The 144,179-nt window shown below is 40.5% G+C and overlaps 1 protein-coding gene and 1 pseudogene across 2 annotated transcripts in view; both read right to left on the reverse strand.

Annotated features, from left to right (window-relative positions):
• Positions 1-17,920: 17,920 nt before the first annotated feature.
• On the reverse strand, positions 17,921-78,458 carry FAM171B (family with sequence similarity 171 member B; the record flags this gene model as incomplete). Its single annotated transcript, XM_080799273.1, has 8 exons — positions 78,133-78,458; positions 40,352-40,585; positions 34,529-34,621; positions 32,141-32,299; positions 28,164-28,334; positions 24,197-24,313; positions 19,512-19,635; positions 17,921-19,262 (listed from the first exon to the last, which is right to left on the reverse strand). Exons 1-8 carry the CDS (start codon positions 78,350-78,352, stop codon positions 17,921-17,923), a joined length of 2,460 nt encoding a protein of 819 aa, XP_080655399.1. The 5' UTR covers positions 78,353-78,458.
• Positions 78,459-105,364: 26,906 nt separating this feature from the next.
• The window catches only part of LOC308340334 (integrin alpha-V-like), a 39,041-nt pseudogene continuing 226 nt past the window's right edge, over positions 105,365-144,179 (reverse strand). Inside the window, exons 2-21 of the transcript in view lie at positions 143,722-143,773; positions 143,088-143,290; positions 138,655-138,842; positions 136,027-136,072; positions 134,276-134,420; positions 132,339-132,382; positions 132,082-132,168; positions 130,372-130,522; positions 126,134-126,137; positions 120,215-120,351; positions 118,275-118,342; positions 117,413-117,568; positions 116,803-116,897; positions 114,501-114,580; positions 113,286-113,367; positions 112,698-112,803; positions 111,733-111,891; positions 110,626-110,736; positions 105,560-105,673; positions 105,365-105,463 (exon numbers count right to left, since the gene is read on the reverse strand). The product of the transcript in view is annotated as an integrin alpha-V-like (transcript). The remainder of the gene's footprint in view (positions 105,464-105,559; positions 105,674-110,625; positions 110,737-111,732; positions 111,892-112,697; positions 112,804-113,285; positions 113,368-114,500; positions 114,581-116,802; positions 116,898-117,412; positions 117,569-118,274; positions 118,343-120,214; positions 120,352-126,133; positions 126,138-130,371; positions 130,523-132,081; positions 132,169-132,338; positions 132,383-134,275; positions 134,421-136,026; positions 136,073-138,654; positions 138,843-143,087; positions 143,291-143,721; positions 143,774-144,179) is intronic.

Genomic DNA, 144,179 nt, shown 5'->3' on the forward strand with positions numbered 1-144,179 from the left:
GTCAAATAAATAAATAGAACCTTAAAAAAAAAAAGACACATGTTTTTGTTCTTCTATGGACTTGAGTCTTCAGGCTAATAGGAAAGCTCCTGTATTTTGGTACATTCTCTTAAAAGTTTAGAATATATTAAAAATATGAGTAAAGAAATCAAGAAAAAATTTCTAAAAGCATTTTTTTGAAGAAAATTGTATAATTAAATACTTCAAAATTTGTAACTTACACCTCAAATTAAAAAAAATTTTAGAAAACAAATACTGGGGTGGGGATGTCAAAACAACCCATGTTCCTTTGGTTTACGAGTCTCTGGCTAACAGGTCCATTAAGACCCTCTTTTTAATGCCTTTTCAACAGTTATTGTTAAATCATTCTGGAGAGCTGAGACTTCATCTGAACTCTGAGAGGCGAACTCTGCATGAGAGCAGCTGAGCTGCGCTACCCCATCCTATTAAATCCCATAAGTAGTGTTCATTGATTTATAATTTGTAATTTGTAGGAGCTGCTTTTAGGCAAACAGGTTTGAGTCATGGAGTGCAGAAGGGACGACAGTGACCACCTGGCTGAATTCAGGCAGACCCATCGGGAAACCCATCTCAAATATCCATAGACCCTAACGAACGAATGGGCGACTTACAATTAGGCACAGTTCCCAAAAAACGAAAGATTCCATATGTAGCCATATTTCCTCATCTTCTCCCTTTAAAAAGAGTCCCCACACGCCGCCTGCTGCAGACAGCCTCTCCTCTGTGCTGCCCGCGCCTATGCAGGTGTATTCAACAAACCTTTATAGCCTCTGCTCTGCCGCAGGTGAATTCTCGCACTGCCTATGCCACCAGCTTCCCCCTGATGGTCACTCCACATTTGGGGCCCCCATCTGATCAAGAGACCCCGCATTTGGGCACCACACAGCTGATGTACAGTATTAGTGTCAGGTGTGTAACACTGCTTCCATATTTTTATACCCTGTGAACTGATCATCTCCATAGGTCCAGTTTATTTGTCACTATACAAAGTTGTTAAAATATTATGGACTATATTCTTTATGTTTTACATTATATCTCTGAGAGTTACTTATTTAGTAACTGGGAGTTTGTACCTATGATCCCCTTCACCTATTTTGCCAACCCCCTAAACCCTTCCCTGTGGCAACCATAGATTTCTCTCTGTCTCTATGATCTCTTTCTGTTTTGTTTTGCAGATTCCGAATAGGAGTGAAGTTATACAGTATTTGTCTTTCACTTAGCATAATGCCCGTTAGGTTCATTCATGCTGCCACAAATGGCAAGATGTGGTTCTTTTTCGTGACTGAGTCGTATTACGTTGTGTGTGTACACACCTTTCTGCGTTCGTCCACCCGTGGACACATTGCTTTTGGAAAAATGCTACAAAGACCATGGGGAAGCAGATATCTTTTCAAATTAGTGTTTTCATTTTTGTTGACTGAACACCTGAAAGTAGAAGTCCCGGATCATACAGTATTTCTGTTTTAAAATGTTTGAGGCTCCTCCGTACTATTTTCCACAGCGGCTGCACCAATGTACATTCCTCCCAACAGTGCGTGAGGCGCCCTTTCCCCACGGCCTCCTCAGCACTTGTTATTTCGCATCTTTTTGATAATAGCCATTTTGACTGTTACGAGGTAATAACTTATAGTGGTTTTGATTTGCATTTTTCTGATGATTACTGATGTTGAGCATTTTTTTCATGTGCCTGTTGGCCCTTGATACGTCTTTGGAAAAATGTCTGTTTAGGTCTTCTGCCCATGTTTTGTGTTGCTTTTTTAAATTATGAAATGTATGAGTTCTTTATTTTGGATATCAATCCTTTATTGGATATATCACTTAAAAATATTTCTCTCACTTAGTAGGTTGTCTTTTGGGTTTGCTGATTTTTTTTTCACCGTGTAAATACTTTTTATTTTTGGTGTTAGTCCCATTTGTTAATCTTTGCTATTGTTGCCTATGCCTGAGAAGATCTATCCAAAAAAATATTGCTGAGATCAATGTCATAATCTTACCCTCTATTTTTTCTTCAAGGAGTTTTATGTCATACATTTAGGTCTTTAATCCATTTTTCGGTTTGTGTGTGTGTGTGTGTGTGTGTGTGTGTGTGTGGTGTAAGGAAGGGTCTAGTTTCATTCTTTCGCAAGTAGTTGTCCAGTTTTCCCAGCACCATTTGTTGAAGAGACTGTCTTTTCCCCAGTGCATATTCTTGCCTTAATTGTTGTAGATTAGTTGGTCATATAAGTGGGGGTTATTTCTAAGCTCTCTACTCTGTCCATTGAACTGTGTTTATTTTTGTGCCAATACCATTGTTAGTAGAGCTAACTTGATTAGTACTGCTTTGTAGTGTATCTTGAAATCTGTGATGGTGATACTTCCAGAGGGGTTGTTTTTCTCAAGATTGCTTTGGCTATTTAGGGTTTTTCATGGTTCCATATAAACTTCAGGATTATTTGTTCTAGTTCTGTAAAAAAATATTGGTATTTTGATAAAGATTGCATCAGGGGTGCCTGGGTGGCTTGAGTGGGTTAAGACTCTGCCTTCGGCTTGGGTCATGATCCCAGGGGCCTGGGATCGAGCCCCGCATCGGGCTCTCTGCTCTGTGGGGAGCCTGCTTCCCCCTCTCTCTCTGCCTGCCTCTCTGCCTACTTGTGATCTCTCTTTGTCAAATAAATAAATAAAATCTTTAAAAATAAATAAATAAAATTTTTAAAAAAATAAAAAAAAAAAGATTGCATTAAACCTGTCGGTTGCTTTGGGTCGTATAGACATTTAAAAAATATTAAGTTTTCCAACCTGTGAGCACAGAATATTGTCCCATTGTTTGCGTTATCTTTGCATTCTTTCATTGGTGCCTCACAGCTTTCAGAGCAGGTGTTTCACTTCCTTGGTTAAGTTTATGCCAAAGTATTCTTCTCTTTATGAGGCAATTGTAAATGGGATTGTTTTCTTAATTTCTCTTTCTGATAGTTTATTAGTGTATAGAAACATAACATATTTCTATGTTATGTTTCCATTTCTTATGGTAGACATATATCTATACATTCCCCTCTTAGAACTGCTTTCATTGCATCCTAAGGATTTGGGACCATTTTCATTTTCATTCATTTCTTATGTATTGTTTTAATTTCCTCTTTGATTTCTTCACTGACCTATTGGTTGTTTAGTATCATGTTGTTTAACCTCCATGTGCTTGTGTTTTTGCTAGTCTTTTTTCCTATGAATGATTTCTAATTTCATATGGTTGCAGTTGGAAAAGATGTATAATATGGTTTCGGTTTTCTCTGATTTATTGAGAATTGGTTTTGTGGCTTCCATGATCTGTGCTGGAGAATGTTTCTTGTGCACTTGAAAGGAATGTTTACTCTGTTTTTGAATGGAATGTTCTGTATATATGTTAAGTTCACCTAGTCTAATGGGGTGTTCAAAGACCCTGTTTTCTTATTGATATTCTGCCTGGTTGATATATACTGATGTAAGTGGGGTATTAAAGTCCCCTATTATTGCATAACTGTCAATTTCTCCCTTTATGTCTGTTAATATTTGCTTTATGTGTGTAGGTGCTCCATTGTGGGTGCACAGATATTTACAATTGTATCTTCTTTTTGAATTGATTCCTTTATCATTATGTAATGCCCTTCTCTTTCTATTACTATAGTCTTTGCTTTAAAGTCTTTTTTGGTCTGGTAAAAGTATTTTTACCTAGATTTTTCTTCTCTTTTTTTTTTTCTTTTTTTTGCTTCCATTTCCATGGAATATCTTTCCATCCTTTTACTTTCCATCTGAGAGTTCGAAGTGAGTTTCTTGTCGCCGGTATATAGATGGGTCTTGTTTACTCATTCATTCACCACTTCTTGTCTTTTGATTGGAGTACTTAGATCATTTACTGATTACTGATAGGTATATACTTATTGCATTGTTATAATTCATTTTCTGGTTATTTTGGTAGTTCTTCTCTGTTTCTTTCTTCTTTTGCTCCCTTTCCTTGTAATCTATGAGTCTCTGAGGTGTTGTGTTTGGCTTTCTTTCTCTTTATTTTTGTGTATTTATTATAGGTTTTGGGTTTGTGGTTACCATGAGGTTCATATATAATGGTCTATATTAAGTCTATAGTATGACCAGTTATGTTTAACACATTTTTTTTAAAGATTTATTTACTTATTTTAGAGAGTGGGAGAACACACAAAAGCAAGGGGAGGGGCATCGGGAGAGGGAGAGAATCTCAAGCAGACTCCTCACTGAATAGGAGCCTGACAATGTGGGACTCACTCTCAAAACCCTGAGATCATGACCTGAGCCAAAACCAAGAGTTGGCCACTTAACCGGCTGGGCCACCCAGGTGCCCCCATTTGCACACATTCTTAAACTTTTTTATTCCCTTCTCCATGTTTTATGTGTATGTTGTTGCATTTTACATCATTTTATTCATAAATATCTCCTAATTATGCTTTTGTCTTTTCCACATAAGGAAGTCCTTTTAACATGTCTTATAAGATCTGTTTAGTGGTGATGACCTCCTTTAATTTTGTTTGTCTGGGAAATTCTCTCTCCTTCCATTTTGAATGGCAGTTTTGCTAGGCAGAGTATTCTTGGTTGTAGATTTTTTTCTTTTAGCACTTTGAATGTATCATGCTACTCCCTTCTGGCCTGTAAAGTTTCTGCAGAAAAATCAGGTGATAACCTTATGGGATTTCCCTAAAACATAAAATCTTGCTCCTTTCTTGCTGCTTTTAAAATTTTCTCTTGATCTTTAATCTTTGACTTTTTAATAATGCGTGATGGTGTGAACCTCCTTGGGTTTATCTCATTTGGAACTCTGTTTGCTTGCTGAACCTGGATTTCTGTTTCCCTCCCTAGGCTAGAGAAGTTTTCAGTTATTATTTTTTCAAATAATTTTCTGCTGCTTTTTTCTTTTTCTGAGACTATATAATATGAATGTTTGTTTGCTTAATGTTGTCCAAAAGATCCCTTAACCCATCCTCATTTTTAAAATCTGTTACTTTCTTTTTCTTTCTTTTTTTTGTTGTTATTCATCTTGAGCGCTCTCTATGATCCTGTCTTTCACATAGCTGGTTTATTTTTCGGCATCTGCTAATCTATTACTGATTCCCTCTAGTGTTTTGTTTTCATTTCAGTTGTGTTCAACTCTGGTTGCTTCTTTTTTGTATTTTCTCTCTCTTTGTTGAAGTTCTCACTGAATTCCTCCAGTCGTCTCCCCAGTACAGCGAGCATAGTTATGATCATCACTTTAAACTATTTACTAGGCACGTTTCTTCTCTCCACTCCATTTCGTTATTTTTCTGAACTTTTATCTTATTCTTTCATTCGTAGCATACTCCTGTCTTATTTTGCTTGACTCTGTGTTGTTTCTATGGATTAAGTAGAACAGCTACTTCTCCTACACCCGAAGGAGTCGTTTCTCTGTGCCTGTTATGTGGGCTGCTGACTCTGGCTGCTGGGACTGTGGCTGGTGTGGGCTGGGAGTGCCAGAGCACTTCACGCCGGGGCTGTCCCGCTGGGACGGCTGGAACTAAAGCGGGCACGTCTCGGGTGGTCTGGGCTTCTTCCCATAGGGGATGTCCTACCAGGAGAGTTAAAGCTGCATCGGGTGCAGGCTGGAGGGGCCTGGGGCGCTCCACAGGGCGTCCTAGCAGAGAGGCTGGGGCCAAGCTGGGGTGCCGGCTGTGGGGGGTCACAGAGTGCTCTGTACAGGGGCTGCTCGGGCAAGGTAGCAGGGCCCGGGTGAGGCTCCTTGGGTGCACTCCGGAAAGACAGCCGTAGCTGAAGTGGGTGCGGCAAGGCAGGGTATCCTAGGGTGCTCTGTGGGGGCGGTGCCGGGACACAGCAGCTCGCGCCGAGGCGGCGTGCAGGCCGGGGATCCCGAAGTGGTCCATGCAGGGTGTGCCCAGGCGGGACAGTTGGAACAGAGGAAGGTCCCAGTTGTGGTCTACGGGGTGATTCATGCAAGAAGCACCCGGCGGGGTAGCTGGATCTGAAGCAGGCGTGAGCTAGGAGGTCTCAGAGCACTCTGCACTGGGAGTGCCCTAGGAGCCAAAGCGGGCGGGCCTGGAGCATTCCAGGATGTTTTGCCCCGTGTCATCTTGGCAAGCTGGCTGGAGCTGTAGTGAGCACTGACCAGGGCTGTCCTGGTAGGTGCCATGGGATGGCTGGGGCCGGTGTGGACTAGGGGCCTGGCGCTTACTGAGACAGTCGACCAGCCGGAACACCTGGCCCCTGCTCCGCTCCACGCTCTCAAGGAGGAGAAGGAATGTAAACTGTGTGTTTGCCAGCCCCACCGAACTGGATAGACTTCCAGCAGCTCCTTTGCCATATGGGAGGGTTCTAGGGTTAGTTCCTTTATGTCCTATATAGTTATTCTTTTAATATTGTATTATAGTTTATAATATAGTTGTAATATAGTTATTCTATATAATTGTTCTTTTAAACCATGTCTTTTTTTTTTTAAGATTTTATTTATTTATTTGACAGACAGAGATCACAAGTAGGCAGAGAGGCAGGCAGAGAGAGAGGGGGAGGCAGGTTCCCCGCTGAGCAGAGAGCCTGATGCCGGGCTCGATCCCAGGACCCTGAGACCATGACCTGAGCCGAAGGCAGAGGCTTAACCCACTGAGCCACCCAGGCGCCCAACCATGTCTTTTTTTTTTTTTTTTTCCCTCCTGCAGCCCAGGGCATCCAGGGTCGGGGTGGGCTGCGGGCTCACCGAGGCAGCAGGCCAGCTCTGACTCTCATCTGTGCTATCAGGGTGGAAGGGGAATGTGGACCATGTCTCATCAGCCCACTGGACCTGGAGAGTTCTAACGACAGCCGCACTGTGTGGCAGGGTTTTAGAGCTGGTTCCTTTATGATCCAGTTGCCCTTTTAAGCCACAGGCTTTTTTTTCCCCCCGTGGCCCTGAGCAAACAAGTCTGGTCACGGGCCCGCGGTCCTCTTTCTCCCTGCTGCGGTTCACAGCAAGAAGCTGGTTCTCCTCCTTGTTGGGTCTGTCTTTCTTGCCGCTCTGTCTCTCTCTGTGGTCTCGCTGTCTCTGGTTGTGCAGACGGTGCTCAGGCAGTGCCAGGTGCTCTACGAGGGCGTGTGGATTTGGTGTGTCCATGAGGAGGTTCAGCTCAGGGTCTGCCTACAGCACCATCTTGGAGTGGAACCACATCTTATCTCCTTATGTCATGTGTCTCATGTATTCTTAACTATTACATTTTTTAAACTAATTTTACCACATTTGTCTTTTACCCTTCATTCTTGCTTTACGAGCGGTTGGTCTACTACCGTTACTCGCCTCTTCCGGTGCGACTTTCACTCTCATGTATTTTCTTCTTATTAATTAGCACCTTTGCTTCTTAGCTTAGAAAAGTCTCTTTGACATTTCTTGCAAAGCTGGTTTCGTGGTGGAGGCCTCCTTTGGCTTTCTCGCGTCTGGGAAACTCCTCATCGCTCCCTCGATTTTGCACGACAGCCTCCCCGGCAGGGACTTCTGGGTTGGCCGCCGGTCCCTGTCCCCACTCGGACTCTGTCGCGCCGCTCCCTTCTGACCAGCGAGCGTTCGGTTGAGCCCGCGCTGGCGCGCTTCGGGACATTCTCTTAGCCACGCGTTGCTCCCCTCTCACCGCTCTTGGGTGTCTTCATTCTTCACGTTTACCGTTTTACCTGTCGTGTGTTTCATTGTGCTTCTCTTTGGGTCCATCCTGTTTGGAACTCTCTGGGCTCCCTGGACCTGGATGTCTGTCCACTTCCCCAGACTAGGGATGTTTCCAGGCATTATTTCTTCAGACAGTTTTTCTGGCCCTTTCTCTCCTTCCCTTCTGGGATATCTGTAATGCGACTGTTACTTCTCCTCGACGTTGTTCCACAGGTCTCTTAATGTCTCGTCACTTCTTTTAAGTCTTTTTCTCACTTGGCTGTTCTGTCTCGATGTTTTCCTCTGCTCCGCCCTCCAGCGTGTGGATCCGGCCTTCCGTTTCGTCCGTTCTGCTGCTGTGCTCCTCGAGTGTATTTTTCAGGACAGTTATGACTACTGTTTGGTCCTTTCTTATATTTTCTCTTTGTTGAAGTTCTTGCTGTGTTCGTCCAATTTTTCTCCCAAGATGAGTGAGCATTTTTTTTTCAAAGATTTTATTTATTTGACAGACAGAGATCACAAGTAGGCAGAGAGGCAGGCGGAGAGAGAGGAGGAAGCAGGCTCCCTGCTGAGCAGAGAGCCCGATGCGGGGCTCGATCCCAGGACCCTGAGATCATGACCTGAGCCGAAGGCAGAGGCTTTAACCCAATGAGCCACCCAGGCGTCCCTGAGTGAGCATATTTATGAACACGACTTTGAATTATTTATTGCATAGGTTGCTTATCTCCAATTCATTAAGTTTTTTTCTGGGGATTTGTCATGTTCGTTGGTTTAGAACATACTCCTCTGTCTCCTCATTTTGCCCGTTTCTCTGTTTGTCTATATATATTAAGCAAAATGGCTACCTCCCTTGGCCTTTATTTATTTATTTACTTTTAATGAACATATAATGTATTATTTGTTTTAGGGGTACAGGCCTGTGATTCATCAGTCTTACACGAAACCCAGTGCTCATCACAATACATACCCCGCCCAACGTCTGTCACGCAGCCACCCCAACCACCCCTCCCCTCTAGCAACCCTGAGCACCTGGGTGGCTCAGTTAAGTGTGGTTAAGCGTCTGCCTTCAGCTCAGGTCATGATCCTGGATTCCTGGGACTGAGTCCCACATTGGGTTCCCTGCACAATGGAAAGTCTGTTTCTCCCTCTGACCCTCCCCACTCTCATGCTTTCTCTCATTCTTTCTCTCTCAAATAAATAAATAAAATCTTAAAAAAATAAGTTTCTTATGGTTTGTCTCTCTCTCTCTGGTATCATCTTGTTTCATTTTTTCCTCTCTTCCCCTATGATCCTCTGCCTTGCTTCTTAAATTCTGCATATCAGTGGGATCATGTGATAATTGTCTTTCTCTGATTGACTTATTTTGCCTAGCATAGTACTCTCTAGTTCCATCCATGTTGTTGCAAATGGCAAGATTTCATTTCTCTTGATGGCTGCATAGTATTCCATTGTGTGTATGCCACATCTTCTTTATCCATTCATCTGTCGATGGACATCTGGGCTCTTCCCATGGTTTGGCTATTGTGGACATTGCTGTTATAAACATTCCGGTGCATGTGCCCCTTCGGATCGCTGCATTTGTATCTTTAGTAAATACCCAGTAGTGCGATTGCTGGGTCATAAGGTAGCTCTATTTTCAACTTTTTGAGGAACCTCCATGCTGTTTTCCAGAGTGGCTGCACCAGCTTGCATTCTCACCAGCAGTGTAGGAGGGTTCCCCTCTCTCCGCATCCTCGCCAGCATCTGTCATTTCCTGACTGGTTAATTTTAGCCATTCTGACTGGTGTGAGGTGGTATCTCACTGTGGTTTTGATTTGTACTTCCCTGATGCCGAGTGATGTGGAGCATTTTTTCATGAGTCTGTTGGCCATCTGGATGTCTTCTTTGCAGAAATGTCTGTTCATGTCCTCTGCCCATTTCTTGATTGGATTATTTGTTCTTTGGGTATTGAGTTTAGTAAGTTCTTTATAGATTTTGGATACTAGCCCTTTATCTGATAAGACATTTGCAAATATCTTCTATTCTACCTGTTGTTTTTTGGTCTCGTCAACTGTTTCCTTTGCTGTGCAAAACTTTTTATCTTGATCAAGTCCTAATAGTTCCATTTTGCCTTTGTTTTTCTTATCTTTGGAGATGAGTATGGCAGGAAGTTGCGGCGGCTGAGGTCACAGGGGTTGTTGTGTTCTCCTCTAGGGTTTTGGTGGGTTCCAGTCTCACAGTCTTTCATCCATTTTGAGCCTATTTTTATGTATGGTGTAAGGAAATGGGCCAGTTTCATTCTTCTGGAGGTGGCTGTCCAATTTTCCCAACACCATTTGTTAAAGAGATTTTTTTTTCCCCATTGGAGATTCTTTCCTGCTTTGTCGAAGATTAGTTGACCATAGAGTTGAGGGCCCGTTTCTGAGTTCTCTATCTGTTCCATTGATCTATATGTCTGTTGTTGTACCAGTACCATACTGTCTTGATGATGACACCTTTGTAGTAGAGTTTGAAGTCTGGGACTGTGATGCCACCAGCTTTGGTTGTCTTTTTCAATATTCCTTTGGCTATTTGGGGTCTTTTCTTCTTCCATACAATTTTTAGCCTTTAGTGAGTGGTCTTGTATAGGAGCTGTTCCATGTGGGCCAGAAGTACAATCTCCCTTGGTCACCAGAGCCAAACACTATATGGGCATCCCTTGTATGGGCTGTATTGCCCACTAGCTATGGTAGGGTTGCAGCTGCTGTACAGAGACGTGGGGCCCAGGACACTTTCCCATCCCACTCCTGTCCAGGGTGGCTGGGGTTCAGGGTGCTCCCCTGGCCAGTTGTAGCTTGGTATCTGTGAAGGTTGTGCAGGGATCAGGGCTGTCACCCAGGCTGTTTGCTTCTCCACTGCTGAGCAAGGAACATGGGGCTTGGGACACTCACTTGGCCTTGCTGTGGTTTGGGTGTTACGTTGTATGGGTGGGGCTCAGGACGCTCACCCAGCCCAGTTATGGCACAGGGTAAGTAGATCATGCTCTCTGGTGCTGGCAGGTTGGAGGGAAGGCACCAAAAATGGTGCCCTTTGACTCTGTCACCAGCATATTACATGAGATTGTAAAAATGTCTGCCAGGACTTCCGTCCCTGCATAGAGTCCCTGAAGATTCCTGTCTCGCCAGTAGCTGCTTTAAAGTTAGTAAGTGGGTCTCCCTTGCTTATGGCTTAGACACTTTTCAATCTGTTGCTTTTGTGCTGGATCTCAGGACAAATGAGTTTGTGCATAATCCATCTAAGAGTGGGATTTCTGTACTCTAAGTCTATGATTCTCCTGATTTTTATTGCCCAGATCTTCAATACCAGACACTTTGGGGGCTCATCTTTATAGTGCCAGCTCAAAGGGTTGGGTTGCCGAGTGTGGGGAACAGTCCCTTCACTCCTCAAAAGAGAATCCCATATTTGGGGATCCTTCCAGGTTGTGGGGTTACCACATCAACAGTGGGATCCAGAGGAAGTTCATGTCTTTGCTTCTTTTATTCTCAGTGCATGTCTTGTCTTTTTTGTGAATATATTGAATTGTTTTAAATACATTTTTCATCTAATTTTCTAGTTCCTCCCTCTCAGATTAAAATTATTCTATATATAGCTCAAGTTTGTTGTGTTCCTGGAGGAGGTAAATTCAGGGTCTTCCTATACTGCCATCTTGGATCCCCTTCCTCCCTAATTTTATAGGTCCTCTTTTTTCCCCAATACCTACCGATCCTGATGAAAAAGCACAACAATAATGGCTGTAACAGAACTCAGTTATCCAAACGTAGCCTTCAAATGCCAGTTAGTTTGCAGTGATTGATGACCATGAGTTCTTAAATGGAGAAAACCTTGGTTTAACAAAGTTGAGCCATAAAATCAACCCCTTATAATTTAAATTCATCAAATGTAGTGTCAAAAAATCAATAATATTTGCTAGCCTGCGTTTTTTCCTCCATCACCTTATTTAAGTTTTCCATCACCCACGTAAGGGAGATGCATGAGAAATCTAGATGCCCCACCAATCCTTATAATTCAGAGTATCTAAAAGAAAAAGACTCTCCCAGCCACCCAGTTACCTGAATAATCAGTAATAAATACTAACTGGAAAAAAAATAGTAACAATAAAATATATGGAAAAGTGCATGTTAATAATTAAACATTTCTGTATCTAATGAATACAAATCTTTCAGAAGTCATCTAAGTTAGAATCAGGGTTTCAAAATAGTATTTATTACAGAAAGCTGGATATTATGGATAAATCTGAGCTGAATAAATATACTTTTTAAAAATACTTCCTATGTAAAACAAAAATTATTTTTCTAGACTGAAATATAGAAATAAAAATTATTTTGTGCTATTTACTCCATGTTGCTTAATAGCCACAATTATGCTTTTCAATATTGTATTTAGGAAAGGTTTTTAACTAAGCTGTTCACATGTAATAAGCCCTGAGACTCCTGGGAATGTAATTATCTGGTTTGTTTTGAATCAGACTGTCTGCAGTTAGTCTAGTGTTTTAATAAGGTCTGTAAGGATTAGAGTCAGTCCACATATGAATTATGAAACTTCTAGTCAACCTGAAGTACAGGCAGAAAAAAAAAAAGGCTAAGTCATTTGGGAAGTTGGGTATCCCTACATGACTGTAGTATATTATTTACAACCATAGTAAGTATAGGTTTGAAACTAGGAAATGTAAGATTCAATCAAGAAAGGTTTGTCGGGCGCCTGGGTGGAGCCACTGCCTTCGGCTCAGGTCATGATCCCGGACTTCCAGGATCGAGTCCTGCATCGGGCTCCCAGCTCCTTGGGGAGTCTGCTTCTCCCTCTGACCTTCTCCTCTCTCATGCTCTCTCTCACTCATTCTCCCTCAAATACATAAATAAAATCTTAAAAAAAAAAAGAAAGGTTTTTCATTGAAGGGAAAAATAATCATGTACTTCTCAACATGTAAATTTTCCCAACAGAAGCAGGTGGGTCTTTACCGACTGCAGCAAACAAAGTGGAAAGAAGTGTTACTGCGGTTTTGGTCAACCCAGGTAATTTTAAATTGTGGTCTCTAAATTTACCTAATTGAGAAAGAAAATAGTTATCACAATTTCTCCCTAAGAAATTTGCCATAAATATTTGAATGAAAATGTTTTTCCATCATTTGCAATTGATTTTGTTACCTTTTTGGTATTTAACATTATAAATTGATTATAATCATTGTGATTTTTTTTCTAGTCAAACTCTGAAAATGTTTTTGTATATTAAAAAGTCAGTTGGGCAGAAGCCCCTGAGCTCCCCCACCACCACCAAAAGAGAGGCTCAAAATAAAGAAAAAAGATAAAGTCAAGGGAAGAATTTATTTTGATGGAGCAAATGAATCTAAGACAATAGAACAGAGTTCTCAGAAGAAGTTAGTCCCATAGTTGCTTCAGGAGAGCTTATTGGTGTTTTAACTGGTGCTGTATCAACAGTGTATAGTTTAGGGGAAGGTCCTTAACTAGCTGTCATAAGCATCAGGGACTGATAGGTGAATCACTTCTGATAAATTCATTAAAAAGTCTCCTAGAATGTGATGACTGCCTCAGGAACATCATCTGTTTGGCAACTATGTATCTGATTGTGATTTAGGAAATCTATTTTCTGTTACGGTCAGTTCCATATGAGCTCGGGTCCTGCGGGACGTCTCCAGAAACTGCATTATTTCTGTCGAGACTTAGACTATCCCACTGGGAGACCAGGCCCTGGAACAAAGGTAGCCACAGCCTGGCTTACACTCTACTGGGATCCGAATGGGAGTGTCTATCTCCAACAGCACTGCTGAGATCATAATCTGCACTGTATTTGTAAGTGGATTCAGAGCCCAATCGCCATGAGAACTAACCAAAGTTATCTCTACCACCATTTTAATTTATGTAAGTTACACAAAATGTCTGAAAACATAGTAGCCAAGATAATGATTTTTTTTTTTAAGATTTATTATTTATTTCACAGACAGAGATCACAAGCAGGCAGAGAGGCAGGCAGAGAGAGAGCGGGAAGCAGGCTCCCTGCTGAGCAGAGAGCCTGATGCAGGGCTCGATCCCAGGACCCTGGGATCATGACCTGAGCCAAAGGCAGAGCCTTTAACCCACTGAGCCACCCAGGTGCCCCCAAGATAATGATTTTAAAAGATAGTCTAGGGGTGCCTGACTGGCTCAGTCAGTAGAGCATGCAACACTTGATCTCAGAGTTTTAAGGTCAAGGTCCACATTGGGTGTAGAGACTACTTAAAAAAAAAAAAATGGCACCTCGGTGGCTTAGTCAGTTAAACGTCTAACTCTTGATCTCAACTCAGGTCTTGAACTTCGTCTTGTGAGTTCAAGCCCCTTGTTGGAGTCCACACTGGGCATGGAGCCTACTTAAAATAAAATTTATTTATTATTTTTTAAGTAAATAAGATATTCTAAAACCCCAAAATGTAGACTCCCTGAACTTGAGTACGGTTCAGCTAGGTGAGCAGAAGGGCTCTTGAAGGACATGTAACACCCTAAGTGTGAAGAGCCTTTGTGTGATTATATTATCTATGTTTAAAGTCCTAATAATTTTAAGTGGAGGAGGCAGGGATACTGTATCATTTTCTCACTTACGTATTTTGCATGCTACAATTTTTTTTACATTCTATGACATATCTTAACAAGTCTTCTCACTGAATGGAAAAATAATTTGTCTATACTCAGCTTTCATAGTAAAAATGTGAAATTTGGCGAACATGAAATATAAAGAGAAATCAAGTTCATTATATAAACAAAGAGTATTCAAATCTCTTTGACACAGGGAGTGTAAGAGTGGAGAAAGTAATAATTGAATATTTACTAGATGAAATGACAGTTTAGGGAGGAATGTTTTGTAGTTTACCCAGAATGAAAGAATCCATCCAGGGGACGCTGGGTGGTGCCGTTGGTTGGGCATCCAGCTCCTGGTTTCTGCTCGTGTTGTGATCCCAGAGTCGTGGGACTGAAACCCGAGTCAGACTCTGTGTTCAACATGGAGTCTGCCTGGGATTCTCCCTACTTCTCCCCAGGCCCCTCCCCTCTCCAAAATAGGTAAATTAAAAAAAAAAATGCATCAAGTACTTTTTAGATTTATTGTCTTTAATGAGCTATGTTTAACATTTTACAAATCCTCAGATTGTTACAGTTTTCAGCAGTAAATATAGTAACAATGGCAATAAATACAGTGAACTGTGAGATTCCTCTGTTGAAATACAAAAGATAGAAATACTCAGAAACAAGGGCAATGTGTCGGCTTAAGGTCTGAGCCGGAAATGAACATGGTCACGTTCTTTACAACGCCAGTACACGGCTAAATGAGTAACTCATTCGCTATAAATGAATACAAACTTTGAGCTTCACCTTTTGGGAAGTTTGGGGGGACATTATTTGACCCACAGATCCCTAAAACTCTGTATGTATCGATATCAGAGGACTCAAACACAGAGAGTGATCTGAAAATGATCGCCGGCGCAAAGTGGAGCTTTCGTTCTGCAACACTTGTGACCTTTGTGATTCTGCGTATCAGAAAAGGGCGTAAACCCTGTACAACTGCATAAATGCCATAAAAATTCATTTTATAAAGTCTCAAGATCATATGTATTCAAAAATACATATAGCTGTGCTTTAGTAAACGAATCCATCAGTTAATTGAGGGATAATTTTGCTTTTAAGATATATCCAAAGTACATATACAAAGGATCCACAAAGGTTAACAATTCGTGATCAAAATTCGCAAGAGTTACATTGCAAAAAACTGTTGGTTTTCAATTGAAAAATTTAAGAAAGTTGTGAATATTGTAGGGTAACTATTAGTTGGGTTAAGAAAAAGTAGATGGCTTCAGCTTTTTAACAGGAAATTTGTGAACCACTCACAAATGAGAAGTCACATACTTATCATTAGAAAAGGTAAATTGCCTATACTTCCCCGTTGAGAACAGAATGTGCAGTGTATAAAAAAAATATTTTTATTCTGAAACCAAAAAAAAATATTTCTATAAAAGCCCCTGGGGATACATCTCATTTCCTTTACGTAAGAATGAGTAAGTGGCATACTTGAATAATATATACCCTTATATCAACATACGTATTCCATCACCAAGCTAAAAGATGAAACATTTTTATTTGAAGGTGGGGAAAATATAAGCTTAAAATATTGAAGTGCAACAGTTTACTATATAGTTTCTAACTTCATTCCAACATAACTTACCAATGTAAACTGGATTCAAAAAAACACAAGGGAAATGTTACTTGCATGCAAAAATCGTTGTTCCAACATGAAACACTAAGTCTATATTTTTGATTAACAAAAACTGCACATCTGTTTAATTTGGCTAACAGAAAGAAAATGCACATCAAAGAAAGACGTTAGTGTATCCTTCCAATAAGCACGTCTATATCAAAGGCACTTCAGCAGAGCAGTAACTCTGTAACCTTTTCCAAGTCATTTCCATTTATGCCACTTTAATGCATCTTTCTGTAGACCAATAAGAAACCTCCGACTCCAGAAACTAACCCTAGGTATTACCCCAAATCTCTCTCTCGTCTATGGATTGGGTAAAACATGGCAAACTTTTGCCTACGTTTTTAAGTTCTTTGGGTTAACACAGAAAGAGTATCATCCAACAGGTTTGGTGTTATAGGAAAAACTGAATTAGAGGAAAAAACCGGCTGAAGTCGACTATCTTGGGGGGGAAAAAGCGGTTGTCTTTCATTGACTATCCATCTGTAATTTGACTACAACTAATATATTAGGCTAATTTTGCTTCTTTCAAATTGTTTATGTGCCTTGGGTCCCTATGTTGTTCCTATGCTGGAGAGAAGAGGATGAGAAATAATCTAGTTTTACTTTCCCCCCGAGAGAAAGGGGGAGCTGCTTCAGACGTTTGCCTTCACGGAAATCTGGAGAAAAATGGGATGAACTGATTTTAATTAACAAAGAGCTTTATTTTTAGGACATATGAATGATAATTTAGAGTTGAAGACAATTACAATTAAAAAAAGCTATTGAATGTGTTCATACTGAATTCTTTGCTATGATGAAAAGAACATGGATGTATTACTTCCAAAACTAGAAAAAAATGTTGCAAATGCTAAAAGTGATTTTAAAAAACCTTTTACTTCTCCATTAAATTGAAACATTTTCTAAAACATCTTTTACAAGTGTCAAGAGAAAAGTATCTGGATATAAACGTAATATTCTGAAGGTATTTTTGAGTCTAGGAGAAACAGAATTTCTTTTCCTGCTTATGAACATTTAAAAAAAGAAATGTTTATTTCCTTTAGTTTCATATATTTTGTTAATAAACTGAAAGCTTCTTATGAACACCTAAATATTTTTAAAATCAAGTTTAAAACGAACATCTAAATATTAATTTTAAAATCAAGTTTAAAATGAATGAATTGTGGGGGACAGAAAAATATCTTAAAGCTGATTTTAGCTTACATGTATCAGTGAGTCTTAAACTAAAGTATGGGGTTTTGGTTTTGTTTAAGATTGCTAAAGTTTTCCTTGACAGCTACAATCATTTCACTCTAGAAGCAGGGAGAAAAGAAAATTTAAAATAAAAATGGAAGTCTCAGAGCATTCATTTTTCAGATTTCTAAATAACAAGTTAACACCTCATCATTTAGTCTGTGAAGTTATATCCCAAAACAACCAAAGAGCTGCTTTTTCCCTCTCTAACAACCAAGTAGCTTCTTGCCTATCTTACACGAGCAAGATTTATTTTGGGGTTGGTACAGTGCACATGCTTTTTATTGCAAAAAGGGAAATATGGTTTGGCCTTTAAATTCTAGAGGAACATCGAGAACATTTATCATTATTTTCACCTACAGGCAGAGGAGAACGTAACAGTCCTATGTCACAAGACTACGATGCCCAATGGTTTCATTTCTAAATGTTTACGGGGCGGGCGTCAGAGCAGAGGCAACGCTTCCGAAGGCGACTTTCGGATACGCAGGTCACTGTTCTCTTGAGAGAGGGCTACACCGGCTGCCTGAGCAGTACTTTCCGATCACTAACGTCTCGAAGCTACTTTACATTCCGAGCTCTCGGATCCTTCAAACTCACGACCCAAAAGGAAACGAAAAGGTCAGAAAAAGCATTTCTTGCTATCTTTCTCTTTCATTAGTGAATTGCCGTTTTACTATTGACTCTGCTTGAGGCACGTCCAGGGACCGTGACTGCTCAGCTCCAGCCACTTCAGAAGGTCAGGCGGCGGTTTACAGGCGGCCAGAACGAACAGCACGAGGCGGCACGCTCGCCACGACCTCGGCGTTAATTCATGGGGATCAGCGGGCGCTCCTCCCGCTTCCTCCAGATACTAGTCTTGCTATCTCTTTTGGCTAGTGGCGGTCTGCCCCTTTTTCTGGTGGGGGACATACTGGCTTCAAAGCCTTCGACAGCGCTTTTCCGTCCCGGAGACTCCTCCCCGGGCTGCTCCAGGATCGCCGCGCTCCCTCCATCCAGGATGTGCCTCAGGGCTGGGTCCTCGGGGGAGCAGACGGTGGTTGCGCTCTCACTGCTGCTCAGGTCTAAGTCTTCTAAGTAAAGGATCTTCGGCGGATGCAGGCTTTTGATGAACGTTTTCTCCCTCTCGAGCCTTCTGCTTGAGTGGTGCTCATTCATGTCCACCCCAGAGTCCAGACTGGTGTCGTTGCTCTGGGCTCTCTTGCCCTTTTTCAGGTCTATGAAGGAATGTCTCACTTGTGCCACGGGCTTCCCATCAAGAGACACGAACCATGCTCTGGGGTGGGGGGAAGGCTTTCCTTTGGACAGCTCCAGGAGCGTCTGCTCCGAAATCCCCTGCAGCTCAGAGGAGAAGGGAGTCATTACAACAGCTTCGTTGAGCGTTCCAGGAACAGAAACGGATTCCAGTAAGCTGTTGGAGTACCGGCTCCAATCCGCCGTCTGGGAGGGCAAGCTCTGCTGACCTTCAAGGGGGACAGTCTCCTCCCTGGCGTCTGGGGGCTGTTCATGAGAATGCACTGGCATTTTGGGCAGTGTCTGTGTGAAGTTCTCTCTACTTACTGGTTCCGTCAACTGACCGTAGACTAACTGTCCCTTTCTCGGCAAAGTAGCTGACTTAGCAGAATGTGACTGCTCTGCAGTGGAGAAGAGGTCAGACGTCTGAAGGATGGCAATGGGCTGACTGTAGATATGCATAAGCTGTTCAGGAATGTGGGAATGTCCATACACCTCCTCATTACCTGTGCGGTATCTCTTTTCTTGTGCATCACCTAGAGACGAAGACAGAGTGCTGTAGGTATGTTTAGCTTGTCTGGACCCTACACTGGGCTCCAAAGACTGCGCTGGGTCTCTTGAGTAGCCGTTCGGACTGGCTGACAGAAATGGAACATCTTCATTGTAGATTTTAAAACTGTCCCGAGTTTTTACCATGGAGACTCTTTCTTCTGCTTCTGCCTTTGCCGGCTCCTTTTTCTGAGGGCTACATGAGGAGTTTCTGGCATTAAATAACTGGGACTTGTCCTCGGCTTTTAATGAAACTTTGACTGAACTGATGTGATTTATGTGGGTTGTTGAAGTTGTCTGGTCTCTCTTGAGGACTTCAAGTTTCGTGATATTTCTTTCTCTTTTCTGCGGAGTACCACACTTATCCCTAGAGTAGAGGAGATGGCAAAAAGTGTTTAAAACTTATGATATAGAAGAGTCATTAAAAAAAAAAAAACCTATCCCATGATATGGTATTAATATATACAATGCTACTGTAGAGTATATCCACTTTTATTTTAATCTACATATTGTAAATATCAACCTATTTATTTTTACAAAGAAACTTTGTAATACCCAGAACACACGACATGATATTATGACAGTTTTCCGTATTTATAAATAATACTTTTCTTACCTGCAATAACAGAGAAGTACAGCAAAGAATCCGATGACAATGACTATTGTTCCTCCCAATATGGCTGTGAGAAACACTGTGTGGTAGGCGCTTATGTCCCTTGAGTCTCCATTTATACCTGAACCTCAATGTGAAACACAGAAAATATATTGTTTTAGATAAAATTTTCAACCATGTCCTATTCCGGGTACGTGCACTCAGAGTAAGGACGGGTACACGGTGGTGTCTGGTTGCCCCTGTCTCGGGGCAGGCTTCCCAGTGGACGGAGCACGTGTTCCCTACCCTTCGGGCTTAGCTGGTTGACTTGTTCTGCTCAGTGAAATGCGGACCCCGTAAACGAGGCTGCATATGGTCCTGCCCTCCTGCTAAGACCCTCTATACATGAACAGTGTACCCCAAAGTGCCGCTCTTCTTCAACCTATGTCCTGGAATGAGACCAAATGTTGCATCGACTCAAGCCGAGCTCAACAGCCAGGACAGCGGCGTCCAGGCCAGGCAGGGAGGAAACCTGCTTCCGGAGACGGTAAGACTGACCCGCGTTGTAGGGCAGCAAAACATTTGTGGAATGAACTAGGAGAGACGATTTCTGTGCCCAGAGGTTTTGGGAAAGAGTGTTGGTAGTAAGACTTACTAGCTATGTTCAATTTAAAAAGACATTTTAAAGATAAAGTCAAAAAAGAATTTGCTGAAGGAAGTAGGTATGAAAGGTTTTTTAGGAAGAATCCAGAAATCGGGGGACGTGAAGAATTCAAAGCTGCCACTCCTTCAGCCTGGCCTCTAGATGAAGACGCCACACAGAGGCACCCGTGGCCACGGCCCTCCTACGCCAGGACACACAGAAACACCGCGGCTGCCTCAGCTTCACCGCAGTGAACGCGGATTAATGCACTCGCATGACCGGCTGGAGGCTACGCCAATACATGCAGCTGGTGTCGAGGTAAACCATGGTCACATCACTGAGACTGCACGGTTCGCAAATGATGCAACGAGGCTCCTGGTCATTATCAACTAGAGTCTAGTATGTATTCAGGACGATAAGGTGGTAAGAGTGGTGAGACAACTGGTTTTCTAGCAAACTCTACCATGAGAAATGTCCAGAATGAGGCTTTTAGCTTCACCCAGGGCACGAGAAAAGATTGAGGATCATGACGTCTTTGGGTCCTTTAACTTTTGCACCATCTAATTTGATAAAACGGAAGTAATAATAATGGTAGTAGTAAAGGTTTTGGAGAATAAGTATTGTGGTTATGCATACAAACTTTGGAGCTAGTGTCCTCAATTAGAATCCTAGTCTATTTCTTTTTTAAGAGAAACTTGTTATTAAAATTTAATTTTCTTTAAATATATCCCTTTCTCCCGGCTCACACATTCTCTGGAGGAACAGAAAACCCCACCCCTGCATGCAGGAGACTCCACGTATAAAGCCTGATATGGCGAGGATGAAGTGTAAAAATACTATTTACAAAAGGGAAGAAGATAGCTGTTGCTACCTTAACTTTCAGACACCCCCACCCCCCATCACTACATGACCCTTTTACTCCTTAAAAAAGTCCATGGGAATTCATTTGAGTGTAGAGGACTCTAGATGTATACCCAAACCCCAACATCACCATTTATTTCTCTGTGACATTCTCATTTATTTCTTGGCCAAGTTTCATGAGTTTGTATCTTAGTTTGTATCTGTCAGATCTCACCTATGAGGGTCGTTACAAGGATTAAAAGTAAACACTTATTAAAGCACTTAGTGTAAGCACATGAGAAGGCGTCAGAAAGTGTTAGCTGTATGACACCTGCTGTTGAGTGAAACTTCAAGGTTATACAAAAACAAGCACCCCAGTACTGGCCACCATTTCCTATATTAATGCTAAGTAATAATAAAGTGCTTATCATATCTGATAGACAATCGAGTATAGCACTGTACAGTACGAAGATTCTTCAAACAGAAAAGAAATAAGAGTAACGGTTCTATCTGCAGATTCTTATCCAGGATCCAGAGCTGGAATGGAGTGAAGTCTGATAACTGAGTGAAATTCAGCTTCAAAGGGTGCATGAATATGCATTTCCACAACAGAATAATGCTAACACTTTTTCACTGCACAGTGAAAAATGATGGAACACACTTCTGGAAATACGAGGTGGATACTGTTGCGTTTCCCCCAAATTTTATATGTACAACAGCAAAAAGTATGCATCTGTGTGTGTGTGCGCGTGCGCACACCCACCTAAAAAGAGAAAGGCAGAGAATTATATTTTCACTTAAATACATTTGAAGATGCATACTTAAAACCAGTCCTAAGTACTTGTTTATTAAACTCTACTATAGCAATCTGTGAAAAATAACTTGATTTTAATTTCTTGCACTTATTTTCCAAGAAACCCTAGAGTTCTATTTGATTTTTTTAAAAAAGAGATTTAGTTTGTTATTAACCAAATTTTAAGTAAAGTAGCTCCAGCATACCAGACACTGGTCCATCAGAGGACCAACCTTGATTTAAAAAAAAATGTGATTTTACTCATCATCTAAAATTTGGGGGGTGGGTGGGTGAAGGGATCATATCCAACTCCTGCAATTTAGAAATAAGAAAACTAATATTAAGATGGTAAGTACCTATTTGGCTCAGCCAGATATTTACTGGCAAAGCCAGAGCTACAGTCAAGCTATCTGTATTTCTAGCACAGTGCTCCTCTGACTGTGATGCTTGCTGGTGGATTTTTAGAGCTATGACCAGAAGCTATCTAATTCAAACTAAATGGGAACCCCACACTTCTGTGTTAGTGCTCTGATTCACACAAAATCTTTTCCAACATATAAGCTAAAACAAAACTTCCGCCTACTCTAGAAAATTACTTGACTTTTGTAATTCATAATATACAAATTGTTTTCAGGTATCTTTTCTCTGTAAAGCACATTTCTCTATAAAACTCAAGTGTTCCTTAGGTTATTTTTATTAGAAATTAAATAGCTTGGATTTAGTTGAGTTGAAGTATTAAATATTAATTGTTCTTTTTCATCAAGATTTCATTACAGTTGCAGATCTAGAATGAACTAAGGTCAGACAGCTGGCAAGACTGCAGGATATTTTGCATCAGGAAGCACAAAAGTGACCACCCTCTGGGCTTTGAATAATCTCGTAAGCACTAAAGTTCAAATAAGAACAGGGAGAACATCCCCCTTGATCATAATGGTTAATGGCTCATATTTCTTCTACTGGAACACTAAATTTTGGTTGGATTGGGGAAAAAAAAAAGGCTTGTTACCTTGCATGGTTTAAAAGTCAAAGGCTGTCAATATAAAACGAGAAAAATGAAACTATTAAAAAAGACACTTGCAGAAAGCACAGAGCCTTCACATTGTTACTAGACGCCACAACCAAGTTGGTGTCGAATGCTGCAGAGAAATGTATGTAAAATGTCAGCCACACCCGCATCGGGGTGTGCAGCGGGACTGTTCCTGACCAGCGCGAAATGAGCCAGCTGCCTCTCGGCCGGGAGCCAAGACCTTCAACGAAGCAGAAGAATTCTCTGACGCAGGATTAAAGATAGAGAAATGACATATGCATTCAACCTTCGCACTCCCCCCAAAACCTCACTACAATGGCGCTGAAATTTTGCCTTGTTTTGTTTTCATAAATCAACCAACCCACAGCTTAAAGGAGACCAGGAGAACAAGACAAAGGAGCGAGAAGATGCGGGAAGCTGGAAAGCTGACTTAGCAAAGCTGGCCACAGGGAAAGCCAAGAAGCCGTCGGTACCCGGGAGCACCCACAAGGCCCATGAAGTGGCAACAGGCCCGTGGTGTAACCGGTCTACACGACCACAGGTTAGAAGACTTCAGTAAGACTTAAGGGATCAAACATGCAATGTTTGAGTATTTTGAGATTTCTACAACCCAAGATGCAGGTGTGATTTCCCTACTATGAATCATAGATAGTCTGATAGCATGTTAAATCTAGGAAAAATAAAATACCCATTTGTCCTAGAACATGAATACATCATTACTAGTGGACAAGTCCTAGTTTTTGTCCACCTTCAGCTCCTCTGTCAGGCCAACCTTCATTTGGGATATCACGTGTATTATCTTTGACATAGTCTGGGGACACTATTTTTCAACAGCCCTTGCCCCAGGAGTGTGCTCTCGACCCAAGTCTGGGCCAACCAAATTCTTCATCCCTAGAATGAAGGAATGGTGTGAGGAAAAGACTGCAAAATTCAGGGTCAGCCATACAGGCAGCAGCAATCGTGCCAAGACCATCAAACAGGCCTGCTCTTGGGGTTCCCTAGGATTTCTGCCTTTTAGAATCTAGTTCTTTAGCCTTTCCTGGGACCCTGTGAACTCCCTATATTCCGATACACTCTACGGACGATCCAAGATCTGACCCTGTCGCTCACCACCCAAGGCTCTAACTGATGTGGTGGAATTTATTCTTGAAAAGTAAGCACTTGATTTGAACAAACTTTATACCTCACAGATTCATCAGACCTCATAGCCATAAAGGAACTTATAGTTCATTGAGCTTAATCTTTTCACATGAAAAATATTAAAGTTGAGATCAAGAGACTAGAAGCTTTTTCTAGCATTATACAGTCGGTAAGTGGCAATGTTTAGAATAAAGTCAAGACCTAGCAATACCAATTCCACTTTCACTATCTGGATTTTTTTCAAGTTACTTTTATTTTTACAATACCTCTAGTTCCTGGAAGTGGAGCTGCTATCCAGTAGCCCAAATGTGGTGCATCATATGTCCAAATTAAGTGATTATTATATGCCTTGACTATCCCCCCGCCATGATTTATCCAAGCACCTAAAAAGGCAAGTAAAAAATACCAGTTAGTTTATGTCTTTAATGCTGATGGGAATTTGCTGATAGACATGTAGAGAATACTTTGCAGGACTCTTTCAAAGATTATGAAAACTCTGGCAATATATTATCAGGGATAACATGTATTAGATCATGATATAGTTCACAGTGGGGTGCCTGGGGAGCTCAGTCAGTTGAGCGTCCGACTCTTGGTTTCGGCTCAGGATATGATCTCAGGCTGGTGAGATCAAGCCCCACGCCGGGCTCTGCACTCAGTGTGGCGTCTACTTGGGATTCTCTCTCTCCCCCCATTTGCATGTGTCCTCTCTCTTCCTAAATAAAGAAGAAAATCTTTAAAATATATCTATAGCGCGTATTACAGTAGTATATGCAATAGAAAGCACACACATTTAGGGAAATCATCACTCCAAATAATGTTTAAATTGTGCGTACTGAGATATGTGAAGGACGTGAATAGTGAAATCCAAATTTATCAATAGGTGGTTATTTGCCACCTGTTCTGGGATTCTGATTAAATACTTATGTATGTTTTATGGCCTTATTAATTTTTTTTTATTAAATACCGTTTTGGTCTATTACTGTTGGCATGGCTCTTTTAGAACCAGATCTTTAAGAATATTTTTAAAATGCTATCTGATCTGGGGCACCAGGGTGACTAGGTCAGATAAGCTTCCTTCTCTTGATCTCAGCTCAGGTCTTGATCTCAGGGTTGTGAGTTCAAGCCCTGTACTGGGCCAGTGTGGAGCCTACTTAAAAAAGGAAAAATAAATAAAATGCTATCTGATCTATAAAATGCCATCCATAAAACAAATAATTCAGTAAAGCTCTTTTTATGAAGATCTTTTGTAAAGTTGAGTATAACAGAGCTTTTTATAAATTCAGTGTATATTTGTACTTGGTTTGTTAATCCACTGTAATGATAGACTACAACATCTAAAAGTTTTTTTTTTGTTGTTTTTTGTTTTTTTTAGATTTTATTTATTTTTTGACAGAGAGATGGACTGTGTGTGCACAAGTAGGCAGAGCAGCAGGCAGAGGGAGAGGGAGAAGCAGGCTCTTCACTGAGCAGGGAGCCCGATGTGGGGTTTGACCCCAGGACCTTGGGATCATGACCTGAGCCAGAGGCAGCCGTGTAATGAACTAAGCCACCCAGGCGCCCCTAAAACAGTGTTTTTAATAAGGTAGACCAACTTGATGGAAATGGATCAACTTACTATTTTTTAAATAGTCACATTAAAATTAGGCTTTACTTATCTGATATATGAATTTAAAAGTTTTGTTACTGGAAGGCATGTTAGAGACAAAGGCCTTTGTTGGGATGAACAATCAGAAATCAGAACTCAACACAGATATCCTTTGAAATGTTTTAAAACAATGCTTTTTTCAACAAAGTAGGGAATCCAGGCCCAAATAAGTGATTTGTTCAAAAGTCCACAGCTTTTCAATGGACTAGACTCCAGGGCTTAGCGCTTTCGATCCAATGATTACAACAGACTGGATTTGGTCTCCGTCCCCGTCCTGGCAGAGTTTCTAGGGTCTTTGCAGTTTCCTATGTGATAAAAGGGGGAAAGAGTGCTTCTTGTTGTTCCTGACAACCCACCTTCAACCACCCCTGACTTTATGTTAATGAGGTGATATTCTGGAAAGTCCCGTGGAGGGCTGGTTGCCCGGAAAACCCACGCTGTGGTCAGAGGGTTGGAACTTTGAGCTCCGCCGTGAACACCCCTTCAGAGCGGGAAGACGGGCTGAAGAGAAAGCTCCGCCACCGCTGGGCAATGACTACGCACCACGCCTGCACCACGAAACGTCCCTGAACTACAGGGTTCAGAAGGAAAGGTGGCAAACACATCGAGGTGGTGGGAGGGTGATGCACCTAGAGGGGAGGACACCCTTTAGAATAAACTGATAATCCAGTACGTAAACTTTTCTCCTGTGAGCCCCCCCGGTTAACGTCTAATGAAAAGAAAGATTTCTCCGGAGTAGCAGCTGCACAAGCTCCTGGGGAGATGGTCGTGGGGATCTCCAGCGCACAGCCGGCTGGTCGGAAGCACGGATGACACACTGGACTTGCCCTTGGCCTCTGAGGTGGGGGCCGGGGGGCAGTCTTACGGGACAGGGTCCCGACCTGTGGGATCTGATGCTCATTCCAGGTAGACAGTGTCTAAATTGAATAGAATTTTAGGACACCCAGCTGGTAGAGAACTGCTTAGTGTGAGGAAAACAACCCGCCCCCATCCCCAACACCCGGAGCCCGGAAGTGAAGTAGTGAGTGTAGAACTGCACGGAGACAGACTTCTCTCCCTTACAACTATCGTGTCTACTTATGTAGTTTCCCCTTTTTCTTAAAAACATGTATATATTATTGTTTATTTTTTATGGTGACATTTATTTTGTTGTTGTTTTGTTTTGCCTAACTACCCTTCCAATTACAGCGAAATCTTATTTTAAGTCTCCTTTGAAGGTTGATGGCTCCCTATTTTCAATCCACATGATTAGTCTGGGGCTCAAACATAGAACCCTAAGCCTAAAAATATCCGTACTTTTTTTTTTTAATAAATATGTACATTCTATTTGCAGACCACAAATATTGGTTCTGAAACAGGCACGAAAACTCCATTCTACAATTGCAGTTAATCCAAGAGCTTGTGCAATTGGTACTAGGAAAAAAAAAAAATCTTTCTTTTCATTAGACTTTAGGCATAAAGTCTGAGCACCTACACCCTTCTTGCCACTCTGAAGGTAAATTTTACCACACAACGGTGTTAACGCAGGAAAACGGATGAGAGAAATCCTGTGAAACTGTCCAGGCTCTGTATCCCGACTCACACAAAACAATTATGGATCCTATCCCTTCTTTTGTTTTGTTTGTTTTGCAACTTAAAAGACTCCCATCGTATTTATATAGAAACACAAGAACAAAACCAAGGGAGGCAGAGGAGGAAAACATGCGTCTATTTAGGAGGCTAAACTCAGGGACCAAAATTGGTATCTGAGTTTTCTGTTTTGGGATTTTTTTGGAAAGTAATCACTCTATATCTTAATAACACAATGTTATTTATTTTTATGAAATAAACATACATTTCTAAATTGCCTTAATCAACCTTTTAAATACAAGTTCATATTGCTCATCAAAACAAAAGTCTATAAGAGTAGAAATAATTTTTTAAAAATGTATTTCTACTTTTCTATTCAAGATCTTGGGGGATATAAAAAAGGCACTGGAGGGGCACCTTGCTGGCTTAGTCAGTAGAGCACAGGATCCTTTTTTTCCCCTTTTCTTGAGAGAGAGAGAGAGACCGTGAGGTGGAGGGAGGGAGAAGCAGACTCCCTGCCGAGCTGGGAGCCCCACCTGGGACTCGATGCTGAGCCCACTGAGCCACCAGGCGCCGAAGCACATGCCTCTTGATTTTGGGCTTGTGAGTTTAAGCTCCATGTTGGGCATAGAGTTTAAAAAAAAAAAAGAAGGGCAAGGGAATGTGAATAAATAATGCTATTTTTAAAATGTAACATATTTGCATCATTTTCCCTACATTTGTATTATACTAATCGCAGTGGGGCCAATTTTAGTCATTTTAAAGTGCTTATAACAGTAACACTACTGAAGTGTTCCACTTTAGTAATGTGCTCTACTAAAGATAAAACATTCAAATATAAATGATATATTTTAATGTTTTAAACAAGACAACTTAATTATTCTGTAGTAAACATAAAAAATTGCCAATTATACCTCAGTAAAGCTAAAAAAAATTTAATAGTAATTTAGAAAACATTTTTTCTAAGATCAAACGTTCAAAAGGAACATATTCAAAATATTTTCACGAAGCTCGCATACCTGTGCTCATATCAAATGTCCAGGCAGGTATATGATCCCCTGCACTTAGATCACTCGCATGTAGAAGGGGGAGAGAAACGTGAACAGAACCATCCACTTGTAATTCTCTCCCTCCAGAATATATTTTCACACATATTGCGGCAAGAGGAGTCAATTCAACGCTTTCAAAACCTAAAAAAGACAGTTCATTAAAATCATATGTAAAATACAGGTTGTAGTTACAAATTAATAAAATAGGGGACTAAAATATTTAATTCCTTTATTCACCTAGAGTTATAAATGTTAATATCAAATAGATACTGGATCGTCATTAAAGAATTTAAAATATAAACACAGGTTATACTTATATAACTTGACAAATCACTATGAGCCTAGAGATCTAATTCTTCCAGAGTTATGTGATTTTAAGGTCACTGGAATCTAATTCAGTGTTTTAAAAACCTATGAAACAAGAACACAAATACATCTCACTAGTATCCTACCCAAATAAAGGTTCTATCATACCACAACATCAATGCAGATATGGGTCTAAAACTTGGTCTCTCTTGCTCCCAAAACCATCTGTTTCAAGTACTAGGACAACAGAGTTGGTTATACTCCTGAAAATCACCTTGTGTAAAAAACATCCTGACTCAAATGCAAATTTTTTTTTAACATTTTATTTATTTATTTGACAGAGATCACAAGTAGGCAGAGAGGCAGGCAGAGAGAGCGGGAAGCAGGCTCCCCGCCGAGCAGAGAGCCCGATGCGGGGCTCGATCCCAGGACCCTGAGATCATGACCTGAGCCAAAGGCAGAGGCTTAACCCACTGAGCCACCCAGGCGCCCCTCAAAATGCAAATTTTGATAGGTTTGACAAACATGAAAGAAAATCAGCAATATTGTTAGCTGATAAAGGTAATAAGCTTTAATATACATTTGACTAATAACATAATTGAAAGAATATAAACTTAGACTAAATATTAGTATTAAAATATTACTTATATTTCAAAGCTTGAAAAGTAGGGAAAGGAGATGAAGAGAATTGGTTATAGTGCTTTGCCTCAGGTTTTAAAGTATGATTATACATATAATTTATAACGTGCCTTAAATATGAGGAGCTACCCACAGTTCTCTATCACGGAGGGGAAAAGAGTAGAAAATGCATTTGTTTTCTTTTTTAAATATTAGCAATGCCAAAGTAATAATAGACACCAGCACAGGTATAATGGATAAAGTAATATGGTTAAACACGTCACAACTTAATGTAAATTTTCTATAAATAATTTGATAATTCTAGATTTCCCAAGTACATTTACTAATACATTAGGAAGAGTTGACTAAGGTATATTCATTACATATTATTTGCTCTTCATGGATAAACTTGAACCTTCAGCTTAAAAGCTAGAGTTTTGTTCATTCATTTAACAAACATTTATAACAGGGCCCCAGGAGCACCACACACTCATCTTGTCCCAGAGATGCGGTGGGTGGGTGCATGATCTCCTACACTGGCTTGCAATATTTTTTTCACCATCCTCATTACTATCAAAAAGGCTTTTTTGCATTTCTTTGCCCATTGTCATTCCTGCCCCCCCACTGGAATGTAAGTGTGCAGTAGAAGATACCTTACCAGGGCTTTGAAGAAAATCTGGAAAGACAATGTAAGTGCAAGGTCATAAAAGCTGCCTCTCTGGGGAGGGGATGTGCGAGCTGGGGCCCGATGCTAAGGGGCCATCCATGCAAAGACCAGAAGGCGAAAAGCCCCCAAACCGGAAGTGATCTTGGTATGTGCAAGAATGGAAGAAGGCTGACGGGCGGAGAGGTCGAAATAGCAGAAGGCCTCTGAGTCCGTGGAGAGGAATTCTCATTATCCCTTCTACTACACCTGGTGTATATCTTCAGTTATCAGACAGAGCAACTATTGGCTTAATGAAAAACTTCCATTAAATGTAAGAGAATTAGCCTTTGTAAACTTCCTAAAACACTAAGCATACGATGAGCAAAATAATGCCATACATATTTTACAGACTAGTTAGACTAGCTACACTAGTCAAAATCCAATGTAAGCCCAAAGAAATTACCATGTAATCTGTTAGTAATTATAATCTTTTATCAAACTATTTGATAAAACCCACTGGCTTTCTGAGGTGACTGCTTGTAACTCCGTCCCCGCCCCCCAGTTCTATGCAGTCAGTGGCTTCACATACTAAATGCAGGTGAAGCTGATGAGATCAGCACCCCCACCACCACTTGGGATAAGGCCGATTCAAAGAAGGAAAAGAGAATCGTACAGGGACAAGGACTAAAAGACAATGAGAAGGAGGCAACTTTAAAAAACACTTCCATACTCCTAGAACCCTAGAACTAAGCAATCCAATAAAGTAGCCACCAGCAACACGTGGCAACTTAAAGTTAAAGGAAATTAGAGTAGTTCTCCGGTGCACTAGTCATACGTCAGGAGTGTAACAGGCACACGCAGCTAGCAGCTACCATGTTGGATAGAGCAGAAGAACCTTTCCATTCGACAGCGCTGCTCTAGAACTAAAATGTTAGCAGCATTCTCAGGACAACTGAAACATTAAGTGCATAATCTCAAAAGCAGGTGGTAGAGGAAGGCTGGAGGGGAGCGTACACGGTGTCTCCTTCTCACTGAACCTGGTGAGTCTCATCCACAAACACTCTCCAGTGCAACACGAGCTTCGTCTGTGAAATGGGAGACTGCTATCACTCTTGCAAATGTTTTTATTTTGAGCAGCCTCTAACTCGCATCTGAAAAACTCTGGCAGGTGTCTTAGATTGGCTTCTTCAAGAAGCCGACGCTAAGGTAACAGTTTGGAAGAAGTACCCGTCGCTGAGGAGACGGAGGAGTACAGAGAAGGAGGAAGGGAGCCAAAAGAGGATACACTAAGGAACAGCTATGTGCTCTCTCGGTCGAGAGCTTGCCCTTGTGACGGCCACCCCAGCTGGCTGGACTAGGGGATGCCCTTAGGCAGAGCCACAGGCGTGCACGGTAGGAAACACAGGCCTGTACGAGAACCGTGAGGGTCATCTTGCTGGAGTAGTACTACAGCAGGCAAGAAAAAACAAAGAACAAAAACATCTAAATGTCTATTACTCTAATTTCTGGTTGTTCCCCCAAATGAAGTGGACCAAAATCTGACACAATGGAAGTCATCAGAAATACAGATTGTCAGAGGTGATTTTTAAAAAGTCGTGAGTCGGTTATATGTTGCAGTAAGTGGCAGAACTGGTGGCACAAATGTGGAGGTACAGAGGAAAGAGATTTTTAGGGGGGTTATTCATGGCTGTATTAAATAAAATGCAAAATTCCATCGTCCTCTTACCTTTTAGGTCACGACAGACATGCATACATATATGCTGCGGAATCTGGGATACAGCTGACCCTTGAGCGACACGGGGCACGAGAACAGAGCAGGCCCATTTATATGGACTGTTTTTGATAAATACAGTACTACAAATGTATTTTCTCTTATGATTTTCTTAACAGTTTCCTTTCTCTAGCTTATTGTAAGAATCCAGTACATAACACATATACAAAATATGTTTTAACGGACTGTTACTGGTAAGGCTTCTGGCCAACACTAAGCTCTTAGTAGTTAAGTTTTTGGAGAATCAAAAGTTATACAAGTTTTCTTTTTTTTTGTAACTTTTTTTTTTAAACAGTATACAAGTTTTAACGTAGGGGAGGGGACAATCCCTGCATTGTTCAAAGGTCAACAGAATATATTTTTAAAATATTTATTTATAATTTTACTCACAGGAAATACCAAGTATATTTGATAAGAAAAACTTCTAATTGCTTACTCTAATCTATAAACTTTATGTCTAACAATTATTGATAATTAATTTGATAAGATTGGATAGAAGGTCAAATTATAAAATATGTGTAAGCTTAAATCAAATTTTTGCTTTTAAATATATTTCTTAACTTGCAAAGTTATAGAAAATATGACTATGTAAAAATTAGATAATACCTGATTTATGGAGAGTAATTCCAGTTGTATAGAGGAAGTTGTCCACCTTCAAAAACTGCTGTAGAACTGTGAGATAGCCTGTCACATTGCTAACGTGATGGTTGTTGGGTAGCTGAATTAAGGCTTTTGAAAACTGAACACTTGGCTGAGATTTGGCATCTGGAAAAGGGAAACCTCATTAACAAACAGACAAAACAAATGCACATTAAGCAGAGCCTCATCCCTCAGGACACTTTAACATCTCATAATAATTATTTTAAATCCAAAACTGAAATAAATAAGAAATCTCAATTTCTTTAGATCACACAAGGCACCTGGACCCTAGAAACTACTGCTTGATTCTTCTCTCCAGAATTTCTTCACCCCTTTTTTGGGTTTCACTCCAGGGAACCACATACCATTTTAGTCCATACAGTTCACTTGGGTTTCATTTCTGTAATACAAGTAGAGGTAATGGTGCATGCCAAAGTGGGCTGGAGCCGATCAAAATGTTAGGCATTCAGTTCATAAATGTCATCTCATGTCAATAACTTTGAACGGACTAGTCTTTAATATAACTTAGGGAGTGAGAACTCAGAATATTGATACTTCTGTAATTAATGCATTTTTAACAATCCAAGGGTCAACTCTTAAATCATTAAAACTTATCAAAAACATCAACTATTGCTTTGACTTTAAGGCCACTGATAAAGACAGAAGCAATCAGTTAAATTATTAGAATTTTGAAAGTACCAGTTTCTAAATAGTTACATGACAGTACATGATAAATGAAATGTAATATAGTTCTCAAAATCAGTGTATAGTTTACGTATGAAGCTAGAAAAATAATACCTGGAAATATGGGAAATAAAAACAACACATTTGTTATATTCTTATTTGGTTAAATCATTAAATGTAATAGTTAATCACTTACATGATGAACTCTGATCACTTAATAGATACTATCTACACCTTTCTTTTTAAAAATATGTGTTGTGAATTTCACAGTAACAGAGGCTAATTGAGACATGAAAACTGAATGCAATACCTGACCCTAAAATGGAGTGAGAAAAAAAAATGTGTCAGTGGACAAGATGGGAATTTGGAAGGTAAGTTACCCTATCAAAATAATTTTGCTGAACTGTGCCATGGCCATTTAATATCCCTATTCTTAGGAATTGCATGCTTAAGAGTTTAGAGGTAAAAGGCCTTGACACTTGTAACGTACATTCAAATGGGTCAGGGAAAAAAACAAAAAACAAAAAAACAAACAAAAACAAAAGGCAAACCCAGAGTACAATTACACAGAGTAAAGCACATGGAACAGTGTCATCAGTAGAGTAACCTGAGTAGAAGGTATACAGCAGTTACTTGTTTCGTATTCTTCCAACTTTTCTATATTTTGAAATTATTTCTGAATTGGAAGTTATTTCCAAATACAAAGTTAAAAACTTAAAAAAAAAATATGTGCCTTTATTATGTTGAAGCCCCAAATTTCTTACAGTTGAAAACATGCACACTAAGTAAAATGTCTGGCTGAGCTTCTCTAGGGTTTTGTACATTCCTGAAGTTTCCAATTTCTCCCGCAAACCTAACACATTTTTGTTGTACAAACCATATACCTTTCTGATCAAATCCTGGAAGAAAAGATAAACACTTTCTGGACGTTGAGAAGTGGGGATGCGTATTCTCCAAGGAAGGATTTAACACCTGCGGCAACATCCATTCCTTCCTCATTAGCCCTATCAATGGCTCAATTCTTAGGGAAATGAGGCAGTAAAAGGAAGTGATCAGAGACCTCAAGAGAGCTCCGGGTTCTCACGGAGATGCACCAAGACATAGCCAGTATTTTCCAGACAAATAAGCGTGCATTGCCACTTGGTAAAATGCAAAGAGCAGCACAGGGACACGTTCGCGCTAATCCATTTCACACATGGTTCGTTCTCGTGGTTGGTAGAGTGAAACCGAACCAGACCTAAAATAAGGCTTCTTGTGGGATGTGCAGGTGGGGAAATCCCATCTGCTGAGGAAAGAACTTACCTGGTCTCAGGCCCCTCCCTGCTCACAAATCAGAGAATCCTAAAGTTTTCCCAATTTCACTAACCCGTGTAAAAGCCCAGAGAGAGACACGATTTGGAAAGAGGCTGAGACTCTCTGCAGCATTTCCAGGAGTCGGATGTTCCTATGCGGGCGGGGGTGTGAAAATGGTAAAGAAGGATTCCCACTCCACAAACCCGTCCTGCAGCCGGACAGCGACCTAAGAAGCAGTTCAGATCCACTTAGAGCGAATCATTCCTGAGCAATGCAGGGTTTTTTCCAAGTGATAACCAACCCTGATTCACTAGTGAAGTACAATTACCTAATTAAAGTGATTGTTTTTACTTACGAGCTGAGAAGCGTTGTACTTACCAGCTAATTTTCCAGTAATTAAAACAGTGTCTTCAAATAGCCATATATTTGCTTGGCTTTGCGGGAACAGCGAAAGTGTAACTGATGAATATACTGTGAAATACAGCACAATTACAATATTTTACTAAATGTGGGGGGAAACTAGGTAAATATTGTCTGTTCCAGCAGTCCCTAAAAAGTGGAGGTGGGGGGGGTGGGGAAACTGTGGAAACAAGAAAAAATAAATGTAAAGAATGATGGACGGAGAAAATAGAGGATACAATAAAGTGAGGGAAAAAAGGTCCGGCGTCACTTTTATTTTGCTAATCCTATTTCCAATAGTTTGTACCAAAGTGACCACTGATGTTCTCTAACCCCAGATATATACGGTCAGGTTAAATGCTTGAATAACCCTGAAAATCCTCTGCTATTTTCTCTATATAATGGTTACTTGTTATTTCTTTCTGATGATTTAAAAAATCCTGGCTCCACCACGCAAGGTTCTCTGAGCGAGACCACATCCACTGCTCGTTTGCCTCCCAGACTCCCTGCGTCAGGGCACGACGCTCCTCACCGCAAGGCATGGTTTGCCAGACTCTGAGCTGGCGGAGCAGGAAACAGCTGAACACGTAATGGAACAAATGATCCGCAGGCAACTACGGGCAGTGATGCAGGAGGGGGCCAGGTCTGCCTGCGAGCGCAGACACCCTCAGCAACTGATGGGACACGTGCAGAGGACCTGAAAGGTAACCACATTATTTCAAGATCCGGAGAAGCAGGAACAAAAAACAGTTTTATAAGCAGGAACAGACTCACTATAAGTGAGTTCTCATTTGAAAGCTCTCCCCTACCCAGTATCAATATTTGAAGTTAACAGAAATAACATAATATCCCCAAATCAGTTAGGATAAAACAGATTTGCATGGGAATACTTTTCATGTTTTAAGATATTTCCAAGAGCTGTAAAGGGAATAGAGAAAAAGGATAAAACACAAAAAAGTATGAATGGATATAAAGGGAAATATACCTTCTTCCTACAACAGGAAAAGACTACCCGATGAAAGTGTAATTTCAATTCAGAATACATTAATAGACTAATTAATGGCTTTATTAAATCGGAGAAATTGTTAGGGGAGTAGCTTGGACCTTGAGATGATCTAATTCGGGCACTAGTCTTCCAGTCACAGGTAGCGTAAAATGGGGGCAGCCCTGACAACCTAAGGTTATAAAACCTGAGGAGAATCTTCCGGACTTCAGTAAATCTTACATGTAGACTTCCTTTCACTGACAGAATGTTTCTCGTTATAAAAGGGATTAACAGCCGCTCTGGCAAAGTGGAGAAATGAAGAAGAAAGTGATGGTCATCACAATCCCAGCACAGAGACAGTAACTATTAATATTTCAGTATAATCTTCCTGGATTTTTTCCTGTGATTTTCTTAAAAACAGTACAATACTGTATATCGAATATTTTTTTTTAAGATTTTATTTATTTATTTGACAGAGAAAGATCACAAGTAGGCAGAGAGGCAGGCAGAGAGAGAGGAGGAAGCAGGCTCCCCGCTGAGCAGAGAGCACAATGCGGGGCTCGATCCCAGGATCCCTGGGATCATGACCTGAGCTGAAGGCAGAGGCTTTAACCCACTGAGCCACCCAGGCGCCCCTGTATACGGAATATTTTTACCCTGCTTTTTTCACTTAAGGTAACATCACCAGCATTTCTGTCCCTCAGTAGAAACTTTTTCTAACATTTTCAAGGTCACATACTTTCTTTCTTGAAGTATCAAGACTTACTGAATCACTATACTAATATATACTTAGACTGTTTTCACTTTCCCCATTATTGCAAAAAATAATACTTGAATCAACACCCTTGTGTATGAATACCTGCCAGCTTCAGTTACTTGTCTCTGTTTTCAGGGCAGATTCTGAGCACTGGAATACCGGGCAAAGTTTATGGAGGTTCTGACAACTTTGGACACACACATTTCAGTTGTTTTGCTGACGTCAACCCCCCCAGCCGTGTCTGAGAATGCTCATCATACCTCACTTTGTCAACACTGAGAAGGCCCTTTTCCCAAACTCTTCTAGGGTGAAGAATCTAAGAAGTGTGAGTGTCTTTGGTGTACAAGTCTGAGACTATTAGTAAGATAAAACATTTTGTCATATTTTGTGACAAATCATTAGTTCTTCTCATTTTGAAAATTGCCAGGTCATAATTTTATCCACTTATCTTATTTAGCCAGGGCCTTGGTATTTTCTAACTAATTTATATGAATTACTAGCATATTAAGAATATTCCTCCTAGGGGCACCTGGGTGGCTCCGTCAGTTAAGCGTCCGATTCTTGGTTTTGGCTCAGGTCACGATCGCAGGGTTGTGAGATCGAATCCCGCGTTGGGCTCTGTGCTCAATACAGAGTCTGCTTGAGAGTCTCTGCCCCTCCCTCTGCCCCTCCCCCTCCTTGTGCTCTCTCTCTCGCTCACGCTCTCAAATCTTTAAAAAATATATTACTTCTTATTGTCTCATATTTTTCTATTTCTTGGATATATGGCATATAATTTATTAGCTTCAGTTGTACAACATAATGATTCAATATCTGTATATACTGCAAAATGATGACCACAATGAGTTAACATCCACCACCATACACAGTTATATCTTTCCCTGTGATAAGAACTTTGAAGATCTGCTCTCTTAGCAACTTTCAAATATGCAATACAGTATTATTAACTATAGTCACCATGCTATATGGTACCTTTTTAAAAAATAATGAAATCTACTTTTTATGACCTCTTTCATTACTTTTAATTTTAAGCAGACCATCCTAATTAAAAAGAAAATCAGATAGTTTTTTTTTAAAAGTTTCTTCTATTTAATAGGATTTGATTTTCCACATTTGAACTCTATGAGCAATGTATTTGGAATATGAATCCAAATTCACTTATTCCAGATAGTTAACCAAAACGTCCTAACACTACTTACTGAGTATTCAGCCTTGTCTCACTGATTTATAATGGTACATTATCACAGATTATATTTTCTTATGCATGCTAGTGCCTGATTTGTACCACAGTATCAGAGAGTTTTAATTGTGTAGGTACATAATGTTTTAGTTATTTGAAATGGCAAATTGCCTCCAATAAATATTCTTTTAAAATGATTTCCAGGTATTTTTATACATTTATTCTCTGAGGATCATTCTTCCAATTTTTTTTAAGATTTTATTTATTTATTTGACAGAGAGACAGAGATCACAAGTAGGCAGAGAGGCAGGCAGAGAGAGAGGAGGAAGCAGGCTCCCCACTGAGCAGAGAGCCCGATGCGGGGCTCGATCCCAGGACCCTGGGATCATGACCTGAGCCGAAGGCAGAGGCTCAACCCACTGAGCCACCCAGGTGCCCCTTTTCTTATTGTATTAAATCTGTAAATCAGGAAGAACTGAAATCTTTACAATATTCAGACTTTCTAAAGAAATATAATGTTTTGCCATTTATCCAGGGTTTTAGTTTTTAGCTTGTCTATCGGTAATATTTGGTAGTTTTATTTTCCCCAACACATGGTTATTTAACACTTTTTTTTAGGTTTCCCTGAATATTTTGTTTGTCCTTGTTGTTCTGAGAGGGATTTCATTATTTTCCATAAACGCGGACTCTTCTGGTAGATATGTATATTGATTTGTACCAATGCTTACTCCACACTCAGTAATTCTGTCAAATTCCATTAATTCCATTAATTTTGAACATTTTAAGATTCACGCTTTGTCATTTTTCCAGGGATATGATGATAACTGGAAATAGTAAATGTTTTGATTCTTTCTTTTAATATCTTGTCTCCTTTTCTGGTCTGTTGATATATTTTTGCTCTGATAAGAACTTCTATAATGTAAAATAATATGGACATCGGTGTTCACTTTCTTATTTTAGTAGAATCACCTCTTATTTTTATAGTTAGTATGATTTTGAGATATTTACCATGTTGAGATCTTTGTGGTCCTAGTTTTTAACGGAGCTTGTTCTTAGTTAGGCACAGATGGTGAACTTATAAAATGCATTTCAGACAGTTTTTGATGTTATCATCTGGTAGTTCTAATGTGTTATGATATGTAAAATTAATAGAGTGACACATTTGATATCCTTATAATCCTGCAAAGAAGAAAAATGGTCTTCTTTGGTCTTAACAGAAAGCTGTTTTTAAATAATGGTGAAATTCTTTTTTACTATTCTGTTTAGGATTTTTTTATTTAGAGTTGTAAGATTGGTCTATAGAGGAGTATTTGTGAGAGAGAGAGAGAGAGAGAATGCACATATGAGAGCATTTAGTGTGCATTATCTTTTGTCAGGTCTCCGAGTTAAGGCTGCACTGGTTTTATAAAATTTTGATTTGGAGTACTTTTTTTAAATAGCCTTTGAATTAAGCTATTTTTACTCGGAACATTTTATCCATGGCTATTAGTCTACCTCATCTAAAATCAACATAGTCATTTATAGTATCACAAAATTGTTTATTAGACTTTTTAAGATTATGGCCATCAAATTTGATCTAGAACATTTTTATCATCTTTAAGATTTTATATATTTTTTCTTCTTTTACTTGCCTGTTTAGATTAGGCCAATGCATTTGTAATTTTATTTCAAGGAACTAGCATTTTGTTAATTAGCTCTTCTTTATATTTTTTTTTCTTCTTTATATTTTTTAATTAACGTTCATCTACTTTCGTCTTTATTTCCTTTTTCCCATCTTACTTTTGGTTTCTTTCATTATTCTTCTAACTTTCATTTAGTGAATAATTGTGCTTGATTTGTCTTTAAAAAAAACTAAAGCATACAATGCCATGAAGTCACCTCAGACATATCCTTCTTCAGATCTGAGTCATGATTTTTTATATTTCATTTACATGAATCTTAGTTTATCTAATTAATTTTTCATCTCCTTCTCATTCTAAACTTGAACAACGGTTCAAGAATTCAAATGTTTCCAACATGAAAGCAAATAAAGTATGTAAATCTAATAAGAACCAACACAACTGAAAGAAAGAAGAAGACTGACAACCTAACGTATCACACCTGCAATCAGCCAGACTTGCGTTCTGCCATCTGGTATGGCCTGTACGTCCCCAAAGCCAATTAGTCACACTGAGTCCCATCAATTCTTATTTCTTCCCCTCGGATTTATTGAGATATAATTCTCAGGACAGTGTAAGTTCAAGGTGTACGTGATGTTTCGATCTGTGTGTGCACTGGGAAGTGGTCACGCAGTAATGACCAACTCTGTCCTCGGGTGGCCTCTGCTCCTCCCCTTCTTTTCACGCCCTCTCTCGCCTCAGGCTGTTGTCACCACCACCAGGAGCACAACAACAGCTTGGTACCGAGGCTCCCCGAATGCATTTTAGCCCTGCTTTTGGCCTAAACATCATACACCGTTGAAGTAAGTTCCGTTTCCCGACCACTTACAGTGAAGGTACTTGAGAATCTGTAGTAACTGCCTTATTGTGCGGCACATAAATCTAGACTTTCTGTCTCCTCTTTTGAGAGCATCCTTGGCTCATCCGGCCCACACTGCCTCTGGCTCACCCACCAGGGCAGGCCAAGCCCCCCTCCACCCCCTGCAGATCAGGTTTGTACCTGAGCAGAGCTCTTGCTTCAAGCCTCTGTAGGAAAAATAAATAAAAACAATTTTTCTCCAAACTGGCACGCATTCCAACCTCTCTGTATTGACTTCACACAGGCTTTTCTCATTTTCAGTTTCCCAGAACAAGAGTCCCAAAGAAGAAAAAAACAAAAAAAAACAAGCAAACAAAAAACCATTTACATTTAGTAAAGGCACAACACTGTGCACGTGCTTACTTGGCATTTTTCCAGTCTTCCAAGGCAGAGGTGTCAACACGTAGCCATCTTTGTAAGCAATAATGGTTAAGCTGAGCCCTAATGTGTAGGGCACTTTTATCAACACTGCTCCATTGTTCTTAGTGACTGTGGAATTTGTCTTCGTGTAGTTTACAAACACTTCTACAACAGCTTGACTCAGGTACTGACGGCTGATGATGTCATTCACCTGGACTTTCAGCATAAATACAGACGCTGGAGGAGATAAAAGCCAGAAATGGCAGCAGGTTAGACCCTGGAACGTATATGACGCTATACTTTAACATGCCATTCAAGATATCTGAGTAACAGTACAAAACTGCTGGTAGAATCTGGAAATACAAATGTGTGAGGTATAAAGAAAGAGGTATAAAAACATTCCAACAAGTTCATTATTCTTTGTAAAACTGAATAAATTTGAATTTATTGTTAATAAGACAGTATTCCAATTTCTTCTGCCAATATAAAAAGGAAAAGGAAGCAGTGGATAAGGGGAAGAGAATGGTTCTCTCTTCAGAAAAACACATTTTTACTTGGCCTCCCTAATTCTAATGCTATCAATTAACTAATTGAAAATGTAGTCAAAGTTGCTGGAATGAAACGCAATCTCACCAAACTCAGTACATGGCTGGCTCCTTCATTTTGCTCTGTTGTCTGGAAAGCAAAGGATGTGTTTCAAATTACAAAATATCAAAACAACATCCTTAAAATATCAAAAAGTATTTCTGTCAAATGTATAACAAAGCATAGTAAGACAATACATTGAGGAAAATCAAACTTAACTTGTTTCCTAACTTAAACCTCCAGCTTTACAGATCTTGACGACATGTTCATGAATTTCCTAACGTTAATGTCTTGGTAAAAAAGATCTTGTATCACCATGGAAATGCCTTTTTAAAGCCTGTATCACAACACCTTTGCCAAAGATGCCTTCTCTTGGAAGCACCATTAATGCACTTTGGAGTCAGTCAAGGTCAACCTCTGCCTCTCCCTAGATATGGGACATGGGGGAGGTTACTTCTCAAGTCCGTGTGCTCATCTCTACAATCAGGGGAATAGTAACTACTTTGAGGTAATAAAATGAAATCATACAGATAATGTGCTCAGGACAGTGGCGGTTGTCACTTAATATCATTATTAATAATAAAAATTATTACTCCATAATTAGAGACTATTTCACAAACAGAGTCGTCAGTAAAAGTCCCTCAAGAGGGAGCACCTGGGGGGCTCAGTCAGTCACCTGTTCGACTCGGTTCCCGCTCAGGTCATGATCCAGCGTCCCGAGATGGAGCCCCACATCAGGCTCCCTGCTCGCCGACGAGTCTACTTAGGCCAGAGATTCTCTCTCTCTCTGTCCCCCACACCCGCACACGTGCTCTCTCTCTCTCTCTCTCTCTCTAAAATAAGTAAATACATCTTTAAAAAAATACTTCATGAGGACTTATTTTGTGGCAATATGTTTACAAAGACCCACTTTACTCAAAATTTTTAGCAAGAACAGCATGTCAGGTAAAAACCCTAGTCAACATTTGGTTGAGCTGCGATATCGGTTACCAAATTATTGCTACACCTTATGTATTCTGACTTTATTAATAAAACTCGACTTCAAATTGCTTTTGGACCATAACAAAGGCATTTTATTTATTTATTTATATATTTATTTTTAAAGATTTTATTTATTTGATGGACAGAGATCACAAGCAGGCAGAGAGGCAGGCAAAGGGGCGGCGGGGGAAGCAGGCTCCCTGCGGAGCAGCGAGCCCGATGTGGGGCTCGATCCCCGAGATCATGACCTGAGCTGAAGGCAGAGGCTTAACCCACTGAGCCTCCCAGGTGCCCCAACAAAGACATTTTAAATACAAATAGAACTACTGCAATAGTCACCCAGTCCTAGGAGAGACACAACCTAGCAAGCTCGGAAAGAGCTCTGTCGTTTCAAGAATCTAAAACCGCAGTCGTTACCCAAACACTGTTCTATATACAGTGAGACACAAACATTTCTCAGAGCATGTTCCCTCTCATGTATGATAACAACACATTAATACTATATATAGTAATCAACCACAAGAACTAAACTATATTGAGGATTAATGAGCCAGACATTGTGTCAATTTTTAAGTGCATCATTCCATTTACTCTTCAAAACCCTCATTACAGAAATATCACTGTTTTCGTCATCATATATATTGGTAACTCTGGGTTAAAGAAGTTTTCTAATTACTCACGGCCAACCCACAGCCGATGGAGGACACAGGACACAAACCTGGGACCTTCTCTCCTCCAAGCTTGTGCTCTTAAGCCACCGTCCTGACTTAGCTCTTAAAGCAACTCTAGCCAGAGTTTAGAGGGCAGAGATGGGGAAAAAGAAATTGTATCCTGGACATTTTAAGTCATAACTTAAAATGAGGTTCCATCAGTCTGTCTAAAAGACCGTTAATTTCCAGGACAAAAATCTCATATATATTCAAATACATATATGGAGAACAGAGATCACTGGTGTTTCTCCAGCCCTCTGCTTTCTCAGCATTTTTAATAACAGGCAGCCTTGTGGGAGGTTAAATTCTTTGTGAAAAGCCATTACTATCATTACTTTTAATAGATAAATTCAGGAGTATCAGGTACTAAAAAGTGAACTAAGCCCTGGGCTTTGGCACCTACTGTTCCTCAAATTATTTAACTATTTTCCCATCATTTTATAAGTTCACCCCATTACTCTAAAGTAAAAAAAGAAAAATCATGTTTGTAACATTTAAAATCGAAATATGAAGGACTGGGGATAAACACGTTCCTAATGCAAGCCTCGCATATATATTATCACAAAAATCTCCATATGCCTTTGTAACATATGTGATGCCAAGTCCACTTTACCAGTGAAAAAAAGAGGATTCAGACGGGTAATGTGGACTGTCCCGAAGGCTCACATGTATTAGGAGGCCTCGTCAGCCTTCAACGTTCCCATGAGTGATTCCAAAGCTACCTTTACACCATATAACAGGGAGTCTTGGGATCACCCTACTAAAGTTAATTCAAGGAACATGATGCTGCAATTACTGAGAAATGCTTATATAACATCAATTAAAAAGAAAAAAAGGGTGTTCCCCAGCACACACACATACTAAACTATGGCCTCAAACTCAAGTGGGAAACACAACTGGGGTAAAAAAATAAAAGGTTGTAATATATGTGACATGATGGCCACCTACACCGAACGTCCTTGAATAGGTCTGCCAGTACAATCAGCTATTTCTCGTGGAGGACAAGCAGCTGCTCCGTTCAAAATAATTCCCCGAGCCTCCCAGCTCCTAATCCCCTAGATGAAATTTACTGAGCCGCTGACACAAAGCATCCAACTAACGGGGGCCAGAAAGATGCTGTCAGGACCTCACAATGTGGCCGAAGTTACACAGAGGCTAACGGTTGCAGGCACCGACGCATCTTACAAAGTCCACGAGTGCGTACTCACTGTGCTTCTCCAAGTCTCCCCTGGCTGGTCCTACAGCCCTTCCTGCTGGTGTGTGAGCTGAACCACACTCCTTCCCCAAAGGCCCTTACTCCTTGCAGCCAGAGTCAGACCGGTTGCTTGCTTCCAAAGCAAGCGCCATAAATGATACACGGTACAAGTGCAAACGTAGGATGTGTTATTTAATGCGCTACTCTATCTTTTCTAAGAGAAGATGAACGGAAGGAAGGATAATGTTATGTACCAAAAATAGGATAAAACATATGAGAAGGAGACGGCACATAACCAAAAGGGCACACGATTCTCTCAAAATTTGATAATGGGTCTTATTCCAATGAAATATACCTACAACGGCTCCTTCAAAGGCATATTTAGGAAGGGGAATTTTGATTAATTCATTTGCTCCAAAGATTAATTTCAGAAATTCTCAGAGCCCTTGATTAATAGACCAATTCCAATGTGCACTCAGATCTTGAGCTAAATTCATTAAACAACCGTGCATCCCTCGGTTTCATCCTGTAAGAGTGCGGCTGCCGAAATAAGACCCACGCACTGAAGCCCCTGACGTTCCGAAGCCGGGTTTGATGAATCAACGTTTCTAAAACAGTTTCTAACCCAGAATGGGTTCTTTTATTTTCCACATGTAATCGTTATGTAAACAACCAAATTTGATGAGAAAATGAATATCAAATTCAGGGAAAAAGTGACTTGCAAAGGTCAGTCCTTGGCTACGTGCACCGTAGACCTCGTAGCGTCAGGACAGGATGTAACCCTGCCCGGCAGCGTCCTCTCTAGCTCAAACTGGAAGAAAACGAATGCTACTGGTGACCCACACACATACACCGAGCCCAGTGCCGGGAACTTCATACATGTTGTCCAGCGTCTTCCTCATACCAACCTGCAAGACTTATCCTGTTTCAAGGCAAGGAAACTATGACTAAAATTGCATAAATTAAGAAGGGTAGAGGCAGGGTCCACAGACCGGTTCATTTGACTCCCAAGTTCTACCCATTCTACTCCCACATCTCTCACTGAAAGGCCTTAGATGCGGTTTTCGGCATATTCCAAAGCTTCCTTATTTCCTTCCGGCCAGTGCGGACAAGGAAGTGGTTGGTTTGCCGACCCTCTGAGTCTCTTCCCCCGGCCTGGTTTGTCTGGCCCCAGCATAAACAGCAAAACCAGCACCAAGGAAAACAAAAACCCAAAGTCTCAGCTGGAGGCCTGCTCATTGCATATAAAGGTGCATGAATGATTCTTCTTCTTCCAAATAAAAGGAGAAGTGACAAAGACTTGCCTGCTCGTGACTTAAGTAGGACATTTCTGACTTCCATGACGTCAACAGCTGATCTGGCAAACAGGCCCAGCAACCAGAAGTTCCGCACACATATAATCTCCCTAACAATACCCCTTACCAGTTCTCTCCTCCAACAAAAATACTTCGGCTTTTAGATGGGGCAGATTCTGTGATTGAAGATATAATTTTCAACCACAGGTGCTTCTGCCTCCGTGATCGGTCGACCCTCCTCCGCCGCGTTTTCAGCTTTCCATGCACTTGGTATTTTCTCTGTCACTTGATTATAATCATTATGTCTTGCCCACATAATCTTCTTTTCAATATGTCACCATCAGTTTAAAAATGGCTCAATATCAAATGATTTCATCTGAGCCCTTAGAAAACACATAATCTGAATGTTGAGAGAAACAAAAACAAAATACACATCAATGAGCACGGTCCTGAGGTTGCTGGGGGAAATTTTAACTATCACATGATTAAAAGCATTGTTCAGTAGTGAGAATCACTAAAATTCAAAAGACTAATCTATACAGAAGGGCTCCTGAAAAAGCATGTTAGAACCAACACTGTATTATGGCTTTGCTATAGGATAGAGACAGGTAACTCCAAGCCTAGGAAGGGTGTTAGAAAGAAGTACAGCTAGCAGTTTGTTTGGCTGTCATCTAGAACTTGAAGTGGGGTGGGCTGATAAATTATAACCCCACTCTTTTCAAGAGCACTCGACATCACCTTCTTATGTTGTTACCATTCTGTAGGTTACAACTGTGTCCACAGAGAAGCCACTTTATTTTCAGATTTCTCCAGTACAAAAACTAGCCTACCTCTTTTTCCATTATATTTCAAGCATCTACAATCATTTCATTTAACATACAACAATTTTTTTTTCTCTAGGAATATAATGCTTAAAACATGCTAGGTTTATAAAGCTTTTATAGACAGATCAGAGATCAAATTGTTCTATACAACACTCTAACAATAAAATTTTAAAACTTTATTGAGCTTTATGCATTCTAATGAGAACCAGACTAAAAATGAAGACCATAAAAATAATAGTGGAATGAAACGGTTGGGAATGATTGGAAATATTCTAATTTCTACATGGGTGCCTGGGAGGCTCAGTCAGTTAAGCATCCGTCTTCAGCTCAGGTCATGATCTTAGGGTCCTGGGAATGAGCCCCATGGCTATGCTTCTCCCTCCCCTACTGTCCCTCCCCCACCCTGCTTGCATGTTCTCTCTCTCAAATAAATAAATAAAATCTTTTTTTTTTTTTTTTTTTTTTTAAGAAATATTCACCTACATTACTACACCCATCAAATGTTTATTGACTGTCCACTTTGGGCCAGATCTGCTCTAGCAGGTATTGGGAATACAAACATAAAGACGACAGAATCTTGCCTTGAGGATTAATTTAAAATCTATGTATACAACAATTCCTATAATAAGTATCCACCTGTTAGATATTGGAACTACCTAAATGCACAACAGTGGATGAGTGGATAAAGAAAATGTATATACATACAATGGACTATTGCTGGACCTTAAAAGAAGGAAATCCTGCCATTTTCTATAGTATAGACGGACCTGGAGGACATTATGCTAAGTGAAATAAACCTGACACAGAAACATACATAATGTTATGATTATATGTTATATGGGGCATCCAGAATAACCAAATTCATAGAAGCAGAGAGTAGAATGGTGATGGCCAGGACGGAGGGGAGAGGTAGCTGACGGCCAAAGTGTGCTAAATTTCAGTCACGTAAGATAAATAAGTTCTGACGACCTACTGTGCCGCATAGTGCCTATTGCTAATAGTACTGCATTACATATTTAAAATTTGCTAAAGGGTAAATCTTTAAGTGTTCTTACCACAAAAAAGAACTGATGATGATGATGATGATGATGATGATGATAAAAATAATAATAGTAATAATAATAGGGGTGGGGGGAAACTTTGCAAGGTGATGAATATGCCTATGGCCTCGATGGTGGTAATGGTTTCATGGGTACACTCCAAACTTACGGAGTGCGTATGTATTAAATATATATAGCTTTTTACATGTCAATCATACCTTGATAAATAGTTTTTACAATATCAAAAAAATGTGAATGTAATATTAACTTTGGAATCAATTCCCACTATCGTTTTTTGAACAGGGAGCATGTCATCATTTTTAGTTTAGATCACCAGAGCACCTACACATTCATTCTCTCCCGTCTTCCATAGTCTGACTTTTTGGTCCATTACAATGGAGACTTTGTGGTGAGAACCCAAAAGATGACAAACTTCTGGCTATGACCCAAATCAGGTTTTATTCATTCTTTGCCATTTTCATACAAGATATCTAGCCACAGAAATCATAATTTAGAGCTAGCTTATACAAATATCTTATAATGTAAACATACAAAAATCTTGTAAAAAGAAAAATCTGGTCCCAAATTTAAATGTCTGCGTATTTAAAACCTTTACTAGAGACATAACAATCATGGTTTCACTAAAGAGAATATAAATTAATTCCCAATTCTTTAGTGTGGCATTCAAAATCTAAGATCTGGCTACCACCTTGCTTTCTAGACTCATCTGTTCGGGGACTGACAACCTGCAGCCCACGGCCAATTCTGACCCACCACGGACTGCTGTAAATGAGGGTTTAATGTCATCCTGCCACAGCACGCACTTACGTACGGCCTGTGGCTGCTTTTGCTATAAGACAACAGAGCTGACAGCTGCATCCGAAGCCATATGGCCTGCAAAGATAAACAGTTACTATCTGGCACTTCTCCACAAAAAGTTTGCTGATTCCTGCTCTATAGCATCACGTACACGGGTCAAAGGTCACTGTTCGAGATTGACCCACTTTCCTGCTCCATAATTCACTTCTTTCATCTGAAAATCTACCCCCTTTTTTTCATCTCTACCCATCAAAATCCTACTCCATTCTTTAAAGTTTAGCTCAAATGACTTTGCCCTTCCTTCTGTCAGACGGGACCTTCTCTTCTGTCCCTACTAGTCTAACGGCACATGATGCGCGGTCCACGCGGTGCTGTCTGTCTTCTCCGTGAGAGTCCGTTTCCTCACAGCCGGTGTTGTTTCACGCTCGGCCTCGTGCTCTGCCGGAGTCTAGTAAGGGGCTCGGAACACGAGTTCTAGACGAATGCAACAAGGGTCAGGAAGAAGAGCGGGAAGAAGCGTACGAGAAAGAAGAGACGTGGACGGAGGGAGGGAGAGGAGGAGGACAGAGAGATCGGAGGCGGCTGAAGAATGACCAAGCCGAGGCCGCCTGAAGTTACAGCCGGCTCAGCCCCAGGATCCGGTACGATCTTGAGTTTAATCCCACAGTTATCAGTGAGAAATATATGATTGCAACAATAACAACAAATAAATATTAAGATTCCTCTTCCTTTCAGAAATTAATACATTTTCTTCTTTTTCATAACAATATTTAACTTGGAAATTTTAACTACAGAATAATGTATAAGTAGCAAAACTTGCCAAATAAATATAATGCAACCGTACTACAGGAAAGATTAAATTTAAAAGTTTTACTTTTACTATTACAAAACAACACCAGCACAGTTTCACAACTCTTTCTCCTAGGGTACCGGCACAATTTCCCTATTTTAATTAGGAGGAGGGTTGGAAGCACAGGAAAAAACCAAGGACAACAGAGAAGCTGGCGAGAGAAAGAACCACATTATTCACATTCAATAAAGCCGAGCGGAAAAGGCAGCGACACTTCAATCTTTATGGCACTTCTGATACCGACACCACACGTAGCCTTCCTCCAGAGAACGAGACTCTGCTGAACTAAAGACAAAAAGCAACCAAAGCTCACTAAAATAGGAAAGCTGCCTTTTCGCTGCTTAAGTACCAGATTGGATCCAAAATTCTTACTGGCTCTGGAACTAACAACAACAAAAACTGTTCCTGTCTGAAGCAGAAACAAATTTATTTGCAGTTAATATTACAGAGAAAATGTCTAATCAAAGAAGAAACCAAAGAAATAAAATAAGGACACTATCTCCAAAGGTGAAACATGTTACAAAGCAAATAAAATACACATTTTCTCCATTATGACCAGAGGCTAGATGAGTAGGATTCTCCAAAACTAATGCCATGGGCAACATAAAAGGAGTCCTTCTAACTTAAGAATCAGCACGTAGCAGGAGCGCCTGGGTGACTCAGTGGGTTAAGTGTCTGATTCTTGCTATCAGCTCAGGTCTTGATCTCAGGGTTGTGATTTCGAGCCCACGTTGGGCTCCACGCTGGGGAGCCCACTTAAAAAGCAAAAATAAGCACATTGCAAACGACTCAACAGGGGACAAGTGAGAGGTCTGGGCCATTAGCACTTGGACTCAGTTCCTTCTTGCCTACCCAAAAGTTCTCTTCCTCGATGGAAGTAGAGCAGTCTGACTCAAGCTCCTGAAACATATTGTCCAAGCTCACTCCAGAGTCATTTCGCAGCCTGACTTTTGTCTCTCCTTCCCAGTTTTTCATCCTGCCTCATAATCACACACAATTTCTCCTTCACTCACTCACAAATTCACTCAACGTCCATTTGTAAACTATGCTCTGCATGGAGGCATTAAATGTGGAGCAACAGAGATCCTAGAGCCCAGAGAAGAAAAGTGAAGGACCAGGTTTTCACTTGCTTGAGAAAGGACTGGTCCTGGCTGCCACAGAAGTCCTGGGCGCCGATGAAGGTGGAGGAAAGGGCATGGCGGGCCGAAGGGCATGGCAGGCCGAAGGGCATGGCGGGCCGAAGGGCATGGCGGGCCGAAGGGCACGCCCCCCATTGCCCCAGGCATACACCATCACATTCATCAGTAACACAGTGAACATCCCAAGGGGCGCATTCCCAGGGTCTAGCCGAGAAGCAGTTACAGCTCCAGGCCCCACTGGACACACGCAAGGACTGAGCAACCGAATCGGTCATGTTCACACTCTTCCCGCACCCCACGTTGCCATAGTCCCTTCTTAACTTGCTGTATGATTTCCTCATTATGTTCATTTTCTGTTTCCCCTACTAGAATGTTAGCTTTATGAGGTCGTGGACTTTTTTGTCTTATTTACTCCTGTATCCTCAAATAACAATCCTGCATTTTGAATGAATCACTGAATTAGCGGCTGAATGCCTCACTCTGACACCAGTAAGACTGACCGCCAGCGCGGGAGTTAATGATCGCAAGGAGAGATGCGGACGTGTGAAGCGCCGCCCATGAGCCCTGAAGCAGAGGGTGGGACAAGGAAATGCTCAACCACTGCTGCCCACAGACGACGGGCACGTTACCTGCCTCAAGCTAAGTGCGCCTCCTTTGACTCTCCTTCTTCCTTCAGTTACTTCTTTCAACAGATACATTCGTTCCTTTAATATTGAGAAAGAACTTCCAGAAACAAGATTGGAGCAACCATGTTGCTTTTCTTTAGGAAAGCAATTACAGGGGCACCTGAGCAGCTCAGCTGGTTAAGCACCTGACTCTTGATTTCAGCTCCGTCTAGGACCTCTGGGTCTTGAGACCAAGCCCCGCATTGGGCTCCGCACTCGGCGGGGGGGGGGGGGGGGGGGGTCAACTTCAAGATTCTCTTTCTCTCTCTGCCTCTCCCCTACCCCCGCCCGCTCATACTCTCTCTTTTTCTCTCTCAAATAAATCTTAAAAAGAAAAAAGAAAAGCAATTATACCAATTATTACTCAACTTCAACTAATTTGTTGAACAGTACTCTAGTATAGCACCAAGAAACAAAAATTGAAGTTGGAAATAAAAACGGAAACAAGTAATAGAGGTGAAAACAGAAAGACTGCTCTAAGGGAAAAAGCCCCATTTGGGAAAACAACTGGAGAACATTTTTAATATAAAGGTTTTACGAACTCTATTTCACAAAGGCCTATGTTTCTTAATAAAATGCTATTAAAAGGAAAAACCATTAGGAATCTTTGACTAGTTCATGTTTTCCCCTCGGTGTCGCAAACACACTGATGACGGTATACGGGAGAAACAAGAACTGTAGAGAACCGTCACTCTTCCCTCTCGTGAATGTAACAATGAAAACTGGGTTAGAGGTCACTGATTATTAGGTCACTGCCTGTAGGTATTCGACTGCTAAGCCTGGGCATACATTCCAAGAGAAGAGATTAGTCACACTCTTTCTAGCTAGGGTACAACACCCTGTTGGGGATGATTCAAGTGTGTTACTTCATTTGGACAGAGTTCTACAGCCTCCTTCACAGTTCTTAAGTATTCTCAATTAGTATAATTTATGAGGTCTAAAGAGGACTGTGTCATCCAGGCCAAAAGGAGAATCAAGTTATTGCTATTTATATAACATCCTAAAAGGGATTTAGCATACCAAAGCAAAAATATCCCCCCAAAATTATGCCCCAGAAATATTTGCCACCAAGTGTCTAGAAAGGATGTAACATCCTCTACAGCAAGGAACTGTAGAGTGTGAGTACTATTTGGAGCTGCACAATTCTAAGCCAGGGGACCTGGAGTAAGAGAACTCACTGCTGAAGTGCGTGTTAGCTCACTTCTCTAGACTGGCCTTTCCGGTAGGTCACCTGTCTGTACCAACTGGGATGGCCAGCAACCTCCACCTCCTGCCAGGAGAACTATCCAGCACCTCCCAAAGACCAGCGTCTCTACAGTCCATGTAACAGGACAGCCTACTATTTATCCTGCAGCAGAAAAGTTTTCTTTACCATTGTTTATAAGACGAATTCAAATTTTAAAGACAACTCAGAATCAAAGAATACGGTACTGCAAAGTATTTATTAGTACAGCACCTTGAATCTAGTTAAGCACTTTTTCTTAAGTACCTATTTTTACCATGTCTTAATGCCGCAAAGAAATAGTGTGACTAATCTCTTCTCTTGGAATGTATGTCTAGGCTTAGCAGTTGAATACCTAAAGCAAATGACGGAAGTGATGAATATTTAGTAAACAAATCTTCTGTAATACCTAAAACAGAAAAACATCAAAAGCCTGAGATTTGGGGCCCCAGTTCCCACACTGTGCTCAAAGCCACCAAAGGGGATATAAATTCACAGGGGTAAATTTTCAAGCAGGTACAATGATAACATCTGTTGGCCATCACAAAAGCTGGGTTGAGTCCCTCATTCAAGGCATTACCTCATTGTGAAGGTGGGTGTTCAGTGATTGCTCTGACAAAAAGTAAGTATTTCTTGAAAACGATTATCGAGGAGGAAATGGAGGCAGCAGTGTTCAGTCTCATTCTGAGGGCTGAGAAGTTGTGGCCTAACAAATTACAGCCCATTTAGTAATTAGCAAGTAGGCATTATTTTTTTCAAATGACTACTAAGTTGTTAGGTCACACACTCACACAAATTACTGAGACGCTAAAGGGTCTGTGAGCCAAGAAAGTATAGGAGCCTCTGTATCTGTTTGCTACACAATTTTATTAAGTACCTACTATGTGCAAGGTCTGTGCTAGTCACTGTGAGAAATACAAAGACATGAGTTGCCTCCAAAAATGTGCATGAAAGAGTCAAATGGGAAGAGAGATGGTACCAAGAAGAGAACATGCAAAGTGCTTGAGCTCAGAAGTACAGGGTTAAACTCCTCTGGTTAACAATGTTAAGAAATGGGCCTATGTGAATTCTGAGTTTGCATCTTTCTACGGTGTGCCTGTTCACTTTACTGTCTTAGTATAAATATTCCAGGAAACAACTGTTTTCCAAAAACACATGTGTTGTAAACACATATGCGTCTATTTAACGCTTCTGAACGCGTGACTAATTGTTTGAATGAACAAATAAGTGAAAAAAAATAAACGAACCTCTTACAAAACCTCAAGATCATCCGTTTGTATAATGTGTTACTCTTGTTACCTTTCCCGGTACCCTCAACTCCCTCGGCCTAGGACAGTGGTTCTCAGCCCTGCGTGAACATTAACATCATCTGGGGATCTTTTGCTATATTCCCAGCCCCCACTCCAGTCCAATTAAGTCACAATCACTGCAGATGGGGTCCAGGGAATCACGTTTTTAAAAGGTCCCAGATGAGTCTAATGCACAGCCAAGGTTCAGAACCACTGACCCAGGGTAAAAAATAAGCATATCCCAAAGGGAGAGGGGTACGACCTAATGCCGTCCTCCTCAGTGCAATCGTTCCGTTTCTTTTAATATAAAAGGATTTAAATGACTTCTCGTGGACGGCAGTGGGCGCGTCCAGTCCTCGGCTTGCTGGCCGGCCCTCTGCACAGCCCGGAAGGCACGCGCAGCCCAGGGAGCCGGGGAATGGGGGGCTCAGTCGGAGATGGACGATACTAGATGCGGACGTGAAAGACACCTGACCTTGGTGGCTGTATCTCTTCATAATTATTGTTTAATATTAATAATATTTGTTTTTTACCTAATATTTAGCTCCGTGTCTGCATATTTAAACGTGTTCGGCTTCACTCGCTATTTTTCATTAGTTTTTTTTTTTAAATGTTGTATTTAGAAAATACAGAAAAAACAGAGGAGAATAAAAGTTATTTCCTAATTCAATTTCTCAGAAGTCACTTGGATTTCATTCAGTAGTTTGAAAAGCATAGAAAAAACCCCCAGATTTACAACATTAAGATTATATTGTGTGTATGGGTATAAACACGTCTATGGTTCCGTAAGTGTGAAGTAAGCTGTGTAGGAAACTCACGAAATTCATATTGACTATTCTCTTGACTGTCTCGGCTGGGGCACGGGGAGCAGGGTACCGGTTCACTCGCTACAGTGTGTGACGTGACTTACTACACTGAGCCTGCACTTAGAGGCGGGAAAGAATAAAGAAAAGAAGCTGATAAAGAACGGGACGAGCTGTGTTCCTCACTTAAGATTCTATTATGATCATGTACCCATGGAATAAAACCTTTTTTGAAATCGCCACATTTTCCTTCTTGGACATTCTATTGGCTACTATTCATTTAACTTTCTCCTATTTGTGTATGCTTAGTCATTTCTATGTTTCACATTTGCAAACAATGTTTTAATTAAAAACCCACGTACATAAATGTTCCTCTGAGTTCTCCGCTATCTCCGTGGCAGGAGAAATAATAGGTCAAAGAGTACGAACTGTTTAAAGCTCCCCGATTTGTATTCCTAAAATGCTTTCCGGGGGGCGCTCCCAATTTCTCCCGCAAACAGGCGAGCGTTCCCGTGTTATGTCACGGCAGTCACTCTACCCACACGACCGCTCCCACCGCCCCAGGGAGTTAACGTGAAAAACAATGTTCAGTAAAGTTTCAAAATCATCCTAATTCCCTTTCCGTTGACCTTCTGCTCCCAACATTATTAGTTGCTTTGTTTTATTTTTTCTTCCTGCCTCTTGAAGGGGTGAGAGCGTCTGCTGTGAAGAAAAGTGAGCGCAGAGCCAACACCCTTACGAAGAACAGCCGGAGCCCGACCCGCGCACGCCTGGTGGTTCGGGCCGCACTCGTGAACTCACAGTAAAATCAAGTGGAAAGGACTTAAGGAAACATCCACTTTCTCTTTTACAGAGGCTTTCTTCTCTGGTTCTTTCTACATGCAAAGTATGTTTAAATCAATACGGAGAAAATGGAATTTATTTAGAACCTTCCAGACACATGCTTCAGCATGTCTTTAGAAAGGGTTTGGAACCGCCGGTGGGCATTTCATCAAAGCAGATGCGACCCGCCCTGCCCTGAGAATGGCGAGATGCAGCGTTTTCTCTGCGCGTCTCTGCTCCCTTAGTGCGACGAAGCCTTCTCCCCGTCAGCAGACATCCGAAAGGAATACTGACCAATAAACAGAAATTCAGGGGCTACAAGAGCCGAAAGCATTAACACAGCATTAATTCCGCGACACGTACAAGATGCAGCTCGTAGTAGCAGGTAACTAATATGTTGCCAGACCGGGAAATTGCAAGCGAAACGAATCATTCATTATTTTTGAGGTGGAAAAGTAACATGGAATTGAAAGATCTTAAAAGACAAAACAGATACGACAATGCATAGAAGTGTGCATTTTGTATGAAAAAGAGGTCCTCAGGTAGCACTGCAATATTTTCAAAACTTCAGATATCGATCAAATTCACATGAGTAAACACTCATTGAATACTAACCAGGCATCAGGTAAAGCGCCAGGTCCAGAGGGAGCATGTGCAGAAACTGTGTGAAATTTTCATGTATGTTGTTATTATATTTAATACGACCCGGTTTCAAGTCTGAAGTAGTTGACAATCCAGTAGGAAAGGCACACAAAATTATGAACAAAGTATTATGGGTGTACAGAAAAGGAAAATATGAGTTCTAAATGACGATGTTTTCAGGTAAGTTAATCGAGGCTGAACTTGAAGGAAGGAATAAATTTTAAAGTACGGGGTTGGAGTACGAACATGTAAGGAAGAAGGAACAGATGGGAAAGGGCACCAGAGTTGGGAAAATAAGTAAATAAATGCAATGTTAAGGGAATGACAGTCAGTTGTAGCAAGAGAAGAGGAGTCTGGAAACCACGGGAGGTGACTGGATCTCATTCTACTGTTTATGCAGTGAAAAGGCTGAGCACCGTGACAAGACTCTTCTTGTGAGGAGTGGACCACCTCACTGGGAGCCATCTGTAAAATGGACCTGGACACTAAGAAAGTGAAGGTAGCGGCTGAAATAGTTTAGGATCAAGTAAAGGAAGTCAGAATCAGAGCAGAAGCATCAAGAAGGGTCAGAAGCAAAAGCATCAGGTGGCGACTGGCACGATATTGAAACCGAGACCAACTGAAAATGATGGGAAATTTTTGAGCCTCAATGAACAGAAATCATATTCTTTTATTTAACAATGACTGAGTATCTGACACTTGTCGATCAAGGTGATAAGCACTGATGTTCAGGCAAACGGAACAAGATCTTGGCGGGGCGCCGGGGAGTCTAGCCTGCTCGAGTGGGAGGCTGCAGACAGGCTGAGGGCACTTCAGCGGAGAGCCCCAAGTGCTCCGATACATCAAATGCTATGGAAACACAGAGCAGGGACAGCAAGCCACACCTGGAGGGTTCAGAATGGCTCCTGACCCAGGTGAAAGTTAAGCGGATACGCTCCTCTCACCTTAACAACAGAACCTGCGCAGACAGACAGTTCTAGGCGGACTGAGCCAAAATGCCAGGTCCTAAGCCGGCAGAGGGCAGGAACTACCGACGAGAGAGCACCGAATGGAAGGGATCAGGAGCCAGAGAAGAAAGAATTGCGTTTGAACAAAAGCACCGACTAACACTAGACTCATCTGCTGTCCTGGAAAGAGACACAAATTAAATAAACTTTCAAATCTGCCCATCCCGGTCATTAGGAGAAAACTCCACTGAAGAGACTTCCCCTCTTTACACCAGAGCCAGCGATTTCTTACCCCTTTTGACTATCTGATGCATCTATGACTTCTCTTCACCTCCACAACCCCCAACTACAGATACACAAATGCATGTACCCATAAATAAGTAAAAATGCATGAAATTTCAGTGAGCTCAAAGATTCCCATAATCTAAGTTTCTCAATATTGCTGAGGACATCAGCATGTTCCCAGCGCCACATAAATATGACTGTAGTAGGGGCACTTGGGAGGCTCAGGCAGTTGAACATCTGGCTCTTGTTTTCAGCTCAAGGTCATCATCTTGAGACTTGAGGTCAAGCCCTGAGTTGGGCTCCAGACTCAGCAGGGAGTCTGCTTGAGTTTCTCTCCCTTTCCCACCGCCCCTCCCCCCACCACGCATGCTGCTCTCTAAATAAAATAACACACAGTGCTTAACAGCACTCGGCAATGGGTATTATACTAGTGCTTAGTCTTATTTTTCCACACTTGTGGTTTTTTAGCTTCTGAAAGTAAGTCTCTTCTGGTAATTGTTGAAGAAATGCTGACTTCACCAAAACCTCCCCCATAAAGTTAGCACATATTTTATACACATTTAACCTTGTATAATTTGGCCTTTCTGGAAATTCTTCTCTTAAAGAAGTTTGTAAGAAGCCTGTCTTTTCCTATGAAACTAAACAATCTCAATAAGATATATTTTACATGAAAGACAAATTATAGAAATGTAATGGAACAGAATAACTAATATTTACTAAAAAGTCTTGGAGCGAATTTTGATAAATGATCCATGTTTGTGAGTTGCCAATTAGGAAAAAGACTTTGTTTTTATTACTTCTGTTAGGCAAATATATTAATCATACATTTTAACCTCCATTTAACTGATCTGGAATGAACTGGATGGAAAAGTAAGTCTATTTCAAATAAGAAATTTCATGTGTTCACCAAACGTTCACTAAGCAAGAGAGTTAACACTGGATGCCACGGACTTACATTGTTCTAAGTTTCTTACATCTACTAACTCATCTCAAGTCTCACAAACCCATTTTAAGTATTTCTTCCCATTTTAGAAATGAGAAAACAGGATTCAAAAAGGAAACTACTCAACATCCCATTGCGAGGAAGTCGTGAAGACAGTGTGGTGCTCAATTAAAGATATTATTCTTTCTCGAGCAGAATTCTGAGGCATCCAAGATGTGATACCGGCCATTGTGCAAGATTCTGGAACGGTAGATGAACCTATATGTGACTCTTTTTCCAACTCAAGCAATGCCAAGGCCGTGCAGAGGCAAATTTATCACCAAACCAGATACACTGTTTTCCACTCCCAAATCTGAATTCGAGCTTCTCTGAAGAGAAACCCCATCACCTCACTTCGGAAGCAGTCAACTCTAAACACGAATTACACACGCAAGAGTAAAAGAGGTATCACACTCCTAAGACAGGCTGTTCTGTAACCATGGTAATAGGTAAGCACGAGAACAAGCATTAAATAAACCCGTGCTTAATGTATCATTCTGTAGCCCTAGAACCACGGAACTGGCCTGAACCTCCTCAACCAACACATCACGGACAGCTTGTCTCTTCCGCCTCATCTCTGGAAGGGAGCCAACCCGCGACCGCCTCGCACATCAGGCAACCAGGAGTGGACCGAGCGCCAAACAGCAAAAAGCTCAGAGAAGCTTCCACGGCTAATGCCATCCCGCCGCCACCTCTGACAGTCCCCCAATCTCTGAACTCAATTCTTGCCCAGAAAAACTCCATATAAACTCCGTTTCTAGCTCTGCTGAGAAACGCTGTGCCTGGCCGGCGTGGCTCTCCCCATCCGTAAGCACTAGACTCCAGACTCGGCTTCTCTGCCTCAGGTATCAGACGGTGGCTCCACCCCTCGATGCACAGCGCGCGGCTTCAGCGTCAGCAGACAGGAGCCCGGCACTGCCCGCATTAAAACAACGTCACTAACATTCTTCTAAGCCTGCTACTGCTGCGCCCTTCACGTCAGTACGACGCAAGGGTCGTTTCATTTGAAAAGCTTTGAAAGCAACACTACTTCATAAATAAAGTAATTCAGGAGAAAAGAATACATATTTAAATAAAGATGATGCATCAAGTACAAATAACTGAACATCTTGCATTAAAGTACAGGTGCCTTTTAAGCGTTGTAATATTTCTTGAAGCTCACTGAGAATCAAGAATGTAATACATACAGGTTTTGAAGGACTTTTGAAAGATTTAAATTATTTCACCTATGTCTGCACCCCACTCCTTACACAAAATAAATTCCAGATGGGTTAAACACTTAAATATGAACAGAAAAACTTTTAGAACTAAATACAGACGGTTTTTCAAATTACATCAGATTAGGGAAAGAACTTTTAAGCTGGATACGTAAATGTGATGATTAAGAAATTTTGCTACATCAAAATATTTAAAACTTTCCACAAAAGACTCTAAAAAACATTGTCCTTTTTTGTTTGTTTTTAAGATTTTATTTATTTATTTGACAGAGATCACAAGTAGGCAGAGAGGCAGGCAGAGAGAGAAGAGGAAGCAGGCTCCTCGCTGAGCAGAGAGCCCGATGTGGGGCTCGATCCCAGGACCCTGAGATCATGACCTGAGCCGAAGGCAGAGGCTTAACCCACGGAGCCACCCAGGCACCCTGAAAGACACTGTTAAAAGACAAGCTAGACACTGGAAAAAGGGATCTGCAAAAAATATAAATTACAAAGATTGTTATTCAAAAGATATGAAAACTACCAAATCAATAAGAAAAAAAAAAGAAGAGAGAAAACGGACAATGCAGACCAAAAAGCTCACAAAGAAGAAAAGTAGAAGAAAAAAAATTTTTTAAGTGTTGAGCACCTATGTGTAACCAGGAAAATGCAAATTGTACAGCCACTTTTGAGAGGTACTTGGACAGACCTAGATACATTAAAAAAGCAGCTCTTCTGAGGAACTCACGGTGGAGGACAGGAAGGTAGCGGAGCCTCCCAGTGGCTCTTAAAGCTTCTGCTTGAAAGCAGCATGCATCCTTCCACTCAGAGGTCACTGGCCAAAGGCCACACGGCTTCTTCTCACTTCAGTAGGAACAGATATATGATATTCATTAAATTGGGGTCACTGCAAATCATGGGGCCAAGCTTGACATCAGTGGTCATGAACATACACAATTAATATTTTAATCAATAAAACATCTGCTATACTATCTTAGCCAAGGAGCCCATCACCTCACACCTGGATTATTAAATCTCAGGGGAGGACTGATCCTAATATAGTCTGGCCCCAACAGAAGTGTTCCCACAGATCCTTTGGGGTCTCCCTGCTTCTAGTGTTTCCATATAATATCAAAAGTGAAGTGCCTGCTGTTTTATTATTTCCTAAGTGTTATTATCCTCTTGTCATTCCCTTGCTCAGAACCTGCAGTAGCTCCCTATTGCCACGCAGTTCAGATCTAAACTCTGCAGCCATACCATACCGTGTGGTGATTCCATTTCCCTGTCTGAACACCGTATGAATTCTTAGACTCATCTAAAAGGAGACAACTGCTAGTCTGACCACGTGTACACTGCAGAATAGCAAATTGCTAGATAAAACCTAATTGTACATCAGTGTGCCTTATGTATATTATGGAATATTATGCAGCAATTAAACCCAATTAATGAAGTGTGAGTGTATCAAGTCCCCCAAACATGCTGTTGAATGAAAAAAGCAAACTGCCAGAGGATATGTCTAATATGTACATACATCTATTATGGTTTTTCAAACAAAAGGACTGAGACCCACTTCAGAATAATTATGACAAGATATGTAATAATGTAATAATAATTCTGGATGATGTGGGTAAAAGAATGAAAGTGGAATTTGATTTATCTTTAGTTTTTATTCCTTAAAGAGGGACAGAGAAATCTGAAGCAAATACAGGAAAAAGCTAATATTTGATTAATTTCAGTGATGATTACCTGGAAATCCGTTATATATATATATATATATATATACACACACACACACACACACACACACACACACACTATGTGTCTACGTTTCAAATATTTCATAATTAAGATGAAAAATGTCTTAAACAAAAACAGAAGTAGGGGAATTTTTTCCAATAGTGAAGATAGGAGTAATTATAAAAGTACAAACAAAAGACTTAGTTTCTATTTCCTGCCCTAAGTTCTACCAGCTAACCTTCCTTTTAGACACAATAGGCAAATAAAAAATAAAACTAAATAAAAAATAAACTTGATTCCTTTCCAACCACCCCTGTTATGTAGGTTCTAAAACTGAGGTGATCAAAAAGCAGGTAATTAGGCTATAAACAATCAGAAAATCAACCCTTAATAATGAAAGTCTGTCTCACCTTACCTCCTGTTCCCACAGCACTGTAAAACTCTAATGGGCATATTATAACATCCTGCCTTGAATTATATTTATATGTCTATGTCCTCTCCAGTTATAAATGATAGGTATATCGAGAGTAGAAAACCTGCTCTTCAAAGCCTTTGCAAAAAGTCAGAGACTGCAGAGTAAATGATCACCAGCACTTGCCATACTCAGAGGATTATACATGCCCATCCCTATCTGACTGTTCGAATAATGTTCCATCTTAGAATCTCAGTATATCATATTTAATTTTTAATTATTGGACTTTATAGACTAAGATATTACCATCCCTGAAGTTTTATAATTCTTTCTCTTATGATAAAGCCGGAGGGAATAGCGTAAGCTGCTTTATTTAGGTTAGAAACTGAGTGGTAGGGTGCTTGTGTGGCTCAGTGGGTTAAGCGTCTGCCTTCCGCTGGGGTGGTGATCCCGGGGTGATCCCTGGGTCCTGACATCGAGCCCCACGTCGGGCTCCCTGCTTCTCCTTCTACCTCTGCAATCTCTTTCTCTCATGAATCAATAAGTAAAATCTTTTTTTTTTTTTTAAAGGGTGATTTAAAAAAATGAGTGACAGAGGTCAAATCTTTCTTTTAGCTAGCCATCAATTTGAACACAGCTGTCCTGTTAGCCTTTGCCACCTGTCCATCGATCTCACCTAACCAACCAGGAGGCAAACCTTTATCCGTGGAACCAACCGTTCAGGAAGCTGTTACTGTCAACCCAGCACAGGTCCGGGTTCCTACTGGGCTCCTGCCATTTGCTGGGCTGGGGAGTAAGGCCGAAAAAGATCAGTGTGACATGGTTCAGTCCTTTGTTTTCAGTCAATTCAAAGAGGACAAAAAATAATTCCCAAACCACCTGCTCTGATTTATTTTTGTCCTGCCGACTTCCCAAACTTCATCTGGTTTATTATTTGAATTTGGACACAATCTCCAACATGACTAGGAGTTTTTAATAAGTTCCTGATGAATTCTATTTGGCCTTTATAATTCATGACTTTCTCCTGCTTCCTACTTAGAGAAACAAGAACGGCAAATAACTTCTGAACACCTTTCTCTTAACGTGTAGTTCATGATTCTGTTCCATTCTTTCCTCTCATCTTTTGGTGAAAAGTGCTTAAATTTGTTTTCTGAATATCCTCAACATAAGACAATTCTGAACTGGTTAGGTGCAACGGCCATACCAATTTGAGAATTCGGTCAGCTTCGAATTTCACGGAAGGCAATCTTCTAGCTCCAATCAATATGCTCATCAATCGTTTGTCTCCAGGAGGGTATGAATGACCCTCTCTGTGGAGTGACGGTGAGAGAAGCAGGACTGACTGCTCCTCTGAGTATGCATTCAGAACAGGTAAGGTCTCTGCTCGGCCGAATTCTTTCTGAGGAGGGTGTTCCACGATACAGCATTTGAAGGGACAGGTAATACCTCCCAGCACAACGCCACGGCGAGCAAAGGAAAGGAGAACCGCAAAACCTTCTTGATTTTTTCCATAAAGGAAAACACGACTCTTAGAACACAACGTCTTCCGGAAGACCAGAGCCGGTATTCGTTGGCTCATTTGCATGCTGAGAATATTCTAGCTCATGTTCAGATTTTCTGGACAGAAAAGAGAATAATAAAAACCACTGTTCGAATTCAGTCTTTCTTAAAAGCCAATTTGTCTTCTCAGCGAAACAAAAGGAATCAACAGAATAGTGAAAACCTCACTCTGATTTTTGGCTTTTGAATGTTTCGCTTGCTTGAGGTGACATTCCAAAGACAATGCAGCTTCTAGATTTTAAAAGAAAAACAGTAATTTTATCCCATGATATACTTCAATATTTCTTATTACAGAAACACACATACTTTTAGAGTCTAATTTACGAAGAAACAATGAAAACAAATCCAGCTTCATTTGCTACAAAGTTGTAAAACTGGCATTTTTACCTTCTCTGTGTCCCTACTCAACTCTTAGGAAGATACTACCAAGAATATAAATCAAAACAGAGTATTCACACCTCTGAAATATTTAATTTATTAGAAATAATCTATCAATAACGGTAATTGGTAAGTTCTGTTAAAGTTGATATGTGGGAGATGCCTCGACTTAACAGCGAACAACAGTTGCGCACACTTCTTCCCAAGAGCACACCGAGGGAGGCAGAGCAGATTTCTGAACTCCCGCTGCCTGAACCCCCAAGCCCATGCTCTAACCGCCAAACCACACAGCCCTAGAGGGACGCCTCTCCTGGAAAAGCCACCAACCACGGAAACACGTGTGAGGGCACAGAAGCTGACCTTTGGCCCTAACCAGCCACACCGAAACCCTGCCTCGTCTCAGCTCTCCAAGGCGGCCACACCAGCCTTCCTTTAGGTCTCAAATTCGCCGAGGCCATTCCTCTCCAACATTACAATCATGACCTAGTACTCAGCGAGTCACCCGGGTTTTCAAAGTGCCAATAAAAAGGTTTAATGACTTCTCTGATGTAGCATACTTTCTGTGACAGAGAGGACTTTTGATAATCACTGAAGACGTTAATTAAATGTACTTGTTTGCAATGTAGGCTTAGAAGCTTGTTTTTTATAATTCAGAGGCCCTAGGGCAGTATTTTGAGGAGATAAAAAGGTTCTTTCTGCAATCCTACAGCTAAATTAGCACCGTGACGTGAGGGAAAATGAAGGTGGGAAAAGGAGGGAGCAGGCGTGAGACGCATGAGGTTATCATCATGGACCAAAAAGTGACAAAACTAAGTGTTAATGAGGGACAAAAAATAAAGGTAAAAATGGAAGGAAACAAAAATATAGGGCAGGGAGCGGAAAGGACCCTAAACAGTGCTCCAGGCTTCACCATTATACTTTGGTTTCTCTTTTTTTTTTTTAAATTTTTTTAAGATTTCTTTGACGAAAGAGAGAGCGAGAGTGTGACACGCGCACACCTGCGTGCACACACACAAGGAGAGGGAGCAGCAGAGGGGGAAGCAGGCTCCCCGCTGAGGAAGGAGCCCCATGTGGGGCTTGATCCCAGAACCCTGGCATCGTGACCCAAGCCAAAGGCAGAGACTTAACCACTGAGCCATTTAGGCGCCCCTATACTTTGGTGTATTACTATCATGACTGACTGATGGTTCTCAATCTTAACGCATAATGTAGTATTATTCATCATCTTCAAAATCATTTTAATACCATCAGCATTTGCCCCGTACTCTTAAGTCTAAGGACAAACACATCTTTTTCATTACCATGAATTTTAGAGTTCCAGCTATGTACACAGCACTGTGACAGGCATGAGGAGCAGAGACATAAATAACGAGACAGAGTTCCGTAGATAATTTCTCTGAATATACACAGTCATAGCATGGCACAACTCGACAAGCTTTCATCGAGCACGTACTGCGCGTTGGGCATTCTGGGATGTGAAGCGGGTGAATGAGTGGGTCTGTGCTCTGAGTGCATCCAGCAGCTCAAGAGAAAGACAAGCACAGCAGAAACACAGACTGACCTGCAACACCATGCGATCAAGTACGGAATCGCCAAACAGAGACTGTGAGTGATCTAGTAAGAGAAAATAATTATGGACTGGAAAAGCTTCATGGACAAAGTAGAGCAGAGCTGGGGTTTGGGGGAGTTACAGATAAGACAGAGGCAGGGCAGGGTCCCTGGGGAGAGAAAATGTCAACGAGTTTAAAATCCGCTTGGAGTCAGGACTTAGCGCAGGAGATAACCTTTTGAGCCTGCTATGGCTTTTTTGTTAACAGAAATCCAACCAGAATTTGCTGAGGCAAAAATGGGAATTTATCAACTCATACAAGGAAAGGCTGTTCAAGCAAAACACGAGGATAACAGTGATCTGGCCGGATCTTGGGAACGACTGAAACCAGGAACTCCATCTGTGTTACTGTTCACAGGCTACAGGCTCTGTCACACAGAGGAGAAGTCTTTGGTTTTACATCTTACCGTTTCCACCATCAAACGTGGATGCATGAGGGCAGCAACAAGAAAGGGGAAGAGAGGTACCGCACAATTCTTCATATGACCACACAGAAGTTACATGTAAACAACTGACCTTGAGTGGTAAGAAATGACCAAGGAACAAAATAAATTGGAAGCCTAGCAGAACCCCCCGTTTTGGAGAGTCCCATAACTGACTAAAACGTTACCTTTATACAAAGCACTGTCCTACCACACTGCGGTGTACATGCGACATAAGTAAGATGTTATTTGCAAAAACACAACAAATCAAAGTGAACCCTTCTTAAGAATTCGCCCCACACAATCTATCATCTGTTACTTGAAGCTCTATCTTTTCCTCATTAATTTTTATACAGTTCACTAAAAAGTGGTTAATTATTTCACTATTTCAAAAGAATGATTACTTGTTCATCAAAAGTTACCTAGATGCTAAGAGAGGCGCACGGAAGCTTTCAGGGAGGGAGAGTCCGGATGCCTGCGACTCCGTTCCAGTTGGTTCCACGGCACCAAATGCACCCATGTGCGCGCGATGAAGCAAATCATAAGAGACAAGCAAATGTGACAAAACTTTGACAACTGCTGCATCCCGGTGAAGGATATGTGAATATTCACTACACCACTTCAATTTTTCAGTATATTTCAAAATATTTACTATAAAAAGTTGGCGGGACGTAGAGGTCTGACAGAGGATTCAAATCTTAATGATGATCTAATGACGACATAATGAAAGCTTAAGAAAAGGAAGCGACGCTGCCGGTAGATGCACACAGCCGGGTCCGGTCCGACTCGGAGGAAACAAACAGCGAGACCGACTCGGTTACTGTAACAGACCCCAAGTACGGGGCAGGGGCCTGGACAGAGCAAGTGGCTGCGAGAGCAAACCAGGAGTGGACGCTACGACACTGTGGCGGGTACTTAACTCGCCCAGCGACAGGTGAGCCTACGAGAGGGAGGAGGCTGAATCCATGGCGGTGCCCGGTTCTCCCGCAGGGCAGAGGATTAGAGAAACGACTGAAATAGACACCATGGGGGGGGGGGGGCAGATCTGCTGGGTTAAGACAAAGTCTTCCGCGAAACAGATTTATATATTGGCTTTCCCATGTAGATACAGTTCACATTTCAAGTGGTGGGGCACATGGTACGATGGCAGCGGGAGCCCCGAGAGACAGCAACCACACAAGCAGCCCGAGAGGCGAACACACTGGGGCTGGAGCCCAAGGGAGAGCAGCCCATATGCTCTCCCCGTGAGCCACCTGTTTCAGGGTCTCGATCCCTCTAGCCTGGAGGATTTACAACATTTCAGGAGTTTAAAAAAAATTTCAGAAACTGCAGATAAAATGCTTCAGTTGGCAAGAGTGAACCTCACTTACTCCCACAAACACGCATCGAGGTAGCTCGCCTGAGTAGATGGGATGCCCCTCCTCTTGCTTTAGCAATTTTCAGCTAAATGGCCTCTTGCGAGGAGTTCATCTCTGGCTTAAATTTAACAGAGAAGAACTTCATGGATACATAAAATTCCTACCTATTAGGGGTCATAAACTTTCAGATTTAGCAAAAAACCAAGCAACTGCTTTGCATAATTACATTTTTTAAAAGTCTCAGTTTGGATGGCCAGCCACCATCATTAACAGCATATAGGGTTTAATGTCTCACTTCTCTTGGTGTGGAAACAGAATTTAGGGCCATTGAAGGGGAAAGAAGAGGGGCCACGTCATTTTCACGACAGATTTGAGAAATGGCCCCGGGCTGGCACAGACGGGAGGGAAGGAGGTCCTAGGAGACATGGAGACACAACTGGTCTGTTGTGTTCATGTTGAGGACTGACCTAGCAAGAGAACAAGGTGGTAGACAGCCCAGCTGTCTTCATGGTAGAGTATCAGCGCAAAGGCGGAGGGGACTGAGTGCGGGGTCACGCAGCAGAGCCGCACTGACAGAAACGGGTTTATGCTTGAATTCTGGATTCGATTCCTTTCTTTAAGAGAGGCCTGCATATCACCAGTCTTTCTTCAAGAAGTTTGTGGGCACTGTGAAAGAAGCGACATTATTATTTTTTAATCTCAAAATGATGAGCCATAGAAGTAGGTAATCAAATTCCAGAGAATAGCAAAGATAAAAGGGAATCGAATTACTGTATTGTTATCACAGAAAAAAACCCAAATCAAAAACAAGAAAATAATGTCCTTCTCTTGCTTTTTTACATCCCTTTGCAACTCACTCTAAGTGTGCTTTCTTCCAGGACACAGGGCAAATGATTTTCCTCAAACCCGTGTCTCCACAGTATCCTCTACACTCAGCAACACAGCACTCACCACACTCTATTATCATTTACGGTCTCTTTCTCTACAGCCTCACTGGGTGTCCCTGCCATCGGTGATGACGAAGTGCCTGGCAAACAGCAGATGCCCAGAAAAGATACCCAGAAAGAAGAAGATGGATGAAATCAGTCACTGTAGGAACCTTGTAAATCATCTCCGGCCCCATATGTAAACCAACATACGTTGTATTGAATTTGAGTAAATACATTCCTCTTCCCAGATATATTTTTGAAACCAGGCATTCTTGGGGCACCAGGATTGCTCACTCATTAAGCGTCTGCCTTTAGCTCAGGTCAAGATTCCAAGGTCCCAGGATCGAGCCCCATGTGGGGGCTCCCTTCTCCACAGGAAGCCTGCTTCTCCCTCTCCCACTCCCCCTGCTTGTGTTCGCTCTCTCGCTGTCTGTCTAGGTCAAATAGATAAATAAATAAAATATTAAAAAAAACAAAAATGAAACCAGGCATTCTTTGGATCCCCAATACATACACTTTGGCCACTTCATTCTGAAAGTGCTACAGCCTTTTCCCTCTATAATATCCTTCCCCTAAATACACTCTCTAGAGCAGCCAACTCAAGCAAGTAAATGAGAGAAGGTATCCAATTAAATATTTCTCTATACGGAGTCATTCACTTATTCAATAAATATTTATACGGGAATACAGCCCCTACGAGAGCAATTACTGCACCGGGCCTCATCTGACTTCTCATCTAGAGAAGACAATCCAGAAACACAGAGTGGACGCCGCGCTACAAATCGACCGCATGCCTCGAGCAAGTAGGTACTTATGAGACCACATAACAGAGGAACCTAGCTCAGTCTGGAAAGTCCAAGAAAACCCGTTCAAAAGAAGGAGCACTTCAGCTAACGTCTGAAGTTTGAACGCAACAGCCAGGTGAGTCCGTGTGTGTATCACAGTCCCTGAGGTGCAAAACTGGTCACACTCAAGACCCAGAGAGCCGGAGCAGAGGCTGGAATAGGAAGTCCCGCAAAGCCTCGTCGGTCACGGAAGACCTTTGACTTGGTTCGCAACGGCATGGGAAGCTCGATCGGATTTGTATTTAAAAATAAAACCACCACTATGGGGTGGGGAGCAGATGATCCCCAAGGCTGCTCTGGGGAATATGGATTTTGGAATGGACACAGGGAGGCCGTTAGTATGCCCACCTGGAGAGCACGAGCGTGACCCAAGCCGGGGCAGCGGCAGGGAAGATGGAGAAAACCGAGCAGAGGAGGACGCCTGGGAGACAAACTTGGGATCTGGGGCCTGACTGGATGAAAAGGTGGAGGAAACGTAGGACAGTACCCTCAACCTGCTTCACTTGTCTTTAATAACAGGAAGGAAGGAACTCTGGAGAAGGTGGTCAAAGCTGAAAACTTCCAGTTACAAGATTCATAAATTCTGGGGATTATAGTTAAAGGAAAGAAAAGCAATGAAGGAGGAGATTTTTCTATTCTGGAAGGAGTAGGAAAAAAACCACGGGCTGATTTAGACACGCTTACACGGAAATGCCTGTGAGACAGCCACAGGCGACGTGAAAGAACTGGCGCGCACGTGCAGGAGTGGGCTCTGGGGAGCCCCGGCACAGACGGCATCCCCGGCACACACGGCATCCACGGCATCCACGGCACAGACGGCATCCACGGCACACACGGCATCCCCGGCACAGACGGCATCCCCGGCACACACGGCATCCCCGGCACAGACGGCATCCCCGGCACACACGGCATCCCCGGCACAGACGGCATCCCCGGCACACACGGCATCCACGGCACGGCCGCGGCCAGATCACCTCGGGAGAGGGAGGAGCGGGGCGAGAGTCGGGAATGTGAAATCAAATGAAAACAAATATACTATCTTTTCTATTTTTAGGTTTTAGAATATAAAGATATTTTAATTACCTACATATTACAGTATCAAGCACTTTATGGTTATAACACTAATACTTAGCCATCACTTTTTAAAAGTAACATAATGATCGCATAGCCAATTACGCAAAGCTACAGACTCGATTTTATATTATTGATGAGACCTGCCGACAGGGAGGAAAGGGGAGTGGAATGGGTCAGCCTATTTTCACGTGCCTTTGTGAGACCTGTCTTCAAGCGGCCGGATCCATGACGGGCCCCACATACAGTCCCTGCCCCGAGTCCTGGACCAGCAGCCGCCCCTTGTGTGCGCGGGCACAGCGGTCACAGTAAGACCTGCGTCCGGCGGGGATGCCGCCTTCTTTTTTGCCTCCACGTCTGTGTCCCACGCTGTTCTCTGAAGTTGCAATTTTCCAAGTCGCAACACATTTATTTATCTTCGAAACATCGAAATGTGTTGAAATACAAATCTTTCCATTTGGATTTTCAAATGAAAGAAAAATTCTGCTATGTAAAGTTGTTCCTCAAGACAAAGAAAATTCTTTACGCTGCTATGCACTCATTGTAGAATCTCATTTTTCCAATGTAATCAGTTATTAGTGAAATCAGGAAAGGCATGAATCAAAAAAGTGAGTAGAAAATATACAGGTTTCAGTGAGTTTAGGAACGACTTTAAGTTTGAAAGCCCAGGAGAGCACTGGTAATGAAAGCAGCAAGTTCATCTGCTGGCAGACTTAAATCACTGTAAGCTGAAATGACTATTTTGACCCCAAAACTGTTTAAAGACCAAAGATTAATACATATTTCACTGGGTGGGGAAAGGCTTAGATTTTTATAAATGCCTTCTTGGGGAATTAATACCAACCCGAGTAGGTCCTCATCTGCTAAAACTGATTGAGGTTTATAATCAGACCTGGAGGGATTAGATGACTCATAAAATCATCAGAGCCCTTTTAAGATTATTAACTTAATCTCAGTGACCCCGTTCTTCTGTGGAATGGCCAAAAGCCAAGACACAGAGAGTTTCTGGGTTGACTGCCAACGAATTCTGAACAGAGGGTTTTTTTCGGGTATAAGGTATCCCACCAGTTTATCATATAACGAAACCTGGATATAAAGCCATCCAGAGTCATGGGATTTAGCGAGAGAGATCTGTCGGATACTGGAAGCCGCTCGACAGCAGGTGTGGAAGCCAACGGCTGAAAGGACCGACCAAGGCACCCTAAGCCACCGGTTCTCGTAAGGGTTAAAGCCTTCCAGAGGATTAGTTACGCTGCTGTCACACTTACTAATTTTACCCATCACGTGTGCACAGGAACAGAGAAACTTCACATGTTAAGAACATACAAAACTGTAATTTGAGTCTGAATGTTACCTTTGCCCTCTCACAAGGGCCTAATTCACAAGGGCAGGTTTTCTTAACATTTCTGGGGTCAGAGATTCCTTTGAAAATCTCAGAGAGACTCCGAATACTAGACAACTGCAGACTGCATCATTAATTTCAGGCTCTCCATGAACCCCCTTCACCCTTCCCTTGGCTGCTTAGTCCCTCATACACACAGTCACGCCTCGTGCCTGCTCTCCGCTCCCGTGAACTTACTTACCTGACCCCCCCCCACCCCCCCCCACCCCCCCCACCCCCGCACTCATCACAGGGAGTTACGGTACTTCTGACTCCTTCCTTTCTCTTCAGACTCCGAAGTCTTCACCTCCTACATTTTCACATCCCACACTTAACCAAGCTTTATTAATTCACAAGACCTTCCCTCTTTGGAATACTATGGTACAGAAGGAATTTTACAATACACACTCTTTTGATTCTTCTCATTCACAAACTTGAATCAGTTGACAGGGAAGTTTAGATGATAAAAACATTCACTCATCCTAGTCATATTTACTGAGGGGGAAAACATCAGATTGTCCTTAACGCTCAGCTTTATCAGACTTTGTAACTGCCAGGGGCTACCACAACGTCTTTTCAGATGCAGATGTGTTCTAGCTTGTGTCACAGACTTTTCAAACACTGCCAGGGCAAAGCACTTAGGGAAAGGTCACTTCTACCTCATTCTTGTTCTAAGAGCATAGCGTTTCAAGAAGTCTTACTATAATCTGCAAAGTGAAAATTTTGTATTTTTAATTATTACATATTTTAATTGATATTAGATACTGTTCCACTATAAATAACACTGGAAGATGAGATTAGTTGTTTCATACATTACTAAAAAATTTTCTTGCTTATGATTATGAATGAGAGTTAAACTCTGATTAATTTAGGAAGTATTATATCATAGCTTTTCTGCTAAAAATCCAAAATCTAATAGCACAAATATATTAGAAACTATATTTTGGGAAGTACTTATTTTATGAAAAGAAGGTATCTGTCTGTAAAGGTAAAACTTTGGAATATATCAATTCATTTAAATAAATAAGTAGATAGATTTTTTCTAACTGTAGATATATAAATTTAATTAATCATAATTTGTATTTCATGACATACTCTTATCACTGATTCATGCATAGTTTATTCTTAGTCAAATATTTAAATAAACCCTACTATTCCTGCTACTTTTGGTGACATTTCCCCCCCTTACATAAAAGGTTTGGCCTCCCTGTTTTCAATTTTACAATAAATAGATATTCTTTTGGTATCTTTGGTAACATTGTCTCAGCCACCCGGGCATTTATAAACTCTACTCATACAAACACGAAAGAAGATGTTCAAAGTTTTGAAGAACCATAACCCACTTCACTGTATTGAGCATATTTTGACAACTTAATTTCTATCCTTTCCAAAAACAGGGGAGTAAACGAGGGTGGAATGGGCCACAAAATCCAGTAAGTCAGAAACTCCAAGAGACTTCCAGCTCCTGGTTATTGCTAATCCACTAGGAAAAACAAATCATCCATCTATCCATCCTGTTTATTACAATAAAGCAGGGGAGTAGTTACGTGGGAACAAATTGTACCATGTCCCTCAAGTACCTTCCTCAGAAATAAGCCAGGGTCTTCACAACATGAGCTCTGGCTTGAGACTGGACATTTCTACCAGCTTCCAACTAACTGGTCACCTAAAACCAACTAGCATTTAGGGCCACAGATATGAATCGGTATTGCCTTACCTGCGTACGAGTTCTCCATGTCCACAAAGACAACAAATGGATTAAAACTACACCGTTTTTATTTTTTTTTTAAAGATTTTATTTATTTACTTGACAGACAGAGATCAGAAGTAGGCAGAGAGGCAGGCGGAGAGAGAGGGGGAAGCAGGCTCCCCGCGGAGCAGAGAGCCCGACACATGACCTGAGCCGAAGGCAGAGGCTTTAACCCACTGAGCCACCACCCAGGCGCCCCCAAACTACACCATTTTTAAATAACATTTCTTTACTGAACAGAAACAAAACTGAACTAAGTACAATAACTGATAATACTAATGAATATTTACTTTTGAATTATTTCCTAATTATGATATAGAAACCTCCTTCAGAAAAATGCACATTAAATAGAAATCAAGATCTCACTCACATATAAATGAAGTTCATTTTAAATCTTAATTTCTGTGCAAGACATAGAACCTTAACACAGATATCTTAATAGGCATTATCAACTAAAGGTTTCAGAGAAGCTTAATACAGTATTGGGGCGAGTTACAGTCTGGGTTCACCAGATTCCAGCAGCAGATTTGCTAGGTTAGTAAGGACAGACAAAGATTACCATTTCCTTGACACACTCTACCCTACATGAAATGAAATACCCTACTCAGAATCACTTGTTTTAGGCCCAAGGGAACGGGCCTTTATAGTCACAGACCTCATCACCAAGTACTTAAGAATACTGCCTGGTCCTACGGACACAAACAGTCATAAGAGAACTTAAGAAGCAGACCATGGGCTATGTTCTAGGCATATGGGCTGTGCTTACACAAAAGGCGAACTAAAGAGACATCTCCAAACCATCTTCAAAGGAAACGGAGGCTTTTTCTTAAGCTTATGACGTACTGCATTACAGCACAGAGCTTTCAAAGTTTTAGAATTTCCCAGGTAAATACTACAAAGTAGATGGAAAACACTGTTTCCATGTTCCAGCTAAAGCAATCTGGACAAAAGGAAATTCAGACACCTACACTGAGCCAAGCCAACGAATATGACAATGCTGGAGCTAAACCTAGTCAGACAAATCTGAAAGAGAGTCCAGGTCAATATTTACAAACTCAACTGTGGAGGGGAGGGGGGGTGTCGTTATGTTTCAAAAAAAGTATTGGGTCGTTTCCGTTCAGTCACATTAAAAACATTACAAAACCACCACGAAAACAAACTGAACTCAAATTCAACACAATGGCATGTGTTTTTCAACCAGTAATCAACACCAAGAAATAGCTCCCTTTGGTTACTAAAATCCTGGAAAGAAATCATAATTACCCCATCTGGGAATATGGCCTTTAAAGCATGAGTACTTCAGATAGAACAGTCCATTTCTAATCCCACTTCTCTTATCGATTCTCAAATTCATTGAAATAGGGGGGGAAAGTAAATAAATAAATAAATAAATGCTTTCATGGATGGGAGGTTTCAATAAGGTTTCTTTAAATCAACAAGTTTAAATCAAGTTATTTGAATTTAGTGAAAGTATAGTTAGGAGAAGGAAGGGAAGAATGGGTGGAGAATCAGAGCGGGGGGTTGGGGGGGGCACTAACCATTGAGCCTAGGGACTCCGAGAAACAAACTGAGGGTTTTAGAGGGGAGAAGGGTAGGGGGATGGGTGTTAAGGAGGGCACGTATTTCCTGGAGCACTGGGTGACAAACCATGACCCATGGAACAGTACATCAAAAACGAATGATGTACTATATGGTGACTAATTAAAAAAAAGAAAGCATACAGTAATACTCCATTGAATTTCATAATTTTTAAATTATAAGTTATTAAGTGTGGTTCCAGCTATACAGAATTGGGGGAAAATGTTTTAACTTCCGAAGCACCACTAGGCCCAGCAAGTCCTAGGCGTTTACTGAAGAGATAGGAGGATGTGCACACCCAACGATTTGTCCAGGAATGCACCAGCTTCACTTACAATAGTCAAAGCTGGAAATGACCCAAATCGTCATCAACAGAAGGAAGCGATACACAAAACTGGAGTAATCCCTACGATGGGCTACAGCTCAGCAGTAAAAGGAAACTACTGAACACGCAACAATATGGACAAAACCTATGGAAATTAGACGGAGCTAGAGAAGCCAGACACAAAAGAGCGCATGCTATATGATTCTCTTTATGAGGCACCAGAAAATGCACAAAATTAGTGTATGATAAAAGTAAAACAGTGTCATCTCTTGATAAGTGGCAGGGATTGCTTGGGAAGGGAGCAGGAGGAAACTTTCTACAGTGATGAAAAGGTTCTCTATCTTCATAGGGTTGATGGTCACATGAGCCTATCCATTTGTCAAAAATATAAAATAGTACACCTAAGATATGGACATTTTGATGTATGTGCATTCCCCTGCCACCCCCCCCCCCAACAAAATCCCACACAGTGGAAATGGGCGCATGGGCGTGTGAAACGACTGTGGCCAGATTCAGCCACTGTCACGGCTGGGAGACCAGTACGGGCTTCTTAAACGCTGTTGTGTTTACTTCCTATATATCTGACATTTTCCAAAATCAAAGGGCTAAAATATGTTATCAGTGAAATGTACCATCAAAAATTTTATACCATGAATATGTATCTCTCAAGAAGCTTCTTCTGTGTGCAGAAGACATTTAGAAAGATGCGTGGAGGTGCCCTGGGTGACGTCACGTGGAGAATCTGAAATGCAGCTCACGATTTTCTCGGGCTCCCCTCGCCCCACCCCCAGCAAGCCTCCCGGCTAACGGGCCATCAGAGTGAATAGGGCATGGTTTCTCAGCTACCACTAGCCCCCAAATTAATTCTCCCCTGGTCCCTCACATCCTTATTTCTAACAAACACCGGTGCGGATGGAGAAAGCCAAGTGGCTGCCTGCACTGGAGACAACGGACCTCACAGACCTCCACCTCAGCCTTTACTCTCTCTGTGCTCTAAAGATGGTGTTTTATAATTAATGAGAAGACAACAATTCACTTTTTTTACGTCCTGATTATTTCAATCTCCTAGTCAACTCTTTACCTTCACTTTCTAATTTCTCAGGAATACACAGATATACATTTTCAGAATAATAACATCCAGAGAATACGAACCAAGGTCAATGCTCAATTTCTCTACTGTGGACTGACGAGGCCCAGTCACATACCAGTCACTAAATATGCCATATTAGTTTTCAAAGTTTTGCTTGTGACAATTCCTATACTTTTTCACGTAACGTGTCCAAAGAATTAGAAGCGCCAAGCAGAGTCAAAGAATTAACCTGAGCTCCATAACGCTATTTTAAAGGTATATTAATACCTCCCAGGTCGTAAGGGGATCGTAAGTGCACGTGGGTGAAGGATCTGGACAGGTGTGATGAGCGGACTCCCTGTTGGCATCGATCAGTTCTCTATCGTCGGAATGGGACAAACACTGAAATCAGCTAAAACCAAACATCTAAACTTCAAGTAACCTCCACTTACAAATATGTCTACCCAACATTCCTTTAACACATCCCTCGCTAAACTCCGGTGCAGAATTTCACAAGATGATGAGGCCGCAAACGCCCAGAAAGGATCAGGAAGATCCTTGACGCCAGCATTTCTGTTCATTCATTCACTCACCCGTTGAACGCATTTATCCGCGCCCACGCACAGCAGACGCCCTTCCAGGTCTTCGAAATACACAGAATATTGAACTAATAGTGAACAGAACAAAGTTCATGTCCCCACGGAGCTTACGTTCTAGCAGGAGGAGGCAGCCTTAGAGGAAGGGCTGAGGGTAGTAAGCGCCGGGGAGAAGCAGCAATACAAAAGGGCATAAGGATGACCATGTAGCTGAGCTGGTCAGGAAAGGCTTCTTTGTGACAGTGACACTGAGCAAACCTGAGGAAAGTGAAGTTTCAGAATTCCAGGCAGAGAAAATGGCCAGGCCAGAGGCCCCACGCGGGAGCCCACTGGCAAAAACGAAGACACGGGGAACCAGTGTGGACGCACCGGAGTGAGGGAGGGTCAGAGAAGGGAGAGACAGGAGGGGGAGGGGTGCCCCCAGGCTCTAAGCCTCAGTGGGCCATTTTCCGTGTCTGGACATCTACTGTGAAAGAGAGGGGCAGCCAACCGGAGGGCTGGGGGCAGCACTGAGCCCACGGGATGTTTTTCAAGAGATCATCGGCTGTGAGAGCAGAACAGACACTGAAGGAACAAAGGCTTCGTAAACCGGAAGACCAGTTCAGTCCGCGACAATGTGCGCAAAGGAATATTTTAACTCATTTGTTGATTGGTTGTATTTCATTAAAGGACACGGTATTTCAGTAACTAAAAGCGCAATCAACTGAGTTGCTGCTCTCTTTGCCACTGGCTCTGGGAAGTGAGTTTTTGAGGGAAAGCAAGAGTCGTAATCGGTTACTTTGCAGGCTCTGGTTGGATCTGCTTGGTAGTAATTCCTTTATTTTGATTAACCTAATATGTAAATAAGAGAAAAACTGCGAGTTTCCCAAACAACAACCGTTTTCAAAAATATTTTCACAAGTAACAGAAAATAAGCATTTTAATTTGCAGCTCGATACAAAAGTTTTCCTACGTTGCAGTTTTTCATAACCTCCATCACAACATACACCATAGTAGTCAAAAGCCATTTAACTAACTAGTATTTCTGAAAAAAGATACATCAAAATAAAAATAGGCTGCAAAGCACAGAACCCATCACCACTCTCAGACCTGTTTTGTCATTGACGTCTGAAATCCGTCTGGGCCGGACCGGCTCTCAGCTGCTCTCCTGTCTTTAGTGTCCTTAAGTTCAACCACCAGCACGTCTCGGCAGCCTCGCCCGAGCCGTGCTGGTAGCACTCGGAGTCGCAGAAGGCCGCGAAAACCGTCACACAGCGCGTATCTTTCAGGACTTGTACCCACGCCTGAGTGTTATTAACCGGTTTAAGAGGGTGTCAGAAACGCGCGCTTCCCCGCACACCCCGCTCAGAAACGCGCGCTTCCCCGCACACCCCGGCGATTTCATCCTCCGCTCGGACGCATTAAGTCCTCCTGTGGGACCCGCGGCCGCAGGCCCGAGCACCGCCCGGGCGATGAGCACCAGACCAGACGCCGGCCCCGCTCTCCAGCGTCTCGCGCTCGACGGCCCGTAGGTCACCAGGCAGGACTTTAAAACAAAAACCAATGTTAAAACACAATGCACCGTGGTTTTGTGGGAAGCTAAGGCCACTGGCCCCAAAAACGGACGGGGTTTTCCCTTGTACGTAGCAGGAGCCCCGGCAGCAGGACGGGCGCGGGGGCGGGGCGAGGCCGCGAGCACGGACCGTCCCGCTGTCCGTCCGCCCACCGGGCTCTCGCGGGGGACCGGGCCGCGGTCCGGCCGCGCACTCGCCCTCGCCGGGCGGCGCCGGACCGGCCGCATCAGGCTGTGCCCACCCGCGCGGGGCCCCTCCGCGGACCTCGTCGTCCCCGCCCGCCGCTCCTCCGCCTCTCCTCGCGTCCCGCTCCTGCTCCGTTTTGCCTCATTTCGTCTTTTCACACGGACGGAATTCTTGCAAACGGACCTCAACCCTTCTGGGACAAGAAAACCCAGAAATGGAAAATAAAACGATCGAGCTTCCTCGGGATCTAAATTTAAACGCGGCGGCGGCGCGAGCGGCCGGGAAGGCGCGTGGGCGTCCGCGGCGAGAAGCCGGGGTCTCCGGGAGCGGAGGCGCCGGGGCGGCCGGAGGAGACGCGCGCAGGGAAGGGCTCGGCGAGGAGCGAGGGAAGGAGCCGAGGCCTCGGGCGGTCCCTCGCCGGCCCCTCCCGACCCCTCCCTGGCCCACTGCGGGTCCCGCGCCTCCCGAGGGCTCCCCCCCAGGGCGGGTCCCCGAAGCGCGAGCGCAGCCCGGGCCGCGGGCGGGGTCCGGGCAGGTCCGCGGAGGCGGCGGAGGGTCGTGCGCGGGGGTCGTGCGCGGGGGTCGTGCGCGGGGGGCGAGCGCGGGGGGCGAGCGCGGGGGTCGTGCGCGGGGGGCGAGCGCGGGGGTCGTGCGCGGGGGGCGAGCGCGGGGGGCGGCGACGAGGCCCGCGAGCTCCCCGCGGCGACGCCAGGGCCGGGCCGGGCGCCGGGACCTACCTGCCGCGGGCCCGGTGGGGCGCAGCGCCGGCGCCTCCGGCCTCTCCTCCGCCGCCTCCTCGCGCTGCCGCTGCTGCTGCCGCTGCTGCTGCCGGATGAGGCTGAGGTCGGAGCGGCCGAGCTCGGCGCGAGCGGCCGCGGGGACCAGCCGCGCCTTCAGCAGCAGCGCGGCCAGGCCGAGCAGCAGGGCGCAGGGGACGCGCCGGCGGAGCCTCGCCATGGCCGAGAGCCGCAGGGCCGCGGCGGCATATTGCGGGGCTCGCGGCGGCGGCGGCGGACTCCCGGGCTGCGGGCTCCCTCGCTCCGGCTCGGCCGTCTGCCGCGCGCGCCTCGCGGGGAGGGGGAGGCCGGGGAGGCGGCGCCGGGGACGGGGGCGGCGGGGGTGGGGGAGGGCGCAGCGCGGCGCACGTGACGCGCAGGGCGGGGCGAGCCCGCAGCCGAGGCCGGGCCCCGCCGCCCCCCGCCGCCTCCCCGCGCGCGGCTGCGGGGCACCTGCTGGGCACCTGCTCGGGGCACCAGGTCCGCGCGGTGCGGGGGCGCGGGGTGGCGGTCTCCGCGGGGAAATGGGAAAGAAGAGGCTTCCTGGGGGCTGGTCGGCGATGGGACCCTCCAGCCCTACGCAGACACGTGAGATTTTGCGGAAAGGTGGATAAAATTCCCACCACCTGACCCCAAGGCAGCGGCGGAGGTGGAGCATGGGTTCCGCGCCCGAACCACCTGCCGCAGCGCCCGCCCGTCGTTAGTCGGGACCTCTTCGCCCTGCAGGCTTGGCCGCACCACGGCCGGGAGAGGCCGACGATCAACACGGTTCTACCGATTTTAACTCAACCGCCTCTCTCGGCTCAGGCGGGAGTTTCTATGTTCTCAAATAGTCTTCATTACATTTTGTCTGACGGCAGCGTGCCCTTTTCATTTGGTCAAAACCCCCCACATTTCCTAAGTGGGTATTGGGTGCTTACAGCGGGAGCGCATGTAGTCCGCGCTTGGGATAAGCGAGATCAGTCCCTGCGTTTTGGGAGCTCCTCCCTGTTAGGGCCGAGAAATGTATAAGCAAATGAGCATCCAGGGTGGTCGTTACCCCTGGAAACATACTACAACGTGCTAAGGTTGCCCAGAATGTGGAAAAAGGTGACTGTGGTGTGGGGAGCGCGCTCTCAAACCCCAGGGGAGGCGGGACACGAGGAAGAAGAGGTCCACGCGGAGATGGTGCGAGCAGGTGGTCTAAAAACTGGAGCAGGGGTGTGTTTGTGTAGCCTAGAGGTGAGCAGTGAACACTGTATGCTTGGAAAACTGTGAGCAATGACTGCTGCGAGTGTTTTAGATGGAAAATGAGAATGAAAATGAGGTCACTAAAAAAAATAATAATAGCAGGGCGCCTGGGTTTTGTCGTCAAGCGTCTGCTTTTGGCCCCGGTCATGATCCCAGGGTCCTAGGATCAAGCCCCCATCCAGCTCCCTGCCCCGGGGAAAGCCTGCTTCTCCCTCTCCCACTCCCGCTGCTTGTGCTCCCTCATTCACCGTCTCTCTGTCAAATACATAAATAAAATTTAAAAAATCTTCCTTTTTAAAATTTTTTTATTTATTATTATTTTTTATAAACATATAATGTATTTTTATCCCCAGGGGTACAGCTCTGTGAATCGCCAGATTTACACACTTCACAGCACTCACCATAGCACATACCAACGGCGATGTACATAACCCCACCCTCCTCTCATGATCCCCCCTCCCCCCAGCAACCCTCAGTTTGTTTCCTGAGATTAAGAGTCACTTATGGTTTGTCTCCCTCCCGATCCCATCTTGTTTCATTTATTCTTCTCCTACCCCCCAACCCCCCATGTTGCATCTCCACTTCCTCATATCACGGAGATCTTATGATAGTTGTCTTTCTCTGATTGACTTAATTCACTAAGCATGGTACCCTCTAGTTCCATCCACATCGTCACAAATGACAAGATTTCATTTCTTTCGATGGCTGCATAGTATTCCATTGCGTATATATACCACATCTTCTTTATCCATTCATCTGTTGATGGACTTCTAGGTTCTTTCCATAGTTTGGCTATTGTGGACATTGCTGCTATAAACATTTGGGAGCACGTGCCCCTTCGGAGCACCACGTTTGTATCTTTAGGGTAAATACCCAGTAGTGCAATTGCTGGGTCGTAGGGCAGCTCTATTTTCAGCTTCTTGAGGAACCTCCACGCTGTTTTCCAGAGTGGCTGCACCAGCTTGCCTTCCCACCAGCAGTGTAGGAGGGTTCCCCTCTCTCCGCATCCTTGCCAGCATCTGTCATTTCCTGACTTGTTAATTTTAGCTATTCTGACTGGTGTGAGGTGGGATCTCATTGTGGTTTTGATTTGTATTTCCCTGATGACGAGTGATGTGGAGCATTTTTTCATGTGTCTGTTGGCCATCTCGATGTCTTCTTTGCAGAAATGTCTATTCATGTCCTCTGCCCATTTCTTGACTGGATTATTTGTTCTTTGGGTATTGAGTTTGATAAGCTCTTTATAGATTTTGGACACTAGTCCTTTATCTGATATGTCGTTTGCAAATATCTTCTCCCATTCTGTCAGTTGTCTTTTGGTTTTGTTAACTGTTTCCTTTGCTGTGCAAAAGCTTTCGATCTTGATGAAATCCCAATAGTTCATTTCTGCCCTTGCTTCCCTTGCCTTTGGCGATGTTCCTAGAAAGAAGTTACTGCGGCTGAGGTCGAAGAGGTTGCTGCCTCTGTTCTTCTCAAGGATTTTGATGGATTCCTTTCTCACATTGATGTCCTTCATCCATTTTGAGTGTATTTTCGTGTGTGGTGTAAGGAAATGGTCCAATTTCATTTTTCTGCATGTGGCTGTCCAATTTTCCCAACACCACTTATTGAAGAGGCTGTCTTTTTTCCATTGGACATTCTTTCCTGCTTTGTCGAAAATTAGTTGACCGTAGAGTTGAGGGTCTACTTCTGGGCTCTCTATTCTGTTCCATTGATCTATGTGTCTGTTTTTGTGCCAGTACCATGCTGTCTTGATGATGACAGCTTTGTAATAGAGCTTGAAGTCCGGAATTGTGACAAAGACTATAATAAGAGATGAGGAAGGACACTATATCATACTCAAAGGGTCTATCTAACAAGAAGATCTAACAATTTTAAAAAATCTTCTTTTTAAATAATAGCAGACACTTCTGTAGAGTTCACCGTGTCTGGGCGCTATTTAAACCTTCATATACATGAACTCCTGTAAGAGCTTAGGCGGCCCTGTAAGGAAACTGAAATTTATGCTGCAAGTGATTGTGAAGTACTGAAAGAAACCAATCAGGGACCCGACTTGGTACCAGTCGGCCCAGCAGGATCACTTTGCTCTCAGCATGGAAGATGATTACAGAAGGATCCATCAGAGGACAGCTGGTCAGTTTAGAGGTGTTCCCAAAAGTGTGAGGAGCTGCTCAAGTCTTGTGACACTGGAAAGGAGAGGAAAGGCATAAGAGATTCAGTATACCGGGCTAGAAACACAGAGAAAGTTGACTGTTTGGGTGGGGTAGGGAGAAGGAGAAAGACACCCAAATTATCAGACTGGGATCTTGGGTGTCTACTTCTAGCATCATAAAGATTAACTGGTGGTGTGGACTGCAGAAGAGACCAGAAGCCATGCGTGTTCCTTTGTGGTCTCTGTATTTGGAGCACCTGCGGAAACCCCAGACATCTAGCATAATGTCAGTGGGGTCTGACTGTGACATCACCTCACTTCCTACCGTAGTTGATTTAGCTGATTTGGCTGATTGGATTGTCCCATTCCACACTCACCACTTTTCTTTTCCTTTTTAAAGATTTTACTTATTTATATGACAGAGAGAGAAAGAGAGAGAGCATGCAGCACAAGCAGGGGGAGTGGCAGAGGGAGAGGGAGAAGCAGACTCCCCACCAGGCAGGGAGCCCATCTCAGGGCTTGATCCCAGAGGCTCTGGGAACAACACTGAGCCAAAGGCAGCCCCTTAACCGACAGAACCACCCAAGCACTCCAATACAATACTCACCATTTTTCTGCATGGTTCTCCCCAGTGTTTCAAACTTCCTGGAAAAAAACAAACTTCTCAGTAGGGGTAATTTAATCTTTGCTCAATGATATGAAAATAGTACCTATATAACCACAAAGAAAATAATAATAGTAATAATAATAATAAAAAAATCATAGCCATTTTATATATATTATCTCACTGTACCCTTAGAACAATCCTACAGAAGAGCTTTCATTATCCTGTTTAGCAAAGGGAAACATGGAGAATCAGAGAGGCTAGCTACTGTCTTACCCAAGGCTGAGCTAGTAATATGTGACTTCATCCTTCTGCACCATTGCAAACTTTTACACGAGTTTGCATTGTTTTTTAGTGATTTTTAGACAAAAAGGAACTGTGTGAGCTACATAAGTTTTGGAAAATAGATGCCAGAGTGAGACCCTTCCCATTAAACACCTCTGTTCCGTCTTGGCTTTGCGTTGCCTGTGTGAGCAGGAGCTACTGGGGAGGAGGCTGAATGCAGAGAGCCTTCATTAGCCTCATCAAGCTGTTTTTGTTGCATTTTCTTCCAAGTTACCTCTGCTCCTGGAGAGAGGGGAGGAGAAAATGGAAACAGCTCCAAAAACCTGACTGGCAGATCAAAAGAAAAGGAATGTGGCCAGGATTTCTGTCATCTGTCTTATGGTGGCCAAGTCTTTAATATGTTAGAAACTGATCTTCCAGCGGCAAAGCCACTGATTTTATGGAGGGTGAACATCGACTTCTTCAATACTGTGGACTGTTCAAAAAAAATACTATGGACTGTTTAAAGAAATAAGCTTTGTCTATCAAGATAATTTTTAGATGATTTTTAAATGCTCCATTACTCATATAGCTTATGACTAATTTCTGTGCAATGTACAAAAAACATATTATTTGATGCAACCAGGAATAGTAGTGAATAAAAAGAAGTTGGCCAAGAGACAAAAATAAAATATATATATATATATCTTAAATGTGTTTTAAACTGCTTATTTTACTTTAAAACAAGCAAATGTACATTTATTTACCATCTTCTAACCACATCCTAGGGTTTGAAGTCATAAACCACAATTATAATACACCTCTATTACTTGCAGTTTAAGTGAAAAGAGTTCTTAAACACTCTTGACAAGCAATCTGAGTTCCAAATCTTTCTATTTAAATTTTTCCCAAATTTTACAATCTTTTCACCCGTTTAGTATTAAACTCTGTTTTCACAGAAAAATATGCTTTGTTCAAATTTATATTTCATCCATTCCTTAAAATACATAGAACTGGCAAAAACATGTTTAGGAACAAACATAACCGACTCTTGGCACACACACAAACCAACTGGGAGAGCCAAACCAAGCAAACGTGCAGGAAGCTGTACCCTGCTAACCTCTCAGTCAGTGTGCTTTACAAAGGAATGGCAGATGCCAGTACCATCGGAAAGCGAAGTATGCTAACATACATGTGTACGTGTGTCTGCATAAAGTCCTTCCCTAAATCTACTAGTATCTCCCAATTGCCCTTAACGTGAGGTCCATAATCCCTAACAGACTTGCAAAGCCGTTTGCAATCCATCCTCCAATGACTCAGAATCACCTCTTGATATTTTCTACATAAATGCCCACAACACACACACACACACACACACACACACACACACACACACACTGGAAGAAAACCAGAGGAGAGAAAAGGGATTCGTTCATTACCTTGAACCAGACTTCTTCGTGTTGCCCCTGGACACTCCCATATTGATTTCCTCCGCCTGGAACTCGACTCCCTCAGCTCTCTAACTGGCTTCTGTGGACCGTGAGGGTTAGTTTAGGTATTCCTTCCTTCAGAACACGCTTCCCGACAGTCCCAGATCGGACTGGTGCCCCTCCTACGAGTTTTCGCATCACCTCAGATTTCCCCTTTTCTGAAGAACAGAACTCTCTTATTTAAAACGGACTCTAAATTGCCTGTCTCCCCACTAGATATGCAAGGCCAGGACAGGCCACAGGACCAGGGCCCTCGTGGTCACAGCTCTGGGTCCAGCTCCCGGCCCAATGCCCAACACTGGTTGTTGATTGCTTGCTTAATCAAATCAATAAGTCACTGTTAAGAGGCAAAACTGTTGGTTAACGGAGGAAGGCCCTGAAGTCAGACTGCTCTGGTACCCGCCACTCACAGGTTTGTGATTGACCCAGCACTGTCGGCCTCCTTTTCCTCAGCTGTATAATGGGAAAAATAATAGAGCTTCAAGGAGGGAACAAAATGAAATCATACATAAAAATACTTAGTTCTTGCTATAGAAACTGTTTAGTAAATGTCAGACATAATTTCTTTTGTTAATATTAGGTATGGCCTGTTTTATTTATGTATATTTTATAATGCATGTAAAAATTCATGTTATATGTAGCTAATTCTCATTTTTCTTGGTAGTTATGTTCTATAAAGTGACTGCAAATACTAAATTTTTAAAAGGTTTTTTATTTATTTATTTGACAGAAAGATCATGAGTAGGCAGAGACGCAGGCAGAGAGAGAGGAGGAAGCAGGCCTCCCACCAAGCAGAGAGCCCGATGCGGGACTCGATCCCAGGACCCTGGGATCATGACCTGAGCCGAAAGCAGAGGCTTTAACCCACTGAGCCACCCAAGTGCCCCTGCAAATACTAAATTTACAACTGCTGAACCGTAGCTCCTAAGAGGAATACAGAGTTACGTTCCTATGAGTCTCTGGTCACAACATTTTCATCGACTAACTAATACATAACTAGTTTTACCTGTGTTTCTGTTTAAGGACACCTTATTTATTATGTGGTGTTAGTTTGTTAACGTTGAGCTCACAGCCAACGATACTGTCACTCATGCCTGAAAGAAGTTTATCTCACCCGTGTGCTTTCTCTGTGAGGAACATCACAGCCTTCTTGGGCTTAAGAGCATGACAGAGCACCTCAGCACTGTAATCAGGGGCCATTTGAAACAACAAAGTAGTGAACAGAAAGTACAAAGCTGAAAAAAAAATTGGCACTAAGCAGACAACCAAAAGGACCCTTGATGTGAGAGCCGAAAGAAGGAAGAGCATCACCTTGTTTGACTTCAGCTGGGAACGTGAATGTTGTACAACCCAAATTTCTCACTGCTCCGCACATTTCCATTAATAACCATGAAAGCACTGATTTGGGGGTTACAAATACATTTCAGCAAAAGGCTAACTCAGAAATACGGAATCATGAATAATGAGTTACTGCATATGTGTGTGTAATCTACATATAGTACATTTCTTTTGATGTAAGTAAGAAAGATTGGATAAAAGAAATTATAGGGAAGCCAAATAATTTGGGGGGAAAAAAACCATGAATGCTATCAAGAATTAAGAAGGCATCCACCCCTGCATTCCCAGAATCCAGGCTTGCACTAGTGCAAGGCTCGCCCCTGGGCACCGGGCCAGCACCTTCAGACCCAGCTCCAGTTCAGTCCCTGTGGCCCCAAATTCCAGGCCTGCTCCATGCCAGACTGGCCCCTGTGGTCCCAGTCTCTGGGTCCACCACAGCACAAGGTCAGCACCCATGGACGCAGGCTCGAGTGGACCCAAGGTCCAGGACTGATTCCTGGACTCAGGCACCAGGCTTCCCCCCACCAACATCCACCAACATCTGCAAATCAGGCAGTGTGATACACCACGTTGACAAAACACAGGGTAAAAATCATACAGTCATCTCAACAGATGCAGAAAAAGGAGTTGATGAAATTTAACACCTTTCATGATAAAAAAAAAAAACCTGTCAACAAATCAGATATTGAAGAAATATACCTCAATATGGTAGAGGCGTATATGACAAGCCCACAGCTAACATCATACTCCATAGTAAAGCTGAAAGCTTTTCCTGCAAGATTAGGAACAAAACAAAGATGTCCACTCTTACCACTTATAATAAATACAGTACTGGAAGCTCTAGCCACAGCTAATAGACAAGAAAAATAAACAAAAACAGTCTAAGCCAGAGAGGAGGAGTAGAGTCATTTGCAGATGACATGGTCTCGTATGTAGGGATGACATGGTCTTGTATGTAGGGATGACATGGTCTCGTATGTAGGAAATCCCAAGGGCTCCACCAAAGCTGGTAGAACTACCAAATACATCTAGTCAAGTTGTAGGACACAAAATTAACATACAAAAATCAGTCATATATCTATACACCAATAATACACTATTCAAAAAAGAAATTAAGAAAACATTTGCATTTATAATAGCCTCAAGAACGAACGAACAAATAAACAAACAAACTAACTAACAAACCCTTAGGAATAAATTTAACCATGAAAGTGAAAGATCTGTACCCCGAGAACTGTAAAACATTGGTGAAAGAAATTAAGAAACAAAAATAATGGGTAGAGATCTCTTGTTCATGGATGAAAAAATTAATATTGTTAAACGTCCATACTCCCTATAGCCATCTATAGATTCAATACAATATCTATCAAAATTCTAGTGGCATTTTTCATAGAAATAGAAAATATAATCCTATAATTCATATGGAACCCCAAAAGAATGTGAATTAGCCAAAGCAATCTTGAGAAAAAAAAGTCCTGGATTACACTACCTGATTTCAAAATACACTACAAAGCTGTAGAAGTCAGAACAGCACGGTACTGGTGTAAAAACAGACATTAGACAAATGGAACAGAATGAAGAGCCCAGAAATAAATCCAAATATGTATAGTCAATTGATCTTTAACAAGGTGCCAAGAACACACAATGAGAAGGAGAGTTTCTTCAATAAATGCTAAGGGAAAACCAGTTAGCCACATGCAGAATAATGAAATCAGAGCCTATCTCAGTCTATAAACCAAAAATCAACTCAAAATGGGTTAAAGACGGGGCACATGGGTGACTCAGTCAATTAAGCAGCTGCCTTCAGCTCAGGTCGTGATCTCAGGGTCCTGGAATTCAGCCCCGAGTTAGTCTCCCTGCTCAGTGGAAATATGCTACTCTGTCTCCCTCTGTCCCTCCCCACCATTCATACTCTCTTTCTCAAATAAATAAGTAAATAAAATCCAAAATGTGTTAAAGACTTAACTGTACTACCCAAAACTATAAAACTACTGGAGGGAACCATGGGGGACAACTTCTCGATATCCTTCTTGTCAGTGATTTTTTGGACATGACACCAAAACACCAGCGTTAGAAGCAAAAAACAACTGAGACTACGTCAAGCCAAAAAGCTTCTGCACGACAAAGGGAGCAGTCACCAGAGTGAAGAGGCAACCCATCGAAGAGGAGAAAATATTTGCAAACCACACATCTTATGAAGGGTTAATGCCCAAAATACATAAGGAATTTAAACCACTCAATAGCAAGAAAACAGATAATCCAATTTTAAAATGGGCAAATAAAATAGCCCAGAAATAGCCCATACAAAAATTGTCAACTTATGACAAAGATACAAGAATATACACTGGAGAAAGGACAGTCTGTTTAATAAATGGTGTTGGAAACACTGAATAACCCCATGCAAAAGAATGAAATGACTACTAGTTGACACCATATACAAAAATTAACTGAAAACAGATTATGACGTGAGGGGTGACTACCTGGCTCAGTTCGTAGAACATGTGACTCTTGATTTCAGGGTTGTAATTTTGAGCCCCATATTGGGTGTAGAGATTAATAACAAATAAAATCTAAAGAAATGGATTGAAGATTTGAATGTGAAACTTAAAACTGTTAAACTCCTGAAACAAAACATGGGCAATAAACTCCTGGACATGCGCCTCGACAGTGGCAACAAAGGCAAAAATAAAGAAGTGTGAGTACATCCAGCTAGAGAGCTTCTGCCCAGGAAAGGAAGCCATCAGCAAAATGAAGAGGCAATCTTTGGAATGGGAGAAACTATTGGTAAATAATATATCCGATAAGGCCTTAATATCCAAAATGAATGAAGAACACACACAAGTCAATAGTAAAAAACCCAAACAATATGATTAAAAAATGGGGAGAGGATCTGAATAGACACTTTCTAAAGAAGACACATCGTTGGCCAACAGGTACATGAAAAGAAGCTCAGCATCACTAATCATCAGGGAAACGCAAATCAAAACCTCAATGGGACCTTCCCTCACACCCAAGAAATGACAAGTGTTGGCAGGACATAGAGAGAAGCGAACCACTGTGCACTGTTGGTGGGGATGTAACTCGGTGCAGCCACTGTTGAAAACAGTGTGGAGGTCCTCAGAACTAAAGAATAGAACCACCCACAACCCAGCAATGCTTCTTCTGGAGGTTTACCCAAAGAAAATGAAAACACTCATTCAAAAAGATCACTGCACTTTTCTGTTCTGTGCAGCATTTTTTAAATAGCTGAGATATAGAAACAATGTTAGTGTTCCTCAGTGGATGAGTGGACAAAGAAAATGTGTCACACACACACACACACACACACACACACACACGAATACTATTTAACCTTAAGAAAGAATGAAATCTTGTCGTTAGTGACAATATGGATGGATGTTGAGGGTGTCAAGATAAATGAAATAAGTCAGAGAAAGAAATACCTTATGATCTCATGTATATGTGGAATTGAATAAAAACAATCCAAGCTTACAGATACACCTCCACAGGCAGGGGGTGGAGGGTGGGAGAAATGGGTGAAAAGGGTCAGAAGTTACAAATTCCAGTTATAAAATAAGTTATGGGGATATAACGTACAGCATGGTGACTATAGTGAAATACTATACGGCTTATTTAAAAGTTGCTAAGAGTCCTTAAAATATATACATAGGGGGGTGCCTGGGTGGCTCAGTGGATTAAAGCCTCTGCCATCGGCTCAGGTCATGATCCCAGAGTCCTGGGATCGAGCCCCGCATCAGGCTCCATGCTTGGAGAGGAGCCTGCTTCCCCCTCTCTCTCTGCCTGCCGCTCTGCGTACTTGTGATCTCTGTCAAATAAATAAATAAAAATCTTAAAAAATATATATATATATATAGTAACTATGCATGCTGACAGATGTTCCCTAGACTTACTGTGATGATCGTTTTGCAACATCCACAAGTATCCAGTCATTATGTTGTACACCTGAAACTAACATAACGTTAAATGTTAGTTATACCTTATTTTAAAAGAAAAAGCAAAAGAAAGAAAGAAAGAAAACCAAATTGATCTACAGAATCAACACAATCCTTACCAGAATCTGAGATGACTTCTTTGCAGAAATTGACAAACTGATTCTAAAATTCACATGGAGTTGCATGGGACCCCATACAGCCAAAACAGTTTTGAAAAATAAGAATAAAGTAAGTAGATAGCCTCGCTGGCATCCCAGATGGTTACTGCTCTGTAGAATGCATAGATTTGGCCACAGCTGAAAAGACTTTGCATAAAATTAATGGGAAACGTCTTCCAGGAGCCACACCTGCAAAGCATTAGTGTACTAAACTCTGCCCCTTACGGAAATAACCAGATAATAACCTGATGTACTCCCCATTTGGGGGTGGGGGGTCTGACTCCCGATGCGGCTAGTGGTATGTTGTATGGTCGATCGCCAGCATCCACCCGTCCTGTTGGAGAGACAGGGTGGTTTTGAATCGGACAGGTTATGTCCAGGGGATTCGGTTTTATGGAATTCACGGGTGAACTGGTACAGAAGCAAACCCTGACGCAACGCCAGGGAACAGGGGGACTGGGGTCCAAACCAGTGCTTCTGGGTACGGCAATCACTAAAGCGAGGCCAGTGGAGTATAGTCAGTTGCCTATTTGTAACTACAACCGGTGTTTCTGGCAGAACCAAACAACCGTGTCTAGCGGAGGCCAGAACACAGGCAACAACCTGTATAGTTGCTCCCCAGACGGCTATCCCCAGAGCAGGACACGGACGTATGAGGAAGTTGGAGGTAATGTCCCCAGTGGCTCCAGGCCAGAGCTGGGCGTGGCTGAGGCCAACAGGGAGTTCATGGAGCAGTGTAAGGAGCGAGTGTTCACTGGGACGCCTGGGTGGCTCAGTGGGTTAAGCGGCTGCCTTCGGCTCAGGTCATGATCCCAGCATCCTGGGATCGAGTCCCGCATCGGGCTCCTTGCTCCGCAGGGAGCCTGCGTCTCCCTCTGCCACTGGGTCTGCCTGTTCTCTTTCTCTCTCTCTCTCTCTCTCTGACAAATAAATAAATAAAATCTTAAAAAAAAATTAAGGAGTGAATGTTCACTGACAGTCTCTGTACAGTGTGTCTGCAGAGACTCCACCATGACATAGCCAGGACCAAAGGCTAGCTGGAATGAACGATGTGAGGGAGAAGACGGAATCCTTTTTAAACAAGTTGTTGCAAGAACTTTTACCTTATTTACCGTATTTTTGGAACTAGGATCTTTGAGATGTCAGTGATCAACTATTCCTTAGAGTATGACTATTCCTGCAACTCGGCTGTTTTCATTTGATAAGGAACCATTTCATTTGCACTTGAAAGCCAAGGGACCACCAACGATTGAAGAGGATTGAACAAGGTTGATATTTGCATCTTTGGGAACAAGAATTATTTATCCAGATAGGGCTACCCACACTCCTGGGGATAAAGACTATTTATGATTATTAACCAAACTGGATCATGTGATTCAAACAGTCACTAACACTCAGGTTTAGAGGCCTTCTCAGGTGACAGGCGTTTTAGTCATTAAGACTACATTCACAATACCTGGGCTACAGGCTGCATGTCAAGGAGTAGGCAGTTTCATCCACCGCACTTCCAGTAACCATCCATGCACAAACCCTCCAATGCCACTCTGTGTTTCTCGTCCTTAATCGTATAAATTCATTAAACAAGTATACATTTATAAAAAGAGAACTCAGGAAACCAGGACTTGATAATTTGCAAAATTCTCAACTTATCCAGATTGCAAAAGATGTTAAAATTAAGGGAGTCACTGTCAGAAAATTTGCTGTACAGAGAACACAGAGGCTACACAAACTTTTGCTAATATCTCAAAATTTTCTTTGAAGAGGTTAAATGTGTGACTCATAGATCTCCTCAAACATCTCAAAAGGAGCCAGAAATAGAGATGGGATTATTTAGGAGAGATCTGTGGAGTGGTGTCTGGTATGATAGAATGAATCCTCTTGACGTACATAGGAGATCTACGAGGTTCCTGCAAATTTTATATCAGCAGAAGCACTGTTGGTTTGGTCTAAAAGGGATAGAGTACGATATGAAAAAGCATACTATGCCCATAAAATGTTCCCAGTGGAAATAAGCTGATAATAATACTTAACTGCAAACATGTGCTACATTTCATAGTGGAGGTGGGGGGAGGGAGTAAGGACGGCTCAAACGGTGGGACCATGAGCCACAGAGAATTATCCACAAATTTTGAAACTGCATGGAATTTTCCCAGCTGGATTTTGAAGTTGCTTGGGACCTGTCTTTTTCCTTCTACATTTTTCCTATTTTTAAACCAGAATGTTTATAATTGTTATATGCCTGTCCCACCATGGTATGGCGGGAAAAGATAACTTTGTTTCTTTGATTTCACAGACTCATATATAGAAATTGTATCCCAGGATGGATCATAACCCTGACTTTACTCATATCTAATTTAGAGGATTTAGATGACAAGATTCAGAACATTCAAAGTAATGGGATTAAGGAGGACTTTGGGACTTTGAGTTGATGCTGTAATAGTTTGACTTTTTGGGGACTTTGGCATGGGATTAATGTATTTTGTATATGAAATTGAAGTGAATCTTTGAGAGATCGAAGTGAATCTTTGAGAGATCGAAGTGAATCTTTGAGGGACAGAGGTGGACTGGGGTGGACCTAATGCAGCTCCCCCCGGCCCCCCAAAAAGATGTCCATGACCTAATTCCTGCATTCTGTAAATATATCACCCTTCATGGCAAAAGGACTACATACTAATTTATAACTGTTTTATTGTCTAGGCCATGATAAAATAATGAGACTCATAACGACCAAGACTGAGTAGATCTAGGAAAGGATGTGGAGTGGGTAAGGTGAAGAACTGAATTTGGCGTATTAGAGCGAGAAGAAGAGACCTTCTCTGTATGGTGGGCAAACGACCTTCTCAGGTCTGTTACTGAACCACTGCTCTACTGCAGCTGCTTTAGGGTTCCCTTGGGAGGCTAGAGCTGTCCAGTGGGAATAAGGTGAACTTAGTTACCACTATGTCATCTCTGTTACTTGGGAAACACTGAGTACTTGTGGGATGATTGAGGAAAGACCCTTGAGGCTCAATTTGTGCCAGTAATTTAATACCACATGGTGGTGAAATGCTTGGCTTTGGTTTAGTATTAAAGGTTTAAGTCAGGGGCGCCTGGGTGGCTCAATGGGTTAAAGCCTCTGCCTTCGGCTCAGGTCATGATCTCAGGGTCCTGGGATCAAGCTCCACCTGGGGCTCTCTGCTCAGCGGGGAGCCTGCTTCCCTTCCTCTCTCTCTGCCTGCCTCTCTGCCTACTTGGGATCTCTGTCAGTCAAATAAATAAATTAAAAAAATAAATAAATAAAGTTTTAAGTCAAAGTCAACACTAGTATTACTAAGAAGTAGGAAATTCGTTATTCTTTAATAAAGTCTTCCCTCTCATTCCCTCACTAAAGTGTACTGAGAAATTCAAAATCATTCACTTGTCTGCCAGTTAGGTGATAAAATCTCTGAATCTTGAAAGTGCTTATGTCACTTACAACCTCAAAAAGAATTTTAACTGCACTGTTCAAAGATGAGAAAATTTATAAGATACAAAATGTCTTGTCTTCCACAGGAAATTTACCACGTATCTTACACAAGATCAAGAATCATTTCTATTACTCAGGTGGAGAGCATAATTCTCCAAATTAAGTACTACTAGTATATATCATTCAGTACTTTTTGTGAATAACCTTGTAGTCATTAATTAATTTTCTGAATACAAAACTGGATAAAAAGTAATCCCTAGAGATTCCATTTTGATACTCTAATATCTGAAAAATGGTAGAGAAGAACTTAAAAATTAATTACCTTAAAAATTTTTTTTAAAATAACATGAAGGTAAATTACTGTATAAAGTTCAAGTTCAAAATCTAAATCCTCCTTTTATTAAAACAACACCAATTTATGTATTTGTTACTTTTCAGGAAATAAAGCTGACGACGGAAGTGAACCAGGGTGCAAAAGGAAATGAAACAATGTAACTCTAGGGGGTTCAGAACATTCGGAAAGTGAATAAAAGTATCACTTGGAAAGGTATTGGTATTGCACCAAGGCACATTCAGGCATCCCGGCCTATCCACTGGATAGTAACAAACCTGTTTTATATAAAGGGTCGCTAGGAATCTAGGCAGTCCTGCACAGCAGAAAGCACACGGGACTAGGAATTTGAATATATAAGCTTTAGGCCCAATCCAGTCAGTACGAATTTGGACAAGAAATGAACTCTGGGCATCATTACCAGTATGTAGGGGTGGGTAAACCCTTTCTACCTTGCGGTTTTTAGCTGTTGGACCGTGATGCACATTGATGGTGTTTAGGGTTCACTGACTGAGCTTTCACAACTGTATGGTTGCTACATTTTACCAAATCTGGCAACTTTTTGGTTTCAGGTTAGTCTGTCTCCATTTTCTCTCTCCTCTGACTCCTTTTCTTTTACACCTAGATTGACCGAGAGTCACTGAGGCCATTTATTTTGTAATCCAGACCACTACCCCCCTCCCCCATCCCCATTTGGTGCTTCAGTCTAGGTGCATTCTATTGCCCTCTAAATTCACAAATTCTTCCTTTTCTCTGTTTACTTTTAATCCCCCTCCAATGAGTTTCTGATTTCAGGTACTGCATTTTTTAATAATAAAATGTCCACTTGAGTCTTTTATTAATTTCCAGTCTCTTCTGAAATGCCCATAATTTCCATGTTTTTCTTGAGTTTTTAACATATTTATTTATAATTGTTACTTAAAGTCACACCTGCTAAATTGTTTGTGGGTCTGTTCCTATTGACTCTTTTTTCCCCTTCAAACTATGGGTAACATTTTCTTTCCACACACACCCACACACCCACAACGTTGTGGATGGAACATTGCAGTCCTTGTACGTGGTCTTCCGCTCAAAGTAACTGCCTAAAGGAGCAAATGAATTACACGTGGATCACCTTTAGTTTGTGGAATCTTGGTTTTACGCTTTGTTAGAGGGGCCAATGGCGTTGCTCTCCATCCTAGGGCTAATCAGTCCACCTTGGAATGTGGTATTTATTCCCAAGGCATAGCTCCTCCACGGTGTCAATGGAAAGACTGGGTGTTTCCAAACTCTTGTCCCTCCAATCTCATTTCTCCTACCGTGGACAGTGGCTGAAGTAACTGCTCAGCTCTTCCAACCTTCCATCTGCTGTTCTCCTTTTGGGGCCCTTGGAGTCTCACTAGAGCAAGGTCATGGTCAGGGTCAGAAAAGGATTTGAGGGCAAAACATTCCTCCCTCCCAAAATGTGGCTCCTTTCTTTCCTCAGTTTTTATCCATGATGGCAGTCCCATTGTTCCAGGAAAATGAAAGCCCTTTTCTGCTTGCATTCTGTCCAGCAACAGAAAGTAACTTCCAGGAAAGAGGTGGTTCCCCTCTTTAATAAGAGTTGAATCTGCTCCAGTTTCTGCTTTTACTAACTTCAGTGTTTCCAAAAAGTTTCGTTTTTCCCTTCTTTTGTTCATCGCTTACCATTTTTATCTGATAAAAGTTACCTTGCCACTATTGGAAATGGAAAACCCTTTTAAATTTTAAAGCATCTATGATTCTGTGATTTGTAATTGGTGTATTTTAACCTTAGGTTCCTTTTGCTCTTTTCGTGTTACCTTTTTTCCAAATAAATAACACTCATAAGGAATTCAGACTTTCAGAGAGGCGCTTCTTTGAGGTCATCCTCTTAGTCCATTATTGCTGGCTCATGTGATTAAAAAACAAAACTGTGATCACAGAGGAAAATATACAAAAAACTGGCACCATATGCTCAAGTTTATTGAACAGACGCAAGTTACACATTGGAAACTAAGTAGGACACTATAGCAGTTTTCACTAACTCAAGCAGGTCAGCAAATGACAAGTTTTAGAAGACACACATTTTATGTCTCACCCAATGTGGGTGATCATAAGAGAAGCTAAACAAAGAAAATTACTACGTTTTTGGGTAGCAAATTAATTTGATATATAGTTCCAAGTTAGTTTAAGATATTTCAAAGTGTTTCAGAACTAGTAGGGAAGAGGTCATGTCCAGCCTGAAATAAAATGTAGAATGTAGGGACTGGCCCAGACAGCCACGGCGGAGGCAGCTGCTAGAAGCCAGCACTCTGGACTTCTCCTGGTTTTGGTAACACTGGGCATAAGTGGGGGCCCTCGCGACCCCTGAGATCGTGACTGGGGACGTGTTCTGCCAGCGGCAGAGGGGGAATTTATGTGCTCTGGAGCACCCAGAGGGGAGCAGACTGAGGCTTCTCTCTGAGATGGAGGTCTGGGTGCAGTATGCTTTCCTCTAAACCTCCAAAGAATGGCCAAAAGCTGCCAAGGGGAGGGGGAAAAAAAAAAAACCCTCCAGAGAACAAAACCTGAAAAACCGGTTTCCTCAAGGCCCAGCCCCTTGTGAGGGGGCAGGAGAACTAAACTCTAGCAAGACTGCCTGAAAAACCATGTGGCAGTCCCCTCCCCTGAAAGCCAGCCCCCACCCCCCAAACAAACAAACAAACAAAACCCCAAGAAGACAACCCCCACTACTTCATAGATACAACTTTTATTTTTAATTAATTCCCACTATTCTCATTCTTTTAAATTTTTTAATATTTTTTAACCTATTTACCATCACAATGAGATGTTCAGTACAACAAATTCCATAACCTTTTAACTTGAACTTTTTTGATACATACGCCTGTGTTTTTCTTTTGCTTATCTATTTTTTTAATTTTTAAATTTTTTTATTTTACTTTTTAAAAAAATATTCATATAGAGATAAGCTTCAAAGAATCCCCTTTCCCCAATCAAGGCTACCCCTATACATAAACCAGTTTTAATCCCCCTTTAACTCAGGAAAGTTGAGTCTTTTAACAAAGATATCAAGATACATCCAGGGAGAATCAAAATAACCTTCCTCACCCACACTGACAATTTATAACCACCCTCCCATGTTTTTCTTCTGTCAGTGTTTCTGAGCATTTGTTTTTGTTCTGGTAGTATCTACATCTTATACTTGGGGTTCATTTTGGCTGGGTTCTTTTTTTTCTTGTCATTTACTTTTGTTGGTCTTTTTGTTTGTCTGTTTTTGTTTGTATACTTTATAAATTGTACCTTTGGGGCCCATTCGGGCTGGGTCTTCTCTTTTATTTATTTATTTTTCTCCTGTCTCTCTCTCTCTCTCTCTTTTTTTCTTTTTTCTTTCTTTTTGGTGGGGAGTCCCAATTGCTCAGAAGCATTCCAGGGTGCACCGTGCCTGCACCATGGTTGATACATTCAGCTGCACATACCCTCAGCCACCTCTCACCAAAATGACTAGGGGGAGGAATGCCCAATAGAGGAAAAATTCAGAGACTGTGCCGTCTCCATCAGAGCTATTGGATATGGACATAAGCAGTATGTCAGAAAGGGAATTCAGGCTAACAATTATCCAGGCAATGGCTAGATTGGAGAAAGCTATTAATGACAAAATGGAATTGATGAGGGCAGAAGTGAAAGCCACCAGTGATGATGTTAACAATGCTCTCAATGAGATCCAATCTAATCTAAATTCTCTAACATCTAGGGTAACTGAGGCAGAAGATAGAATTAGTGATCTGGAGGACAAACTGATAGAGAAAAAGGATCAGGAGGAGGTCTGGAACAAATAGCTTAGAAGCCATGAAAACAGAATTAGGGAAATAAATGATGCCATGAAATGTTCCAATGTCAGAATTATTAGAATCCCTGAGGGGGAGGAGAAAGAAAGAAGACTAGGGGATATAGTTGAACAAATTCTCCATCAAAATTTTCCCAAACTGGTAAATGGAACTAGCATTTGTGTCCTAGAGGCAGAAAGGTCTCCCCCAAGATCATAGAATCTAGAAAGACCTCGAGACACCTGATTGTAAAAATGATGAATCATAATTGTAGATAGGAGCTCTTGAAAGCTAGGGGGAAGAAATTCCTTACGTATAGAGGAAAGCCCATCAAAATAACATCAGACCTGTCCACAGAGACCTGGCAAGCCAGAAAGGGCTGGTAAGATGTATTCAGGGCACTCGATGAGAAGAACATGCAGCCAAGAATACTTTATCCAGCAAGACCAACATTCAAAATGGATGGAGAGATAAAGAGCTTCCAAGACCTGCAAGGTTTAAAAGAGTATGTGACCACCAAGCTGACACTGCAGGAAATACTAAGGGGGGTTCTATAAAAGAGGAAAAATCCCAAGAATATCATTGAACAGAAATTTATGGAGACAATCTATAGGAACAAAGTCTTTACAGGTAACACGATGTCAATAAAAACATATCTCTCAATAATCACTCTCAACGTGAATGGCCTAAATGCGCCCATAAAATGACACAGGGTTGCAGATTGGATAAAAGGACAGGACCCATCCATATGTGGTCTACAAGATACCCATGTTGAACCTAAGGATACATCCAGACTGAAAGTGAAGGGATGGAGAAGCATCTTTCATGCCATTGGGCCTCAAAAGAAGGCCAGAGTAGCAATTCTCATATCAGATAAATTAGATTTTAAACTAAAGATGGTAGTCAGAGATACAGAAGGACACCACATCATTCTTAAAGGGACTATCCACCAAGAAGATCTAACAATTGTAAATATTTATGTACCCAATATGGGAGCAGCCAATTACATAAGAAAACTGTTAATCGAGATAAAGAGTCATATTGATATGAATACATTAATAGTAGGAGATCTTAACACGCCTTTCTCAGAAACAGACAGATCATCCAAGCAGAAAATCAATAAAGAAACAAGAGCATTGAATGACACATTGGACCAGATGGACCTCATAGATCTATACAGAACGTTCCACCCTCAAACAACAGAATACTCATTCTTCTCAAGTGCACATGGAACCTTCTCCAGAATAGACCACATACTGGGTCACAAATCAGGGTTCAACCGATACCAAAAGACTGAGATTATTCCCTGCATATTCTCAGACCACAATGCTTTGAAACTGGAGCTCAACAACAAGAAAAAGTTTGGAAGGAATTCAAACACCTGGAAGCTAAAGACCATCTTGCTTAAGAGTGTTTGGATCAACCAGGAAATCAAAGAAGAACTTATGCAATTCACGGAAACCAATGAGAATGAAGACACTTCGGCTCAAAACCTATGGGATACAGCAAAGGCGGTCCTAAGGGGGAAATACATAGCCATCCAAGCATCCCTCAAAAAAATTGAAAAATCCAGAATACACCAGCTGTCTTTACACCTTAAAGAACTGGAGAATCAACAACAAATTAAGCCAACTCCACACACAAGAAGGGAAATAATCAAGATTAGAGCAGAGATCAAGGAGATAGAAACTAGAGATACAGTAGAAAGCATCAATGAAACTGGAAGCTGTTTTTTTGAAAGAATCAATAAGATCGATAAACTATTGACCAAACTAATCCAAAAGAAAAGAGAGAAGACCCAAATTAATAAAATTATGAATGAAAAGGGAGAGAACACAACTAACACCAAGGAAATAGAAACAATCATCAGAAATTATTATCAACAGTTATATGCCAATAAGTTAAACAACCTAGAAGAAATGGATGCATTCCTGGAAAACTATAAACTTCCAAGACTGAAACAGGAAGAAATTAACAACCTGAATAGATAATATCTAGTAATGAGATTGAAGCAGTGATCAAAAATCTCCCAAAAAACAAGAGCCCAGGACCTGACGGATTCCCTGGGGAATTCTACCAAACTTTCAAAGAAGAAATAATACCTATTCTCCTGAAGCTGTTTAAAAAAAAATTGAAGCAGAAGGAAAACTCCCAGACTCTTTTTATGAAGCCAGCATTACTCTGATCCCCAAACCAGGCAAAGACCCCACCAAAAAGGAGAATTTCAGACCAATATTCCTGATAAATATGGACGCTAAGATTCTCAACAAGATCCTAGCTAATAGGATCCAACAGTACATTAAAAAGATTATCCACCATGACCAGGTGGAATTCATTCCTGGGTTGCAAGGGTGGCTCAACATTCGCAAATCCATCATTGTGGTAGAACAAATCAATAAGAGAAGAGAGAAGAACCACATGGTCCTCTCAATTAATGATTTGGCAAAATCCAGCATCCATTCCTGATTAAAACGCTTCAAAGTATAGGGATAGAGGGAACATTCCTCAACTTCATAAAATCTGTGTATGAAAAACACACAGCGAATATCTCCTCAATGGGGAAAAGCTTGCAGCCTTCCCTTTGAGATCAGATACACAACAAGGATGCCCACCCTCACCACTCTTGTTCAACATAATTCGGAAGTCCTAGCAACAGCAATCAAAGAGAAATAAAGGTATTCAAATTGGCAATAAAGAAGTCAAACTCTCTCTCTTTGCAGAGGACCTGATACCTTATATGGGAAACCCAAAAGACTCCACCCCCAAACTGCTAGAACTCATTCAGCAATTCAATAATGCGGCAGGATACAAAATCAATGTACAGAAATCAGTTGCTTTCTTGTACACTAACAATGAAAATACAGAAAGGGAAATTAGAGAATCGATTTCATTTACTACAGCACCAAGAACCATAAGATACCTGGGAATAAACCTAACCAAAGAGGTAAAGGATCCATACTAGAGGAACTACAGAACACTCATGAAAAATTGAAGAAGACAAAAAAAGATGAAAGACCATTCCATGCTCATGGATCCAAAGAATAAACATCGTTAAAATGTCTATACTGTCTAGAGCAATCTGTACTTTCAATGCCATTCTGATCAAAATTCCATCGGCATTTTTCAAAGAGCTGGAGCAAACAATCCTAAAATTTATATGGAATCAGAAGAGACCCCAAATTGCTAAGGAAATGTTGAGAAAGAAAAACAAAACTGGAGGCATCACGTTACCTGATTTCAAGGTTTACTACAAAGCTGTGATCACTAAGACAGCAAGGTACTGGCATAAAAACAGACACATAGACCAGTGGAACAGAGTAAGGAGCCCAGATATGGACCCTCAACTCTATGGTCAAATAATCTTCGACAAAACAGGAAAAAATACACAGTGGAAAAAAGACAGTCTCTTCAAAAAATGGTGCTGGGAAAATTGGACAGCTATGTGTAGAAGACTGAGACTCAACCATTCTCTTACGCCATGAACAAAGATAAGCTCGAAATGGATAAAAGACCTCAACGTGAGGCAGGAATCCATCAGAATCTTAGAGGAGAACTTAGGCAATAACCTCTTTGATATCAGCCACAGCAACTTCTTTCAAGACATGTCTCCAAAGGCAAAGGAAACAAAAACAAAAATGAACTTCTGGGACTTCATCAAGATCAAAAGCTTCTGCACAGCAAAGGAAACAGTCAACTAAACAAAGAGGCAACCCACGGAATGGGAGAGAAGATACTTGCACATGACAATGCAGACAAAGGGCTGATATCCAGGATCTATAAAGAACTCCTGAAACTCAGGGTGCCTGGGTGGCTCAGTGGGTTAAACCTCTGCCTTCGGCTCAGGTCATGATCTCAGGACCTGGGATCAAGCCCCGAATTGGGCTCTCTGCTGACCAGGAAGCCTGCTTCCCCTTCTCTCTTTCTCTCTGCCTGCTGCTCTGCCTCCTTGTGATCTCTGTCTCTCTGTCAAATAAATAAATAAAATCTTTAAGAACTCCACAAACTCAACACATGCAAAACGGATAATCGTTTTAAAAAATGAGCAGAAGTCATGAACAGACACTTCTCCAAAGACATACAAATGGCTAACAGACACATGAAAAAATGTTGATCGTCATTAGCCATCAGGGAGATTCAAATCAAAACCACATTGAGATACCACCTTACACCAGTTAGAATGGCCAAAATCAACAAGACTGTAAACAACAAGTGTTGGAGAGGATGTGGAGAAAGGAGAACCCTCTTACACTGTTGGTGGGAGTGCAAGTTGGTGCAGCCACTTTGGAAAACAGTGTGGAAATTCCTTAAGAAATTAAAGGTAGAGCTTCCCTATGACCCTGCAATTGCACTACTGGGTATTTACCCCAAAGATACAGATGTAGTGAAAAGAAGGGCCATCTGTACCCCAATGTTTATAGCAGCAATGGCCACAGTCGCCAAACTGTGGAAAGAACCAAGATGCCCTTTGACAGACGAATGGATAAGGAAGATGTGGTCCATATATACTACGGAGTATTATGCCTCCATCAGAAAGGATGAATACCCAACTTTTGTATCAACATGGATGGGACTGGAAGAGATTATGCTGAGTGAAATAAATCAAGCAGAGAGAGTCAATTATCATATGGTTTCACTTATTTGTGGAGCACAAGAAATAACACGGAAGACATGGGGAGATGGAGAGGAGAAGGGAGTTGAGGGAAATCGGAAGGGGAGGTGAACCATGCGAGACTGTGGACTCTGAAAGACAATCTGAGGGTTTTGGAGGGGCGGGGGGTGGGAGGTTGGGTAAGCCTGGTGGTGGGTATTAAGGAGGGCACAGATTGCATGGAGCACTGGGTGTGGTACATAAACAATGAATTCTGGAACACTGAAAATAAATTTAAAAAATAGATAAAAATTTTAAAAAATGTACAACGTACCTTTCAGGTGTAAATAACTGCATTTGTATAACTATAGCAGAATCCCTCCTTCCTACTAACCAAAATTTTAATAAGTTTAAATCTCTGTTTAGATTAGGTTTACTAAACTAACAATGACTCTGAAAATTATCTAGGTTTGGTTACATTGTTATATTGCACTTGAGAACAATGACAACAAAAATCAAGGATTTGGTACCTCTCCCAAGAAGCTCATTACATATCAGAAATTACAATGAAATACAAGCATATATGCCTGGGGTTCATTGTTCAAACTAGCGTATCATCGAATTAAAAGGGCTAGTCTCCAAAACACTGAGTATTAAGTTATTCTATTTGCCATTTTTGATTCTATATTCAATGTCTGAAATTTACTTTTTTTTTTTTTTTTTTTAGAGAGAGAGAGAGAGAGGAGGAAGCAGGTTCCCGGCTGAGCAGAGAGCCTGATGCGGGAGGACTCTGGGATCATGACCTGAGTCGAAGGTAGAGGCTTTAACCCACTGAGCCACCCAGGCGCCCCTGAAATTTACATTTTTTATTTGCCAAAGTACCACATATACAAACTATCCAAGAGAACATACAAAGTGACATTAAGATAGGTGATGGTCATACACATGTATTTCAAAAATTCAAATTCTTCTTCTTCTCCAAGGTTGGTGCTGTTTTGCAACAAAGAAGTGTCCATCAATTTACAGTTTGTTTGCCTTATAAAAAGCAGCTGATCTATCATATACTGTACTTTTGCCACTTAAATCTCTCTTGGGGTCATCATTAACTATCACAAGTCTTTCATGGCCCTCTTAAGGAAGTCAGTATAAATACAGTCTCTTTTACTGATTCTTTAACTTTCTTGTTATATGAAGTATTGATGAGAATTTACTATGAAATAGTAGTTTCGAAACACAGGTAAAATTGTGGCACTGAAGTTTTAATTGTTTTATACTTCAGAATTATGAAGACCTATATCATAATAACAATCATCATCATAATAAAATAATAATAATAATAATTCATCACAAGAGAATGGTAAAGGAGGAAGTAAAGAAAGAATATCCTTCACATAAATGTTTCTCAAAATATCAATTCTGAAATAAATGCTTACATAAGAAATCGACAACAGAATCATAGTTCTTACCAATATTAAATGCTTTAAGTACCCTGTATCCCACTCATGTTTTTTAAAACTGATCAGATTATTAAAATTTTACACTCAAAATGGATTTTAATTCTCAATAAATCATAAACACAGTAGTATTTCAAATGTTTGAAAATCAAAAGTTTTCATAGAACTATTGTCTGATAAATTTCACATGCTGCTTCAGGGTAAAAAGAATCCCAACATTTTCCCAAACATTTTTCTCAAAGAGTAAGCTTCCAAATCATTCTTCTATCATATTTTTGTAGAGATATGCATTTTCATTTTTTAAAGGAAAATACTACTGCTTAAAGTACATTTCATAAAAGGGAACTTAAAACATCATGCTTCCAATAACAACAATATCCTTCAGTCTCCCATACAAGATTACACCTTGAGATAGAGGCCATAAAAGGAACAGAATATGCAAAAGCAAACAGTTACATTTTCCTAAAAATGTGAATTTCTATCCAACATATACTTTCAGAGAAGACTTCTATTAGGTGAGAAAACAAGTGTGAAAGTTGTCAACTTAGTGACTGTTCAGTGGCAGACCCTAGAATAAAAGTATTTTTTCTTAAAAAACTTTAGACTTACTGGTAGTAAAAATAAGATCTTTTAAGCTACTAATAAAGTCTATACTACAAACCTATTAATTTTGAGATTCATTAAAGTGAAATACAGGGTCTTGTCATGTTCTAACATATATAACTCACATTCCTCTGTTTTATGAATACATTCTAGCTTAGCCACTTGTGTAAGGAATTAGAATATAAGACATGGCAGATAAATTTCAATTATTTTTAAAACACAAAAAAATATTCAGTTATTTGAGGGAAATATTTATCATTGCCTAATGAGGATAGCAGTTAAAAACCTACTAAATTCTCTTAAAATCTTTAAAAAAAAAACCTACTAAACTCTCAATCTCTAAAGCATAACATGCTGTAATTGCACAAAAATAGGTATAATTAGGAGTCATTCCCAGACCTGGAGGAACTGTGAATAAATCACATATTCCTCTAAAAGAATCATCACCCTGCAAGCATATAAAACTATAATGTGCCACCTGTGCAGTTTTTAGTATAAAAATCCTAAAAAAGTAATTTATGTTAATAAAACTACAAAAGTTTTAAAAGGATCCCAATAACTTGAATTGCTTATAAAAGTAAGTTCTGTAGTTATTTTGGTAGCTGGGACTGGTTTTACACACGATACCTTGTTGAAACTAAGGTAATACCCCTGAGAGTAGCGTCATGCTATTTCTGGAAGGAAACCAGCAAACCACGTTGAGAGTTTCGGTTCAAGCTTTCTCGTGGGGTTGGGAGGGTGGATGCAGTTCCTGTAATTTGCAAAGATTCCTCTTGACCTTCGCTCATTCTCAGTAAGATTTTAGAAATAAAAGGAAGAATACATATATAGGAAGAAAATAAATTAATCACAACTAAAAATTCTTGCTCTAAGAGCATACTACAAATAAGCAAGTTTATCAAAGAAATAGTCTTTTAATTTAAATGTTTGTTTTGTTTTGTTTTGTTTTGTTTTTTTCACAGACAGAGATCACAGGTAGGCAGAGGCAGGCAGAGAGAGGAAGGGAAGCAGGCTCCCTGCTGAGCAGAGAGCCCGATGTGGGGCTCGATTCCAGGACTCTGGGATCACGACCCAAGCCGAAGGCAGAGGCTTAACCCACTGAGCCACCCAGGTGCCCCTTAAATGCTTTTTTTTTTTTTTTTTGGTATTTTAAATAGTCAGACTAATACAATGGAATACATGTACTCTGGAAATGATTCCCAACTGCGTACAGCTTTTAGCATCATGATGATGAGAGGAAATTAAACTATTACACAAAAGAGGCATTTCTGATCATAGAGTTTTTAGTATAGGTTGGCTTACAGCATTTGAAATAGAACCTAAACATACACATTAAAATGTAAGGAAATGGATTGTGGATTAAACAAAAATTAACATGTAAAGCATGTTAAAGTAAAAAAAAAATCTACCTTTAATAATTCTGGGGTGAACGAGTAAAATAATAATTAACTAGGTTACGAGCCTATCAGGTAACTTCTACAATAGTTAAGGTATCATTATTTAAAATAAAATAAAAAAAAATCTTTGGCATTGAACTGAGTACATTTATTCCATTTCCCCAAGTCAATGACTTACCGATGTGGAGTTGAAAGTATCCTCACTTGGAAGGTTTTTTTTTTTAAGATTTTATTTATTTATTTGAGAGAGAGAATGCACACAAGCAGGGACGGCAGAGGGAGAGGCAGGCTCCCTACTGAGCAGAGAGACCGATTCGGGCCTTGATCCCAGGACCCTGAGATCATGACCTGAGCTGAAGGCAGAGGCTTAACCCACTGAGCTACCTGGGCGCCCCAATTGGAAGGTTCTTATAAGGAATATCAATGATGTTAAAAGAAGCAGATGACTTCAGAGAGTATGAACGATTCTGGTTTTCTTCCTGCATGGAAATAATGAAATGATTTCTGATGTGAAGCCTTTTTCATGTCTTGGAGAAAACGGATAGACTGGTGAATGCTGTTATCTGTCCACTTACATTCATAAAGGTCTCAGTCCACAGCAGGGACTTTACATACAGGATGGCAGTCTTTCCTCTGTCTAGTCGTCCAACCTGGCAGACAATCTTCAGGCACTCAGCAATCCCACAACCCTGCCGGAACAAATTCTTTACTTACAAGAAAAGTATTTGTTGTTTTATGTGAGGGCTAAAGAGATGATCCAGATTCTTTTGCCTTATAAGAATCATGTTTAAAATGATAGGCTAATAGTGGAGTTATGAATGCTTTTTCTTAAAAGGGGTCAGTTTTAGGGGCACCTGGGTGGCTTAGTCAGTTAAGCGTCTGACTCGAGCTCAGCTCAGGTCTTCATCTCAGGGTTGTGAGGTCAAGCCCCGTGTTGGGCTCCACACTGGGCATGAAGTCTACTTTAAAAAAATAATAAAATAAAAATAAAGGAGTTGATTTTAATGTGATTTTTTTATATAAGGATAAGATCTATAATATTAAAAGATGTATTTTTTATGGCCAGAAATCAACATTCTTCTAGAAAATTCTAAGATTTTAGAAGTCAACATTCTTCTAGAAATTAATATTCTTAGGTAAACCCAGAGCACGATAATTATAGTAAGACATAAATATCAGATCATACTATGCCTATGCAAAAGAAAAAGAAACAGAATGAATCTTGAACACCTGTGCCATGATAGACCCATAGAAATCAAGTGGCATGCTGATGGGTGCCGTGCTGAATTTGCTACATTCAATGTTTTTATCAATAACCTGAAAGCAGACAGTCAAAGATAGGAAATAATGACCACCTTGCATGTGCTGGCCAAACTGCATTAGACCTGTCACATTCATAGTTACAACAATGCTACCCAGTAAGTGGCACTTCTAGTTGATGACAAAGAATAACCAAGTTTCCCTGACCCATGCAAAGGCATCTGTGAGAAACTGGTAATTAATATCACATTTAATGGTGAAAGAAAAATGCTTTGCTCCTAAGATCAGAAATGAGACAACAGTGCCCACTCATGACACTTTTATTCAAATTGTCCAGAAGGCCCTAGCCAGTACAATTAAGCAAGAAAAAAATTAAATAAAAGGCACCCAAATTGGAAAGGAAGAAGTAAAACTATCTGTTCATGGATGACAGGATCTTATACACAAAAACACTAAAGAATCCACAATAAAACTATTAGTGCTAATAAACAAGTACAGGGAAGGTACAGAATGTGAGACTGATCTATAAATAACTTGTATTTCTATATACCAATAATGAAAATTCTGAAGATGAAATTAAGAAAGCAATTCTATTTAAAAGAGCATCCCCAAAGAATAAAATACATAGAAGTAATTTTTTTTTTAAAGATTTCATTTATTTACCTGACAGAGAGAGATCACAAGTAGGCAGAGAGGCAGGCAAGAGAGAGAGGAGGAAGCAGGCTCCCCGCCGAGCAGAGAGCCGGATGCGGGGCTCGATTCCAGGACCCTGGGATCACCACCTGAGCCGAAGGCAGAGGCCTTAACCCACTGAGCCACCCAGGCGCCCCTACACAGAAGTAATTTAACCAAGAAAGTGCAAGATTTACGTACACTTACAAGTACAAAATATTTTTTAAAGAAACTGAGGGAGACCTAAATAAGTGGAAAGATAGCTCATGTTCAAGAATTGAAAAACTTACTATCATTAAGATGACAACACTCCTAAATTGTTGCAGATCCAGTAAACCTGCTACTAAAATCCCAACTACATTTTCTGTAGAAATGATCAAGCTGATCCTAAAATTCATATGGAATTGTAAAGAGCCCCACATAGCTAAAACAATCTTGAAAAAGAAGAAAATGTTCGAGGACTCACTTCTCAATTTCAAAACTTACTGCAGAGCTATAATAATCAAAACAATTTGGTACTTGCATAAAGATACATGTATAGATCAAAATAAGACTCAAAAATATAAAATTTAGAAAACCAAAAAACTTAGGCATAAATGTTCAGGATCTCAGGTTAGGCAATGGTTTCTTAACTATGACAGCAAAAGCAGAAGCAACAAAAGAAGAAAAAAACTTGACAAATGTGAAAGTCTTCAAATCAGAAACCTTTTTGCATCAAAGGGACACTACCAAGAAAGTGAAAAGACAATTTACAAAATGAGAGAAAATATGTGCAATAATATCTCTGAAAAGGGAAATGTCCGGAACACATAAAGAACTTGTTATGACTTAACAACAAAGGCAAGCGACCCAATTTAAAAATGGGCAAAGATGGGGTACCTGGGTGGCTCAGTTGGATGAGTAACTGACTCTTCGTTTCAGCTCAGGTCATGATCTCCGGGTCATGGCGTGGAGCCCTGTGTTGGGCTCCATGCTCAGTGCTGAGTTGCTCTGCTTGGGATTCTTTTTCCCTCTCCCACTGCTCTTCCATATGCTCCCTAAAATAAATAAATTTAAATAAACAAACAAACAAAAACGGGCAGAGGATTTGAAAAGACATTTCTCAAAAGAAGACCTACAACTCAGAAGATGCTCAACGTCATTAGTCATCAAGGAAGTACAAATAAAGCCACAATGAGACACCACTTCACACTGACAAGGAGAATTTTTTAAGGCAAAAAGAATTTTTTAAGGCAAGCGCCAGTGATGGCAAAGGTGGACAAATTGAATTGCTGGTTGGGAATAAAAAAGGTGCAACCACTTTGGAAAAGTTTGGTAGTTTCTCAAAAGTTAAACAGAGTTCCCATGTGACCCAACAATCATACTCCCAGGTTTATTTCCAAGAGAACTGAAAACATGTCCATGCAAAAACATGTACATGAATGCTCATAATGGCACTATTCAAAGTAAACAAAAAGTAGAAACAATCTTAATGTTCGTCAACAAATGAATAGACAAAATGTCATATATCCACACAATGGAGTATTATTCAGCCATAAAGAATGACTGAAATACTACTATATGCTATAACATGGTGAACCTTAAAAACATTAAACTGATCAAAGGAGCCAAACGCAAAAGACCATGTATCATTTGATTGCATTTATATGAGATGTCCAGAACAGACAGATCCTTAGAGGCAGAAAGCAGACTGGTGGTTGCTGGGACTGGTAGCCATTCTGGAAGAATATGGATAGTGACTCTGTAATGGGGACAGTATTTCTGTCTGAAGCCATGAAAATGTTCTGGAATTAGATAATGGTGGTGGTTGCATGATGTCACAAATATACTAAAAATCACTCAATTGCATACTTCAAATTGGTTAAAATGGTGAGTTTTACATCATGCAAGTTTTATCTCAATTTTTTAAAAATGTAGTTGTGTAGGAGGATAATGTGCAGAATCAAAAGTGGGGTGGGGGTTAAAAGTAATTTCTATTTCACATGGGTTGGTGAGGGACGTCCGGTCATAATCTGCCAGTTAAGGACACTGGAAGGAGATGGGAAAACAGGCCACAGGTTTATCTGGACAAAGAGCATTCCAGGCAGATGGGAGAAGAATTTTCAAAGCCTGGTTGTAGAAACATGTTTGGGGACATCCATTCAAGGAAAAACTAAGGTGGCCAAGATATGAGGAGCCAAGCAAGGAGAGGAAATGCAGCCGGCAAGTTCTAAGGGCCTAGATCTTGTTGGGCTTAAAGGCTTTACATGCTCTGGCTTCCTCTCTGACTTAGATGGGAAGGCATTTAACATGGATTAACAGGCTCTCTTCTCCATTTGAAAAGATCACTGTGGCTCCTATTAGGCAAATAAACCGTAGTGCGGGGGAGACAAATATGGAGTCCAACTAGAAGTCTGGCAATAATCCAAGTGAGAGAGGAAGGTAGCCTTGGTGAGGCTGTAACAGTGGTCTAGCTGCTGGGACGGGGCCAGATTCAGGGCAGTCTGAAAGTAGATATTGATGGCGTTGGCTAACATGTAGGAGGTGAAGTTTGAGAGGAAAAGAGGAGTCAATCACAATTCCCAGGCTCTGGACAGGCCTTACCAAAGTGTGGAACACTGCAGAAAGAGCAGAGCTGGGAAAACTCAGTGGTACATTCTTGGGAAAAAATGTAAGATTACTGTTAAATATTTAAGAGGAGTTCCAGCGGGCTGTTGGATAATGGAGTCTGGCATTCAATGCCCAGGATCGGGTTAGGAATGTAAACTGAAGTCATCCACACAGAGATAGTGTTTATAGCCATGAGAGTGAACAGCATCCTCTAGTATAGCACTGTCTGACCGGAGCTCTGCACAATCATCAGTATGAGATATGATACTGAGGTATGAGATGATGAGGAATCATCAGCGCGTCCCAAAGTAGGAGCCACATGTGGCTACTTGAAATATGTCTGGTGTCCGTAGTATTGGACGGCACAGATCTAATGAATGAATGTGTGTGGAGCAGGGAAGACATCTGAGATGTAGGCCCTGGAACACTCTTTAGAATTAAAGGTCTGGAAGTGAAGAATGAGAAGCAGCTAGTTGTGACAGGGGAGGGGCCAAGAGAGCCGTGTCTCGGAAGTGAACGAGGAGTGATGGCACAAGTGACGGACAGTGCCAAACGTCGCTGAGAGTTGAGGTAGATGAAAAAACTAAGACCTATGGAATTTGGTGATGTGAATGTAACTGGTGCTTACGAATGAATATAAACACTGTCCTGGATTCCCCACTGGCTTGATGGTTTGCAGATCGGTTAAATTTCAAAAACTTAAATGATAAGCCATTTTATAACATTATAGTCCTTACACAGACTGATTCAACAAAAGTTGGTCATAATGCTAATGATTCTTGTAATATATTTTTGTTGAGGCCTCCTGGGTTTTTCTCCCAATATTGCACTAAAGCCTCCAAGATTAGGATGAGGTCAAGAAAGAGGTCAGTTAGAGTACAGCCAGAAAAATAAATTGGAATACAAAATACTTTTGTTAGCAATCTACAAAGATAGATCATTTGAAGAAAATCTGGCATTAATTTGACTAGGAACAAGGACAGTAAGAGGAGTGAATAGTGTAAAAATATGTGGTTCTTCCAAGCACAGCTGCCGCTATTTTTGAAATGTTCTCTGGCATCGGTTCTATAATCACATATTTTTTAATGTCTAATGTGCTTGTTGTTGAAGTGGCGCTTACCAAAGTGTGAACATCGCCCTCGCTGAGGGTGAGATCCCGCTTGGTGACGAGATGGTTCCCACCCCCTTGGCCAGGAACTGTGTCATTCTTTTCGGTTTGTGAATTTGAGATCTAGGGTTACAGAGAAACCGATGGTATATGATAGTGGAAAACATTTTGCATTGATGTTTTGGCATAAACTGTTACACATGATTAAAACCCGGCGGCTGAAAATGTATTAGGACAAATTTACCACTTAATATGTGGTAGAAAGTAAGCACAGAGAGTCCTTAGTATGTGGAAAGTTACCTCTGCTTAGCCATGATTTTCTTCTTCCCTTGCACAGCTACGGGGGACACGGATAACACACAGGGAAACGGCCTGAAATTTCATAGTGCCCAACTGTGATAAGTGTCAATCATGAATGTATATCATTTCAAAAGAGCTTTTTGTTCGTTTTCTTAACTTTCCTTAGTCCAAATTGGGCAATAGTTTCTTATCCAAATACATATGCTAAGATGTCCAAAAGTACAGAACTCCACAAAATGAAGTTTTTCTAAGTCATGGAAGTCAAAAGAGCCAGGTTAAGTAAAATGTTAGATCTTTTTCCAAAGACAAAAATTTCAACAACAAAACACCCCGTCACAATATCATATGTGGATAAACCACAATGCAATGGACCCAAAGTCAAACTGGGTCTTTCCATAAGTAAATGATTCATTAGGACTTCTCAGAGTAAGGAATTAATCCTTACTCATTATACAAGTAAACAATTTAATCCTTAGTGTACTGGTTATGAAGTAAAATTTTTGTAGAGTGGGTTTGTGTTATTAAAGCATTTACTTTATTTTGGGCACCCGGGTGGCTCAGTGGGTTGCGTACGTGTCTACCTTCCACTCTGGTCATGATCCCGGGGTCCTGGGATCGAAGTCCTGCATCGGGATCCCTGCTTTGCACGGAGTCTTCTTCTCCCTCTGCCTCTCCCGTCCGCTCATCTCTCTCTCATTCTAGAATAAATAAATAAAATCGTTGAAAATAAATAAATGTTTTATTTCATACATTTCTCTCATAGATCTAGAAAGAAAAGAATTAAATATCATACTGAAAAGTTGCTATTAAGCACATTACCTTGATTCTCCAAGGGTTGATCTCCACGTCTGACGCACAGTTCGTGGGCCTGTCAGCTCCGTACTGAAGCATGTGTAACAACGAGCTCTGGCTACGTGTGTCAGGCCACTGAAGATTTGGCACTGCTTTGCTGAATGAACTTGGGCCGTTGTTTCTGAGCTAATGGGGAAAAGAAAATGTAAATACTTTGAGCAAAAATCTATTCCATAATCCTCCCCCTACACCAGCCTTAGCAAAAGATCTGAACGGCAGCAGAGGTTCCGTAGTCACTCCGACATTCCAACATGATCAACACTAGGCAAAGGAGATCAACTCAGCATTTGTCTCTACTACATGGCAGTATATGTCAGGATGAAAATATATAACAAGAGGAAAGTATGAAAAAGTTTTCAAAGGAAAGACGGCATAGAATATTTTCTTTCTGTAGGAAGAAAATTTGGATGATCTGCTATGGGCACTTTCAATTTTTAGTTAGAACTGCAAAAAATCCACATGAAAATATTCAACAATGACCTATCACTTTTATTCAAGTGAAGTAACTGGTTCTGGACAATTTGTATAAAGTGCATTCTTTAACTACTTGAAGCTATTTGTCTTAAGAAAAGGAACTTCTGAATAGGGAAAAAATTCAAAGAAAGTTCTGATATATCCTTAAACAATGCAGTTTACATAATCATTAAACACACTTTTTTTTAAAGATTTTATTTATTTATTTGACAGACAGAGATCGCAAGTAGGCAGAGAGGCAGGCAGCGGGAGAGGGGGAAGCAGGCTTCCCGCTGAGCAGAGAGCCCGATGCGGGGCTCGATCCCAGGACCCTGAGATCACGACCGGAGCTGCAGGCAAGGCCCCACCCACTGAGCCACCCAGGAGCCCCTAAACAGACTCGTTTTTTATAAGTCGCCTATCTGTTCTTCTCTTTAAAGGCTCCGACCACATATCAGTTACAGCTAACAACCGCAGACCTCGTGGATGTGCTGAACAAGTGGTCTGGCATCTTCTCCAGTCTCAGGGCTCTCCTTACGCTCCCAGTTTGGAATTGGAAGAAAGATATGATCAGGACTTGAAACTCTAAACGATGACCAAAGAAAACTTACCATGATTACAAAACGATATGGTCAGTTCATTTTCAAAAGTACCCTGTATCCAAATGAATCTAATCAGAACTAATTAAAAATATACATATTTAAAAGAAAAAGAGTTGTATGTGTATGTGAACATGCACACATACCTGCGCACAAACTACTCGTTGCTGAATCTCATGTAATGGGTGAATTGGTAAATGAAGTTGCATCAAAGTTCAACACTTATTTTGTGCCTGCTGTTGCCGCATCTGGTTTATTTCTGGAGGATACCAACAAATATTTGGGGCTTTGGAATACATCTAGGACCTTACTTCTACAGAAGCTCTAGCTCTGGTAAAACTACCGGGAAACTTGGGAGGATCCTTCCCACAAGAAGCTACTAAGCCTCGTAGCTGCTTTTAAAAAGTAATTGCATTTTAAAGCAGCTTAAATCTCACAAGAATGAGACACTCAACTCAGTAATCATACTGACCTTATCTCAACAGAGGCTAAGACAGCGAGGTCAACTCTGTAAGAAATAACTTGGCTTACCTTGTCAAAGAGATTGGAGCTGAAGAAGAAAAAATATATATTTAGGCCTGAACTAAGCATGATCATCTTCAAAGACATACTGAGGCAAATGCAGTGAAACAAATGAACAAATTAAAAGCAACAAAGAAAGGAAAAACTAACTAAAATGATTTTCATTGGCATTTAATTCCAAGATGACCAAATTTTACTTCTTTTATTTTTGTTTTACAAGCTCAAAACTCAAAATAAATTATTCTTAGGATAGAAACATTGATTTTTAAAATGGCATAATCAAAAAATGAAAAACATATTTTCTACAAAGATGTTCATCACACTTTGAAAAAAAAAATTAGAGGCAGGGGTGCCTGGGTGGCTTGAGTGTCCAACTCTCGATTTCGGCTCAGGTCACGATCTCACGGTCATGAGAGGGAGCCTGCATTTGGTTCTGCACAGTCTGCCCGACAGTCTTTCTCTCCCTTTGCCCCTATCTCTCTCAGAATCAATAACATCTTAAAAAAAAAAAAAACATGGAGGGCGCCTGGGTGGCTCAGTTGATTGAGCAACTGCCATCGGCTCAGGTCATGATCCTGGACTTCCAGGATCGAGTCCCGCATCGGGCTCCCAGCTCCTTGGGGAGTCTGCTTCTCCCTCTGACCTTCTCCTTCTCATGCTCTCTCTCACTCATTCTCCCTCAAATAAATAAATAAAATCTTAAAAAAAAAATTGGAGGCAAATTAAATGTCCACCCATAAGGAAAATGGTTAAACATACAGAGATGTGTTCAAGTAAAAAAAAGTCTTATTCTGTTAAAGAAATTGATATGATAAGATATGATATACAACAAAATGTTCACAAGGGTATCTATGGGTGATTATTATTTTCTTTCTATATGTTTCTAGATTTTCTGTATTTTTTGTATTTATGACATTAATATATTTATACAAAACAATGAATACTATTTTATTTTTAAAAACAGTAATCAGCCTTGGAAACATTGTAAGTGAAATTTTTAAAATTAAATTAAAAAATAATAAAATAATAAACATTATATAGTCAAGTACTGAAATTTCAGCCTGTTCTATTCCATAACATTTAGAACATTTACATAATATGTTTATGACAAGTAACATTTCCTTAATCGTTATTGAAAACTGAAAAAAGTTGTTTCCATACCTTTGGATCTGTAAATCGAATTTCACAGAAGTATCCATCTCTGATTGCTGGTGCACACTGAAACGAAGACCAGCTAGGAGCTGAAGAGGGAGGAAGAGATAGCGATATTAATTAAAACAATGTCTAATCAGTGAAATTTGAATTCCAATGTCCAAATATAAAAGGAATTATTCCAAAATGGGGTTTTTCTGAGCTTACGATAAAACTGAAAACACTCTAACAGAGATAATTAAATCTGATCTTCTATTGACTCTCTTTTATTTAAGATACATGGGCCAATCATAAAGGAGCCTACTTAACAATTATTAACATAATTTTATCTACTCATAATAATACCTAATATTAACTGTATAAAAATGCAAAAGCGAGTATCTGTTGATTCAATGAAAGTACAGCAATTCTGCACACTGATTTGGTGACAGGAAATTAACAACTGAACTTGTGTTAATGGATCAGGAAAGAAGAATGAATGGGTTTAAAAAGCGAGAGAACCGGGCTTACACAAGGCTTGAGAGGTAGGGCTAGAGCCAGAACTTCTCTATGCCTATCACAACTCCACTAACAATTATCACCTGAATTCCTGCAGGGGAACATTGTTCTTAAAGAAAATAACTGGGGGCGCCTGGGTGGCTCTGTCCTTAAGCATCTGCCTTTAGCTCAGGTCACAATCCCAGAGTCCTGGGATCGAGTTCCCAGTAGGGATCCCTACTCATCAGGGAGCCTGCTTCTCCCTCTCCTACTCCCCCTGCTTGTGTTCCCTCTCTCACTGTCTCTCTCTGTGTGTCAAATAAATAAATAAACTCTTAAAAAAAAAAAAAAGAACTGAGCTAACAAGGTAAGAGAAAGCAGGCTTCTTGGGGATCATTTATGACACACAATGAACCTTCTGCGGGGGATTTCATCAAACCACCTCTCACTTCATAAAGCCTGGAGCGGGCCACTTGAAATAACTTGAAATTATCTACACTGGGTGCGCTGTGAGTGAGAAGGCTAGAGATAATGAGAACATAGAAAAATATGTTCACTTGTTAATGAAACATTATTAAATACATGTGGAAAAGTTCAACTCAGGGTACTTTGTTCAGGTCCTCCTTCCTAAGAGACCACGCATTTAGAAATAATAATGACTTTTAATGGAAATTATACCTGAAGGAATCGGAACTTTTGTTGGAATATATCTGACATATAACATTGTGTAAATTTAAGTCATAAAACATGTTGATTTGATACATTTATAAATTATAATATGATTGCCATTGTAGCTATAGTTAGCATCTCTATCATGTCACATAATTATCATTTCTATTTTATGGTTGGAATAAAGATCTAATCTCTTAGCAAAAGATTTTTTAAAGATTTTTTTTAAAGATTTTTATTTACTTATGTATCTGAGAGAGAGAACGGGGTGGAGGCAGAGGGAGCAGGATAAGCAGACCCCACGAGTAGTGTGGAACCGAATGCAGGGCTCGATCTCATGACCCTGAGATCGTTACCTGAGCCAAAACCCACAGTCAGACACTTACCTGACTGAGGCATTCAGGCACCGCCACAAGGCTGATGATTACATGTAGTCACTGTGCTGTTCAGTATATCTCTAAGGCTTATTCACTGTTAGTTGCCAAGTCTGTGCCTTTGAATAATATCTAACAGGAAAGATAAAAAGATCTTCAAATTACCAAAGTCTTTGTACTATAATTAAATTTTATAGAAAAAATAGCAAGAAAAAAAGTAGGATAAAATATACTCCCATTTTTCCTTGATACTAAGAGTTCTCCAGCTATATGTTTGTTCACTTTTTAGAGCATTTCAGAAGCAGATCCACTGAGTGCATTTTCTCAAACTCTTGGGCTCCCTTCTCCACCTCAAGGGGAGCCTGAACCAACTAAGATGCTCTTTGATTCTGTTTGGGATGACAATACTGTTTCAAATTCGTGAGACAACTCTATCACACTTAGTAACGGCAGTCTTGATATCTGTCAAAAGAGCTTTAAGGGTTCATTAAGGCATTAGGTGAAAATATCAGAGTTACAATTTTAGTCCTTAGTTTAACCCTTGTTCTCAATCCATTTAGCAAAATGAAGGCAGTGTAAACACTGCTTATTGAATACAGTGTAATAGCACAATCCATTATTATACTATCTTAGTCATAATCAAACAAACTCTGCTACTCATTACATTCTAAATCAAAACCAACTTAAAGACACATTCTGAAGCATTTATCTAAAAAATTTCTATGGAAAAACCCACAGAAAAATATGTTTTTTTCTTTAAAATAAATATCCATTTAGTTAAAATATGTTAATTGGGTTCCAGCCTTCATTGGGTTTCCAAGATCACATACCTAACCTGGCGGGTTTGGTCTTCCATCTTAAATACACAGGAAAGTCTTGCAAATGCCATTGACAGCCCCCCCAAAAAAAGCAGTGGGGGGGATTGAAAAGAAAATAAATTAATGACCCCCAAAAAACACACTATAAAATTCCTAGACAACATCACGCAGTTGGATAGCTAAGTTTCTTATTTTAAAAATATATCCATCCATTTGAGTAAATGGTGGGGTGGGTATGGGAGAAGCTAGAATTGTGTGCAGCTGCCACATATGAATGTAAAGGTGTTTCTGAAAGATCCCTAGAGGACCGTATCACCCCTAACAAATTATCTGATGGATGGGCTAAGACACTTTATCTGACCTTGTTTCAGGCACTTAGCTAGCAATTCTAAAAATGTCCTATCAATGCATTATGAAAAGTATCAGGCTTGAAAGGAATTATATAAGACAGGCACTCTACTGCCTAGCAATTTAGCCTTAAGAAGAATGGCTAAGCTTGTACTACACTAAATAGAGGGGTAACTCATTAATGTTAATGAGATCTATGAGTGCGTTTCAATTTTCAAAGAGGCAGTTTGCTTACTTCACTATTGCGGACAACCCCGATGAAATCAGCCTGCGGAGGGATGGAAACGATGAGCTCAGCTTCACAGTCACCTTCTCCTTGATTCTGAGCCTTTACAATCTTGGCTCAGAATATTGGGGATTGTCATCCCCAATGCAGATCTTCTTTTGATTACTACAAGTTAATACAAATGTAGACAATGGAAAAAAAAAACTGCATGGGGAGAGCATGGTTGTTCAAAGAAACAAAAGAAATATATAGCACTGACATGTTCAACAGAGTCTGGCGATATTTTAAGCCTATTTCACAGCTCAACAGAAAACTAGAAATAGCACACTGAGTGCAAATCCAATGCTTCTCTCAGGAAAAAAAGAATTAATGCTACTAATACATCACTACCAGTCATATCTATTGCTGAAGTAATTTTGTATCTCTTTGTAGATACTTATTAATTCCCTGAATTTTTTTTCTAAAAGCTGAATTAATCACTGTCACAATTCTCAAAATATTCTTTAAAATTCATATATCAGCCCTCCTAGCGCAGTGGGCAGTGTGTCAGTCTCATAAAATTCATATATCACAAAATACTAATCAGATTCCGGTAGCTAACTGGGTATCTATAATGAAACATATCTTTAAGAGATATTACTTTGTAACACTACTCATCCTGCATGGAAATAGATTTGCCAACCTAGGCAAGTAGTGAAACAGTGTTTATTTCTTTAAAGTTCAATACTGATAGTTTCACTACTACAGAAAATTAAGAATTATCCTCCTTTATAACTAGTTCACATTAAAATATACTATTGCTTTGAACAGAAAAGTGTCTTCACCATGTAAATTTCTTGTTATACTGTTTATTGTTTCGAGCAAAACTTACCTATCTACAGAAACTTCCAATTTGGGTTTGCAGACATTGTCTTTACCACAGTCAAGCAGAATATGGGCCTAGAAAAAAGCATTTCATTGTTTCTACATGAAAAAATACCAAGGTAGGACACATATGCAGTGTAAATCAATATAAGTCAATGTATATGTAGGTGTATGTGAATATACATAAACACACATATATTTATGTACACTCATCAACTTGTTTGCATACCTGGAAGTAAAAAGTACCATGGCTGCTTTTTTTAAAAGATGTATTTATTTTAGGGACAGAGAGAGCACGCCCAGGCATGTGCACATGTGGGAGTGAGGGGATAGACAGAAAGAATCCTCAAGCAGACTTCCCACCGAGCGCAGAGCCCAACACAGGGCTTGATCCCAGGACTCTGAGATCATGACTTGAGCTGAAATCAAGAGTCAGATGCTCAAATGACTGAGCCACCCAGGAGCCCCAATGGCTGCTTATTTTTAAATAGGACAGTGTAGCTAGTCAAGAATGAAAGGGAAGAAAAACAACCACAGCATATAATAAAATTAGCTGGAACATTTTAGTTCTATCTCAAATTAAGTTGTTACGATTCTGGAATGAAGTGTCATATAGAAGAGAAAGTACAGTCAAGAAATGAAGATTTAAAAAATAAGAAGAAGAAAAGAAATGAGGAATCAGCATGAACCTGCTGCTGCTAGCTAAGTTGCATTATCTTTTTTTTTTTTTTTTTTTTTTTTAAGATTTTTATTTATTTATTTGACAGAGAGAGAGATCACAAGTAGGCAGAGAAGCAGTGGGAGGAGGGAAGCAGGCCCCCTGCTGAGCAGAGAGCCCCATGTGGGGCTCGATCCCAGGACCCTGGGATCATGACCTGAGCTGAAGGCAGAAGCTTAAACCACTGAGCCACTCAGGCACCCCTAAGTTGCATTATCTTGGGAGAAACAAATTTCCCTTTTAGAATTTCTTGTTGCAGACTATGCCTCTGCCGACATCATGGAAATATGGCTGCAGAGTGTAAAGGAATAAGGAGCTACGGGCACATGGAAGCAATTCCAACAGGCACACCAAAGGGAATGGAAACTGGACAAAATGAGCCCAGCATATGCATGGCCATTTGGAAGGAGATGAAGGAAAAGGGACTAGAAGCACTGAAGTTTACGAATCCAGGACGGGTGAAATAAGCAAAAAACCTGAATTTTCTCCCTTTAGATCTGGAGGCTAGATCAGTACGGAAAATGCAAAAAAGAGAAACAGTGGGAAGTAGCAGAAGAGGTTGGGCAACATGTGAAAGAAGGAATCTAAACATTTTTAAAAGAAGAAAGAAGAAAAAGAGGAAGCCATTCTTGGTCTATTAATATTCAAAAAGCTTCAAGCCCAGGGACAGACAAAAAAAAATAAATAAATAAAAAAATAAAAGAGAGAGAGAGAGAAAATGATTTAAAGGGGAAAATAATGAAAGGTTTCCTCTTCCAAGTCACAAGGGATATGCAGCTACACAGAATAAAATTACATGATACAGATCTTAGCTGTCAATTTAACAACAATATATGTGAATTAATTAAATGACATAGATGTAAGAGGTTGCATATGGGAACACATATATTATTTTATAATTAAAATGTAAATCAAAGAAAACATAGACATAAAACTTGCTTAGCAAAAACAAAAAATAGTATGTAAATAGACTGGCACTTTGTTCTTCTTGAACTATTTTACTATTTAACATGTATGAAATATGACCCTGTCTTTCTCTGCATATTCTGCATGTTGTCTGCAAATTCTGAGTGGCTTCAAATATCTGTGACCTGAAAATTCAGATTCTTTCCCCTGGCTTCTCTGACTAGAAACACAACATTTAAAAAGCAATCCCACATGATAATTAAAAAGATGAAGTATAAAACTTTAAAAAAAATTAAAGTATAAAATTAGTGATAGTATAATACCGTCGACTAATGTTGGCTGGAGTGAACCGATTAAGAATGGGTTGTAAGCCTGTCGCATCAGCAGCTGTTCTGTAATCTAGCTGATATTCCATAAAAACAGTAATTGGAGTGAGTTTGTCTCTATATTTGGATTCATCCTAGAAACAGAAAAGCTTCTTTTTTTAATTTTTTTAAGATTTTATTTGCTTATTTGACAGGCAGAGATCACAAGTAGGCAGAGAGGCAGGCAGAGAGAGAGAGGAGGAAGCAGGCTCCCTGCTGAGCAGAGAGCCTGACGCGGGGCTCGATCCCAGGACCCTGAGATCATGACCTGAGCTGAGGGCAGTGGCTTTAACCCACTGCGCCACCCAGGCACCCTGAAACAGAAAAGCTTCTAATTAATGATAGCTTCAATCTATGACATCAAACTATGTAGAGAAATCTGTAAGTATAAACACAAAGCCAGCCATATTCAACCCTGATCCAATTCTACCAGAATTCTGAAAAACTACACTTATATAAGAATAAGAGTATCCAAAAAGATTTATTATTCAGTGAGAACCCTTAAGTTTTGTTTATAATAGAATACTTGATTAATATAAAACTATATGAGGCATGTTAATAAAACAGGCACACCACAATGAAAATAACTAGAATGTTACCAATAATGTTTAAGGTACCCGTGTGTTCCCTTATCGTTTCTTTTCAGAAGTTACCGCCATCCTAAACTTTAAGTACACCCTTCCCGTTTTCTGTATTTCACTATACTTTATATTTGTCCTTAAACAATATGTTTTTCAGTTTGCTTTTCCTTTTTCCAGGTTACTTCAAACAGAGGTCATATGTATTCTTCTGCGATTTGCTTTCTGTTCAAAAGCCTCGTTAAGATTCATCCATGCTGTTGGAAATAGCTGAGGTTAATTTTCACTGTTGAGTAGTATCTCATCATATATTAAACCCATAATGTATTTATTCATTCTCCTGTCAAAGGTTATTTGGATTGTTTTGGGCTTTTTATTTGTTTTTGCTATTACAAAAAAAAAAGAACAAAAACAAAAACAGAAACAAAAAAACAATTCTACATAGTGGCAAGAAGATTTCTGAGCTTTAGAAAATCACTCCATATTATTTTCCCACGTCTTTACAACTTACACTGCCGTCAGCAGTGTGTAACAATTCCATTAATTCACACAGTGACCGATAAACAAGTGCTGGCAGACCCTGTTTGAATGCAAGATGATGGTATTTGTTCATAGTTACCACTTGAAGTTTATTTAATTTTATTTTTTTGGTTTACATTTTTTGAATTTAAATTAATTAACATAGAGTATACTATCAGTCTCAGAGGTAGAGTTTGGTGATTCATCTATCTTATATAATACCCAGTGCTCATTACTTCTCATCCCCTTCTTAATGTCCACCAGCCAATTACCCTCCCCCATCCAGAAACCTGTTTGTTTCCTATGATTAACACTATCTTATGGTTTGTCTGATTTCATCTTGTTTTCTTTCTCCCTCCCTTCTCCTATGATCCTCTGTTTTATTTCTTAAATTCTGCGTATCAGTGAGATCATATGATAACTGTCTTCTCTGATTGACTTATTTCTCTTACCATACCACTTAGGTCGATCCATGTTGTTGCAAATGGCAAGATTTCTTTCTTTCTTTCTTTTTTTTTTTTTTTTGATGTCTGAGTAGTATTCTGATGTATATATATACCACATATTTATCCATGCGTCTGTTGATTGGTGTTGGGGCTCTTTCCACAGTTGGGCTATTGAGAGCACCACTGCTATAAAACGCCGGAGTGCCGGTAGCTCTTCAGATCACTACATTTGTATCTTCGGGCTAGATACCTAGTAGAGCTATTGCTGGGTCACAGGACAGCTCTATTTTCAACTTCTCGAGGAACCTCCATGCTGTTTCCCAGAGTGGCTGCCCCAGCTTGCATTCCCACCAACAGTGCAGGAGGGTACCCCTTTCTGGTATCCTCTCCAGCATCTGTCATTTCCTGACTTGTTTATTCTAACCATTCTGACCTGTGTGAGGTGGTATTTAACTGTGGTTTTGATTTGTATTTCCCTGATGCCGAGTGATGTGGAGCACTTTTTCATGTGTCGGTTGGCCATGTGGATGTCTTCTTTACAGAAATGTCGGTTCGTGTCTTCTGTCCATTTTTTTAAAAAGATTTTTTTAAATTAATTATTTGACAGAGAGAGAGAGATCACAAGTAGGCAGAGAGGAAGACAGAGAGAGAGGGGAAAGCAGGCTCTTTGCTGAGCAGAAAGCCCGGTGGGGGGCTCTATCCCAGGACCCTGAGATCATGACCTGAGCCAAAGGCAGAGGCTTAACCCACTGAGCCATCCAGGCACCCCTTTCTGCCCATTTCTTGATCAGATCATTTGTTCTTTGGGTGCTGAGTTTGACTAAGTTCTTTATAGATTCTGGATACTAGCCCTTTATCTGATAAGACATTTACAAATATCTCCTCCCATTCAGAGGGCTGTCTTTTGGTTTTGTCAACTATTTCCTTTGCTGTGCGAAAGCTTTTTATCTTAATGAAGTCCCAATAGTTGATTTTTGCCTTTGTTTCTCTTGCCTTTGGAGTCATGCCTCGCAAGAAATTGCTGGGCCAAGGTCACAGAGGTTGCTGCCTGTGTTCTCCTCTAGGATTTTGATGGATTCCTGTCTCACATTGAGGTCTTTCATCCATTTTGAGTCTATTTTTGTGTGTGGTGTAAGGAAATGGTCCAGTTTCATTCTTCTGCATGTGGTTGTCCAATTTTCCCAACACCATTTGTTGGAGATAGCCCTTTTTCCATTAGACATTCTTTCCTGCTTTGTTGAAGATTAGTTGACCATAGAGTTGAGGGTCCATTTCTGGGTTCTCTATTCTGTTCTATTGATCTATGTGTCTGTTTTTGTGCTAGTACCACACTGCCTTAATGCTTATACCTTTGTAATAGAGCTTGAAGTCCAGGATTATGATGCCACCAGCTTTGGTTTTCTTTTTCAACATTCTTTTGGTTACTCAGGCTCTTTTCTGCTTCCATACAAATTTTAGGATTATTATCCCAGCTCTGTGAATAAACTTGATTATATTTTGATAGCAATTCCACTGAACGTATAGATTGCTCTAGGTAGCATAGACATTTTAACAATATCTGTTCTTCCACTTCATAATCATGGAATGTTTTTCCATTTCTTTGTGTCTTCCTCAATTTCTTTCATGAGTGTCCTATATTTTTCTGAGTACAGATCCTTTGCCTCTTTGGGTAGTTTTATTCTCAGGTATCTTATGGTTTCCGGTTTATCTGTAAATGGGATCAACTCCTTAAATTCACTTTCTTCTGGCTCATTGTTAGTGTATAGACATGCAACTGATTTTTGGGCATTGATTTTATATCCTGACACTTTGCTGAATTCCTGTATGAGTTCTAGCAGTTTTGGAGTGGAGTCTTTTGAGTTTTCCACATAGAGTATCATGTCATCTGCAAAGACTGAGAGTTCGACTTCTTCTCTGTCATTTGAATGCCTTTTATTTCTTTTTATTGTCTGATTGTTGAGGCTTGGACTTCTAGTACTATGTTGAACAACAATGGTGAAAGTGGACATCCCTGCCATGTTCCTGACCTTAGGGGAAAAGCTGTCAGTTTTTCTCCATTGAAAATGATATTCTCTGTGGGCTTTTTGTATATGGCTTTTATGATATTGAGATATGTTCCTTCTATCCCTACACTGTGAAGAGTTTTGATCAGGTGTATCTATTGAGAAGATCATATGATTCTTGTCCTTTCTGGTATTTATGCAGTGTATCACGTTGATTGATTTGTGGATGCCAAACCACCCTTGCAGCCCAGCAATAAATACCACTTGGTTGTGGTGAATAATCCTTTTAATGTGCTGTTGGATCCTATTGGCTAGTATCTTGGTGAGAATTTTTGTACTCATTTTCATCAGGGATATTGGTCTGCAATTCTCCTTTTTGCTGAGGTCTGGTTTAAGGATCAAGGTAGTGCTGGCCTCACAGAGAGAGTTTGTTTTCCTTCCATTTCTATTTTCTTTAAAAAGCTTCAGAAGAATAGGTATTAATTCCTCTTTAAATGTTTGGTAGAATTCCCTTAGGAAGCCATCTGGTCCTGGACTCTTGTTTGCTAGAGGAGACTTTTGATTACTGTTTCGATTTCATTCCTGACTAAGCATCTGTTCGGGTTTTCTATTTCTTCCTGTTTCAGTTTTGGTAGTTTATATGTTTCTGGAGATGCATCCATTTCTTCCAGATTGCCTAATTTGTTGGCATATGGTTTCTCATGATATGTTCTTATAATTGCTTTATTTCTTTGGTGTTGGTTGTGATCTCTTCTTCATTCATGATTTTATTTGGGTCCTTCATCTTTTCATTTTGATAAGTCTGGCAAAGGGTTTATTGATCTTATTTATTCTTTCAAAGGACGAGCTCCTAGTTTTGTTGATCTGTTCTACTATTCTTTTGGTTTCTATTTCATTGATTTTTGCTCTAACCTTTATCAATTCTCTTCTTCTGCTGGGTTTAGGCTTAATGTGCTTCTCTTTCTCCAGCTCCTTTAGGTATAAGGTTAGGTTGTATATTTGAAACCTTTCTTGTTTCTTGAGAAAGGCTTGTGTTGCTATGTACTTGCCTCTTAGGACTGCTTTTGCTGCATCCCAAAGATTTTGAACTGTTGTGTTTCATTTTGAATGGTTTGTGTTTTCATTTTCATTTGTTTCCACTTTTTTAATTCCATAATTTTTTAAATTCTTCTTTAATTTCCTGGTTGACCCATTCATTCTTTTTTTTTTAATACAAATTGACTTTTTTTTTAAGATTTTATTTATTCATTTGACAGACAGATATCCCAAGTAGGCAGAGAGGCAGGCAGAGAGAGAGAGGGGGAAGCAGGCTCCCCGCTGAGCAGAGAGCCTGATGCTGGGCTTGATCCCAGGACCCTGAGATCATGACCTGAGCTGAAGGCAGAGGCTTTAACTCACTGAGCCACCCAGGGGCCCGACCCATTCATTCTTTAATAGGATGCTCTTTAGCCTCCATCTATTTGAATTCTTTCCAAATTCCCTGCTTGTGAATGAGTTCAAGTTTCAAAGCACTGTGGTTTGAAAATACACAGGGAATGAACCCAATCTTTTGGTACCAGTTGTGACCCATATTCTGGAGAATGTTCCATGTGCACTCTAGGAGAATGTGTATTCTGTTGCTTTAGGATGGAATGCTCTGAATATATCTGTGAAGTCCACCTGGTCCAGTGTGTCATTCAAAGCCCCTGTTTCATTGTTGATCTTCTGATTAGATGATTTTTCCATTGCAGTGAGTGGGGTATTAAGGTCCTCTACTATTATTGTAATATTATCATTGTGTTTCTTTAATTTTGTTATTAATAGGTTTATATAATTTGCTGCTCCCATGTTAGGGGCATCAATATTTATAATTCTTAGAATCTCTTGTTGGATAGACCCTTTAATTATAATATAGTGTTTCTATAGTGTTTCTCATCTCTTATTACAGTCTTGGTTTAAAATCTAATTTGTCGATATAAGGATTGATACCCTAGCTTTCTTGATGTCCATTAGCATGATAAATGGTTCTCCACCCCCTCACTATCATTCTGGAGGTGCTTTGGGTCTAAAATCCATCTTTTACAGACAGTATACGGATGGGTCTTGCTTATTTATCCAATCTGATACCCTCTGTCTTTTGATGGGGGCATTTGGCCCATGTACATTCAGAGTAACTATTGACAGATAGGAATTTAGAGCCATTGTATTCCTTGTAAAGTCACTGTTTCTGTATATTGTCTCTGTTCCTTTCTGGTCTATGTTACTTTGGGCTCTTTCTTCACTTAGAGGACCCCTTTCAATATTTCTTGAAGGGCTTGCTTAGTGATTACAAAGTCCTGGAAGCTTTTTTACTCTCCTATTTTGAATGACATCCTTTCTGGATAAAGTATTCTTGGCTGCATCTTTTTCTCATTTAGCATCCTGAATATATCATGCCAGTCCTTTCTGGCCTGCCAGGTCCCTATGGATAGGTGGGCTGCCAATCTAATGTTTCTACCATTGTAGTTTGAGGTTAAAATTGTCCTGAGCTGCTTTCAGGATTTTCTATTTGTCTCTGAGATTTGCAAGCTTCACTATTATATATCAAGGTGTTGACCTATTTTTATTGATTTTGAAGCTGGTTCTCTGTGCCTCCTGGACTTGAATGCCTGTTTCCTTCCCCAGATTAGACAGGTTTTCAGCTAGAATTTACTCCCAAATACCTTATGCCCCTCTCTCCTTCCCTCTTCTTCTGGGATCCCAGTTATTCTAATATTGTTTCACTTTATGATATCGCTTATCTCTCAAATTCTCTTCTCATGATCCATTAGTTGTTTATCTCTTTTTTTCTCAGCTTCTTTACTCTCCCTCATTTTTTCTTCTATATCACTAATTATCTCTTCTGTCTCATTTATCTTAATAGTTAGAGCCTCCATTTTTTATTGCATCTCAGTGGCCTTTTAATTTCAAATTGCTTAGAATTTAGTTATTTTATTTCTCCAGAAAAGGATTCTCTAGTGTTTTCTATGCTTTTTTTCAAGCCCAGCTAATATATTTATAATTGGTATTCCGAACTCCAGGTCCAACATCTTACTTATATCCATACTGATTAGGTCCCTGCAGTCAGTACTCTCTCGTTCTTTTTTTTTTTTTTTTTTTGAGGTGGGTTTTCCTTCTTGTCATTCTGTCCAGAGAAGAATAGATGAACAGAAGAACAAAATATTAAAATGGCAACAATGATCCCAGAGAAATATACACTGATCAAATAAGAAGAGACCCAGAACTGAAAAAAAAAAAATAAAAAAAAATAGAGAAAGAGAAAATATAAACAGACAGGCGAACAGAACAGAATGATACACTGGATCCTATATGTATTTTGATCCATTTGTTTGAAAACTAGATCCCAAGATTATAAAAAAGGAATAACATATATATGCAAAAGTAAAATTAAATACAGTGGATAGAATGTAAATGTAAAAACGAAAGTTAAAAAACTTAAAAAACAAAATCTTGCCATTTGCAATGATGTAGATGGAACTGGAGGGTGTTATGTTAAGCAAAATAAGTTAATCAGAGAAAGACAATTATTATAAGATCTCACTGATATGAGGAATTTGAGAAACAAGACAGAGGATCATAGAGGAAGGGAGGGAAAAATAAAGAAGAAGAAACCAGAGACAGAGACAAACCATAAGAGACATTTAATCTCAGGAAACAAAGTGAGAGTTGCTGGACGGGAGGTGGGGGGGAGGGATGGGGTATCTGGGTGATGGACATTGGGGAGGGTATGTGCTATGAGTTGTGTAAGACTGCTAAATCACAGACCTCTACCTGAAACAAATAATACATTTTCTGTTAAAAAAAAAAAAAAAAGAGAGAGAGAGGACTGAAAAAATAAGGCATTGGTTGAAAAGGAAAGAGAAAAAAACTGAAATGGAAAGACTACAACATCGTGAGGGAAAAAACAGTGAATTCTATAAACTCTTTTCTCCTAGTGCTGGAGTTTTGCAGTTCTGTGTGATCTGTGTAAGCTTGTTCTTAGCTGGATGTTTTGCTGATCTTCTGGGGTAGGGACTTGTTCTGATTCTCAGGTGCCTTTGCCTGGGACAGAAGTATACCACCATTGCCAAGGAACAAGGCCAAGTAAGTGGCTCCAGGTTGCTCTATGTGGCTTTAGTTCCCTAAAGGTTTTCCACCTCACTTTAGAGGATGAAAATGAAAGTGCAGCTTTCCAATCTCTGCACCAGGGCTGAAAGCTTGTACCCCCAACTACTCATTGCACCCTCCGGGAAAAGTAGGCAATTATTCCTCTCTCCCTGATCTCTGTCCACACTCTGTGCTCACCCAGCCTGTGACTGAGCATTTCTATCTCAAGAACGTGACTCTATTTGGAGTCTCCAAACCCTGCAGACTCCTGTGGCATCCATTTGCACCACTCCTCCCGCTCTTCCTGAAGGAGGGAGGGGGGTTTTGCTGGGGTTCTGCTGCTTGCTGGGCCCCTGCTCAGAAGGTGGTTGCCCAACCATGCTATGGCTCATGGTTTATGGTAATCCCATAACCTCACTGCTGGGCATGATGATTGAGCCAGCTTCCCTCCTCTGATGCCTGCAAAGTCTGCCGCATTCAGGCACCCGTGGTCTTCCTGTGACTCCAGGGGTCCAGCGGATTCTGCCTAGAATGTCCCACCTAGGATTCTGCCCTGCTTCAGCACCTGAGCTCCTTTAAGGTAGGACGTCCCTCACCCGAGCAGACTTTTAAAAAGTTTTGATTTTTGGGCTCCACTGCTATATCACTTACTGGTGCTGGTTTACAGAGGCTCCCCCACCATGCCCCCACACATTTCATCTTCCCATATATCGCCTTGGAATCACTTCTCTGCACCTCCTACCTTACAGAAAGTGGTTGGTTTTCTACTTGTAGAGTTGTAACTACTCTTTTCTTAGATCTCTGGTTGAGTTCACATGTGTTCAGAATGATTTGAAAGCAATCTAGCTGAATTCCCAGGAACAGACAAAATTCAGGTCTCCTACTCCTCCACCATCTTGGAAAACCTCCAACTTGAAGCTTGTTTAAATAATGAAGTTATTTAATTTAATCAAAAGCTTTTCCAAATTTAAGACATTAAATTTGTTTTTCTTCAGTCTATTCATGTGTTAAGTTACATTTCTGTATTTTTAAGTTAACTCACCCTAGAACAAATCAAAATTGGTCTAGTTATTTTATTTTTTTAAATAAACTGTTAGGATTTAGTTTGCTTATATTTAATTTAGTAATTTCACATCAATGTCTTTCTGAAAGACTGGCATGAAATTCTTGCTGGAACTATCTTCGACCATCCTGGGTATCAATTATAGTGGCTTCATAGAATTAAGTTGGATGTATTTTCCATTCTTCTATTCCTTCAAAGAGCTTAATATTGGAAAGTCTTGCTCTTCATGGTTTGGTAGATATCACCTATAAAACCATCTGGGATTTGTGTTTCCTTTGTGTAAAGATTTTTAACTGTCAACTCAATATTTAGATTGGTTTATAAGTTTAAGTGGATTATTCAGGTTTTCTATTTCTCCTTTTGGCAGTTGTGTTATGATTTTCTAAGAATATCCTTGTTTTATTCAGTTTTTTTATGTCTTAGCACAAGGTTATTATAATATTCTATTACTGTAATCTCTTCTTTGCATGTAGCTATGTCCCTTTTTAATTCTTTATTTTGTGGAGTTAGATTTTTTGGTTTTGATTTCCTTCAATTTTTTTCTTGATCAATATTTCATTTAAATTAAATAGCATTTAAAGCTATACATTTCCTTTATTTTCTGCTTCTGTGACATCCCACACATTTTGATAAGCAGACTTTTCATTATTTTAAAGTAAATTTCCTTAATGATCTTTTTGATCCATAAGTTATTTAAAATCACAATTCCTAATTCTCAATTTATCTTTTGTTACACTTTCTAAAAATATTCCATGATTAAATAGTGTATTTTCTATGATTCCAACTTTTTGAAATTTATTTAGACTTCCTTTGTGACCCATATATGGTCAATTATTGTATTCTATATAGGCCTGTTAAATTGAGGTTGTTAATTATGTTGTCTTCCAAATATTCACTGATGTTTCCGTATTCTTTTTAAAAGTTTTATTCTTTCCTTAAACCTTTTATAAAAATTCATATTTTGCAACTGATAATTCCAACTCCTCAAGCCTTTGCAGGTTTAAAATTTGTTTCATCTGGGGCAATTACTGCTCATCTTTTCCCCAGCCACTCTGGCTCACATATTCACATACAAGTCAAATTTTGCCAATGTAGTTTTTTAACTGAGTGCTTATTTTTTTGGACCCTGGAGATTTATATTTTGAGAATCTGATATTTAAGAAATATGTTTGTTATAACTTATTCAGTAGCATTATTGTAGAACAGTCATTTGGAATATCCAGTTTGCCAGCAGCAAAAATCCATTACTCAGGCTTGATACTTTAAAGCCAAGTTTTCTCAAGTGTATTCTTCAGTGTTTCCTTTTTAATACCAAAAACTTTACACAAAGTGAAAATCACTTAGATTAAAAAAATTAGTAAAAAGTAAAAGATAATGAAGCAGAAACATATCTCTTAACCACAGGTATGCTATTAGTTCCTCACACTGCATCCGTCCCTGCCTTGAAATGGTCATGTTCTTAGAGTGACCTGGCGACTGGTTATGGAGAAATAGAGCTTGTCAAATTGGTCCTTTTTGCTTGAGCTTATCCAAAAGCAGCTCCACCTGGAAGTCTATACAAACTACAGGATTTACAACTAACATAATCTTTATGGACACCTATCTGTCCTAGATACCTAGAGTTGTCATGTAAACAGAGATTTTTTTCTTAAGAAGTAATTTCCTTGTAATTCACTAAAAATGTCATATAATGTAGTGAGACTCTGACAAATCAATTTTGAATATATATTTAAGAGTAATCAATCCAGTGACCCCCAAAGTAATGACATGTATTAATCCAGATAACAGATAATGATAGCAGTTAAAAAAAAAAAACCTATCAGATGAAAAGGATTTTTTTTTCTTTTAATTTGAGAGGAAGAAATTCAGAGCATGAGATGTATGTGAACTGAGACTTCCACCATTAATGTGAGTAGCAGCAATTTCTTGCTGACTGTGATTAAGAAATATTTAGTAATATGTACTGATGCCATTTTATTAGACACTATGAATAAACAGTTTTCATCATCTGCGACCACTACCTCCATATCAGACTGTCACACAAATACGTCCCTCACAAAGCGGGTAGCCAAAGCTGACCGGATCAAGAACAATCTTACAACGAGTGTGCGACCAGTCGTCTGAAGCACTGTTGTTATTGGGGTGACTTCCTGCTAAGATTCAGTTCTTCTTTAAGTAGTTTCTTCAAAGTGGATAAGACTGCAGACCTTTAAAACCAACTTTCCAGGTTTCTGTAAATGTTGAACTTCGGGTCAACTTGGATGAGAACGCAGGGTTACTTTGCTTCCAGTTCCGGTCCACTCACCCACACCGCTCTCCTTGTGTTTCTCAAACACACCAAGCATACTCCTGTCTCAGGCCTCTTGAAATTGCCATTTCCCCTGTGCAAAGTACTCCTCCAGACATCCCCCAGCTCCTTCATCTCCTTCAGGTCTCCACTGAAAAGTCGTCCTCCAGTGATGCCTCGCCTGGCTCCTATATGCGGATTTTCATGCACAAACACATATCCAAAAGATTCAGTCCTCGTTCCCTGCTTTATTGTTACTTCTCAGCACGGTCACTAACATCATGACAAATCTTGGCAACAATCACTTAGTTCTCCTACCTTGCTCTCTGGACCACATAATCCGTTTTTTTTGGACAGGACAGGTCAGGTAGACATTTGCCATGTGGGTTGAATTTCGTGGCCCAGACTTCTTCCACTATTTCTAAAGCACCCTTGCTCCTGAGAGTGAGGAGCTGGTGGCTCCTCTAAGACATAAAACAGCAGCCCTTCTGTAGATCATCTATTTATAAACAATGACACCCATTTCCCCTAGAGTTCATTTATTGTTTAACTTTCTGAAGTCCATATTTACCATTCAGGGGGCTACCTTGTTCACAATGTCCATAAACAAATATGTATTCTATCTGAACTAACTTAAAAGTCAACAAGGTAATTATGTTGCAATGTTAAGTGTCTTTAAGCACAGAAGTTCAAAGAAAGAACAACAATAACAGCTATTTGTGCTAACTATTCAAATATCTTAAAATATTTTCTGAGTGCTATAGATGTAGATTATATAGATTATATAATTATATAGATTATATAATTTTTCCATAGAACAGTAACTAAGTTTCATCAGAAGTGCTCCTTTGCCATCTGCCTTTAAGTGAGGAAGTTCCTCAAGTTCCTCAAGTGAGGAATTCAACATTAAAACTGCAGGAAAATAAAAATATATACAAATCCTATAATCCAGTTTAGACATATTTTTGAATATCACTCTTAAATACCACATTTCTAATACACAGTATATATATAGTGAAGTCTTTTATATCTTTCCTCATGTCTTAATATTATTCCTGAAACATGAAACTACATAGAATAACCTAAGTCACGCTTCAGTAATTTGAGCACATTTACTTCATGGTACCTTGAGGGGAAAAGAAGGAAAAAAAGAGGAAGAAAAAGAAATGAATCTCCGAACTTTCTCTCACATTTAGAGAACATATTGATAAACCTCCATGAGGGAAATGACTGACCAGATTTAAAATAACATCTCATTTACTAAAAACCCCACCAAAACTTCCTTTAATTAGAAAGCTCCTATAGAACAGTGCTTTTCACGATTTACTAATGGGTCATGAATAGGTTTATTAATGGGTCATGGAATTAGTTTAATAGGATGGGTTAGCCACCACCTTAAAAAAATAAATCAAATAAATAAAATTGAAGGGTAAGATTTCATGGAACATTTGTTTTAATGACGTACATGTCTTTGGTGGATTATGATGCAAAATATATTTCATACTATGTGCCATAATCAAAAACATATGAAAGCTACTGCTTAGTGTACTCAAAGCCTTTGGATTATTTGCATAATTTAAAATATGTTATTAGCAACCTCACAGGGGCGTGCAGAGTAAGTGAAGGGCAGAAGGACAGTAAAAGGCCAAAATCTGAAAACTTCACTGCTAATCAATATAAATTAAGACAAAATGTTACAAAATTTTTAATGCAATCCAATGAAAGAGATATAATATTGAAAAATGTTTTTAATAACGGTAATAATTCAAAAACAAAATCAGAAAAAACACTTCTATATTAGCTCTTCTGAAGTAAAATTTCCCAGCTTCCAGTCATTCTACTCTGCATTTGTCAGAAGTTCTCTGATTTTTCTGTGTAACCAAGGAACATAAAGAACAATGTCCTCTGAAGTAGAGTACTCATGGTAATTTTAGTAGGAAATGGGTCAAGACTTTCTTAACTTAATACTTATTTTTACATGTGTGAGAAAGGTACTGGGGTTTTCTATCTTATTTTAAAATGTTTTTAAGTAATACATGTATCAATTTAAAGAAAAAAAAACTTTAGGGATGCCTGGGTGGCTTAGTCAATTAAGTGTCCAACCCTTGATCTCAGCTCAGGTCTTGATATCAGGGTCATGAGTATAAGCCCCATGTTGGGCTCCATGCAGGGCATAAAGGCTACTTAAAAAAAAAAAAAAAAAGCTTAAAAAATTATAAATACAGGTAGAATGAAAATATAGCAAAAATCATATAATATAGCAAAAAATAGCATATGAATAAAGGATACTTGAGACTGGACTAGAGAAGAGTTCAAACATTAAACTTACCAAAGAAATTATAGTTTTCTTTAGAAACTAGTAAGGGAACAAGTAGAAGAACAAGTACGTTATACTAATAATATATTACTTATAATATAGATTTAATATATGTAATATTTTCATACAACTATTTGCAGATTTTAAATGTGGAAAAGATCATATCTTTTGAAAATTAAAATGTTCATGGGCCTGTTTAAAAATATATATATATATATGAGTTCTACAATCTTATTAGCTTTTTCTCCTTTTTGAATATATTGACTGAGCATGCATCATTGATTTAAAATGAAGTTCATAGGGGCGCCTGGGTGGCTCAGTGGGTTAAGCCTCTGCCTTCGGCTCAGGTCACGATCCCAGGGTCCTGGAATCAAGCCCCGCATCGGGCTCTCTGCTCAGCAGGGAGCCTGCTTCCTCCTCTCTCTCTCTGTCTGCCTCTCTGCCTACTTGTGATCTCTCTCTGTCAAATAAATAAATAAAGTCTTTAAAAAAATAAAATAAAATGAAGTTTATATAGTTTGTAGCATATTCATAGAGCCTCTATATATCTCCTTTGGAACAATATTCCCATAATTCAATCTATGAAAAAAGAGTATACTCACAGAAAATACTTTAGCAATATTTTGGCTCCCCCACTCATTTTCAATTGAATGACTACACTGATAATCACAATAATAACTATTATGAAACTAATGCCTTTACCAGGAGACTTTGAGATCTGTCCCAGGCAGTGGGCAGGGTTTACCATCTTGATTTAAAATGCTAGGGTACAAAAAATAAAATAAAATAAAATAAAATGCTAGGGTACATTTCAAGGCCAGCATTTACAGTTATAACTGGTCTGGTCCTGGTTAAAAAAAAAAAAAAAAAAAAAAAAAAAAAAAGTAAGGGGCGCCTGGGTGGCTCAGTGGGTTAAGCCTCTGCCTTCGGCTCAGGTCATGATCCCAGGGTCCTGGGATCGAGCCCCGCATCGGGCTCTCTGCTCGGCAGGAAGCCTGCTTCCTCCTCTCTCTCTGCCTGCCTCTCTGCCTACTTGTAATCTCTGTCAAATAAATAAATAAAATCTTAAAAAAAAATTAAAAAAAAAAAGTAAAAGAAAGTTATTTGAAATGTTAGACTGACCTAAGCGTTTCAGATTTACATTCACAGTATATATAAGTGCAATGTTTACTAAAGTATTGTTTATAATAGCAAAAAGAATAAAAACAACCTAAACACAGAACGACAAACTATTCCAGTTTGCCAGGGACAGTGCTGATTGTAGCACGGAGAGTCCCATGACCTGATAAATCCCTCAGTTCCAGGCAAAGAGGGACAACTGGTCCACCTGTCCGAACTGGGTCCACCACAGCAGAATGGCTACAACATCATGGGGCAGCTAACGAATGCGACGCGATGCAGTGGAGGAAATGAGTGACATAAATCCAGCTGTGTGGATATGAGATGAGCTCTAAGATATATCCAAGATATAATTTTAGTATGAGAGAGAAAAAAAACCCCACGATGTACAAAAGATGCATGCATACACACACACACACACACACACACACACAATTTTTTAATGCACAGAATATTTCTGGTAGGGTGTACTTATAAACTAGTAACTGACATGAGATGAAGTATGTTGTTTTGTTTATACCCTTCTGTACTAAGTGAGCTTTTACTACATGTGTTATTAATTCTTTGATAACAATTTTGAAAGCTAAAATAAAAAAATAAATAGTTTTCCAAAGTTCAGATGCACAGACTTAAACCCTGCATAAAAATCGGGTAGGCTCAGGTCAGCATGCCAATCTCAATCATGATAAATCCTGGAATCTATATGAATACACAGGCGGTGCCAAGTTAGCCAACATAAATTCCATTACGCAGAACTAATGTTTGTTATCCTGGCATATAAACACATCCCATGGAACTGTGAGCACCTTAATCTACTTGGGATGCCACATGGTAGCCTAAAGCATGGGGAAAGATTAAATACAGAGGATAACCAGGAGCATGGATGAAGCTGAGAAATACAGGTTTTGTGGATTTATGGGTATTGCTCTAATAATAAAAATACTGATTTGGGGAGTCATTACATACTGCCGTTGTGGTCACAGAATGCTGTAGCATAACATCAAGTTAATTTCTTGCCTCTTTAGAAGAAAATGTAAACTTATATAAATTTTAAAGAGATTCAAAATGCAGGAGAATATTTCTTAATACAACTTAAAGAACAAAGAGAGAAAAATCTAAATCCTTTCCTAAATCAAAAAATCTGCACTTTTCTCTACTTTGGGATTTCCTTGTATAAATGTCTCTTGCCTGCAGCAACAGGTGACTAAAAAGAATGAACAAATTTTATCATTGATTCAAGAAAATTAAACTGAAATTCAAACACTGGACTTAACTATAAAACTGTCAAATAATTCAGAATATTCCTATATTACAGGATATGGAAACATGCTCACCTGTATAATACAGCTCTATCTACACCAAAAGCTCCTACAATTAAGTCTTAAAAGAGAGTAGAAAAACATGTAAATAACAATTTTTTATTCACATACCATTCTATAAAACTTTCAGTGTATATAATAAAGATTTAGACATAGTTTCAAAACTATTCTTCATTAAGTGGTTGTCAGATAATCAGATAATATCTAAAAGGTGAAAACATATCAAAACTCTAAATAGGCTATTATCAAATGACAAACACTCATCGTAAAACTAATCTTTCATCTGGGTAGATGAGTATCTTTTTAATGGATACTTCAACAATAAGGAAGTGCATATCACCCAAGTACGTATACCCCTCAGAGGAAAAAGTTTTATAGGCGCCTGTGGATTTTACTATTTCATTATAAAATTCAATAAAAATAAATTTCATTATAAATTTTTTCTCCATTTCAAAACCAAAACCAAAAAAGCACATTACATATATGTAGAATACTTAGAATAATAGCAGATAGCATTAGAATGAACAAGAATAGAATGTGTTGATTTTTAAATGCAGCTAGCAACAACAGGTTCATGACTACAAAAGAATGAAATAAGAGCCCTATCTCATAGTATACACAAGGCAAATCTGGGGAAACCCTTTCTAATAAAAAAAAATACATGAGAAACCATAAAGACTGGTAGATTGGGTTTATAAAAATTAAGAACTTCTTTTATGCGCAAAAACCAAATGTGGCAAACTGAAAATTATATGAATATTAAGGAGTTAGAATCTTCAATATTGAAGGCACTGCCACAAATTAAGAAAAACAAACAAACTAACAAAAACATCACAATAGAAACAAAGCAAAAAAAAAAGTAAAAAGAAATTCACGGAAGTAAATATATATACAAATAAATAAAAATGCTTACCCTCCCTAATAATTAAAAATAATAAAGTAGAACAAAGTAACATTTTCCACCTATCATATACTTTAAAGTTATTTTAAAAGAAACAACAGTGGGGCTCCTGGGTAGCTCAGTCCTTAGGTGTCTCCTTTGGCTCAGGATATGATCCCAGGGTCCTGGGATGGAGCCCTGCATCCAGCTCCCTGCTCGGGGGGGAGCCTGCTTCTCTACCTGCCCCCCGCCACTGCTTGTGTTTCCTCTCTTGCTGTATCTCTCTCTGTCAAATAAATAAATAAAATCTTAAAAAAAAAAAACAAACAACAGATGACCCTCAGTTTAGGAACAAATGTGGAGAAATGATCACTCACTTTGGTGAGTGCTTAAAAAAATTGTAAAACCTTCTTTTGGAGGGAGTGGGATTGTAATTTGACAATATGTTTCAATAGACTTTTTAAAAAGTGCATCTTTGACACAGCAATTCTAGAATTTTGTCCTAAGGAAGTAATGCCCTGGAATTACATGCAAGGATATAAATGCCCGAACATAAAGTTAAATAAGATATGATGCTGACATTTGACAGAATGGGAAACATGAAATTCATGTTTAGAAGAATAATTAATAACACAGGGAAACATTCCTGATTGTAAGGGAATAAAATATGCTATTAACAGTACCTAAGGCATACTTCCATTTTGTTAAAAAACTGTATGAATGCATTGGAAAAAATGATTGAAAGATATGCTTTGCTGTATTTTCTAAAAGTTCTAGAACAAATATATTGCATAATAACCAAAAAATGTCCTGAAATAACACTAACAGGTAAAAATCAATTTCCTATCCTATTTCTAAAAACATGTCAACACACCTGTATATTGGGCTCATAGGAACTGTTTCGGCAATAAAGGTAACCTATTTTTCTGCATTATTATTTCATTGAAAAAGTGGACCCATTATGATCCAGATCCATTATAATACTCCAAAATATGTAAGAGCTAGAAAAAGGCCTCCCTTCCTGCTCAGGTTCACACCAACAGGCAAATCTCAGGCAAATCACTTTTTTCAGTCTCTTTTCTCATCCATAAAATGATATAATAAAGAGATGAGCTAGCTTATATTCCTCACCAGCCCTCCTGGGAGAATTACAGATAATGTATTTTAAAAAAATCAATGATTAGTCAAGCCCATAAAAATGCTAGACCATTAAAAACAAACAAACAAACAAAAAGACATTTAAAAAGTCAGAATGAACATTCAGCTTCTGTTTCTAGCTTCTACAACATTTTTCTCTGACATTTCATTACAAACTTCAGGACAACCACAAAAGATGAAACTTAGAGTATGTGATTTGTACTGGAATCTCCCAGGACCTAGAGCTGCCTTTGCTTCATTCCCCCTTCAGGGACGGGAACAGTGCCTTCAGTATAGCAGGGGTATGAACAATACTTGAAGTATTTTTTTTTTTTTAAGATTATTTATTTATTTATTCGAAAGGCAGAGATCACAAGTAGGCGGAGAGAGAGAGGGGGAAGCAGGCTCCCCGCTGAGCAGAGAGCCCGATGCGGGGCTCGATCCCAGGACCCTGAGACCATGACCCCAGCCGAAGGCAGAGGCTTAACCCACGGAGCCCCCCGGGCGCCCCTACTTGAAGTATTTAATGGAAATGACTCACAACACAAATCACGAGAGCAGTCACTAAAACTATTTCTATCAGGACTGAAACACCCAAGGTCCTCCGTGTGTTTCCAGGAAAGCACCTGGAAATCCGTCTCCGTGTGTATCCCCGGCTCCGTCCACGCAGTAGCCAGAGCTCGGCGGCACGCGCCGGGCGCCCACTTCCCGTCAAGAGTTGGAGACGGTGCCGCATTCAAGCCTGTTCATCTATTGAAAATATAAAAGGTTCTTTTCTAATCTTCCCCCCTATAAGGTGTAGCGATTGCAGTATCTGTAGGGAAAAGGGGGGTTTGGAGAGAAGGAAGGAGGACGCAGAGGACGCGGAGAAGCCTCGGTACTTGCTATTTACGCGGTGAGGTCTCCATGCAGGTCGCTTCTGCCGTCCAAACGTACCACCACTTGCTTTTAGGTAAGACCTGCATTAGCACCTGTTCTGCTAGTTAAGAATTCTGAAGAGGATTCACTTTTACAAAGAAAAGCCAAAATAGCCTTCCGGGTTTGTTTTGTCATGAACCCCTCTGGAGGCTGTGCGCACCCTGGGAGCCGCGGTGGCACCCTGAGCTCTTTCCTGGGAAATTGCATCCAGCATCTCAGCATCAAGCCACCGTGGCACGGAGCTGTGTGAACATCCGTCCTTCATCTCAACTGTCCTCGCATCCCTTAGCAAGATGTGTCCTAAGGGATCACAAAAGCCTGAGAGAGGTTGATGTTCTGGTCTGGGAAATTTTCTGGGCCTGGAAAAGTTTCCATATAAATTAATGATAGTTGCTTCTTCACTTTACACCACTTCTGTTTATTAAAGGTTTTTTTTTTAAACGATTTTTATTTATGTATTTGAGAGAGAGAGAGCACATGAGCAAGGCCGAGGGAGACAGAGAAGGTGGAGGAGACTCCGCTGAGCAGGGAGCCGTATCAGCACCCGATCCGGTGACCCTGGGGTCATAGCCTGAGCCAGAGACAGACGCCTAACCAGCTGAGCCACCCAGGCTCCCCTCTGCTTGTAGAAGTTCTCTTAGGAAGGCTCACCACTTCTGGACAGTGCGGAGAAACCTGTATTTACACAACCCATTTGTCACAATAAATACAGATTCAAAGTTCTGTAGCATATTCTTCATTCAAAAGCAACAACCTAATTTAAGGAGATTCAAGCAAAACTGTGTGGAAATGACATTAACTTGGAGTCAGATATTCTGGGTCTGACCTTAGATAAATCACTTAACTTTTCTGGACCTCAAAATACCGCATCTTTAAAATGGAAAGAAGGGGACATGTCAGAATGCTCATCTCAGGTTCATTCCAGCTCTCAAAATTCTAGTTAATTTAGATGTACAGGGTTTTTGTTTTTTTGAAGCAGAATTCAGTCTGGCTTGGAAATTTGAAAGTTATGACTTCATCTCAATCTTGCTCAACTTCTACTAAGATAACAGAAACAAATTAGAAGCTGGAAATTCTTACTAAAAACAAAACAAAACAAATGGTCACTCTGACCTTTTCTAACTCTAAAATATATTATAAATATGTCCACTTCCCTGTCTCTGCTGGTACCATCCTGGACAAGCCATTCTCATCCTTTCCCTGGATCCCGAAAGTAACCTACTGGCTCCCACTTCTGTTCTGGCCCCTAAAATCCACTCTCCTCAAAGCTGTCAAAAGTTAATGTCATGTCACCTTCCTTCTGAAAATCCTTCAATTATTTCCCAAAGCACTTAAACATGACCCGATTTGTCTGTTCATCCACCACTGCTCCCCACCTCCCCACCGCCCAGGTCTACCCCTCACTCACACTTCCTATCAATCCCGGCCTTTTCCTCTGTCCCTTAAACACGTCAAGCTAGTTCCCATCTTTGGGTTTGTACTTCTGCTCCCTCTGCCTTAAGATTTCTTGCTCCAAGGCGTTTCAAGCTTCGCTCCTTTTGTTTATCCCAATCACAGATGAAATGTCGTCTTAACAGAAAGGGTTTTTTCCCTGACAATGAACCCGTGCACTGCTCCCTCTCACTTACACTGTCTGGGCACTATCACACTAACCTGCTTTTTCTTGTTGTTTGTTTTAACCCATAACCTTTATTGCTGTCTGAATTTCCCCATTATGTGTTTATTTTATGATTCCTCCACAAAACATAGCCTTCATAAGAGCAAGGATGTGTCCAGCTTGCCTGTGACAGCCCCTAGGTGACAGCCATTCCAAACTGCCTTAAGTATATCTTAACATACGCGAACTGCTTTCAGCCACCTCGATGCTGCACCCTCTGACACACCAGACACCTCGATTTCTCATGTTTTATGTAAGACCCTTATACCCAGGAACACATCAAATGCTGCGATGATTGCGTTCGAATGTTGACTTGTTTACATTAAAGTTGCCCCTAGTGATGCTAAATTCCTTAAGGGCATGAATGAGCTCTAATTTATCCTCTCGTTTTTAGCCCTTAGAACAGTGCATGGCCTACAGTAAACACCACCTAAGGATTTGTTATTTTTTTTTAAAGGAGTATTTAAATTACATAAGACTCTTTTTACCTTTCTTAAGTTTTAAAAGTGAGCATAACTTCTAACTTGGCATATGCATTAAGAATGTATTTATCAAAATAGAATTTCCCAAAAGACAGCTCCAGTGTTGAGAAATCATTTAATAAAAATTACCTTTAACTTTCCTAAACTTCTCATTATTTTATGTATTCTAATCATCTTCTCTCTTGGCTGACATCTGTTCAGTCTGGAAAGCCCTTTTTTACTCAACTCATTTCTTTCTTTGACCATTTCAGTTTTTATTTTCTGTGTTTTTTCCCTCTTTCTGGAGGGGTACTGACAAAAACTGCATATTATTATAGAACACAACTCTACTGTTTTGTTTTCAGTATCCCTCTTGATGATACCAAGTGTTTTCTAGGGGGTGTCAGTAGAAAGGGAGGAATAGAAGATAAATGGCACCACAAAGGGTTAATGTGGTCAGGTTTGAACAAAGAAAAGATCCAGGTTATGACTAATAGCTCATTTTATAAATATGAACTATATAGACATATAATCTGTAAGCATATATAAATAGTTACATAAACACAGCTCATATCATTCACAATCTACTATTTGGGACAATAAGACTCCAGAAGAAACTTGGGAAGAACAAAATCATCCTCTATGGTATCCATCCCTAGAAGTAAAATCTGTAAGTAAAATCTGTTTGTTAAATCTTTGTAAAACGTTAGTATTTTTTATATTTTGTTTATAATTGTTATATTCACGGATAAGACATTTTGATAAAAATACAAAAAGCAGAATGAGACGTTGGGCAGATCATGATACTGAGGAAACTTTCTTTAAAGTGGCTGAAATACCCTTAAGACAAAGTGACAGCAAACGTGCCCAGGATCTTCCAGAAAACCCAGAGACAAAGGTCCCGCTATAGCAAAGAACTCATTACATTTATTCAAGATAGGACCTCAAATTTGGCCCTGTGTTTTTCGGTAGTTTTGTTATCAATAAGTGATAGCTTCATCTGTTCTATGCTGTTCTTTTCAAGTTCTATTTCAAACTTTACATCAGAGTTCCATTTAATTTATGTCCTCTTGGTAGTAAAGATCTTTAGGACTCTATTTTAGGAAGAAAGATGTCTCCATGAGTAGTTCTCACTAAGATTGAAAACATCTGGGCTTAATCTCAGAAATGATACTTCCAAACTATCCAAGAGGTAGGAGTGGAGTGGTCTTGAAGCCTAGAAAATGTTTTCTTTTCCACTACTACTTGGAAAACATGAGTCAACAGTATTTTTGAATTTTTCTTTTTCATTTATAACTTTCTTTAAATTTTAAGGGGCATATTCCTATATATTATTAATTATTCAAAAAACCAACAGCTCAACTCTGTTCTGTGATGTCCAGAGAGTTTTGTAATAGTATTTATTTTTTTAAAAGTCCTTATAATTTGTAATCTAGCTTTTATCCTAAAATAAAAGCTGACTTTGATTTTAAAGATACCTACAGATATTAAAGTATTAAATGGGAATATCATAAAACAATTAGCTTATATTCTTTACTTGCCCCCACGAAGGGAGTTTTGACCACCTTCAGAATTTCTTAGACAGCCACAACACAGTTATGGCTTTAAATATGAATGTCCAATCAAGCCTTTGAGGGATTCAATTATAGTCAATAGGGCCTTGACGATGTACCTGGGTGCAGTTTTTACATTTGTATCCAAATGGGACAGTGGAGGGCGCTGCTGCTAAGCAGGACAGAGAAAATCCCCACCTTACAATGGGCTCCTTGAGAAGGCAGATTTCCTTTCAGAAATTAACTATTGCAAAATTCTAATTTGAGACTATATGAATAATAACTCATGAGAATCCTTCTTTTTTTTTTAAATTTTCTCTGCTTTTTAACAACAAAAAGCAACTGTTGTTTAACCTGGTGTGTCACTGTCAAGCGAACTCTTCTTTCTAGGAAGATTTGCTAGTACGAACTTCAGTAGATGAGGGTAGACACAAAATTAGGAAACCACCGTTGCTGAACTTTGATCTTACCATTGAAGCCATCCTGGTCCAGATATCCCAAAGGTGTTATGGCACTGCCAAACCTTGCAAAAACCTCAAGCCCATTCAGCTTGGTTATCTGGAAGTCTCCTGAGGCTCTTTGCAGAGACACAGACACCTGCCCCACCTCCTGGAGTTTGCCATTAGAACCATGATCCATGAACAGAGGTGCTCCAATAAACACATCTGCATAACTAGAAGAACAGAATCTTCATCACCAAAGCAAGATCAAATTCCATCTATTAACAATGTTTTTTTTTTCTTATGAAACTCAGTTTCCCTCTTTCTGTATCTCTAATAACCAAACTGAAGCATAAAATCATCTCAAACTCAAACCTTCTTCCAACTCCTGTAAGGAACCATGAGTAATTCATAAAAATTACTTTATTCCTTCATATCATAAAAGCTACTGAAAGTAATTATGAACAACATAGAGGTTTTCTCATATTCATGATAAGGTTGCTTCAAACTGGTCCTTAAATAGAAAGATTAGCAGGAAGGGGAACAAACAAACAAACAAACAAACAAATTAAAAAAAAAACAGAAGAAAAAAATGTTTAGTTTTAGTAAAGAACTCATAAACATGATGGGAAAACTGTTCCTGGAAACATCTTTTAAAACTTACTCATTGCCACTAATGTCTGTGGCAGCAACAGAAATCCAAAATATGCAGCCATCTGGAAAACAAAAAGAAAATGGAATGCTTATATTTCCTCCAACTAGTTCAGACAGTTAATATTTGTGGTATATTTAGGAAACAGAAAGGGTAATTTTTTTTTCTCTGCACATAGTGTTTCAATCTTAATTTCTTTTGTTTATACTACCAACACAATCAGGTAATGAGGCTTTATGTTCCTAGATTTATGGGCAAAACATATCCTATATTATTTCAGTGTCTTCAACATATCCCACTAAGTCCAAGTATAATAAATACTCCTTCCTAGGCCTAATCTCCTATCTCCCTTCCTCTCCACTACCCAACAGGTGCCAGATACAGATGCACTATCAGAAAGACACATGGTCATAGACAGAAGTTTTAAATGAGCCCAAGAAGTTATCAGTGGGAGTGTATGCAGTAAAGAT

The sequence above is a fragment of the Martes martes genome (assembly GCF_963455335.1).
Source record: "Martes martes genome assembly, chromosome: 3".
Classification (NCBI taxonomy): Eukaryota; Metazoa; Chordata; class Mammalia; order Carnivora; family Mustelidae; genus Martes; species Martes martes.